The 144,179-nt window shown below is 34.1% G+C and overlaps 3 protein-coding genes and 2 long non-coding RNA genes across 12 annotated transcripts in view; 3 read left to right on the forward strand and 2 right to left on the reverse strand.

Annotated features, from left to right (window-relative positions):
- The first annotated feature begins 3,205 nt into the window (after positions 1–3,205).
- Positions 3,206–26,915, forward strand: LOC149792897 (uncharacterized). Its single transcript, XR_016422664.1, has 3 exons — positions 3,206–3,525; positions 23,435–23,482; positions 26,779–26,915. It is a non-coding gene; the product is annotated as an uncharacterized LOC149792897 (long non-coding RNA).
- Positions 26,916–30,930: 4,015 nt separating this feature from the next.
- LOC149792898 (cysteine dioxygenase type 1-like) lies at positions 30,931–43,787 on the forward strand. The gene is made up of 4 exons (XM_089966723.1): positions 30,931–31,275; positions 34,405–34,661; positions 36,578–36,747; positions 41,176–43,787. The coding sequence occupies exons 1-3, from the start codon at positions 31,130–31,132 to the stop codon at positions 36,742–36,744; spliced, it is 570 nt and encodes a 189-aa protein (XP_089822849.1). The 5' UTR covers positions 30,931–31,129; the 3' UTR covers positions 36,745–36,747; positions 41,176–43,787.
- Positions 43,788–45,956: 2,169 nt separating this feature from the next.
- On the forward strand, positions 45,957–89,759 carry LOC149792899 (uncharacterized). The gene is made up of 6 exons (XR_016422663.1): positions 45,957–51,386; positions 52,137–52,203; positions 53,347–53,455; positions 54,060–54,144; positions 87,905–87,962; positions 88,619–89,759. It is a non-coding gene; the product is annotated as an uncharacterized LOC149792899 (long non-coding RNA).
- Positions 65,694–104,628, reverse strand: LOC149792900 (uncharacterized). Of its 7 annotated transcripts, none has more exons than XM_089966718.1 (11): positions 104,589–104,628; positions 98,344–98,422; positions 91,399–91,716; positions 90,929–91,050; positions 88,519–88,702; positions 86,964–87,083; positions 82,965–83,027; positions 77,795–77,833; positions 76,553–76,615; positions 73,765–73,827; positions 65,694–67,699 (listed from the first exon to the last, which is right to left on the reverse strand). In XM_089966718.1, the coding sequence occupies exons 2-11, from the start codon at positions 98,402–98,404 to the stop codon at positions 67,461–67,463; spliced, it is 1,272 nt and encodes a 423-aa protein (XP_089822844.1). In that variant the 5' UTR covers positions 98,405–98,422; positions 104,589–104,628; the 3' UTR covers positions 65,694–67,460. The 7 variants fall into 7 exon arrangements, with proteins under 7 accessions (XP_089822844.1, XP_089822848.1, XP_089822841.1 ...); XM_089966722.1 differs by lacking the exon at positions 104,589–104,628 and adding an exon at positions 104,174–104,581 and having other exon boundaries at positions 88,519–88,699; XM_089966715.1 differs by lacking the exon at positions 104,589–104,628 and adding an exon at positions 104,174–104,580.
- A 27,261-nt stretch (positions 104,629–131,889) lies between these two features.
- The window catches only part of LOC149792901 (uncharacterized), a 25,464-nt gene continuing 13,174 nt past the window's right edge, over positions 131,890–144,179 (reverse strand). For both annotated transcript variants that reach the window (XM_089966724.1, XM_089966725.1), the window contains 4 exons: positions 140,834–140,872; positions 140,074–140,187; positions 138,199–138,479; positions 131,890–134,664 (listed from right to left, as the gene is read on the reverse strand). In XM_089966724.1, coding sequence (XP_089822850.1) covers positions 134,437–134,664; positions 138,199–138,479; positions 140,074–140,187; positions 140,834–140,872 — 662 coding nt within the window. In that variant the 3' untranslated portion in view covers positions 131,890–134,436. The remainder of the gene's footprint in view (positions 134,665–138,198; positions 138,480–140,073; positions 140,188–140,833; positions 140,873–144,179) is intronic.

The following is a 144,179-nucleotide window of genomic DNA, read 5'->3' on the forward strand; positions in this document are numbered from 1 at the left end:
CCCAATATTAATCTAACATTCAAAAATATCATAAGTTTTATACACGAATCCAATCTAATCAAAAAATCTAAGAAAATAAATCAAAGACCAGTCAAAAATATTACAAATCACTGTTTGGGAATTATGACGGCCGGCTCGGTCTCGTGGATTCACAGACTGACACAGCCGTTCATAGCCCGAATAATAAAAACCAGTTAAGGACGAATATTACAAAATCACTATTTGGGAATTATGACGGCATGCTAGGTCTCGTAGGTTCACAAACTGACACAGCCGTTCATAGCCCGAAAAATAAAAACCAATTAAGGCCACAAAAAAATAAAATAGGAAAATAGGAATTAATTAAAACAGGACTCCATAATAACATACAAACAACCATAAAACAAGTTTTCATTCCAAACCAATAAGATAAGGAATCAAAATAAATAAGGAATTCAAGAGAAAAAAAAGAAAAAGAAAAAAAAATACTCCTAACCGTCTTCTTGTCTCTTAAACAACATCTGGCTGAACTTTTAAATCAAGCTTCCTCAGCTATTTCCAACTAAGAAACACGAGTGTGTGGTGTGACTATTCCCACTCATGTTTATTAGCCTTTCAGTCAGGTTGTTAAGGACTAGTTAGTCCTACACCTGAGTGGCTAAATTAAAAAGTACTCTTTGAGTACATAAAAGCCTGGGGGATGAGGCTCCTTTTCCTTACCCCAGGAGTAATTAAAAATCACGCAATGCGTGAATAAAAAAGTGGTACATGTTCAAAAGAACGAAAACCACTATAATCCAACTAAGTTTTGGATCTTAGGGGGATGTTTTCCTTCACGTCCGCAAGACAATGAACACGACGCTAGCAAAACTTCTTGAACACCATATGCACCTGGAATACGCCAGGCGCTTATTGAATGAACTTGCAGCTGAGGCCATCGTCGAAGAAGGCAGAATAAAGAGTAGGAGGAAGAGAGAAGAAGTGGCTAACACGTTATTGGTATGTTTTGTCCATTAGTAAAACTGGACATGATTTGGAATAAGTACGGGCTGGCGTTTTGGGGAGTACATGACATCCATGGCTGGCTTTCCGAGTACCTTTCCTCCTTTACCACGCTCGGACAACATACACGTGGCAGTATGTGGAACGATTTCCACCTGCCACAAGACCAGGTGTCCTAATGTGACGTCATCGCTGCCGACCAATCGTAGCGGGCGTCACATACTGCTTGGGTTGACACCTGGGGCATTTCAATCCAACTAAGAAACATGAGTGTGTGGTGTGACAATTCCCACTCATGTTTATTAGCCTTTCAGTCAGGTTGTTAAGGACTAGTTAGTCCTACACCTGAGTGGCTAAATTAAAAAGTACTCTGTGAGTACATAAAAGCCTGGGGGATGAGGCTCCTTTTCCTTCCCCCAGGAGTAATTAAAAATCACGCAATGCGTGAATAAACAAGTGGTACATGTTCAAAAGAACGAAAACCACTATAATCCAAATAACCAACCAATCATCATTCGCACTATTCTAAGGAATAACCGATACAAAATGAATCAAGTGTCTGTTTTATTTAATCTATTGAGAAACATCTATTTCTGGATAATGGATGTAGAATATGTTGTAGAAAGAATAGAAAAGGAATGGAGGCATGGATATACGAAAGACTTGGTAACCAGTAAAGTTCAAGGTCTAAAGGCAGCCAGAGATCTCATAGCAGGGATGATAGAAAAAGAAGTCAATAAGTCGAGAGGATTCATTAACCCACCTTATGTCAGAATGGGAAATTTGAAGGAAGCACTAGATCATGTCATCCAAGTCCGGTGCTTCCTAGAAAACATATTGTACTGGACGGAGTGGAAGAACGTAAAATGGGGGTTGGACAAGATGAAGAAAGGGGACGATCTTATGAGAAAAGTGATGGATGAAGTAGTCAAGAAGATTAAAGAGACATGGAGTAAAGAAAGAAAAGGTAAGGAAAATAACAAGAAACAGGCAGAGTTTGAGAGGCTCAATCAGAATTGGATAAAGATACAGACCAAGTTCAGAGCGTTGGGTAATCCTGACTGGTTACCAGAGTCAGAAATAAAGAAGAAAGGATTATTAGGAAAGATGAGGGGTGGATGAAGAACTGGAGAAAATAGAAGAAGAAGAAGAAGAGAAGAAGAAACCCAAATGTCCTTTTCAGGGCCACTCCAATCCCTCGAAAAGAAATTCACTTTCATGCCTACCTTTTTTCTTTTTTTTTTTCAATTCCCCTTGTCCCTCAATAGGTCCATTTCCCATGTAAAATTTCCCTTGTCCCTAAATCGCCCCAGAAAATTGTCCATGTTAAATTTACATAGTCGCTATATCCCATATCCACTTTTTAACATAACAGTCCCCTTGTCCCCCTATCGCCCCTATTTACTACTGACCTATTTATAATGTTGATATACTAGATCTTGAAAATGGTAAACTCATCAAACAAAGCTATCGGGAAATCAAAACAAGGTGTCAGTCGTCAATAAGTAAACTGTCTAATACATCAAAGTCTCTGACATATACTCTTCAACCGGTCTATATCTTTCTCTCCAATCTCCCTTCCGTTGGTATTAACCGCTCCAGTGGCCTAGTGGTTAGAGAGTACGCCTCGTATGCGGTAGGTCACGTGTTCCAACTCCGACCGAGTCATACCAAAGACTTACAGAAATGATACTAGCAGCTGCCACGCTTGGCGCTCAGTATTAAGAGGATAGTGATTGGACTGTTCGTCCTGGTGTCAGGATAAGGTGACTGGGTGGGACATCATGCTACGTGTCTGTGGCATGATGCGCCAGTGCTAGACATCACTATAAACTGCCACACTGCAGACGTCGTAGCGATATGACTGAAAAATTGTTAAAGGTACGTTAAAATCCAAGTCACACATGCCGATCGCATTTTAACAGCAATTTATACTCACTAATGGCTATAGCTTGCCTTGGAAATATGAACTAAGTAATTTTTAAATGGCTTCATCATTACACTTGACCCGGGCCGTGGTCAAACGACACTTTTATGACAATGCTTCAACCACTCCGTACTTTTACTTCCTTACTTCTTTCTGTCTCTCTCTCTCTCTCTCTCTCTCTCTCTCTCTCTCTCTCTTCTGTTGGCTTTCTAACGGCACTTTAAACACACTATTGGTGTATCATAGTCAAAAAATGCCTTTTGAATGTCCACACCCTTGTAGTTGACCAGAACTGAAGTCAAAGCTCTCCCTCTAATGAGCCACTACGACTCTTATATATATATATATAGATATCCGTACAAAGACAGACAGACAGACACAAATATGCACAGTGTTGCTGGCAAGACATAATGGTAAGCAGATGACTGGTTGCGAATTTTTTTATTAACAAACGCATTCTAGGAATTGTGATCCAAAAATAGCGATTTTATCACTTTCAAACTTATCGAACGAAGTCATTAGACGTATTGCGAGTGCTAAATGGATTTGTGTGGGCCGTATATACGTTGGGGCAGGTGAACTCGAGGGAAAGATTGACAGAACTATTGTCTCGGAAGGTAAAGCTGAAAATTAACCTCACTTTCTTAGTTGAAATGTATGCATTAGTGTTCCGCCTTAAATAATCAAGATTTTTTCAGATTTTCTGGATTCGCATATTTCTCTACTGTCTATTCAATACACATCCATTTCTTCCTTAATATTTTCTGTTTTAAATTAAACCAATTGATAGCGTGTCTGTGTGAGCTATGTACGGTTATGCATCACTGAATCGTACTTTCCTCTGCAACCCAAATCTTGACGATGTAGATAGACTATTAACTGTTCACGGCAACCTCCTATGCAACATAAAAAACATATCAGCGAATGTGTAGTTCCAGCATGTCATTGAACCTTTTTTACCCGAGTAGTATCTGTGTATGTTTTCGGGCTGATTAGTGTGAGTGATTATACATTATTACATGAAAATATCCATTTGTGGGACCCAGTGAACTAAAATATAGACAATGAAAAGTAACGTTGATGTTCAGTAATTCAAACTGTACTGACTTGATTTAGCTCGAACTATGAGTAAGATGACTTGTATTTAGAACAGTAATTCAAACTGTACTGACTAGATTTAGCTCAAACTATGAGTAAAATGACTAGATTTACCTCAAACCATGAGTAAACTGACATGTATTTAGAACAGTAATTCAAACTGTACTGACTAGATTTAACTCAAACTATAAGTACGATGACATGTATTTAGAACAGGAATTCAAACTGTACTGACTAGATTTAGCTCAATCTATGAGTAAGATGCCTTGTATTTAGAACAGGAATTCAAGCTGTACTGACTAGATTTAGCTCAAACTATGAGTAAGATGACTAGACTTAGCTCAAACTATGAGTAAGTTGACTAGATTTACCTCAAACTATGAGTAAGCTGACATGTACTTAGAACAGGAATTCAAACTGTACTGACTAGATTTAGCTCAAACTATGAGTACGATGACATGTATTTAGAACAGGAATTCAAACTGTACTGACTAGATTTAGCTCAATCTATGAGTAAGATGACTAGAATTAGCTCAAACTATGAGTAAGTTGACTAGATTTACCTCAAACTATGAGTAAGCTGACATGTACTTAGAACAGGAATTCAAACTGTACTGACTAGATTTAGCTCAAACTATGAGTACGATGACATGTATTTAGAACAGGAATTCAAACTGTACTGACTAGATTTAGCTCAATCTATGAGTAAGATGACTAGAATTAGCTCAAACTATGAGTAAGTTGACTAGATTTACCTCAAACTATGAGTAAGCTGACATGAACTTAGAACAGAAATTCAAACTGTACTGACTAGATTTAGCTCAAACTATGAGTAAGATGACTAGATTTAGCTCAAACTATGAGTAAGATGACATGCATTTAGATCAGTAATTCAAACTGTACTGACTAGATTTAGCTCAATCTATGAGTAAGATGACTAGATGTAGCTCAAACTATGAGCAAGATGACATATATTTAGAACAATTACTGTGCAAAGCTTTATAATATTTGGGTAATTATTTAATATATTTGGTAACTGTAACAAAGTTAGTGCAAGTGGTGCAGGTGTCTTGTCTAGTCATCTCATCATTGTATAATAATTCGCAGGGAAACTGCGATTGCCAGGATCCAACAATTTTCACTAATATCTTGCATGAAAATACGGCATCAACTCAAATTTTTGGAACATCAGGTTTTAAGGAACATCCATTTGAAATTACGTATCATCTCACTCCCATCAGTAAAAAGGTTCCGTTCCTAATATATCTTGTCACAATTCTTAGCATTTGTACATTATTGCAATTCGTTGTATAAATTGCATACATTTATAATATAACCATATTTTGCGTTGTTATTCTGAACTGAGCAAGAAATGCTCATGTAAAATGGTGTTATATTAGTGAATAAAATCCTGCCGATAATATACATTCTAGGTATTGTTTTTTTACTGGTATAAAAGAAAATGAATTATATATATATATATATATATATATATATATATATATATATATATATATATATATATATATATATATATATAGTGTGTGTGTGTGTGTGTGTGTGTGTTCTCTCTTTAACGTACGTTTGTTAAATAGTGAATACCTACAAGTTGTAGGAATGATGTTTATATTATGCATACAGTAAGACACAGAAAAATAATAGAATACGCGTAACGACGATTTCCAAGTTTGTCATATATTGTGAAAATGCTAAGAGTTTAAGAAAGAAATTAGAAATATTATGAAAGTGCGCAAGGTAAGTGTAGGTGCATCCTGTAACATTCACCTTGCTTGACTTCACCCGAAAATATAAACGAACTTTACACTAATATTGAATTTGCTGCACGCTATCAGTATTTCCAGGAAATATTGATCGACGCCAAACTAGATCAAATGAATGCGCGTTTTCTACCTATGCAATCAAATTAGAAAGTGATCGTCTGCAATCATCGTTCAAGTTTTTGTAAATGTGTCATACGTTGCTGTTTTGAAAATATGTGTCCTAGATATAAAACATATCCTGGCATCACACTTTATTGATTGATATTTTAGTAAGATACAAACTCACTGTTAACTCATTAGATATTAAATTGAGTGCTGCTTCAATCACTGTCAGAGCCATTGCTATTAGTATGCCTGAATTTTTTTTCTCTCTCTCTCTCTCTCTCTCTCTCTCTCTCTCTCTCTCTCTATATATATATATATATATATATATATATATATATATATATATATATCTGTCTCCCTCCGTGTTTGCTTTTTGACTGCACTCTATGCACACTATTCAAATTCTATTATATTTTCTTGCAAAATGAAATCTTTTGCAAGTGGAATTTTAATTCAGGAATTTTATTTGAATTTATCGGTGCAGTTATCCAGATATAGCGCCTTTCACACGTTTCTAATTATTTAATGATGTTGTTAGGTATTGTGAATAATATACCAGAATTTATGTGGCGAAATTTTAGGTGAAGCAAACTGAACTCTTTGAAAGCAATTCGAAAACTATGGGTCTGTTTATAAACAGCGCTACCTCCCTTCCGTCATGCGTAGTTGCTTCTCTCTCTTTCATGATGAATTTATTTTCTATGATGTAATCAATCTATTAAGGGATTGCATTGGGTTTTGTTGTCGGTATTGTGATTGATACTTTTCACTGTATTGTCTGATATAGACTCATTTGCACTGGTAAAATCTAACAAGAAATGTTGTTGGATCCGTTGTCTTAAAGGGTGAATAAAAGAATAAAGAAACCACTTGAAATTGTTGAATCTTATATTCATGTCTGAATCTTCTGCCTTAGCGCCCACCGGAGTAAGGGGCCGTCCATTTAGTACGTACTCATGGAGGGGGAAGGGGTAACCCAAATACATACGCTTGCGCATGGGGGTGGGTGTCTATTGATAATGTACGTACGCATAGGAAACGGGAGGGGGTGATATCTTGAAGATAATTTGTCTAATACGTAACATGTTCGACTGGGTTCAGTCGGCGTTTTAATTTAGTGGACACTAGACAAACTGTTTAAAATAACGCAGCTTATTTCTTTGATACAGCCAGACGTTCAACATTAAACATGTTAATATTATGGTTTCTTTATGGTTCCTGCGTGGATTAAATATAGGCAGTTCTATAGAATTGGGGGGGGGGGTAAAAAAAAGTACGCATGTGTACAGGGAGGAGGGAGGGGTCAAGCTTTGCCGGATTTTTGCGTACGCACTAAATTATTCGCATTTTTCCTATTCCGTGCAGTCGGATATTGTACTATTATTTACCCAATATGCATAGAAGATAGGTGCCACTAGAATTGTCTTCATATTGTCTATTTCTTTGAAATCAAGAAGTTGATGATGCAGTTCACTATACCAGAAATAGTGGAGTGTCACCCTGTATGCGATTTAGAATATTTCAGTAACTAGCACTTCCAGCCTTGTCATTCATCCTTACTTACGAACTCTTTATCTCTGTACATTTATAAGTTGCCAGGCCACCATTTACTGTCCATTGAGAGTGGTTGCACATTATTACATAACGAAAACTAGAGGACATACAAGTAGCGTCGAAATAATAAACTAAAATACGGACAATGAAAGTAACATTGACATTCATTAATTCAAAAGGTGATGATTAGAGTTAACTCTAAATATGAGTAAGTATTTGAAGGAATTATTTGGTAAATGTATAAAATAACTGAGTCTTTATTGCATGTGTTTTAAACTGTAGCAAATTTGTGCCGATGTTCTGCTACCACTATTATCTTGAGGTCACTGCATTTTCTAATATTTCTCAGACACGTATGATTACTGAGTTGCAACAATAACACTAGTATAGTACATGTAAATATGGCATCAGTCCAAATTTGTAGAACATCAAATATTTTAAGAAAAACACCCATCTTTAATTCCTTCCGCCTCACTCTCATCAGTATAAAATGTCTCATCTTAATATAAAGTGTCAAATTGTGTAACAGGAGAATTTATGTTCCATAGATTGCACATTTTTAAGATATTTCCATATTTAAATAGTTAATTAAGTAGAATTGAGCAGGAAATTCTGATATACAACTGTTATATTGGTGCATGAAAGTCATGATCCGAGTTTTATTTTTGGAGTGCAATAAAAGAGAATGAATGATGGAACAGTATAGTGTAAAAAAAAGATATTGTTATCTGTATTGTGTTCTTTCTTTAACGTATTTTTGCACAATATTATATACCTACATAAATAAGAATGATATTTCATTATGTATAATGTAAATCCCACAATAATAATGTAATGCACCATGACAATTTCCAATATTGTCACATAATTTGAAAATGTAAAGTGTGTACGAGAGAAACATTATGGAAGTGATCAATGTAAGTCCAGGTGTATACTGGAACATTTCCCTTGTTTGACCTCATCCAAAATTAATCACATACATGACATTAATATTGGTTTTACTCTACACAGTTCCCGGTTCTAGGTAATAGTGCCCGACAACAAACAAAATAAACTGATTATTATTTGTCTTCCTAGGATATCAATTTACAAAGTGATTATGTACAATCGCCTTGCGTGGTTTTGTAACTGGATACAACGGTGATATTTTTAAAATGTCTTAGATATAGAATATATATCAGCATCATAGTATTTAGGTTGATATGTACACATGAACATGTTAAGATACAAACTTTCCCACTCATCATACAGAAATTAAAATGAGATGTCATTCATCAGTAACTACATCGATTGCTCCTTAAATTACTGTCCAAACAAATACCAGCATCATAGTATTCTGGTTGACATATACGTACGAACAGGTTAAGATGCAAACTATCCCACTCAATCATGCAGAAATTGAAACGAAAAGTCATTCATCAGTAAATAAATTGATTGCTCCTTCGATCACTGTCAAAATCTATTTTATTATCTCTTCATATTTCTTTTTTCCTTGAAGCAAATATTTTAAGACATTTGTTCTCATTTGCATATGGTATGCACATCCATGAACCATGCTACACTGCCCAAACATAAACTTGATGACGCACTTCACGTGGTCAGAAATAGCGGAATGCCACCTTGCATGCAATTTACAATATTTCAGTAATTCAATCTCCCACCTTGGCATTCAATCGTACTTACCAATTATTTAACTCTGTATCTTTATAAGTACAAAAATCATCTGATTACACGCGTACTATCATTACATTACATAATTGCACTTGTTAGAGGATACACATGTAGTTTCCCATACAATAATTTAAAAAACAGAAAACAAAATGTAGCATTGAGCATCGGCAATTCAAGATGTGTTGATTGGATTTAGCCCAGAATACGGGTAGGTTTACTTTCATTTGCAGCAATAGTTGTATAAAGCGTACAATATTTGTACAATTATTTCAAGCATCGCTGTCAATCATTGCTATCTATAACACACGAGTATGTTGGATATGAGCCGCATTGTGTCGGATTTTCCATCTTCATTCATATAATGTATATTATAATTATGAGCTAGGTTGATTTAATTTCCGAAATAAGTTTAGTGTTAACGTGCTGCTTTTCACGAATCCATATTTTAAGAATATTTTAAATAAGATTCTCGGATCTTTAGCTTCTCGACCTAGTTTTTACTGATTGTGTCTCTCCATGACTTATTCAATAAATTTCAATGGCATGCATGTTTATTCTTTGTATGGTATAAAGATACATAATGTAGGGTTTTAATTGGTGACTAAATGACCTATGACAAATGAATCTGTCTTACACGTGTGAAAATGTTTCAGCACCTTTGGAAAGAAAAGACACTCACCAAGATAATCAGGAGTCGTGTGAGTTTGAAATAGTGTTTAATATTATAAAAGAGTATGTGGCCCTTTTAGAGGCTTTTAGATCTATTTTTCTCCAAAACTATCTGGGTTTGTCCTCTTCCTCCTGGAAATAAAGCTATTCTTATTAGAAAATAGTTCATTAACTGTGTCGACTACAATCGCGAAAGGACATGCGCACTCGGCGTTAAACAGAGGAACTGATCCTTTAAAGGACGTTGGTTGAGACATGTGGATATACTCGATCCTTATCTAAGATATTGAAATACCAGGTTGATTGGAAAGCGGTTATCATGATTATACCTGTCTTTACAAGTATCTAGTTTACTAGGTAATGTCATCTCGTCCTAGATATATATATATCTATGCACCGTAATTCATTTCTCGTCTTATCAAGGTATTCCTAGTAAAAGGAATGAACACAATGAAAAAATAGCTTTACCTGAATCAGCCTTTGAATATGTAATTCTGAACTCATAGGGTCACAATAAGGTATCATACTATACATTGCATTTCAAGAAACATTTTATATTTGGAGCAGTCGAACACGTTCCAAATTATTAATTTATCTAAACAGAAGCGAAAATAGAACATTCTGCATTCTTCCGTGATTTGTTTATTCCTTTCATGTATGGCGTTGAAATAATTTTGTTTGTTGGACTTTTACTCAAAACTTTAATAATAAAAAAATTGATTGGAGGAATATACCAAAAGTCTTGAACCGTGCACGAAGATTTAACAATTCTCCTGTAGACATCATAGTCTTCCTGTTTTGACAGCATGTCTACACCTTTAAACACAACAAGCTGGAAAGACACGTGATAAATAACACTGAGCAAATTTGTTTTATTCCTACAGAGGAGACTTTATGGTCCTAAACTAAATAATGGAATTTTTACCCAGATGTTTTCGTACCAAACGGCATCAATGTATATTGATAAAGTCAATGTGGCATTGCAGATCCCGAAAATAATACTTCTGCGGTTTGCTCGAATCCGTTTGAAAGTTCAGACTTGGTGAAAATGTTTGCTTTTCCAATTTTGTCAACGTTGGCATAGATTCTTGTCACTGGATGCATTCATTTTGGTGACACTGTTGACTTTTCTATACTCAGTATACATACGAATAGCATTATCTGGTTTAGGCACAATAATGCACAATAAATATCAGTTATGTTTACTTGGTTATATGAAATTATTCTCCAGTAAATATCGAAATTAACTTTGCAAACTATCATGTTTGAGAGGATTCATCCTGTACGGATGCAGTCTCAGCAGCATATGAACGTCATAATCCCAATACCTTCTGTAAAGAGCAATATGAAATTATCTTTCGCTGCCTCTCTGCATTTGCATTTTTCTTTCTTTTTATATTTTGAATTTGTATTTCACTTTTTCTATTTTCATCTGTCTTTCTTCGTCTGTATTGGTATTTCTCTTCTTACTCTCTCTCTCTCTCTCTCTCTCTCTCTCTCTCTCTCTCTCTCTCTGCATTCGCATTTGCCTCTCCATTTCCTCTTTCTGAATTGGCATATCATAATTTCTTTCAGCTGATGTTCTGTTAATTTTGATTCCACATTTTATTGAAAATATAATTCCTGTGATTCCCTATCAAACCAGACACAAAACTACAAATAATATTATAAACGTTTTCATTCAAAATGACTTTTCCACCAAATTGAGCCGATTGTTTTTGCTTGCTTTGATAAACAGGCTTTATTTCCGAAAAGCATTAAAGCCTGGCAAGCTCAACCAAATAGTTCTTTTTCCTGTACTCTAACCCCTTCTGGTTTCTATGACAAGTCTAAAAGTATAGAATGTTCCGAATGCATGCCAATCATCTTGTATGTCTTGATGCATCACAATGATATAATCCAGAAAGTCTATAATTGAGTCCTCGATGATACCACAGTACTGGTATAAACCAATAGGACAATGAGCACTTTGTTATTCAAGTGGATAATTTAAGTGAACGATTCGCCTCAGTATTGTATCTGAAAATAACTAAAAATGATTCCAAAGGCTGAACGTGAGATGCGAATGAATAGTTTGTTTACAACCTATATGTATATACAAACTGTTCGCTGACGTGCGACGCAAAAGTGCCGCCTAAATGTGGGTCATTTCTAATGGATAAAGTCAAATAACTCGTAAGAAAGGTCAGGTCTTATATTCAAATAACCTTAAATTCATGTAAACAACATGTGGTAGGCACAAACCTCAGCCATGACGATAGTCAGGTAGGGGAAACTCTACCCTCAGTGACGGCGAAAGATCAAGCACACAAAATAAATTAAAGAGAGAGAGAGAGTCAATGAGGAGCATAAATTCACTTATGAATATATCCTGTAATAATTAGGTAATGTGTCAACAAATGTCATTGTCATCCAGGATATTTTCGCATTTGGAAAATTGCACAGTTTTAAAATATCTACTCTTCATATTTAATTTATTTGTACACTTTGAGCCGGAACACATAACGTAAAACTGTAAAACATTGATGAATAAATGCATAACCCTAATACACGGGGTAAGTAATATTGTTTGATTGGTATAAGACACAGGCGTGGTATAGAGAATATTTACACAGACAATAGGTTCTTGCCTCCATATGCTATTTCCTCTTTGCCATATATGATGAAAATGAACAACACAATGTAATTAAATTTTCTAACGCTTTGAACTTTAAATGTTAGAGATTACACTAGCATACTACCATGCTATAATATGATTGCAGATATTGCATATTTAAATTTCTGGCCTTGCATTAGTGAAACGTTTTAAGCGAAATGTATCCTCAAGTTCAAAATCAGAACATTGAGTTGTATTTATGTTTGATTAAAATGAAGTTGGACGCGTGAAGATTTCAGGGATTACTAAACATTGTTACCTCTCTTAGCCTGGGAAATTTCGATTACATAGATCACCGCCACATATAAATTTTGCGTTTGGAGCTTGTTCATGGGTTTCTCTTGCTTAACAAATCTCTAAAATACAAAATCTGGCCAACTTTGCTACTTTATAGTCTTTATCTGATACGCAACACAAGCAATTCTGACCTCGGTTTAATGTTGCGCGCTACAAGGACTCTACGTTCAAGCAACAACAAAAAAATGAAACAAGCAGAAGTATTCAAAATTTTGTATTTTGTGTGAACTGTACTTCAACATACTTGCCATTTGACAAAATAATGAGATATCACAACACTTATATATTAATGACTTGGAAAAACGAAACCATTATTCATATCGCTTAACATATAAATAAATCACATTTGAAGATCCCCATTTCCTATTATTGGTGTCCAACAAGAAGTTCCTCTTAAGGTTTCGAGACAGTTCAACAGGAATATATCGTTTTCTAGCAATATCCAATCCAACACACAAATATTAGTGTCGACGCTACTAAATAAATAAATGTGTGTACGTATCTTTAGAACTTGTCAAGTAAGAACTCTTAGACTTCAGTTTTAATAGCATGACACCTAGAAACGTCAATATCAAAGAAGATCTTTGTTTTATTTCTACTGGAAGAGAGAATGAGTTAGTGAATGACATCACAATTATTTATGAATATATGCTGTATCAAATAACATATCCGTTTTCTGGACTGACGCAACTTTTAATACTAATAGCTGGTACTGTGAGTTTGTATGTTTATGCTAACGTTGACTACAGATCAATATCGACTTACAATGCCTAACACTGAATTTCACTGGTTCACTTGTTCAATAATCGCTTTTTGGAAGTGGCCATTGTTTACTCTATATTTGTTTCGTGATAGTTGTAGAGCAAATGAAGCAAGGTATACATAGTTGCTATGGACGCAGTAATATCTTAGAGTACATTTCAATGCGATCCGTTTCTTGCAATCCACGGAAGTATGATACATTTCAAAGCAGTTCATTTCGTGCAATCCACGGAAGTATGATACATTTCAAGCCAGTTTTGTTTACATTTAATACTATTAGATCGACTAAATTAAATACTATTAAATATGGTTCAGCTTTGTCTTAGCTGTATCTTAGGATGCACGTGCGATTGCGTGTGACGCAATGCACTACAGTAGAGTCAAGCATCTGTTATTAAATTTCCCCACATGATGGGATGTCTCATAGAATAACTAAATCTACAAAATTACATCATTGTGTTATACTTCCTTTGTAAGCAGCTTTAATCTCATTATGACCCTGTTAATGTTATCATATATTATTTGACAAAATAACAATCTTCAGGTCCACGAGACGATAGCATTATATGGGATACAACCGTTGCAATGTTTATGTTTATTTGTATGTTAGCGGCTTAACCCACCAATTGAAGTATGAGAGCGAGGCAAGCTATGATGTTTAAAAAGATAAAGAATGTAGGAATGAAATTAATCAGACTGACTAACATCTCCCTTCTTTATTTTTTCTAACCTTTCTGGTACATTACTGTTAGGTATTGAATAAAATGCTGTAGAAGCTGACAGTTTATTTATATATCCGTAGTGCGGACGGAGAAACCAACGCCGCGAATTCTGGAAGATGATAATGCTACGTAAAATATAAATGTTATTTTGAAGATTTGTTTTGCTCAACATAAATACACAGTCTGGTTGAATTGTATTCGTGGATAAAACCCGTGACCATATGTACTTTGGATTATAATCTTCTAAATGCAGTATTTATGTTGCAATTTCCAATCTCAGTCATTGTTTTTCAACTATCGTTAATTGGCACGATAGAGCTATCTATAAACACAATGACTATGGAAGAGATTCATTTTTGTATTAAAGAAAGAATCACATAGTTTAAAAATATGCACTGCTTCGTGAGGACGGGAGCAGAAAATAGCCTTTACCCAGTAAAGTCTGTTCATTCAAGTGATCCCTGTTTAACTCTGCTACTATCATCGTGCCATCGCAGCAATTTATAATATTTCGCGTGGTAACTGTGATGCAACACAAATATCGTTTACGTATATGTTTACACCAACATCATCTTCTGGAATATTAAATATATATATGACATTCAGCTGTTATTTTCTCTGCAAAATATTTTTATATTATCTTGTATACATACATGTGCATTAATTAGTTTTGTTACATATAATAAAAGTCCCATGACGATAATATATTTCCTCATGTTGATTTCAGTATTATATTATATTGTTCAAATGCTAAGAATATAAGACAAACAGTGTCATAAGCTTAGGTGCTCTTTAAACTTTGATGGGTTTTATTTTGTTTTCGTTTTGTTTTTCTGCCAGTAAATGGTATGGCAACACACGCATGGTGTAGGTATCGATATCTTGAAGGACCTGAAAAATCATTCACTCAGATCTATACTTGAGCATGTCTTTTGCTTGACCTCATCCATATATATATATATATATATATATATATATATATATATATATATATATATATATATATATATATAAGTACATTAATATTGAATTTGCTGTATTCATTTCTTGGCAGGCTTATTTGATAACCTTCCAAGTAATATTCTTTGACCAGGAAGAAAGAATCTGAAAAATGTTAAGTGAATGGTACGTTAAATGTGATTGTCAAAACTTGCACCCATTGCTGATATAAGAGGTACCCAAATGACCTGATATGTATTTAGAATAGATCATTTATATGTACACCAAATCCACATGACGTATATTCTTGGAATTCACAGGTTTAGTTCTTCCAGAAAACTCAGTGTATACAAGCCCTTTATGAAGTTTCTAAAAAATATTTTCTCCTTGGCTATAAATAATGATGTGTGCTTATGTAATCGTCATGTGAGCTTTCATTAATATTTCCAAATGTGAAGAAGTGACAATGATTGATTACACCATTGATTACTGTCCCTGAAATAGTTTTTCAAAAACATAATAGCCTCATAATTCATATGTGCGCATTAACATTTTAAGAAATCTCATTTATCAATAATTAAATTGACTGCTGCTTCAAATACTCTGTCATTTTCTATTATATCTGTCTCCATACTAGTTTCTCTCCCCCTCTGTCCTTCTCTTTTTCTCTCTCCTAACTTGTAACTGCACTTCTAATATAATAATTGATACATCAAGAAGACGAAATGGGACCTTAGTGCCTTTCGCATGGCTCCAACAAGGCCGTCCAAACAGGATCTGGTCCAGCTCACTCTATCACCTAACTTACTGCAGCGCCTTAAATATGTCTCTGTTTGTCTGACTCTCTGTCTGTCATTCTTTCTCTCTCTCTCAGAAAAGGAAAGCCAAATCTTCCAATTTTGTGACAAACACTAAACATTTAAAGATCGTGTTCTATTGCGAGGACATTCCAGTAGAATAACCAATGTTTAGAGGCTAGTCAGAGACTTCAGGAAAAGTAAAGCAATGTCAGTTACATCAAGGGATTCAAGCTGACAAAACATTTGTGTTATTTAATTTCTTGCATGAGTTTAGAAAATGTTGGTTATCTGAAAGATAATTTGGTGACTAGGTATATGAAAATACTGTGCAAATGTATGATAAACTTTTGTCCTAGGTTATACATGCATCGAAAGTTTTCGCGACATATATGGCTTCAGCTTAAACAGTGCACGTCGGGACATAATTCAGTTCACTCAGCAACCGATAAACCTCCTGACCCAGTGTTCGATACCACTATGATGAACATCACCTTGGATTTCAAGGAGTGAATATTTAACGTGATCACATTAATTTGAACAAAAGTATACATATCACATTCGCTAATAAATGCCAACTCAAATGTGAAACCTGGAACGTTTTTTGCTCAAAGCAGAGACCTACCTATCAAGAAATTATTAACGTTATTAAAGCCTTTGTGGTGAAGTTAAACTGGATGAATGTGATACTAATCGACCTGAACATGACTTTTTCTCAGTCCAAAATGTTACAGTATATCCGCAGGAATGGTGGTGCAGATGGGTTTGTAAGGATAACACCTTTCTTCTATTACATAAATCTATATCGAGTTAGACTACATTTTCTGGTGTCAAATTAAAAATTACATTTCCAATCTGATGACGAACAGATCGTAGGCGCAGTATATGTCTCAAGAACATAATCACGACTTAAAACTGCCCACGATTTATATATATTCTTATCAGAAATGACAAACATGTTCTATTGACAAAGAAACGTGTTTGTGATGTGAGATTGCAATGTAATAACACACAAAGGAGGACTACGTAGAAATAGATCAATTAGACGCCTGTCATTTTTATTATGACGAGTCATTCAATGACTTCGGTAACATCCCATCTGCGTTTATAAAAGAAAAATGTTGCTAAACACAGATACGTTTCCGTGGCACATTTTTATAATAATGACGTTTGTACAAATGATGATTTTCCTACATGGAACGCTAGATGCATGCATGAAAAAGGTTTAAGAAAAATAGATCTCTTTCTCATATATCCAAATCTTAATCTCGTCCAACTTTTAGTAATCCATCTTCTCATAAGAAATCATTATCTCGTCTTACGGGCACTTATTGTAAGAAGAATGGGCAAGTTATTTATGTTTGCAAAATGTTGACAGCAAAAGAGCGAAGACAGAGTTATTCCAAATGCTGATATTTCAAAGAGGTGAAGCTCACGTTTTTCTACTGAAAGCAACATATTGATTGGGTCAAACAAACCCCAGTGGGAATTTCTTATGGGGAAGTATAAACCATTCATGTCGAAAAGTCCTATATCACTTATTCTTGTTTCCGCCATTACCTATCCCTATTGAAATATTTGATGACATAGGAACTTCTCAGATTCTTTTGTTATCAGGTCAATATGGCATCATACTTATTTTAATGATACGTGATCGTCGGAACGGTGACTTCTTTACCTTTTGAGGGTATTTATTTATTATTAGGCAGTGATTTAGCTAGATATATGGTCAAGGTTAATCATTTTGTTCATTTTGCTTGGATCAAAAGGATGATCCTGTTGAAATTGAAATCAACGATTTATAGGATGCTTGTAAGTTATAGGAGCACTGCCAAGATATCTCTAGAAACTTATGTTGATTGGAACGTATTCCTTTAGCTAGTACATTCATTGGTCAGTCTGTTGACGAGGTCACTAGTGTTCCTAGTCAATCGATAAGTGTTGGTCACAGTCATACTCTTGTGACTACTCTTTATTATAATTAAAATAACAAGCAGAAACAAAATCTACTGTTTGTTTCAGATTGCCAATAGCAGGATTACAGCCACACAAATACTAGCATATTTTTATGTGAGCAATGGCGTACTTATGAGAAAATGAAGACCACAGAAAGGTACCAACTGGTGAAGAGTTGTCAGTGAACTATCAAATTGTTTTTCTAAAATCATACTGAAAAGACATTCTTCGTCAAGCCTATGAAATTCCACTGGCGAGTCAGTAAGACTTATCACGAAATCTTGAATATTTTTGTCAGTAAAAAAGTAAGAGTGAAGGTTCTAAATCTTTTAGATCTTGACTAACTTGCCAAATAGTAAGAAAACCCAATCAGAAGATATTTAAAACAGATATGCAACCTATTTCTTCATTTGACGAATATTTATGTCAGTAAAAAAGTAAGAGTGAAGGTTCTAAATCTTTTAGATCTTGACTAACTTGCCAAATAGAAAGAAAACCCAATCAGAAGATATTTAAAACAGATATGCAACCTATTCCTTCATTTGACGAATCAGTACCTAAGACAAGTCAAGCAGCTTATACTTGTTGACCAAAATAAGTGCGTCCACAATATTTCCAAAAATAATACATTTGAGGAATGTTAGAAAGAAAAGCATGGTAAAGCTTTAATAAAATGTACTTTTTGACCTTCCAAACCTTTCCAATCTGATGTAGGGTCAAAGTCTGTGTTAGTTTCCAACAAGGTATGCATGAATTATACAGCCAACAGTTTAACTCTTTCGAAAGTCATTGAGCAATGGAATGATATCATCAAACCTTAACGAATATAATTTGGTCATATTGATTTGATACAGGAAAAGATTGGGACCAAAATCTTTATTTATTAATGTTTGCTGTTTGGGAATCGGTTCAAGAATTTTGGGTTTGAATCCTTTTGAACTGGAGCTTGGAAAGACTGTCCGTGGAGTATTGAAGTTTTTAAAAGAAATGCTTCTTTCAAATGAATATTCAAAGATTAATATATTAATCGTCTCGGCGATGGTTCCGATTTCAAATATATGTTGTCAAAAGCTTTTGAAGTAGCAGAAACTAATCTTCACTCTAGTCAGTCAAAATTTAAGAGTTTCATGAATATGATAGACTTTGGTCTAAACTATTGTCATACTTACATCAATGAAGTGATCATCAAAAACTACACCTGGAAAGACCGCTTGGAAAACTTTTGGAAATTCTTAGTTTGGCTCATTGATGCAAATGTGACAGTTAATTAGGCAAACGTGAGTTTGTTCTCTTTCTGATAGAAATTTTGGACATATTATGGGACACTGTCAAGTTATACCCGTACAAAATTAAGATCAAATCGATCTCTGAATTCCCAGTGCATGTTAGTAGAATGCAACTCATGCGATTTTTATACATGGTTGGATGTTCCGGAAATTTTGCTCAAATATTTATATAAATGCTAAACCCTGACAGATTTGTTGAGTATTTAAAACAAGTTTCAAATGATTGACAAATGTAAGGAGTGGTTTGATAAATTCAAGCTATACTTAAGCGTGTCTAAGTCGTCTACATATTTCCGTTAATTATTAAACGTTTATGTTGATACAAGTGATGTAGGGGTTGGTGAAGTGTTGATTCAGAAGACAAAATGACATGGATGATCTAGTGTGTTTGTCTCTGAAAGAAATAAACAAGGGCAAGATAAATTATTCACAATCGAGAGGGAACGATTGGTTTTGATACTGCCTTTTCAATACCTAGAAGTGTGTATTAATTAAGCTCCTTCTCCGACTATTGTATTCAGTGATAACAGCCTCCTTAGTTTCGTGAACAAAATCAAAACAAAATTCATCGATTGTTGAGATGCATTTTGAAAATTCAGAAATACAATACTGTTATTGGCACATCAAGGGAAAAGATAATATGTTTGCATATGTTCTTTCAAGCGCACTTCACAATATTGGAGAGAAGAAAACATAGCATGGGAATTAATACAAGAATCAGAAACCACATTGATGACAAGTAGAGATTGATTCATAGGACAAGGTTTTGAATTTTATAAGCATTGCAAGAAAAAATTGGAATCCATACCAAATTCAGTATACTACGTTGTTACATGTGTTCGTGTACGTTGTTTTGCTTCATAAAGTCTGAAGTTGTGGACTAAAGTCATTTCGACAAGGACTATGTTATTATTTTTGCTTTTTGTTTTACTTATGTAACCCAGAGCAAACATGAAACTTATTTTTCAGCGATAAACTGCTAGATTTATCAACGACATTGGTAACAGGTCGAAACATAATAAAGAATTATCTACGCTAGGACAGGAGACAGGAGACCATAACAAAACAACCGATATGTTTGAACAACCTTCTTTATCAATTAGGATCTTTTGGACTACACGTTTTCATGTTATATCTCTTCATTTGTCTTCCTGAAAGATTTAAAAATGCATTATATTAAAGGAACAGTAATAAGGACAGTTTTGTAGTGTAAGGAAACTTGTACCGATTGTGAAGCATACACTATACAGTCTGTCTATATTTGCTATGATTTTCTTGTCCAGTGTAGGCTTCCGAAATTTCTTTCTCGCACTCAGCGGAATTCTCAGCATAGTTCATATAAATCCAGTAAGCTCTCTAATGCCATTTTATATCATGTTATATTCAACACTGTTTGTTGTTCATTCTAATCACCAATGCGTTGTTTTTTCTTGTCCATTCTTAGCACCATTGCTTATACATTTACCCCTCAAGCATGTAACACTAGGATGGTGACATACGACAACGACTTGTGTATTTAGCAATACAAAGATCTCATAACCTTTCTTGAATAAATTTCAAATATGTTGTTGAAAAACAATGAAAGTTAACAGTTTATTAATTACATCTTTTCACTCTTGTTTACATTTTTCAAATTAAAAGGGAAATACTACTGCTGGTTTTATTCTCTTTAACGTTAACCCCATATATATATATGTGTGTGTGTGTGTGTGTGTGTGTGTGTGTGTGTGTGTGTAGGTATGTGTGTGTGTGAGATCTATATATATATATATATAGAGAGAGAGAGAGAGAGAGATTAATATTTCACAGGTTGATTTCAAATATAATTCGTCTTTACAGTTCCATCAAACTGCTTAGATTTTCCTGTTAGTTTTATGAGCTGAGACATGTATGCGAGGATTTCTTGGATACCATGTAGGACGATGTATCCACAAGCTTTGTCTGTACATTGCTACCACTGTGAGAAGAAGAAAAAAATCACAAAAGCAAAAAACATGCGATCTGTCACTTTATATCAGTATCGATTTATTTTAAACAATCTGAACTATTGCTGCAAGTAAGACGACACCATAACATTATGGGCAGATCCATAGGTTATTAAAAATCCACATGTGCTACAATTGCTAAGTAAAAACTAGGGAAAAAAGTGATTCATGCCGAATCATTTTGATGTGAAGAAACCTATGCAGGAAACTCGAAATTATATATACATAAAATAAACTTGGGTTAAGCTCTCCATTCTCTCGACGCATCCAGGTAAAACTTATGATTGACATCGTAACCGTTTACTTTGGAGAAATGCCCGACAGTTGCGAGGATTGCGTCAATAAATCAAACGATGTTTGATGCCAAGTCTGTTGTTACTTGTATGGAATTCGACGAAACAGATTATGTGTATAGGTTATGACGTCAACATGTCGTTTGAAGAGTGTATAAGACAAGCGGTTTATATATGGGCCATCATATATAATCTAAATATCCGCTGTCAGAGAATTGTTTTCAAGTTACACGTGACATGCAACATGTACAACACCAACGAGTTTTGCTGTTTTAAAGATGTGTCAGTAGATCTGTTCTTTGTTCAACAAATTAAAAGAGTCTACTGTAGCTGTTAATATAAATATGCTTCATGTTAAGTTCAAGTTCTTGAACATGTGTTACACGTAATATATATTTGCGGAAATCTTATTTCAAAGGTCACAATAGTAATAAATCGTTCTCTTCCTCTTTTTTTCCTTCTTGTTCTTCGTCTTTTTCTTCTTATTATTATTAGTGTTCTTGTTTTTGCTGCTGTTGTTGTTTGTATTATTATTATTATTATTATTATCATTGGCTGCAGTAGAGTAAGTAGAATTGTGCTTAAAAGTATCTTTCCTTGAAAGACAGATATTTTAAAAATTAATAAAATGTCAACAAAACGTTACAATTTATGCACCACGCAGAGAAACTCAGTGATACAATTAACTTATTCAAAGAATGAATGAGAAAAAATCTTTAAACGTGAAACGTGTTCATATGATTAAGGTTTTCAAGAAGAAATGACCTAATATATCGATTTATTATTGTTGCGGCTGCTGTTCCTGTTGTTGCTTCTGCCGCTTCATAGAGTGATCACTATAAATAGGTCACACTGGTGGTAGTGATTGTGGTTACAGTAGATTCTCTTTCTCTCTTCTATTTCTTCAATTGCATTCTGTCTTGTACCATCAACGGTGTTTCAATGGAACACTCTCGCGTCTCTCTCTAACTCCTCTCTCTCTCTCTCTCTCTCTCTCCTATCCTTGGCCCATGCTCCCTTGATCTTTTCTGTCTCCACCTCTAGATCGTCTTCAATTAATTTAATTCCTGTTCTGAAGGAAACGAATTACCCGTCAGGTGAGCTTTTTTTCGCATAGTACTCTATTTCCCTCTCCGCTACTGCTCCACTTTAGTACTAAACGAATCGATTCAATGAGTCTGACAGTCTGTCAGTGCTTCCTAGTCATTATAGGTTATTGACAAGTCAACGATGAATGTCATAACTAGCGAACTCACTAATATATATATATATATATATATATATATATATATATATATATATATATATATATATATATATATATATATATATATATATATATATCTGTCTCTGTGTGTGTGTGTGTGTTACAGTCACGGATGTGAATGAAAACTACTAAGATCAGGTACACGACGAGTTAAAGAAAACATCCCTCTTTGAAAAAAAACGAGTGACAGAATCTGAAAGATATTTTGAAATAATTTGTTTCCATCAAGAAACAAGCCAACCCTTTTTTTTTTAAATCAACATTTGTTTGGATAACTCCTGTTAACACATAATAATGATTAGGGAGGTTTAGTTCATGTACAAATACCAAACAATAAAACTAAACGTATTTACAAGCGTGAAAATCTAGGACAGTACAATTTTGCCATCGACGAAAACGTTTTTGTGCTAACACATACAGATAGCCATGATATTCAGAAACCACAAATCTATTTTGTCATTTTTTCTAGAGAAATGTTTTTTTTTTTATAAGTACGTATGTGAAAACAGCATATTCAATTGAATCTGATCCTTATAATCTCATTTCAATGACTTAATCTGATGCATTATTTCATCTCGTAATGCTGATGGTATCGATTTCTAGAGACGGTAATCAATAAAAATGAAATATCGCAAGCTGCCATAGTTGGTGATATAAACTTACAAATCATTTGTGTTTTTATCTTCAGCACACACCCTTAAATTTCCAGGAAGTTACGGAATATCTGATTCAGAAGGTAACGATATCTCCATGTATTCATTGTTCACAATTACTGATAAATAACGAGTTCACACTTGATGTTTCCCTTGGAAAGATCTATGAAGCAAGTCAATGAACAGGACGTCTTAGTACTATTTTGCAAGAGAACAGGATCGTCACTTACCTCTTTATACCACTCTTTAATAATCATTTCTTCTGAAATAAATGTCCATGATTCTTCCAAAGATTTTCTAAGCTCTCGTTTTGACTTATCAACACAGATGTGTCGTGTTGCAAAAAAGGGTGATGGATTTTACAACCACAGCAGTGCTTTTGAAAGAAGTGTGATTATTTGAACCCACAAACGAGTAAAACAGGAAAATAAGTGTTTTTGTCTCTCTAGGCACTGTGACATAATGACTGTATCTTTCTTTATTTCACTTCTACTATGTGACTGAATACCTATATAGAAAACAAAATCATCATAATCTACTCCTTAGCTTCATTTTAATGGTGTATGAATAATTATCTGAAAATGTTTATTGAATAGCATTTTCGAATTCCAGAATTACGACAGTGTTTGAGGTGTTCACTCGAGCTAACAAAACATAACATTCTACATGGAGTTGGCACCCTTTTATAAGGTGAAAATATATATCACTGTTCATGTGATCTGGTCTGAAATCACATCCCCACAGTCACACCTTCCCACATAATTGTGGTCAAGATTGACAGATGGTTATTAATTATCCCTTACCTTTTAAATAGATTAATCTATAATTCCAGGTATTTTTTCTTAGCAAAGTTTGGTTCAATAGGTATGAACCGCATCTTGGACACGTTAAAGCGTTGTAACTCTAAATGTGTTTTGCTGGATAGAGCAACAGTTTTGATGATACCAATTAATAAACGATGAGGCAGTTGACCTTGGAAGACATGACCTCCGATCTGGTATTGGCGTCCAGAGACAATAGGAAGAAAGTTGCCTTTTGCTCGTCCTTAGAGGATACTTAGATGTTGTTCTGGTTAGAGTTGACTGGTAACGTTTCAAACTTTAGGTAAGACTCCCACGTTTAATGTAGAATCGGGCTTCATGGATGCTAGGAGTGTACTAGTGGGTATTTGTGATCAAATATAAAACGGTATAACTTCTAATCAGTCTTTCGCGGTCATTCATTCCATTCAACAAATACTTGTCTTACAGCAATTTGTTCAACGATCCTACATTTATAAAGTTGTCTTTGTTTGATTTTCTCTTGTTGGTCATTAAATTGAATCTATGCAAACGAATTCATTCAAAGTGTCCCGTTTCCATACCACTGAAACATCCAGATGTGTGTTGTGTTCCTGATTTAATTTCCGTACCTCAAGATAATTTCCAAGCAGGCTTAACAATGGCAGGTGTCCGTGCTACTGCTAACCGGTTCGCTATTCAAGTAGAATCCACTTCCTTGAGTATCAAACGCATGCGACTCTTTTAAGGAACAACGCTGGCATCATCCCTTTCTATTATTTTGTGGCAATCGAAAACGTCAAAATATCTCCTGCTGACCATCTGTTATAATTTCTTTTCTGATCGTGTCTATGCGAGTTTAAAGGACGTTTGGGCATATATTTCTGCCTCGCTCCTGTGCTTGCGTAGAGGAAGAATAAATGCATTGGGAAGGTGTGTGAAATGAAGTTACAGGTGCCTTTCAGAGTCACAAAACTTCTTTTAATCTTAGAACCAATAAATTTTCCTGCATTCGTCAAGGTTATTTAAGACTGTCACTGATTACATTTCGGAGAATTTCTTCCTTTTGAGTCAAAGCTGGATCTTTTGAAGCTTGAAATCTTGGAGGGACTATAGGTTTCAAAATGGTTGCAACCTTATGAAAAGCTGAATATAACGTATTTGCTAAACCATAGCATTGATGTTAGGCTACTATTCGATATAAAAGATGCATATGTTGCAATTCACCGGAGAAGTTTTCTTTAACAGGTAGTCTCACAGTGACGTTCCCTTCTGAGAATTTACTGTTTCGCAGCATCTCTTTTGATATTAATATTGGTAGTCACACTATAATTTCCTAACAGGAAAATAATGAGGATGCATAAATTGTATATGAACGTTCTTCTTGTTTCCCTCTAATTATACGCAGCTTTGACGCATTCCACTTTAAAAGAAGCGTCTCTTAAACGAAGATGTGTTTCTTTCGATGTTGTATTCTACGACATAACAATACAGAAACAACTAATTCAATCCTGTGTTCGTAACTATTAAATATGCTTGAATAATTGGTCGGTGTTGCTGATGTATTTGGTATGACCAATATGTGTCCACCCAGAATAGCAAACATACGTAAAAAAAAAACCTCACTTACTAAAGATCCGTCAGTTGTGCTTAAAGCCGTTATTGTATATCTGGCAGACGTGAACTGTGAAGCTTTGAGTTTGGTTGCACAATACAATTTTAAAATTATTATGTAACGATCAACACGAAAAGATGTTAGTGAAAGCTGGTTAAAAATATATCCATCTTGTATTCACTGCTAAAAAAATCAACCAACTATCAAGGGTTTTGGCATATGGCATATTTTTGGACCTCAATGATTTACGTGTTCGACGAGCAGCATGAGTAAAGTATGTCTCAGTAGATTATTTCTTGCTTTAAGCATTCTTTTTCTACTTCTTTCGTTTTCTTTTCCGCTTGGAAGGGTGTGCGTATCACATTTTCGATTTATCCCGGTCTTGATGTAAGAGTCTATTTGGGTATTCTAGTAAGTCGAGTTTGGATCGTTACTGCTTTTTCTTTTCTTTATTCTGTCATCCACGAAGCTGTATCGTTTGTCATCTCCTAAGCTGCTAAATTTTGTTTTTCTCTTAGAGTCTTCTCGTCTAAATCCCTTTGATGAAATAGTTGAAGACGCCGCAATAATTGTACGTACCGTTGCAATTTTGCTCTTTCAGATCGAACTCTTCAATCGTTTAAGCTGGGTCCTATCAGCCTGATTAAACATCCTCCTCTATGAATGGTAGTTTTTATCTTTTGACTGTTTGGCATTTTAGTTTTCAACTTTTGGCAAAGAACGTGGCAATGTCGTCATAATCATTGTTTTTGTCTCTGGGAAATAAGAAAAGGCCCTCTTTCAAAAAGATCAAGCTACATTCACAGACTGTGTGGCTTAATTCTTTAGGTGTTTTTGAATAAGTTCGTACAGTAGTGTTGACTTATTAAACATTAACAAAAAATCAAAATGATTAGTTAGGAAATTAGTTAAAAAAGATCTTTTTCTCCCTCTTTTGAAAGATCACTTTGGACCTTGCCGACTACGTTGTAATCTTTGTTCGTAGGAAACCTGAAGTGAAAGTTATCCAGCACGTTCTCTTTAGTACTGAAATTTGCCTCCACAGATTGTCGGAACGTCTAACCAACTTTACATTTAGCAGCAATGCTCATCCCAACAGATTGACTCTGCCAGATCTTGTTTAGACAGGTACAGTCAACATTTTACCATTCTTGATATATTTTGTACCTTGCTTCTAAAGAGCAGCCACATGTTGTAAAAACATACGTCAATGGACGGGTGGAAATTTCGTTAGAGATCGGTTTCCATTTTCCGTGAAATTGCGAATTTTCAATTTGTTTTGATTTGAGTATCGATTCTTCGATCAGCAAGTTCTGACCAAAAAAAAACATATAAAAAGGTTTTCTATGATGTTTAATGTGGATGATATTATCGTAAAACTTTGAGAGTAGTTTCTAATCGATTTGAACATATATGTACATATTATTCGCAAATGATGGCATACAGTGTACAAACGGATTTAACGGAATAAAGATATTCAAAGTCATGTTCAATACTGAACGAAAGACTGAAATGTGCATGGGAGGACTATGTATTGATGTCATAAGCATAATTCAACCAATGACTTTCTAAGTATCTTGTGTAACTCCTGATACATGATTTTATTTAATTTTTGTAATTTTTATTCATGGTTGTAAACTGTAAAGAATATCTTTTGTTATAAATTTGTGTACGTGACCTGGTTCTGTTAAGAACGCGAATTACATAGGATTTATTAATAGATGTTTACTCTAGCAAGAAGTATTGCTTTCCAGGAAAAATGAGAACTTAAGGTCTGCACATTATAACATAAATTCTAATGTGCAAAACACAAACGACATCCAAACCCATATATCTTTCATGGCGTTTATGATGCAAAATCAAGTTGAATTATGTCGATAAACATTTCGAATTTCTCTTTTAACAGTTAATCTTCATTTTTGGCAGTTTAATTAAAACATTAAAGCTTAACACATTTGCTAACTGAGGTGATAGAAAGCACATATCGCATTTATTTTACTTATACTGAGAGAAGGATAAGGTCAATCACTTGACTTAATTTATTATGCTTCACTGAGTACAGGTAATGAAATTCACCTCTCTGTAACTACTGTAACAAATATGGTAGCTTTACTTTAGCACTGGTTAAAACTGTATTTATTAAATACACACATTTTATACCAACAGAGGTACATACTTTATATTCATGAGCCTATGCATAAATATTATGGTCGATACTGCGATATGAATTTAGCACTTGTGGATGATATATAAAACGTTTTAGGCATACAAACGTCATGCCAAAAGGAGTAGTGTAACAATGTTGTACTAAGCAATTTTTTCTGGTCCTTTAAAAGTATTGGTCATATTTATGCGATGTAAATGTGAGCTGAATGCTTCGCACAAGAACAAACTAAAGCGGCTGACGTGCTGTCCTGGACTTGTACGGCGGGTACTGTAAAGCCAATATTATAATACATAATGATGTAAATGCTGTTAAAAAATACATCATAAGAAAGCAAAACTCACATTGAAAAAACCTTGGTAATATTATCTAGTCTTTGTCGCATTCAAAGGGTTAGTAAAATAATCAAGAAAGATAGACCCGACCGAAAATAGATCTTGAATCTATCGTTAGGCTGTTGGACGCTTTACGACAATTTAAGTTCAAAAGATATGTCAAACTAGATGTTAACGAGTATTTCTGTTCAACAAGTTATAGACTGAAAATCATACTATTTTTAAACTGACCTTTATAGTAACTTATCCTTATATTTTCCATTTTGTTTTCTTTGTAGAATTTTAGGTAATAAAATAATTTATCTTCGTTTTCTATCCTTCAGAAACGCTGTATATTTTATAGTTCATTTGCAAACAATCCTTTTATTGTCTACTCCCCCGAAGTGGTGTACATTACAGTCCCATCTTTATTAATGAAGCTGATACTTATAAAACTGGAAGAAAGACCAACTAAATTAAATGTTTTAAATGAGATTTGACTCTGACTTTGGGGGCTAATTCTGGATGTATATGTGTATACATCCGAAAATGAACTGCCGCAGATTCAACCATATGTTACGTAAAGTTCCACATAATGAATCGTCTGAAACGAATATAAACCAGTACATTCTTTATATGTACTTCATTTGTAATCAACATTAGTCTAAGTTTGTTCTCATCAGTTATCATATATATTATGTAAGACACTGGCAATGCTGAGTTACGTTAAACAATTAAATGTTACTTATTATTGACGCCTCCTAGTTTCTTTATCTTTATTTCTGAAATCCAGCTGACATGTGGCAGAAACTGCAGTTTTATTTATACACGGGTAGGGGAGACTGAGGAAACAACAGTGCGACAGTAAACAAAACTACTCATGCTATAGAGACCGTAAAACGCGATTTTAGCTCTTAGGTATTAGCGCAATGTTTCCAATCCACTATCGGATTTTGAAGACATTTGAAGACAAGCTGGCTCATATCAAATGCACAGTGTTCTAAAATCTTTTTGTACAGCAATAATGTGCTTTTTTAAGTGATGTATACTGTATTTCTCAGATGTCTCACCAATAAAAATAGTCACGTGAAATTTAATTGGAATACAAACGTTCTTTAGAAAGAAAGGAGATCATACTACATGTGAATTTAGTTGTTTAAAATTGGAAATTAAACTTGTTTTGGACCTCATCCAAATATACCAACACGTTTAATTTAGTTGAAATCCTGCAATTCTTGGGAAAAATGGCCCTGTATAATGAACTCGAGCTAGTTTGTTGAAGTAAGAAAAATACATCAAATGCGGTTAAAGACCACATAATCCCGGTACGTTGTGTTGCAGAACCCTCATTTTTATGAACAGATCGACTGGGGATCATGGATCGGAATTCGTGTAGCGGTCAAATAAGGAATTCAACCAAAAACGGGAGTACAAAGGAAATTCTATGAGATGGTTTTCAGGAATGGCCATTAATAGATAAATCGGTACAAAGAAGGGGAAAGCAACTATTGCAGAGACGAATGGTATTATGAAATAATTAACAGACTAAGGTATTTTAAAAATGACAAATGAATTGATGATTAATGGGAAAAAATAAGAAAGCCACAGAAAACCCTTTTGCATTTTCTGACATATCAGCCAGCCCTGCTCACAAGCGAACCCGTATGATAGCTCTAATTAATACATAGATTATACAAGGTGTTTAAATTAGTTTACTTTTGTCAGGTATCTAAACATATATTTTTCGTCATTAAAACTATGTTCATCAATGAGTTCCTTACTCCAAATGGATCATTTTCAACAACAGCAATATATATGTCAGGTATTTTCGTTACCCCATCGAAACGATTGAAACATTTTTTAAAAATATTTATGTACTTCGATGCTTTTGAGTTCACGTTAGTTGAGAAACATATTTGCTCCGTTGCTGGCAGTTAATCCTTTTATGTCATTTTCAACCACATGACAAAGTGAAGACTAAAAATGAGAAAACACATTTCACCTTAACGGATAATTTGTTCATTCCCAATATCTTCCGATCAAGAACTCGTATTTGGGCAGTGTGAACATCGATATAAAAGAACTTTTCTCCATTTATCTGGACGAAGACAGATTCAATGACACGTTATTGAACATTTCAAATATTGTATATCGTTAGAAAATATGTTAGAGCATCCACTTTACTAAATTTTTCATGTTATCAGGTTATTTTGGACCTATTGAACACCTTTTCATTTATTTGATATGGACTTCCGCTGACACCGCTGTTTAAGATAAAGTTATCCATTACTTTAAAATATAATATAATCAAACTACATGGAGAAGCCACCTGCTCGAATTATGAAATTTTTATAATCCATCTCTCCTGGATTTACTTTTAATTTTCTCTCATTTGGGGTGTACCCTTTGAGCCATAGAGTCATAATATATAAATGTTGTTCCGATTATTTTTTGCATTACCACAAGTGACAGTAACTTTGTATTATTAGCTTCAAATCATTCCATTGAAATGAACATATTGATTGGCTCTGAACTATTTCGAAGAAAAGGTGCGGTTTTCTTATCAGGGAATCAATTTAAATATAGGTCTGTATAACTTTCCCGAAATGGGGTAGGTACACATATAAGGAAGTAGAAACATCATATAATATATGGGCGGAGATTTTGTGACTTCAAGGGCCACTGTTTGATGTATCTTAAAAGAACACTGAATGTGACGAATAGGCTCATGTTTAACAAAACTGCCTGTTAATCCGTATATATAAGGGTACTGTCAAAAAGATAGACATGCATTAATAAATACCTAATAAGTACACTGAACACCAAACATATAATCAAATTGGATTGAAACAGAAAGAATGACTACTTTATCTGATCTGGCTTTGGAACTGGACAAAGTCTTCGACAAAGAGGCTCCGAATGTCGAGGTTGTAAAATCCCTGATGGCCAACTACAATAGTAATCGGAAAGAATGGGAGCAATATGCGATGTTTAGTTCAGAGAGGTAAGTACAATAGGACTCGTACATTGAACCAAGAGTGAGAGAGAGTGGTACAACTATTTTAATAGATCGAACTATTTCTGCTTTCTTAAGTTTTCTATTTACTTTCAGTTGGGAGTTTACTGGGTTATATGGGTGAGGTATGATATTTTTATGAAGTAAATTGCAAAATAGTTCTACCAAACATTGTAAAACCACTTACATACACTGTAAAAGCAGCCTCAACTAATGAAATCACTCTTTATTGTTGGATACAGGTATTTGTTTCTAAAGAGAATGAAGATAAGCAGGTATGGTTCATTTTGCATCAAATGGCCAATTTATCAGCTTGTAAGAACGATCACTTCACTTGTGATATCTCAGAGTATTTTGCGAATTAATACAAGTAGTGCAGCAGTTGTTAAAAAAGTAACATTTAAACACTTTTTCCAAAATTTGGTGAACAGACCTTAACGAAATTTAGAAGAAATCACACTGATATAACCATTTGAATATTTATACATATTATGCTGTTCTAGAATTTACTGTTGATAATTTTACTAAATATACGGATCTTTTTGACGATTTCTTACTCCAGAGGATTTCGGTTTCAATTCTATTTTTGTAAAACAACGTAGTCCAAATTACTTTGCCCTATTAATACTTTTTGAACATCTCTATACCTCCACCAACCATATCACAAGGATTGTCGTCTCTATGGCAGCGATGTATGGAGATTAGCGTTACATAACTCACACACAAACGAATGGACAAACAGAATAAATATCCTCCTTTTATTCGAAAATAATTCCAATTTTTATAAATTGACTGCGTTTTCTACGTTTTGATTGGATGTAAACGGTCACATGATACTGATCTGGAATATTTTACACATCGATAAATTCTGCGGACTACTTTTGTTCCCTGTAACCAGATCATTTGATGTGAAGTTTTATCTATATCAACGCATTACACCCTAATAATAACAACAAGCTCCTACCCACCCACTCCTATGATTTCCGATCCAAAATGACAAGCCACAGCTTAAAATCGACCAGTAAAAGTTTTAAAAAATGTAATTTCACGGACCTTCCTGCACTCCAACATTCACCCCTTTTGCCTAAGAAGGCATATGGCAGGCTTTAAAAGCCAATCTTCGGAAATTTCAGCTCGACAACATGTTACAGCAGCGGTTATTAAAGGTCAAGGTCATATGTCAACCAAGGGATGTCACTAAAAATGGGCATGATTTTGCTTTTGAAATATGGAAATGTGTAGAAAGTAACAACTACGTTGCTGTAACAACACGCGCCATACGCAAGCACAATTTTCAAAGAAAGAAAAAATGGAAAATTCATATTTTAACCGCAACAACCATTTTTTATACATTAAAATGATGATCATAACAATATATCACTGGCATGACCTGCTATGACATTCTACCACGTATCACTGTATAAAGAATTGATGAATCTTGGCTAGCGAAGATAAGGATATGTGTTCTATCGCAGTTAAGAAGCTAATGAAAGAAAATTTTCATCTACATAAAAGTGAATGTTTTTGTTGATTAAATCTGTTGATCTGATTTTAGAAAGGACGTAAATTGGATTTATAAGGATTAAATGATCATGGACTTTATTTACTTTGTGAGTGATTAGGTAAAATTTGCACATCGATAAATACCCAACCATGATCATTTAATCCTATAATAAATCTTGCAATATAAAAAAATTTCAAATCGTTAAACAGAGCATTATCAACATGACGTTATTTTAAATTTCCACTCATCATCCCATTCCTTATTCAAATGTAATTGTCATGAGAACATCCTTTGAGATAATTTTACTAAACTTTGTTGAAAACATTCGAGGCGGAAAGATATTTAATGTTTTAACAAGAAACGGATCCCTCCTCAGATATGGACACTACAATCAGCAAGAGAAAAAGGTAAATACATGTATATTTAAAAATCCAGTGAACAACTTTTAACCTATTTGTGCAAAAAGCATCGTATCGAAAAGACCTGTTAATGTTCGACAAATGTTTCTGATTTGCCGAAATATGGGTGAAAATACAAGAATAGAGAAAGCACAAAATCTTTGTTTTCACAATATATGCATTCAGTAGCACTGGAATAAGATTGTACAGCAAATATCGTAATTAGTTGATCTGGTTGCTCTTCAAACTTTGGTTTCTTGAAAATAATTCAACCAACAACTGTTGAATTAGAAGACAAAATATTTTGCATGCATGTATTGGAACTTTACATTCATTTATATTTCAGTACTTCACATCGGTTATGAGACGTGGATGCCCGTCCACTAAAGTTGGTGTTTGAGCTGTCGATGCCTTTCTTAGTTGTATTTTTTGTCAAAAACTATGAACATAAACGGAAAATACCACTTCGTAATGCGCATAATCAGTATAGCTACTGCGTGCAAATAATCATAATATGAAATTACAGTGGAGATATGCCAGTGTACTTGATGATAATGTAATAGAGATCGTCATTTTCGAAGCAAAATATTACAAAATATAACTGGATGTCAATCAGAATATGATCCTTTGTATAGACAAGATCTTGCAGCAATTCCATGTATGATTATCAGGCGTGTTTGGCACTAATTAGCACGTTCTATTCAAGTACTGATAATATATTGAGGGAAGGGGATAGTTCCTCCCCATATCATAGGCAGAGATATTAATAATTACATGAGTTTTAACGAACCAAAACAGGGTAGAGAGTACAAATAAAAATGACAGAGAATACTCGTAATTGCGAGTTCTGGAGCAGATCCAAATGGTACAATCTCTTAAACTCTAATGTATATATTGATAATTTACCAAATAATTTCGTCATTAACACCCTGATAATTGAACAATTGAACTTTAGGATAATAGTAGATGCAATTGTATTGAACTCTTGTAAAATGTTAAAAGTCAGAATTGTGCGCCGTTATTGTGTTTAGCGATGGCTCATTAAAATTTGAAAACACCGCAGTTTTTGACGAATAAATCTCATTTGTTTAAGACGATTCTTTGAAAATAGTTCCATCACCAGTAGCTTTGGTTCTCGTGTTTTTCTCAATGCATGTCTGAATACATATACGAGATAGACACTTTATGTCGAATGATTGATGAATATTCTTTCAGTTACACAAGAAATTTGGTCCATGAAGGAAACGGCAAATTCAATATGTTGGTGTTGTGCTGGAACGTAAATCAAGGAAGTCGCATACATTCCCATGCAAACTCGAACTGCTTCATGAAGGTATTGGAAGGCAAGATACGTGAGGAACGGTATGACTGGCCCACAAAAGAACAGGACTCGCCATCGGAAAGTGGACAGAACGGCTGGGTTTGCAAAGAGTCATCCATTTACAACATGAATGATATCATTTATATTTGTGGTAAACAAGTTCTAGAGTCTCGGATATTTGATCCGTGGTTAACATAATTACGTGGGTATTTTTTGGCGTGGAGAGAAATCTAGTTTTCCAATATAAACCTCATCCGTTTTACTCTCTTTCGCTACACGTTCACAATCCACAGGTTTACGTGATGAAAACAAAGTACCCCCAGCACAAGTTTACCCGCTGACCTGGGATCCTTTTGCTTCGTTATGATTATCTCAAGAGATATTAAGTACAGTCGCCTATTACTGCACTGCGTTCAGGTCTGACGTATTCGACATCTGTCAAGTAGCAAATTTGCTAGAGAATTCAACTTCATAATATATTTATCCAAGTATTTATACACCTTCTGACAGTTGATTAAGAAACTAAAACATATTCACTTTGATACGTATTCCAGACTTGAATAGAAATCCAAGTTATTGTATTTTCAGTTGATCTTATCAGCAATTCTCTTTTTCTTAGAGTGTACATTTCGTTGATTTCGTTGTCACTAAATACCATGAATGCCAAACTTCAGCGAACAACGGTCCTTCTGTGGAACACTATGACTCATTCTTCAATCCATGAAATTCAGTTCAAAAGTAAATGGTATTTTTACTAAGCTAGAAACCTCGATACAACCAACAAATAATGGACACTTAACTCAAGTTCTATAGTGATTAAGTGCTACTTTCAGTTCATGAGTTACCATTTGTTTAATTGTGGTTGAAAACAGGTATGTACATTCAAACCATTTATTGATGCAAGGGTTTATATATATATATATATATATATATATATATATATATATATATATATATATATATATATATATATGATACAATGGAGACGATGGTGAATTAAGACCTTTGATTGATGCAATGGTCTATGTATATAGGAATTAGTGTCGACTATAATGTCAAGTAACAATAAGTAGTAATGATCTGGGATTTATTCAGTTATATGTATTGACCCATACCAGTTCATCAGACGGGCAATAATCACCCTCCTTCAATCTCAAAAATGAAAACAGCATACTATCATTTTTAGTTGAAATCTGTTTCAGTTAGAATACTTCTATTATGGGATATCATACTTGTATTATGGTATATCATGCCATATATACAGCATACTAAGTCATATCATTTGCTATGTAGTTAACAGCATCAACACTACAGCGTCTTGGATAGATTAACCTTCATCAAATGATTATAGAATGTTTTCGGTTCTTGAAGAATTCATTGTTACAAATTAATTGATTACTGAGTTACCAAAAGAGTTTTAACTTAAGCCAATAATCGAGAATTGAATGTCACCTATTTCCAAGTTAAGTTCCACCTTATTTATCATAGTGTACATTGAATTTTTCAAAGAATGATTTAATACGGCCTAATTTATTTAATTTTGTATGTCCATCGATATGCCACCTTTATGATATGTGTGTAGAATGAACCTTAAATATTTCTTACTTAAACTGTCATGTTCTGTATTAAACTGACTGGACATGTTCCACTCTAAACCGTAGACCTCAAAACTAGTCTGTTGAAAACGTTATTACTACCGCCATTGTAATGAATGTTGCGGAAGCAATACAAACGTATTGACATTGAGAACATGTTATGTCCAACTAGAAATGCGATAAGAGTACCAACATTTATCTTTGTCCAACTGTCGTTCCATCCCCCATTTAAGGTTTTGCATTGGGCAACTTTATTTACACTGAGGCAGCTTTATTTACACTGAGGCCAGCTTATCAGCTACTGAGTTGAAGTAGCTGCCTTTTGCACTGAGGCACGGTATCAGCTAAAGTATTGAGGCAACTGTGTCTACATTTTAGGTCTTTTCCTGTCTTAACATTCAAGGTAAGTGAACATTATTTAGCATAAAACTATGCATATTACAGACTGAGCATTTTACTTGTTGCATTTCAGATGAGATTGGGTTGCACAAAGTTGAGAATCCCAGCGATACAGACAAGACCGTGACCCTGCATCTGTACTACCCACCTTTACAAGAGTGTTATTGCTTTGACCAAACGACTGGTCAGAAAACTACAGCCAAGATGACCTACTGGAGCAAGTTTGGCCAGCGAACATGAGTCGTATGTTTAATAATTGCAGTTGCATCAGTTGATATATGTATTAAAATTTTTTTATATAAGACCGAACATAACCATGTGATCAGACAAAGTTGTTTTTATTTCTGTATAAACTGTACGGAGAACTACTTTATACTAACTTCCATAAATAAAGGCACCTGCAAAGTAGCTCGAATAAATACTAAATCGGATGGCATATATAATTCATGCCTTTAAAACGAAATAAAAACTTTGGGTTTATATTTTATTTAAAAATTTATTAAATTGATTTGACAGATTCAAAAAAACAAATCATTGTACTTTTTCGAAAGATAAATAATTCTTTCTTTGTTTAGATTTGACAAAAAGCTAGGAAACTCAAAATCTACCAAGACCCTCATCACTATGACCATTTGTTGATATTCCTAATTGCATTTGTATGAAACCTAGGTAGCCTAAACTGTTAATGAATAAATAAAATAGATTTAAGAAAACAAAATCTGGTTACTCACATGTCTGGACTATAACGAGTCTGCCTCGTAACAATGAAATCATGTAAGCATTAAATCCAAGCATCATTCATTTGTCAAACAAAACCACACATCCTGTCCTTAAATATTGAACTTCCACACAGATCACATATGCCAAGTTAGATAAAATATCAATGTCATGCTGTGGAATGCTCAACATCTTCGATCGCCTACCATTGGTAGAATGTGTTTGATGCTGACATAGTACATTACAGATATAGGATTTCCTGTACTATTTAAAGAGAAGAATTTATACGCCTAAATAAAGCTCTAACACTGATAGTAAATATATTTATAAAGAACAGAATAAACGCAAAATAAATAAAATTATAAATAAATAAAATTATGAGAGGTTTTTCTAAGTTTATCGTGGTATAAACTGTCAGTTGCCGACTCAACAGTTTCCATAGCGTCCTTCGGGGAAAAAAAAACAACATTAAACTCTTAAATAATCGAAACATTTATGATGGGTTGGTTAGATTGCTTTTGTGATGCTTTTTTTTTTTCATGGGGTGTTGATTATTGCTGGAGGAATTCAACCTGTATAAGTACGAATATTCAAAATTAATTGATCGTCATCTGTGTTAGGATGCCGGTGCAATAACTAATTTTCAAATGTTAAACGTAATATTTAAATATCTTGAAGAAAGGCTGACAGAGAGTTAAATTACAATGGCAACTGACGCAGACTTGTCTGAGCATTATCGAAAACCACATCCCTTTGTTCCCGAGTCATCAACTTTAACTGAAGAGGAACAGTGGCTCCATATTATCAGTATTGAAGAAGAAGACGTGAAATAGAAAGTAAAATTGATTGCAAATACCTTACAGAAATAGTTTTCTGCAACTGCACGTAATGTAATATGGAAGTTAGAAAATATATTTTTTTCCTTAACTTTTGTCCCAATTCAAGAAATTTTCATAATTTATGTCTTGCTAACTTTATGAAAGGTGACGCAAACATATATCACACATTCTGCTACCAGTATCAGACTTACCCTTTTATCATGCCCATCACCATGGCCTACATCAAAGACAAGACAAACAAAAACCATCACTATATACGTTAACTCTATGTTCTTAATCTAAGTAACCAAAATGAGCAAATGCCAACAAGTTTTGAAAATATAATTTATTTTCCTAAAATACAAAGCAAAAACGTTATAAAAATCAAATTTACAGTATGGCGAACGAAATACGAAATAATCCTAAATTTTATACCAGGTCCAAAACAATCGAGTGATCCAAACGAATTACAGTGGTATTCTGAATGATGTTCACTATTGTACAATTTACCAATAGTATTACGAATCACTATGATATATTCCAAAATGAAATTAAATGAATTCGCAAGTTCTTAAAAAGCTAATGTAATCGAAATATTGGAATGTCAATAAATAATTAAATTAATTAAATGAATCCTATCAATAAAACGCAATAAAATATCCATCCAATATTTATACCGGGAATTAGCGTCGCATATTGATTCTAGAATAATCTGAACTATAAACAAGGTTTGGTGATTTGCAACATCTAATCTGGAGTTAAATCAAATGGCCTTACTAGAACTCGTGTCCTGAAGTCAAATCACGTGATGTTTACCTGGATTAATTGTACAACTCAACCTTGAATTTATGAATTAATTGTACTCACTTCACACAAAAAACACTCATTTATAAACTGCTGACTTACGATCTTTGTAAGAAAAATACTATAAATAAATGAGCGTTAGAAACTATGATCATGAAAATGATGCACAAAATATATATATGCATAATAATACATAGCATGATCATTTTACCAAATCCAGCAGCCACATAGTTATTTTCCTGTACATGTAGACTGATCCAATAACTACCAGAAAACACCATTACGAACATGTCCAGTGGATGATTACCTATTGAGCTCTAATAAGTTAAATAGCTATGTTTGATATACACTTAGGTTCAGCAAAAAGACCACTGTGTACGTGACATAAATAGTGTTATATCTCAGTTTTATTCCCCACACAGCTTGATGAATGTTGTTTTCCTATCATTCCACCCATCTATCAGTGTGTCCCTTAAAAATCTACTATATCGCCATGTAGAACGTTGCATTTATGTTGTCTGCAAATAAGATTCTTTATCGGTTGTCGCGCCCAGGATTGGACATAGATCAGATGTCAAATGTGCAAATATTTAATATTTTATGATTAAAGTGTGCCATCACTGCGCTTTGACATATAATAATTTCGGCATAATACTCAGCTGTTTCCTTCTTGTTTCAATACATGAAGTGACACAGCAAAATTGATCGTTCTACATAATGATATTAGAGTAAACAGGTATGTTCATCTCCTCGTCGTAGGAGTTTCCCTCTATTGTTTCTTTACCAGGTATCTCGATTTTTCATTATGCAACCTGTTTCTCGACTTTATCCGCAAAAACACATGTTGCAAGCTCCAATCGTAATAACAAAATAAGTATATTGCTTTTATGCTGAATTTCTTCATTTGCACGCAAGTTATCAAACGGCGTTTAAATTGTTTAGATTATAAACTGGATATTTCGATGGTTTGAAATGGAGGGAAGAATGTGGATGGGGAGGTCTAAAACACGAGTATTATTAATTGTTTAAATATCTACATATATTTGAACGTTTTGGACTTTTACCTTGGGACAAAATATTGTTGCATCTCGAAGAACAAACCACAGCTTAATATTTTGGTCCAGCTCTTACTATATGTCTCTTTGTCGCTCTGTCTCCCTAATATTCTGTGACACTTTGTACCCTTGTAATTTCACCATCATCTACAAGTTGATTAACTGATTTAAATTATCAGCGTTGCTCGTAGTCAGTTGCATGATGTCTCTGAATGTTCATAATCCAACATTAACTGCTGAAGCGTCAATGTATCAGTTCTAGTTCATTCATCAAAATCTATATTAATGAGATGTTGAATGAGTTTGATATACATTCTTCCGCGTTTAAAGTTTGCAAAGGTTACCTTGATTGCTTATCTTCCTAATTTTGATATAGTCTTTGTTAGGAAACATACAAATTCATATAAAATTAGCAAGCAGCATTTTATTCACGACACTGAGTTTCCTTTACAGCAAGGAACTGCATTATTAATGACCATGATTGTATATCTTACTAAGCTTTTTTTTCGGCAACCCATCTTTACCAAGGATTCTTTAGTTTGCTCATATGTGGACCATTTCAAATTTTGTATTTGCATATTGTGAAATATTACCCATAACTTCTCCAATCTTTGAGTTATTACTGAAGCACTACTTTACTAGCTGATATGAATGAATTAGCACTATGATTTGTTGTCCCTTACATTGGTTTACGAAGCATTACTTTACCAGTCAATGTTGGATATCCGTTTAATCTGACGTACAGCTTTACACAGATAACATCAGGGATAAACTTAATTTTCAGCATCTTCTTTGCATGACTGCAGTTATGAGAATATAGCATACTTAACTGATGGAATAATGACACAATCCTCACACTTTGTTTACGCCCCCCTTTCAGTATGGGTAATCTGAGAAAATGTGGCAAATCATTCATTATGATCGACATTCACATATTGTGACTGTTATTAAAAATATAACGCAACTGCTGAATGTAACATGAGAATAGGCGTCCCACCTTGAAGTTATTTCAATTTAATACAGATAATGTTTAACAGCCGTCAGGTTATGTAATAGTTACCATATATAGGAAACAAATAATTGTATCATATTTAAACAAAAGTGACTCATTGTTCAACCCAGATATGACAGAATACTACCTGGCATCAAACCCTTTCAACACTGGTCACGAGATACGGATATGCCGTCAGGTGGAGATGATTAAGACAAACAGAGAAACCTTAAAACAGGAATTAGGACTGAAACATTCATCATGGATATCTTGTTTTATTTTACAGGGCAAGAATGAAGCGGGCTTTCTGGATCTTCCAAGTTTCTGATCTTACATGTATACGGACCAAATAAATAACGTAATGCTTGACTTAGATAATTAATCCATAGAGAGGATATCTTTGCAGTTTTATCTTTGGTTTTGTTATAGTTTGTTTTCATAATAATTACAATATTCAAATGTTCTGGAGGTGTCCTCTTATTTCATTGGTTAAGACACATTACCGTAATATTTATTCCTTTAACTTTTTAACTAGCACATGCACGTCAGGATATTAATACTATACTAACTTCGTTGCATCCAAGATAAACAAATATGGCTGCCATATATTGTCTCGCTTAGATTTTATATCATAAAATTGAAGAAAAACAACTACAAATGTTGATCATTGTTTGATGATTCGTACTGAAGTTCGCTGGATAAATATCTTCAAACAAATTTTCCTTAACGGTTGTAAGACTTCGATAAAATAAAAATTTACAAATCGTAGTTTATGCAGACAAGTTGACTGCTTCCGGGAAAAGCTTTATCTCATTTATTACATTCAAATTGAAGCCCAAATAATGTCACACAGACATGATGATGGTGACTATGGCATCTAAATCTCATGAAGAAAACAAATGTGACATTAAAATGGATCTATATGAAATGAATTGTTTCATATCTGCATTAGTGAAAGACCACGATCAGTTCGATCTAAGCTATTACCCAGAAAGATATCTCAGACTGTAATTTTCTTCGTGCAACTGTTATCCAAGCAATGATTAATGCTGGACTAGAATTCGGATACATAATGAATGCTTATGTCAGAAATGAGTGCTCTATCAGGTAATACAACAGAGATCCTAGTGCTAAACAGAAAGCAGTTATATGCTTAAACTTGATCACAACTTGCACTGGGAAAGATAATTCAAATTCATCAGTAAGTATCTAGCTGGTCCAAAGTTCTGCTCCACGGGTTATATCGATAGAATCCGTTTTGTCGACAAAACAGGAAGTGACAAACAATCAAAATAACACGCTCCATTAGTTTATTTTAGGAGAAGCAAAGGGACGCGTACATTCCACGTACGAACTTTCGATATCAACTCAAAACCATTCGTGGAAAAATTCACATAAAAATGATATTCTACTTTTCCAAATCAGATTTCAAAATAAATAACCACCAGCATTATTGCAATTGTAATTCATAGCAAGCTTCGTTAATTTATGTTGCATTTACATGACTTTGAAAACTGATATCTTCAAAGCAAAGTTCCTAAAATATTAGTCATCTGACGTTAACTGTATTCATCGAGAAATCACAACAATAAGCATGATGCTCATGTAATTATCTTAACCGACAATATAGGAGGACTCGTGCTGGATGTATGAATGCCGCACTTATTAATTTTTTATATATTATTCTGCTAAATTGTTATGCATATCATATATTCGTTAAATTGTGAATCTTTATCAAAGAGCCATTTAATTCTATTTCACATTTATTGTTCTCAGACATTGGCCCCTGTAACACTAGACATTGCATTTCTACTGCTGGACCTTCTTCTTTAATTCCAACTGAAATATTCATGCGCCCAAACAAGTTAAGAGAACACTTAATTTTCATGTTAAGTGTACTACGTAAACTATGCAGGCCAAAACTAACAATATAACACATATATTTTTTTATGGCTTTCATGTTGAATCTAAGGGCGATTTCCTAGGTAATAATTATCAACAGATTCAGACAATGCAGTACAAATTGTTATGTTCAAGTGCAATTATTCTTAAACCGTAAACACGTAAATGTATCATGCAGTTGTTTGATTATTTAAGTTACAATAAATTGTTTGTGTAGTAATTCTTGTTAGAAAATTGCTAGAAAATTACGTTTTAATCACAAAAGACATTTTGCAAGTAAACACTATAATGATGATTGCTGTTATGATATCATGTGTTAAACGCTTCACTTTAGACACCAATAGCCTTGCTATAGACAATCAGCTTCTGTTTCTATATGAGCTTCTTTGTATATATTTCCTTCACTAATATGACATATCTGGGTTGGGAGGGGATAAGAATCTAAACAGGTTTTGCACAGAGAGAAGGTCATGGAAAAATAATATGGATCAAATGACAACTAATTTATAAAAGTATATGTAAGTTTTTACATGTGTGTATATGTGTATTTGGACAATAAAACACTAATCAGATATTTTCAATAATTTGATGCATGGACAAATATGACCCGAAGTATATTAGTTGGCATAATCCATCTATAAACACGAAAAATGTTACTCAGGAGTCTGGGCGATGAAGAATATGCCAAATCAGTTTCAATCGGTCTACGAAAACATCAAAGCCTTCAGTCATTTTCATGTCGAAAATAAATTCACGTTTTTGATTTGGATATTTAATTTTCATTTTTATTACAGATGCTGATTTAGACCTTCCTACATTTACAACTATTAATTCGAGTGTTCTTTTTTATGTTGACATGCTGAAGAATCCCCTGTTATTTAAATAGCCATGTAGCAGAAACCCCACGCTAGTATTCATATACTTAAAGATAATTGGCAGAAAAATCGATAAATATTAAAATAAAAGCAAAATGAATAAAACCCAGTATAAGAAGAATTTAATGTTGTATTTTTAATTTTAACTGATTTTCATTTTCTGTCATTTCTCGCCTATCTTCTATAGCCTGTCATTTGCATTGTATATTTCTAGGCAGCAGAGTAAATATCACTGTCATTGCTAAATATGAATGATCCCTGAATTAGTTTCATTCAAAACATCCAGGTTATTTGCCTTTAGAAATCGGTCAAACAAATGCAATTCGTCGTCAGGTTTGACAGAAATTATCAGGATATTATTGTCTTTTGAATATTTGCAACTTCTACAAATTATCGTCAGAAATTGGGTCCGTCTTTACTAAGTATACGATACATAGAATAACATATGAGACGAATCATTAACATAATCGAACTGCATTTGCCAGAACATGTCTAGAATCAAGGTCTTTAAGTGGCAGCTGTCATCAAAATTAGGAAAAAACCTATAAAGTTTCTTCGCATTGGCGGCTGAACAACGTTGGGCAAAATGTTACAGGAAATATCTCGACATTCAGGCTTTCCAAATGTTTGTAAATAATATATATTATCTATGGTCAGAAAACAATTCCGGTAATTAATATGTAATTATAAGACTGAAATTTGGCTCCCTCTGAGTTATTGTAAAATCAGATTTGAAAGAAGAAAAAATATCACATTGCACACATATATATACTCTTTTTTCATAAACTTCCTTCCATTCACATTTCAGTTTTTTACAATAATGCTGTGTCAATATAACACGTATGCTGTCGGTAATAGCAAGGGAGACAAATGTGCGCAAATTATTCTGATGTCATGTACGTTCAAACCAGTAAAATAATACCTATCCTCCATCAAATATTACTAACATGAAAATACTACCCAAACTCTTCTAGTTAATTTTGACCAAATGTGGCAAACATCATCCGGCATAGAGGACTTTTAGCTCCATAATCATGATGAGCTTACATTCATACTACTATTGTTGCATTTTGTTGTTATGTACAGATTAGAACTGAGCTACCTCTGTCACGGGAAATGTGTGTAGTAAAATGTATGTGGATTGTGTTTCCGCGTAAAGCCTTTCCCGTGGGTGGTTTATTTGTAGCCGTGATTATTTCAAAATACTTTCTTCGTTGTTCCCATTGCTGCACACGCAAAGTGTCTGCAATGATAAACCCAATAACTATTACATTCGTACTATTAAGCTGAAGGGTTGTGCAGTGACTGGTCGTCGCAGACCTCTGTGAGGTATCGTGCAACTGTTATCGATGTCGATGGTAACATTGGATCTGAGGACGATAATGGTTTACTCTTAGTGAGTGAGGCTAGGACGGGATCACCATATGTGGTGTCCCCGTGAATACTGGATGAAAGCTGTAGAACCAAAAATACATTCTGGTCGTCAACTGGACGCCGCTAGATAGGGATGTTCCATTTTTTTAATCAATTATACTCAACATCACTTCATGAGTGAAATCAGTTATCCAATACAGGTGTACGAGTAAGAATTAACAATACATACATCCTAAGAGTGGATGAAACAGCCATTATTCATATATTTGTACACTTTCTATACACCGATCACCCTTTGTGAGAATAATACATACATGTGTTTTTATCATATACATTGATCATCAATAGTGATATATCTTTATATCAATCCAATTTATTCGTAAGTTCCATCCGTTAATACTTGTTTGTTGACTCGTTGAAGATACATGTTCTGTTTAGTTCTAGCTGGGAACGATATCATTTCCTCATATCAGCATCTGAACTCAGTGATCATCATTCTTTTATATTCATTGTTGGACTAGATACGGTCTAGTATGGTGTCAAATTCAATCACAAAATTGTTTTCAAAATCTTCACTAATTCTAATCCCATAATGGCTTTATCCTGCTAAATTCTAAATATCACTTGATCAACTTGTTTTGTTTCCATTTACCATTTATTGGCACCGAATATTTATTGAATATTTCTTGAAAACAAAACAGGCCATGCATATTAGTTTTCTTTATCCTGGACATAATCTTTAACTGTTGTGCTCAAGAGCATGCTGAAAAAGCACAATTGTAAAAATGTTTTAAAAAATGTACGGCTGACATTTCATCCCCAAATATTAATATCTCTTTCCTTAATGCTATTTGAAATGTCGATCAGATGAAATAGTACCGACTGTGTGGTTATGAATTTTCCTCCATGTTGATTTGGAATGTGGCATAGCAAATCAATTGTTTTAGAATGCATGGTTTAATAACAGTTTCATAAAAATGACTTCGTAAACTGTTACATTTTAAGACTATATTTAAGTCTCGTGTGCATTTATTTCCAGTCCACGAGAGGCTTCAAAGAAGTCAAACATGCTTAGAAAGTGAAATTTAAATTATCGTATACAATCCATCAGAAACTTTAATTTTTTACTGTACAGAAATCTGAACACTTACGCAGTTATTCTCTTAAATAAAATCATGAAATTAATTTAACATTATAAATTGGCTAAAGCAAAAGGCAAAGAAAAATGTTCCGGAGGCACATCAACTTGTATATTGATACGTTGTCCGTCTTGTAATGTGAAAGGTTTAAAGGAATGGTATATTTGTTCACAGCACACTCCGTATGTTTTGTTTTCCCAAGGAGTGAAAATTTTGATGGACTTTGTGGAAATCTAAAGTCAAAATGTAAAATCTCAGCAAAACATGAATCTGTAAATTAAAAGATTTTGTTCCCAAATCCAGAAATAAAAAGTTCCGACGTAGCCAAAATAATTGTCAAACATTGAAAAAATGTGATACCCAAACGATTTCATGGTATTTTCAGTGTAATATAAACTTATGATATAAAAAAGGACTTTCAATAATTTTGCAAGCCATAGTAGCGTTTATACTGTTAAAACTATTTAACCTATTCATCGCACCATAATTTATGGCTGAATTCTCATTTCGAATTATAAAAAAGAATAAGGACTTTTCAATGGATCTTCATAAAATGTAGTAATGAATAAATTTAAAAAAGATATAATGGAATATGTTTAATGTAGTTTTCTTATGGCGCGATATTTAGCATTGCTTAAGGTTTTATCTAAGGTTGTCTGTATATTCAGAGGTCTGTAGTGGTTTCATGGAATGCTTTAACTCATGGAACGTTTAGTTATTAACTGCTTTTATTCATGAACGTTATAGGCAGTATGTATTGCCTTTTGCCCTAACATTCCCATATTTCCAAAACATGGTAGTGGTCATTGAAACGTTTGGTTACGTTTCTGTTAAAGTGCATGTGAAAGATCTATGGGCATAAGTCTCAAATCCTGGGAGGGATACCTACTCACTACTTATTTCGGATTAGTACAGGAGTGAAGAGTAAAGTCATTTTGAATACCTTGGTTAAGTTTTAGTTAATGACTTTGTATATGGCTTTAGAGAATATAAATCATACTTGACTGTGGAATTAAGTAGCTCTGCCCTTGCACATTCTTGTAACACTGAAATATTTATGACCCTCAGATAAAGCCAATATATTATTAACTGTAAAACATTTATATCCAGCGAGTGAGGTGTCGAAATTCCTTGGATAACTTTGTTAGTTCAATATGACTCGGAACATACTATTTCACTTTTTGCAGGGAGAGTCTTTTTGTGTACTACGAGACAATAAATCAAATTTTGCATTTCATATTTTTCTGTGGCAAGATATAATAGCTTTGCAGCGCACCTGATATTTGCATTTTTGTACTGACAATTATGCGAAAATACTGCCACTATAAATATCTTTTTTTGCATAAAAATGAAACCGTTTTGAACAGTTGCTCAACATTTGTTACTCGTGTTAAAATGTTTTTGATATATACTTTCGTACAAAGGTCCATAGCTGAGATATAATGGTATTTCATACATGTTTCATACAGCTTGCTGATCGATGCGGTGATTACAATAACATCTATAATAATAAGACTAATCAATTTCCTACCATTTAAAAAACAAACATTATTATTAAATTAATATATACAAAATAATTTTTTAGGCATTTATTAAATGCCATTTTGTCTCATTCAAAATTATAGGAAAACTACCATATAATATGATTATTTAAGATTTATAATCGTCACATGAAAAACATATTTCATGTTGTCTAAACTAGAGATTGTTTAGGGGTTTATTAAGGATGGAGTAATTTTTACTCATAAATTGGAAAAATATTTGAACAAATGGAGACTGGTATGTTAAAGAATTCAGTGATTATATTTTTACAAATGCTAATTCTTGCTTGAGTTCGTATTCAGATATTGTAGTATATATCGTCCTTACTGATCACTTACACATTGCAGTCTTGACATAGTTTAAGATGTATTCCTCCTGATGTGAGAGATAGCAGGATGCGGTGTGAAAGTCGCAGAAGAATGAACTGAATTAGCCCTAAGTAAGAACAATCAGGTTTGAACAACGCATGGGAACGTATATTTCCTAAATGGTAACAGAATTTACTGTGGCGGTATTAATTGTATACCAGTGATGCATTTCAGTACACTATCTTGCAATAAAGTTTCATTTCATCATAACGCTATAGGAAACTATTTAGATCAAACGCGGAGGCATTTACGCCAAACAGTGATATGTGTATCATAATGAATTACATTGTGGTACATAATCTAAACACTATCTAGAAAAACTAAAAGAGATGACCAAAATAGCAATCACAAAATAAACACAAATTATGAAACATAACTACAGTGATTTACAGAGAATTCCTTAGGACAAGAGGTTTTTTCCGTTAAGCGAAGTTCGCTATGTGTTTGCTCTGGAGTATTCAACATTTCTCTTTATTTCCCAGATCATTTTCAGTTCATGTGTTTTTTCTCTTATTTTTCCAGTGTAAAATCAAACGAATTACTTTTAAAAGGTAGAGAGTGGCTTTATTACCAGACAAGTAGAAATATTTCCTAATATTCAGTACATGTGGCTAAACTGGTCATCGAGCATGAGCTAATCATCAGTTAAATGCAGAGGCTTACAAAAAATACACTATGGCATTGACGTCTGATGTTTCTATGATAATATTTAAATGTACATGGCACTTATGACTACCACATTACCCATTACAATCAAAGTTGTTGTTGATTGGACGTGATCTGTGTTGGATGACAGGTATAGCAATTTTAGCTGACCATTAGCAAATCAACTGACCTTGATCGATGTTCGTGATCGTAACCCAGTGGCCACCAAAGCACACATACATACACTGGCAATGAATACATAAATGTAATATACCTAATGACACGCGAACATGTATATGCAGTGTATGCAAAAGTGATGAGTTGACCTTTCCGTAGTTTATTGAGACCTAGAAAGGTGTGCACGATATTTGATGCTTGAAGAATTCTTTACATGTAGCTATTTAAAAAACGTTTTATACAGTTGGCCTGCGGAAGAACTATTTTGAAGCATTCAAAAATGTATACCGGTAAATTAAATTCATTGCCGACGATATGAATATCAATTTCTGGTGCCTTTCAAAGGATCACTTTTGAGAAAAATCTTTAAGACTACGATTAATTTATTCAATAATTTAAGATATAATTATACTTGATAGTCCATGTTATCAAGCAGAACTTAGCTCTGTAAACATCTCTCACTTAACTCGACTTTGAATTATTGCTATATCATATACAGATAGCAAGAAAACGTATGCTAATATCTTACTTTACTGATCATTTCTATTTTTGCACATGCGTCTTTGATTTTGTTCGTTTATCCTTTGCTACGCTAACGTCTTTTTTCAACTTTCACAGCATAATATCTCTTTTTATCTTAAAACATTTGAATACATAGATTTACACAGAACATATTCAACACTTTTAAAGTAGGATGGTTAACTTTCTTAATCATGTTTCCAATGCGATAAATTAAGAGACGTAAATCGGTCTTTTTAGAAATGTAAAAGCTTTTCGATTTCTTCCCTTGCTTTGATGATACATATTAAGGCAATAACATACCGATGTGTTTGGATTTCTCTGACTTATATTTTGTTTTTAAGTTAGGAAGGCATGCATTAGATATGACTAACCAGAGCATACATTTATTTTTGTAGTCTTTATATTGAAGATTATCCACCCACAAACCGCTCTACCATATGCGCTTAAATATCACGCTAAGCATGCGTAAAGAAAAATGTTTCGGGATATCATCGGTTGTAGCATTGAACCCGGTACGTGACAAGTTGTTCCTCTGATAATTGTATTTTACATGAGCTAAGGCAAATGAGGTTCGTTTTCTTTCATATTTAAGTTAAGTTCCACTCTGACCATAACAGTTTTAGGTTATCGATATCATTACGTAACCCTATTGACTACGCGGGGATGGATGAACAGGTCGTTATATATATAAGCTTTTAGAACCTAAAGGTGAAAATAGGTGCAGAGGTCTATAAACAAATACATTAAACAAAACGTGGGACTCTATCAAACATTATGTCTAGTTTTTATGACATCATTTTCAATTTAACTATATACATAATATTACTTTACATGTAATTTATCAAATTAAATATAATCTAGAGATTATATCCTTGATCATCTTCTTAAACATACCTGTTCTTGAGAATGAATGATATGCTTTATGTAAATCCTCAAAGTATCCAAATATCTCTTTTACAAATTACAAGACGCTTTCGAAACTTTATACTTAACAGTTATGGAAGTGCATATTGCAAACCTAGACATTTCAGATGTATAGTAACAAATGAACAACATGTACATTCATTACCTTGTGAAAAAGTCAATGGTCCCTGAATATTCGAAGAATTTAGGACTTCGAAAGGACATGAAAATTAGATATAAATATACCAAAGCTGCAGTCATTATTTATTAGCTCACTGTCAGTTATCATGTCGGTACACAATACATGATATAGGAGGGAGAATTGTTTCAGCATCTATCAGCCTGTGAAATAATCACACCTTACATGGCTTCTACAAAGCAACTATCAATAATAATCATTACAGCATACGCATGTTAACAACTACCGTCTTTTTTGACATGAGTGTTGCATTTCTTTGATTTCTAAAGTCCGTAGGTTATTTTCTAATATATATGACTTTATTGTGATTTATTTCAGATGATATAAAAGAGGATGAGCTGTAATTCATCTCAAATAGCTAATATGCTATGTCGCAACGAATCATAGTATCTCTATATAGTTTCTGATGTAACAGTGTTTCCTCTAATCTCATTGAAATCTCCCAAAAATAATGTATGCAATATGTCATCCCATTAAAATGTCCTTCCTATCTATGTTCTTTGCTCTAGTCGACGGACAGAGGAAAGCATGGGAAACTGGTCTTCATGCAGCAAGACTTGTGGAGAAGGAATCATGACGAGACTCCGTTTGTGTACTAGTACGGATCTAGACAACAGGGGCGGATACTGTGTGGGAAGTGCAGGAAGATCTACACCATGTAACGAATCTGTAAAAGTAGGCCACGTGCGATAATCCCAGTGGATCTGTCTAAACAAAAGAACGAAAGTCGACCGGGGAGTCCTGTTGGTCCATTAATGGCCGAACAAAAGGGATTGAAATTCTGAAGCTGAAATATTAGATAGAACATTAGTATGTGCATGGTTTATTAGCAACTGGATTACTTCAGAGAGGTAATGCAATAGCTTTTCTTTCTATACATTGTGAAAGAACGTCACATTACATTATTTTCTAATCTCAACCGTTTCAAAATAAGCTGATTTCGTACTTTTTTAAAACAAATTGGCTGCGTTACCACGCAAAATATATGTCAACACTCGTAAATTCATTTCCTTTACTATGTTGCTTTTAAACTCGTCCTGAGCTAACTCCCCAGACAATGGGACATTGAAGTGCTCGAAGACTTCAGGATCTATCAATTGCACCACCCACTGCAATGATGGTTTTGATTTCGACATCGCCCCCTATGACTACTATAGTTGTGGATCAGATACATTTTATGTGTGGGACGTACAGACAAATGATAATCCTCTTGGACGTCATCCTTCATGTTCTGATAAGAGTGTGTGAAATTTAATGCCTTCATAAAACCGTCGCCGTCATATTATCCTCTTTATGCTCAAATTGTTTCTTTTTACGTTTTATTTTAGCCATTAATTATGTAGATCAAACGTTTTGTATACTTTCAGGTAACTAACAGAACAGTTTTCTTGTAAATTCATTTATTATTTGTGTAAACTAAGTACCAGTCAAATGACTCATATGATGAGTAAATGCGTTATATACGAAACTGATTTTAACTGATTTGGTTAAACCAAGATCGTCCCCACTCCCATCCACCCACCTCGAATAAAGAACAAACACTGATAGCAGAGTAAATTAAAACTTCTGATCAGACACCAGAATTATTTTATTCATTTCAGGTTACCATGTACTGGTTGCTTCAGTTCTAGGACTAAGTTCTTGATGCGACTCCTATCATAAGTAACCGTACGTACGAATAGCGTAGTAGATAATATAGCCAATTCAATAATACTTACACAATCATGATGCAACGAAGTTTCAAGTCACTATTGAACAATATGAAGCAATTACGCCACTCAAAATAAGGTAGCAGTGACATCAATTAGCTCAATTTTAATTTTGTATCCGTTGTAACCTAGTTTACTAGATAATAACATTTGACCGATGTACAGAAAAATAAGTAGTTTCTGTTCATCGAAAAGACAATATGAAGAAAGAATGCATCTTTTGCTTAGATACAGAAACAGCATTATACAGTTAGCATGTTGATTAGTTTATTCTAGTACAATAGCTAGGGAATAATCGTTAGCTGATGCTAATTGCTTAGGTAAGTGTCCCTGACAGTCTTAAAATGTTAACATATGTTAGATGCTCATATTCGTATCACACTGATATAATTAATAGTTTTGAAAAATCGTTGGTAAGATGATGTCCCAGATGTTGCTTTAATCGCTATGTTTGTGTCGCTTAAATATCTCTTTTTTACCAGTAATTTGATTATGTATTTTACATTTAGTAACAAAATCATTATTACTAGTCGACATCATGAAAGAAATGGAAAGAAGAGATTTTGATAACGCATGCTTAACTAATGCTACGTTTGTGCTCTTTTATCGAGAGATGTGGTTGCTAAATCAAGAAACGATTTCTACGAATGCACAACTCTATTCAAAGGGTAGTTAGGCGTAATCTGGTAACTCAAAACACTATAGCTGCGTTCAAAGTTGTGAAGTTATAAACAAGAAAAGGAAACTTCAAAATCATTTTCTAAAAATATTTAATGATTTGAGGACGACTCTTCTTATTTCAAGTAATGGTTAATATTTTTATGGGAGACATTGAAATTTCGATTGTTTTTCAAACTATGTGTCTGTTTCTAGTCTTGATGTTATTTAAAGTTTAGAATATGTGCATACATGTTTTGATTTTGACAACAGCGCGACCGCCAAATACAGTTGATATAGAAAATAACTTTGGAGTGAGATTACATGATTTTGTATTATTTGGAACTAATCCACGCGGTGTATAGCTTATTTCCATCACAATGTACCAGAAAGACATTATTGTCTATTTTCTAAGTTTAATTTTACATAAGATTACCTTTTCCAGAAATTCATCCAGCTGGTCATATCAATTTGACGTTTTCTGCATAATCAAGGACCTAGAATGCCATGACTCAGTGCACTCAAAATGGACGGAAAAGGAAGTGATGAAAAAGGTATTCGAAAAAAGTATTCGAAATAACCATCGTACTCGATTGCCTACAGAATAAATCTTGTAAACTGAATTCAATTGAAATCACATATTGCTTATTTTCAATAGTGAGAAGATCGTTAACTCAACCACATACTGGATTTAGTATTACAATCAACCCAGCAAGATATAATGAAAACATTTAGCAATGAATGAATTGAACAGACCCTTTTTGCTGCGACTTGAATGCTGACTGCATGTGCTGACGAGAACTTGTTGGGCAAGTGCTATAATCTGCAAAACTAGAGTGCACTATACTAAACCCATGCATAAACGAGTGATTGATTTCATTGTATATTTTTTGGTACATGCAATACGTTAATATGAAGTGTTTAGAAAAGAACTACATCAGGAGCCAATTCCCCACCAAATAAGATCTCGAGTAAAGGTGGTGTTTACTTTGGACAATTGACACCTGCTGAGTATCTTTCGTTCCTTAAGCAACTTTACGTACACAGCTCCTACCTCCGAAATACTTATGATGTCACTGCTAGCCAGTCTTTATTTTAATACGTTTTGATACGTTTGAAAGTTTGGGGAGCACTAATGTAATGTCCTTCTTTTCCCAGTGCTTGCGATAGTCCTTGGTAATGGTGCCGGAGTACTGGATGAATTCATTGTAATCCTCATGACGTACATCTTTAAAGGAGCCAAGTATGTCATTTTATTTTGCGTATTTGTAGTTGTAGTTGTAGTTGAAGAAATATATTGATAAAACTATTTGCAAAAATGTCCACAGCTGAGGCAACTATAATAAATTTATATATATATATATATATATATATATATATATATATATATATATATATATATATATATATATATATATATTGTACGCTGTTTTCATTCGGCGTCTAAACAAAATTTCTTTTAAAGCGAAATGCCAAGAAAGGCGTATCAGAGTTCGTTTCAAAGACAAATTCGCATACCTTGTAGTATTCATATTTAGTAGATGAATGACATTTCTGAAACGGCAAGTGATTCAAGCCTCATCGAAGCTGCATTGTGAATCTTTGGCCATACACGATTCCGTATCGATGCATTACTTGATTTAAAGGATATTCCTTAGGTTTGATGTGAGCAATACATGTGACCAGTAAACTGCATTTGAAACTACTTAACAAATGATCAATATATTTTAGTAAGCTTGTAAGTGTCCCATTAGGACTCTTAAAACGTGTTCATGACACTGATCCCCAAAACAGCGAACGATTGTATCTGAAAAAGATTATGTGACCCCGGTTTACGATAAGTGCACCAGCATTAACTACTCTGTATGGCTTACACATTATATACGAAGAATACCTTGAGAAACTAAACTTGATCTGTCCTCCGTATTTTCTTTTTTTCTACAACGTGAAAAAGTAGTTTCAACAGGTTTTATCCTTGGGATGGGAATATAAAAACGTTGAAAATCGTAAACTTTCATCAAATTATAACATTGTGCAACTGCGATTTACAGTATAGGCTAAAGGCTCACCATTCAAGTCAAATTGGCTGCATTCATTAATTTTAAATATACATTTTCTCAATGTGTTTAATGAAAGTCCAAACTATTACCTTATTCCTAATTATGTTGTCCTTTACTTGTATATTGATATATCACCTTCATTAAACTAGATTGGGAAAAATTGGGTTTATCTAGATTCTTAATGTGATCAACTCAGTTTCAATATCTTTGCTAGAGGTGAACAATGGCTGGCAAAAATGTTTCAGTTTTAGTTATATAATAAACGAATAAGTCTGCATTTTACATTTTACTCTCGATCTTCATACCTACCTTTGGAACTGAAACAGTTATGCGACTAAGGTTTGTCTTCATTTTTTGTCCAAACGCTTTCCAGATAAACTAGGAGATTCAGACAAAAACTATTTGGCCTTTTGCGTTGCATGCTAAAGTACATCCCGAAATCTGTATAATAGTTATCATAATTACCTTGTTAACATTACCACAATAATTAAAGTATGACCAGTAGCTTTATTATATGGCAGCTGAATAATGTCTCCATTTTATTTTTGCAAGTTCTTGGAATTACATTAAACAATAAAGCTACAGGTATATCTTACATCTTTGATAGTTAGAAAGTCCTGAAACGTTCTTTGCAATATCTATCTCTCATTTTGAGGACCTATTCTTCAGAAATTCGTCAGGTATTTGGTAAGTATCACAGTTATTTCAGCTGCATCGGAAAGACAGGAGTATATTCCATTTCTCGGAGAATTGTGCGATTTTACCCATCCATTATTACGAGATTGCATTGTTATGTATATTTAATTTGTGTAGTTTGGTAGTTGTTTCTCCATGATTCTATGTTATGTTTAATTGTACTTTGGACATGACCTTTTCTCAAATCGAGTTCATGTTGTATTGATCTGTATTTTCTATTTTGGTAAACGAATAATACATAGCTGATACTAGTTTGGGTTAAATATTAGGATCATTATCAATAGAGGTAAACATGTTAGTTGAGTCATAATATTGTGCAGAACATGCCAAGTATGACCAAGGTCAGGTAGAGGGGTTTATAATATTGTTTATTTGAGGTATTACTCATTCTTGCGATAACATCTGATGCAGGAATCTTTTGTATTCTTGTGTTCATGTTGATTTGGGTGGAATTATTTCTTGAAAATATTATTAAAAATAAATATAATTCTTCGACAGAAACATTAAATTTGAATTATAGTAAATTCAGACAAGGACTTCCTAGATTATGTTACTGTGGTTAATCAAAAGACAGTTCGCACATCTCCACGTCACTGCCACTTAATGCATATCAACACATTCAGTGTTTGATCTTCTTTCGAACACCAATGAAATCTAATTAAAACTTTATTAATTAGTACTGGTGATATAACGTTTTGGTCACTTAGGGAGTTAATTCGCAATACTCTAAGTTCTTATTAAATTTTATACTTTTTATTCTTGGGAAATACTTTATTTGTTAAATTTAGAGACCATCCGTTTAACTGTTTCATTTCGTTTACTGGTCGTGACTGTGGGTTAATTGTAACAATTAACAGGCTCCTTTTGGAATGAGATCCCAGGGAATCAACTACTGGCCCATTTGAGTATGTGCATATGGTGATTTTCGTCAGTAAACTTTATCGACGTTTCTCATCACATTATCTTTATTTTGTTCGCCTCTCTGAACGGAATAATTTGGTCGCAGTGGGATACACCTAACTCAAGTCTTTAATGTTCGTTTACTAGGAACTAATCACTTAATTTATGTGTTGTTTGACATTAGAACTTGGTGTGTTATGGAATGGGTTCTTTGATCCCAATCATGTAATCTTATATCTGTCGTTTGTTTCGTCATGGTTTTGTTTCTATTTCATCCTTCATTCTGCACATTTGTATAAAACTTCGATTTGGTCGTAAGATCAGAGACAAATCGGACAGTTCTTTTGAAGACTTCTTGTTGCTTGTATGGTGGTTCCACATCTGCAAAGATGTATCCCTCCTCATGGTACGTTTCCGGATCGCACATAGTTACCGTTATTATTTCCTGTGTTCCGATGAGTGCTACGTTGCCTTTATCCTTGTAATAAATAATCCCTGAATCACATTATTCTTTTTGCTGTTAGGACCTCTATCTTATCTAATAATTGAAGATCTGCTGCATAAGTAATATATATATATATATATATATATATATATATATACACACACACACACACACACACACACATATACACACGCACACACACACACACACACACATATATATATATATATATATATATATATATATATATATATATATATATATATATATATATCATGTCAGCGGGGACAATTATACATGGAAATCTACTGAGCAAAAGTGAAAAGAGTTTATGCTAGATAAAATCCTTGAACTTAAACTTATATAAGAAACCTACAGGAATCGGAACCCTTATAATGATATGTGTAAACTCTGCATGGAATAATTTGACACAGTGTTAAACATTATCAGTTATATAAAGCTGAAATAGCTGATAGGGGCAAGTAGTCCAAAATTGTAATTCCTTATCATACAAATGATGTAATCTATTTTATGCTTGACTTTGAGGTTCTAAAGCAGATCATTTTTAGATACTGAAATATATGCACGTTTGTCTTCCGCTCTACGTATTTCTCTCTCTTCGGATCTATGATGATACAACTGCCAGGCTAATCGAGAGCCGTGCAACGTATGCTGTGCTTGCATAGTTTTATAGCATGGCATTTACCCCATCTTTTCATTCAATGCAAGACCAATGATTATGTTTTTCCTTCATTGTAACTGAGTGGGTTATCACTTAGATATGTTTGATTATTTTAGCATCTATTATGTTTAGAAATCTTGAAATCCAAATGCACTCGGCAGGTTTGTTGTTTAACACATAAGGTATCACGGTACTAATTGTATTTCCATAGACATCAATGCCAATGTTTTGTGAAATAAATATACTTTCTATCCTGCCTCAGCATGCATGTCACATTCTGTCATAAAGAACACTGTTAGACTGTCAATTTGACAAGGACAAAACCAGGTACCCCATTGCATTTAAGAGAGATAACTCAACTGGAACTAGACAGGGGTAAGTGTTATCTAGTCACAACAGACACATTGTCTGCCATGTGTACCACGTTTTAAAAAAATCATAAAAAATACAAAATATGATCTAGATATGAGTTAATATAATCTCACATGTTGCCAAGAGGTTCAACTTTTTTAAGCCTAACAGAAAGTATAACTCTACATAATGCACCAATCACAGGTAGTTTTGTTGTTTACTTCTGAATACAATGTTTCCTACACCTTTAGCTCCGCCCACCTGGGGTTGTTCAATTGGTACCGTTATACCATGTTATCGGCATCAAACCATAAATATAAAGATCCTAAATTTGCCAGTTGCTATGCCATTCCCATATCGTGAGAAGTAAGTTAATATTCCAAAGTCCCTTACCGTACATTTTCAATAATGGCTTCTTAAATAAGGGGGGTAAACCGGAGAAATGTTATGGTTACACTAAAGTTCATATTTCTTCCCTTTATGTGTGGACAATAAATTTGCACACAAACAATCTGCAATTACTTACATATCTGATTGAGAGACCAGATTATGTCTTCTTTTAGAATGATATAAAAAGCAATGATATCAGAAGTATTTCTTCCTCAAAGTACGTGCAATCTTTGTGTTTCTTTTTCTCTGTATGTCGACTTGACTGCTCTCTTGTATTTCCCAAATTATATTGTTATTCCTAGTTACCTGACAATATCACTTTTTTTTTACATATGAATTTATTAGTTCATTTACTATCAAATGAAGTTATTCTTGCCGAGGTATCATGGCTCCGATTCGATAACATTTATATACTTGTTTTTATGACCGCTTCCATTGCATACAACCAATTTTCACTGCCAAATGTAAAACAATTTACACTAAAGACCACCTGTATTTTTGCTAGGTCTTACAAATCAGGCTTCTGATGGAATTGATCTTTCCTCTCTTCGTTCTCTCTGGCTAAAGATTGTCCACTCCCACAATATTACACAGCACTCCCCATGTGTATGAGAACTCAAAATATACACTTAGAAAAGGTGTTATAATTTCTGACAAGTGTCCCTTAGTTACCAAACAAACACAGTTCCACCTGAACCACATTATAATATTTACATGGACACGTGATACCATTGTTCAGGATGTTATATTCGATATATATACAAGGTCTAGTTTAAGACACACTCAAGCTGAATTTTGGAACCATTTAATAATTTTTAGCCATTCTTAATCAAATATCTCACAATCCTATTTGAAAAGATTTGATGACAAAATAATAGCAAAAATACTTACCTGATGATATGCACTATATCATGTCTTGCATTCAACAGTAAGAACTTATTCTACTCTTAAAACAAGTGGGCCTTTGATCGCTCAAATGGCTGATTAGCCAGATGTAAAGACTGTTGGCCAAGAAAACCTTATCAGCAGAATGCATTCTATTTATTTTGTTACTTTCAATACTTGTGTGTTATGGGAACAACTGCATCAAGGTTCTCATGCTACATGTCCGTGGCATGATACCCAAGTGCTAGACATCACTATAAACTGTCACACTGCAGACATCGTAGCGATATGACTGAAAAATTGTTAAAGCTACGTTAAAAATCTAAATCACACACACACATCAAGGTTCATAAAGCTTTTCTGCCTTAATAATGACTTGATGGCACATCACTTGCCCAATATTTATAGGTCCCTATGCCAACATGATTTGTTTCAAAATTTGACATATTCTATTCAGAAGATATTTTGTCTTCAAAAAAGTTGTGTGAATGTTTACTGCTTTAGTGGCAGACTGGAATCATTTGTACAGATATGTAAGTCCTTTATGTGAAAATGCTTTCTGTAAAATATGGCTGTTCTGCAGTGTTTCAGAGTTGCATTTATATTTTAATTAATAGCAACCATATTTAAAGTCATACAAGCATCATTGGTATGTCGAGACTCTGTCAAATATAGAAGAAAATTTTTTTAAATATTGTTTAAAGAAGTCACTTAAAGAATTTTATTTTTGTGCAGGAGAAGTCAATCCAAAATGTGAATTACCTTCAGAATATATATGGTCTTTCCACGCGCAGTTGTCTCAAGTGCCATTGCATTAAAACCACTTTGCTGAATATTAATGTACATGTATGTTTCATTTATATTGTGCACCTGATATTTTTCATTTTGAGGGTTGCAACTATCTGATTTTTGTCTTGTTTTCTAAGATATTTAATACTAAATACCTAACCCGGTTTATGAGTTTAGAATCATTTATTTACATTATTCACTGGAGTTACAAAGTGCTCACTGTTTTATTTAATGCAACTTTAAATGACCTCTAAAACACTACTTTGTGATCACTAAGGACTCATTCAAAAACATACTGTATTGTATCATTGTGGTGCATCAATACATTCAAGACTAATGGTACATCAACACACAAAAGACTATCAGTACATCAGCACATTCAAGATGGTTGGTACATCATCACATTCAAGATCATTGGAAATCATTCAGAACATTATATACTTTCGGATTTGCTATGGGACATTTAGGATTATTTTAGAATTAATTCACAATACAGTAAGTGTTTTTAAGGAAATAAATACTTTGTTGAATTTTACTCAGATTGTTGGTTTCACTTGCTTTCTGTTACATATTTTAAGAGCATAAGAGTCATAGAAACTCTGGTTAATGGTTAGAGAGTGGGTGGCTAAAAGGGAGTGGATTGTCCTTCAATAAGTAGCTCACCGCCGCTACTTTTACTTGTCTCCATTAACCATTGTAAGTATTATCATGCTGAATATAAATTCAGGCTAAACTGATTTTGGTACCTTTTTAAGTAACAATTTTTGTGTAATCTTTCATCTTTACAATATAACTTTTAACTATTTTCAAATTTAAAATTTGAAACTGTAATTGGGACTACATAGCCAGTATTGCGCTGACATATTATGAAACCATCTACCTCCCTGTCTACTGTGACACGGCACAAAAGACAAAGCCAACAAATTATTTTCTCTATGATATTAAAGCAGAGGTACTGTAATGCATTGATATAAACCAGAAATTAAATTTGCTTCTGTACTTTTTTTCTTAAATCAAAGTTCCTAAAGTCTGCTTGACAAGCTATTACCACTACCTGCCCAATGAAGCCTGATTTTACCAGGTGAAAGTCATTAGCTTTGAGTAGTCTTGGAGTGACCGGCAGTAGTACAAGCATAGTTTATGATCAATAATATCTTGATTAACCACTACAAGTGAAGCATGCACTATGGAGTCACTTATTTTACTCCTATACTCATTCACATGTACAATGCACAATTAACTGGATGAGTGTAAAAAAATCACAATGCACAATTTGCTTAATGAATGACAAAGAAAGTTTACCACTGAATAAACATTTTATTCCTACTTACTAATGGCACTGGTCAGGATGGGTCTCCAGGATAAGATGTACATAAATCTAACATAGAAAAATTGGTCCATAAATGAACACAAATATTTTAACACATGTGAATAAAGCAGATAATGTAGGTCACAATGACCTTTGTTTTTAAGGGTGTAATTGTAAAGAGATGCATTAAATTATAAAGTTTCATGACCAGAACAAAAACAACAGCCAACAGAGTAATGTTTCACACACATTTCATAAAAATCAATGCAGTATGAAAGACAAGTCACAGAGACCACTCTTAGCAAAAATGATTCAGAAGGTATAATGAAGCAGCCAAGCACCAGATTTTATCATTCTAAGCAGGATAGTAGACATATACAGTAATACCTCGAACACTCGCAAGGTTAGGTTCCAGAACTAGTCGCAGATCAGGAGGAATCGCGAATGTTTGGTACGAGTCACTAAAACTGCTAATAAATACTTATTTCTAGGGTTTAAACCCTAAATATGACCCAAATCATGCTCCCAAAGCACTTTAATTTCATTTAAAAGTTAGCTTAATACATTACCATTAGAAAGAGAAATAAATGGTTGACGTAAAAATAAAGTACTGTACAGTATCGCCTAATGGGTATTTGCCACACTAGCCCATTTACAGTAAGGTACATGTATACTAATATTACCCCTATACTAATTCATTGGCTGCCGTTTTCTTTTGCACTCAAAGTAAGATAAAACCAAGTAACAAATGGGACTGTAAACTTAATGACTGACGTTTTCTTTGTCATTGTCAGGAAGGTAAACTAGGTAAACTTCATATGTCACAGAAGTCATATAACGAAGGTACAATTCAATAAAATAAAGAAAACATGTACGTAGAGGACACCAATGAATCCATGAATTCGTGAATCCAGAAACGTGAATGCACGAGGTATTACTGTATTGCCAAAATAAACTCACGTTGTTATGAGCCAAATGCTCATAATTAACCAAAGCCAATAAAAGATGAAATACAGCCCATGAGGACCCTTCAGGTTTTTTTGTTGTAAGGGTATGGAAGTGTCAAAGTTCCATATCATCATGAACTTCACGATTCCAGCATGACAAAGTGCCTGAGAATAAACATCAAACATAAAAATTTAACCCAAGTCAGTGAAGCTTAAAATATGGCCACAATGACCTGCTATTGAAAAAAGGGGCCCATCACTTTAGTATGTACGCATGGAGGGCAGAGAGGTGGTTAACCCAAATGCATGCGATTGGGTATGGGGGGGGGTCTACTGATAATGCACATATGCATAGGAAATGGGGTGGGTGGGTGAAACCTCAAAAATAATTTGTATACATAACCTGTTCAACTGGAGCATTTGAATTTAGCAGAAACGAGACAAACTTTTAAAGGTTACAAAACTTATTTCTTTGATGCAACTAGACATTCAACGTCTGTGGACTATCTGTTTTATTAAACATGTTTATATTTTTAATACTTGATCATTTCTGTGTGGATTAAAGATAGGCCATTCTATATAATCGGGGGGGGGGGCATTAAGCATACATACACAGATGGGGGGGTTGTAAAAAAGTGTGTATATGTACAGGGGGGAGGGGTCAATCTTTGCCAGATTTTGTTGTACGTACTAAATGGAGATTACCCTAAGATAATACTGCTGATTAAGATGCATCCCCATGTTTAAAGATTCTTGATAGGATAATATGTACACAGATTGTCAAAAATGTACGCAGCCATGAGTTAAATGCCAGTAAAATGTGAAATATAGTTTACAGTCATCTTTTTTTATACAGGTGTGTTACTAAGAGAGAGATGTACAATCATAAAGAGCAAAACAATTTAAAGTAAATGTAAAACATGGGTCACAATAAATGTATATTTAAATGAGGGGGCAGTTCACATAAAGATGCATTGCTTACCAAGTTTCATGATTCCAGGTATTAAAAACATGCAAAAATTCAGCATCAGTCAGTAACAAGTGAAATATAAGCCACCCTGGCCTTTTTTGGAAAGGTGTGATACTAACAAATGATGCATAAAATAATCTAGACTTATGATTCTGGCATGAGCAGTATTTGAGATTGAGCTCTAGTGAAGTGCACAATATGGGTCACAGTAACCGATTTTTGTAATAAAGGTGAATTTCACCCAACTGCATCATTTTATTTTACTCTGACTCCAGGTTTTAAAATAAGTTATTAATTGACAACAGGATGACATTCATCTTCAAAAAATAGGTACTATCTAATTTACAGTTATTTCTGATTAAGCCATACAGAAGTTTTATTGATAAGGTCCCCCAAAAAAGTGTTGGAGAAGGATAATTCTAGTCATATTTCCTACTATATTCTAATATCTATAGAACAATCCAAGGAGTAGTCTGGCAGTTCGAGTCTAAGATTCAGCCAATGTGGGCATGTGAGAAAGCTTGCCAGTAGCTTCTCGTGGGTCGGTGGTTCTTTCCGGGGTTTTCCGGGTTCTTCCTCCACCATTAATACTGGCCGCCATGTATAGCCTATCGTGCTGAAAAATGGCGTTAAACCCAACAACAACAACAACAACAAGGAGTAGTCATTCAATTATTACAAGTTCAAACTGAGCTACCACAGCTACCATTTCTTATATAAGCTCAAGCACATACACCAACTTAGGGTATCTTCAGGATTTTAAAAATTATAAAAATATTTATTAATATACAAGGATTATCATAAAAACAATAGGCTCGTATTAATCTTCTTTGCTGGGAAAATACAAACTTATTCCCTGATGGGTTTACAGAAAGATATTTAGATAAATACTGTTTACGAATCAGTTCAAACGCTTTACACACACTTAGAAAATGGTATTTTGTTTCAATAATGCTTTTACAAAAAAACATATTCTATTGTGGTATGGAGTGTGTGGAGTGTGTACCCATATTGACCCTAACATGCATATTACTGTCTATAAGCTTGCAAAATAAGCTATGATAGCATGAGTTTCCTATAATATCTAGACATGGTTCATGGCTAAAGTCTAACTTAATTAATTTGTAGACTGTGAATCTATCTAATTAATTCATTTTGGCATTCCAGGTATGAATGACAATATTAATATATCTTTGCTTAATCAAATTCATAAATATTAGTTCATCTCCTACACCCTGGTTGTACCAAGCCTCTCCAAAACCATATCTGATTTCATGTGCTTTTACTTTACAATCTGATGATATCCCCCCCTTCTTTTAGAACATTTTGAAGAAGAAAAAAATAAAAAATCTCGAAATAAAAAAAAACAATCTCGAAAAAAAAAAAGGCAAATGCAACAATAAACCAGCGATGTAAAGCAAGCAGGACCGTTCCCGAGCTCTCCTTCCCACTAATGACAGCCAACCATTCAACTGTAGGGACCTTTATGGACCCACAGATTGAGGCCAAACTATCAGGGTTCCTTGAATCCATAAAAGCCTGGGGGAGGTGGCACCATCCCCTTCCCCAGGAACAACTAGCAGGCTGCGGTGCAGTCAGAAAAAAGTGGCACATGCACAATTGTGCGAACGCTACTATAATTAAACTCAACAACAACATCTGATGATTGTGACCATTTTAGTTGCACATAAAAACTGATTTTGGGATGCCAACTGTTGGACATTTGAAGTATTTTCAACCAGTTTTATATTGGCTGCATAATGCTGGTTGATTTAAAATGTTTCTCCTTCTTTTATCCATATCGAAACTGTTTGCAGAATATTTAGTAATGTTTCAATACATGCATTAGAACAGGCAGTATCTCAGTATAAATTTTTTTAAATATTAGGTCTACAGATAATTTTCCAAACCAAAGCAACTTGCCTTTGATTGGGAATAGTATCTTTGAAGCTTGTTCATAAAAGACTGTTTGGCATCTGTATCAAATACCACATGAAGAGAATACTAGCACTGGATACTGAAAATATGAAGCATCTTTAAATTTGTGATTCCACATAGGTAGCCTCCTTTTTGGAAAACAACATTTGTTTTGTCCAAATTAACTTTTAATCCCCATTCATCACAATAAGACCCAAGTGACTAAGCAAGCACTGCATCGCAATTAATGTCACAGAGAATATAAGTACATGATTGGCATGCAGTGAAACAAACAGGTTTAACACAGCATTAATGTCTGCATCAGATTATTCACTTTGAGGGTCATATAAAAATAAGTCAGTAACCAATGGTGACAGCATGAATACAGATGCACACTAAAAGGACAACTGATTATTAATAATAATAATAATAATAATAACAACAATAACAATTTAATTGTTCATTATAAATGTATTTATAAAAACTGAAATTGAGATATCACGATTCTCCTATAAATATATGATTCTTCAACATTATTTGCACAGAATCAAAATCACAGTTATAAGTAAGTTACAAAAGTATTGGGTCATACCTAGGTTATTATACAGAATGAAAAATAGCAATTATTATAGTGTTGTACACTAGAAATCTAAATAGAATATCAGTCACTGATTCTTTTGTATAAAGGAAAACAGTGTAAGTTTCAAATGTTTCATCATTCACTGATGCAAAACATACAATGTATTGAAAGCACAAAATGTCACCCCCCAATACTTGCCTACTTAAAGAAAAAAGAAATTAAACATTTTTATCTACACAATAAACTTTCTAAATTGAAAGGAAAATTTTCAATCTGGCGTGTTTTCAAGCAAAAATAACAAACAATAGACTTACTGAGAAAAACATACCTGTATTACCAAGATTAAACTGAAAATGTACACTTATATGACCGATACAATCACATGGGTTTAGTTAGTCTAAACATACCTGATAAGCATTAGCTGTACTGATTTGAAGAAATATTCTGAGTACAAAGCTTATTTTAACAAGAAGCCCAAGTGGGTCTGATATCACTCACCTGGATAGTTGACAAATGTTTGTGAATGCAAATTCATATTTGTATTGAAACTACAGACGGAAAAGGAAATCTTGGAGTATATAGCTGATGCACTGCATATTAATGGTGGCTGGGTGTTTAATCACATGCTCCAGCAATCAGATGCAAGATCAGATCGTTAATACATATGTTGCTCATAATCTCAGCCAATCAAATGCAACATTGCCCAATTATAATGCATAGATGTCACATTTACCTAATCTGATTAGATATACGGCCTCTGGAGTGTTTAATCACACGATCCAGCAATCAGATCATTAATGTTGTTGTTGTTATAGGGTTTAACACCATTTTTCAGCACAAGATAGGCTGTACATGGCGGCCAGTATTAATGGTGGAGGAAGAACCCGGGAAAACCCCGGAAAGAACCACCGACCCACCAAAAGCTACCGGCAAGCTTTCTCACATATCCACATTGGCCGAGCCCTAGACTCGAACACACGCAGACAGGTGAGATGGCAGTGATCCGTGACGGAGAGCGCTTTAGACCACTTGGCCACTCGGGGCCCCCACGTCATTAATACATATGTCGATCAAATTCAGACTCTTTGATGATATTAAAGTTAAATTTCAAGACTGATTCAAATCTGATCCAAAATGAAGCCTCTAAAGTGTACACAAACAAGAACTGATGGACAGGCAGACAACCGATGATGCACATCAGATGCTGACATAGTGCCTAACAATAAAACTACTTGGCATTTGGACAGGTGAGCTAAAACTCAAATGCCTCATTTTTTCTTTTAAAATTCTACTCTAAATGTTAACAATTATCTTGCCCTTTGCATGAATACATTATCAATATTCATGTATACATTTATTTTACATTTAAATACCATGTGTCTACAAATATAATGTACAGCAAATTCATTTACTTTTCGTGTATAAATTTTGTTTTGCTTTTGCAAAAAGTAACATTCTAACTATTAATTTAATACATCAGATAAACGTGGTGTCATATTCTCTTTATGGAAAAAACACAAGTACGTGTTAAATTTTTTAATTTTTTGATTATTTTGTGTCTCATTAAAAATGGAGATTTAGTGTAGGAATATATTTAGTCTTTTGCATAATCTATATATTTCTGAAAATATATCATATTCAGCCAAAATGGATATCCATCTTTGTCTTAATTGATGCTCTACAAACGGGACAAAGTTGTAAAGAAATACTGCAGGTGTCACATGTTGCTATATGGTTACAGGGCATAAAAACCACACCAATTTTCTTGGCAAAGCAGATCTTACAACGGGCAGCACGACGTAATTCCTGGAGCTCTTTCATAGTTTCTGAATTGGTACCAGGATCAAGCTCAGTAGAAGCCTGTTCATCTTCTTTGTCTACAAAGAAAGCAAAGTGCACTGCAAGATTATAAAGGTGCAACAAACTACACTTAAACATAATTTTCTAAGCCACTGTAAACACAGTTTAAGAAACAACTGAGCAACAAATTTTTCATTCAAGTATGAATGTAACTTGCTAGCTCATCAAATACATTTAGAAAAATACAAAAATATCAATGAATTAGTAAGCAAGTGAACTGTTGACATTTAACCCATTTAGTACAATGAAGTCCTTACGAGCTTACCATTCTGATGTGAACCAGTTGTATCTCCCACTACAATGCACAGTGAAATAGACATATCATGGATTCTAGATTGCCCATTCTTACATTCATGCACACAGGGGACAAGAGAGCAAACAGAAGTGGGTGTTGACCACATCTAATCGGCAGCCACTCTATATCACAAGACTCCATCATGGATTTTAATGAGGTTTTGGTGGCTTTTCTCATAACAGTTGCTGACTTTATTTATCCTGCTGTGTGAGTTGAAAACATTAAGCAAACAGATGTCAGGCATCCCAACTGCATGAAAACTACTATGGCCATCATGCCCAAAAATTTCATGTCTGTACAAAACTACATTAGCCCTGCTTGTGGTACTTATCAGTAGCCTAGCAAGGCATATGAACAGATGCATGTCCTTACGGGAAACAAGGTAGAACATCTTAAATTTCTATGATATCCTCCTGCCCCTGCCCAATGACTGCATATACAACAAAAAACTGCACAGCAATGTGACTTATTGATTACATATACTAGCAAACATAAACACATGTTAATATGTTGTGTTTGTTTTAAGTGATATTTACTATGCTTATCTTGCCCTTAAATTATATTTCATACCAATGCTCTACTTATCCTTAATTTTTCAGTTGTACTTTAAAGTTCATACTATTTCCATGACTAACTTTTGCCAAATGTTACACAGCAGCAAAAAATATGAACAGAAACCCTCATCTTATCACAAATGCATAAAGGATCAATCATTTACAAGAGTTAACATTTATTGTATTCTTCATTTAGGAAAGATCGACAATTTGACACAAGTGGCAATAATATTTTTAGATTCCCTTCTTAAAGACAAAAGTGGCAATAATATTTTTGGATTATTTTGGATTCCCTTCTTAAAGACAAAAGTGGCAATAATATTTTTGGATTAATATTTTTGGATTGTTTTGGATTCCCTTCTTAAAGACAGAAGTGGTAATAATATTTTTGGACTGTTTTGGATTCCCTTCTTCAAGACCCAAGTGGCAATAAAATTTTTGGATTGTTTTGGATTCCCTACTTAAAGACCCAAGTGGCAATAATATTTTTGGAGAATGAAGATAAAGATCAAGATTGATAATTAAAACTAATAAAGATTATGGATGTATCATGTGATATTTATAGTATAAATAAACAATCCATGGGACATGAAGTTCTTTCTAAAACTTAAAGAATGACAATAGCATGGCATAGTAGATAAATTAATTAAAAAAATGTATACTAGAGCTGTGCTAGAAAATGATCTTCTGTAGACTTGTGTCTAAAGTTTTCACAACATACTTTAAAGCAAGAGTTAAAAAGAGTTTAATGAACTATTCAACATGTATTACACAGGATTCATTTCAGGCCGTGAGCCTTATTTTTTATGTCCGACACAAAAAAAGAAGTTGAATCTATCGCACCTATATTATGCACAAAAAGAACAAAGAAGATAAAAGGCGACAATCATCATGATTAGTCTTAGATGGACTGGATCAAACACATCCCAGGCTTACTGAATAGAATGTACTCATTGCCACAGAAGCAGAAGATCAATTTCATTGGGAGATGGGGTCATCTCAAGACTCTCAGGGACCTTTAAATGACATTTTCTACATCCTCAAAAGGGGCTGGTCTCTAACGTTTAGGAGTTTATAATGTTGATTTTTGTACCAGTATCCTTCCAGCACTCCCAGGCAAACTGGGTATTTATCAAGGATAATGAGAGTTGAAGAAGACAAATTCAAAACTATTATACAAGGATTTGGTACATGTGCCACTTGAATATAACATACAATGTAAACATTTCCTTTCAAACTTTAAAAAATATAAACAAATGCAAAGTATCATAATCTTATCACAGAGAAAAATGTTTTAAAACTGGAAATAATCTGTACTAATAAAACCAACAACTACATTTTTCAAACCACCTAAGCTCTTTAAGACAATTTGGTTAACAAATCCTTCACTGTTTAACACTGAATTGCAAAATATTTGATTTAAATTTTGACGAAATAATCATCAAAATTACATACCAGTATATTACTGCATAAAAATAGATTAAATTTTCTTAACAAAATCCACTTATATTAGTTTGTAATCAATAAATCAAATCTCTACTAATACTAATGGGGACTCTAATCATTTCTTTAAATGTACCTAATACAGTGTGAACCCAATATAAAATGATGGTTCGGGTTTACAAAACATAACTGTTTAGGTACTGAACTCTGCTCTAACCAACAAAATTAGCAGAAGAAAATGATGACGAAAATATTAAGTGGGATAATAAAATGTGGCAGACCTGCCAACCCTAACAAGACTGTCTCAGTAAGGCAGCTGATTTTCTTGTGTAAGTCTGACCAGTTTTCAGTAAGGTGCAAAATATTATGTAATGCTATTATAGTCAATTTGGCAAACGTGTATTTCAACAGGTCTTTATTTCAAACTGATGCATCGACTAAACATTATGTACACATTATTAACCTCTAGCACAGTTGCACAGTCCCAAACTCTATCTGGCTCAATGGCCTATTGCTATCTCTCAACGCAACATAATTCTTGGAATTTGTTTCTTCATTGCACATGATGGCAATTTTATCTCCCACCATGTGACATATCCAATCAACACCTGTTGTCCAAGAACTGTAATTGTGTCCCTTCCTGCTTTTATTCAAAACAACCTGAATATTGCTTTTTATTCTTATGTACTGATTATTAAAACTTTTTAAGAGGTTTTTTCTTTATCTTGATACATACATATAATCTGCTTGAATTCCAATTGGGGAGTAAACCATTCAATTGTGTTGGTTCATAACTATTCCCACCCAGATATATTTGACTATAACATACTTGAAAATTCACTGTCCAAAAATTAGACCTCCTGAGCACGAATAAATATGGTCTGAAACCTGATGGTTATCCACAAAACAGATTGATTACACAGATTTTATTTGTTTTTAGAATTGACAATACAAGTTAATTTTTGGTGGTTTGTTAGTCAAGACAGCTTTTGTTAAAATCAAACAGGTAAACTGTACAGAGCTGTTAGCCATGATGGTTGATGGTTAATACATTTGAAACTGGATTTTAGACATAAAATCTACTATGGGGACACCTGTCAGCTTTATTTAATCATTCTCTAATATCAAAGTTTACTGATATAGGTCTTGATTTGAAAGTGATTACATAAACACAGTTTCCATGCACTTTATCCACTTGGTGCATCCATTATGTATAAAGTTGAATTACATCCAGAATTCCTAGCACTTTGTTTCTCGCTAGGAGCTCCAATCTGGGTTTGATTTAAGTATGTCGATTCCAGTATGGATTCAATTTAAACATCGTATTCATGTGCATAGTTTGAATCCTCAGGTATTTCAAGCAAATTAAAAACTGGCAGACCATACAAAAATGAAATTAATATTCTCCAGTATATTCTAAGTGCATTAACCTGAGAAACACTGCCCTGGGAATGACAGACATAGGCAAGCAGATGTCCTTTTTGTCCCCTGTAATTTTTACCTTTTAAAAAACAAATTTTGTTGGTACTATGGTTCTTTCAAACGTGCTAAAAAACTTTCAAAACCACAAAAATAGGTCACTTTGACACTGCATTTTTTTTGCTTGCCCATTTTTAAAGACTAAGCTGTATGCTGAAGGCACATCTGAGATAGGGCTCAAGTCAAAAAGATGTCATGATCACTATGGTTCTATAATTTTTGTGGTTTCTGCCATTTCATCTGAAAAACCGCATAATTTGAAATTCCTGCAAGTTTGTTCATAATCTCCTTGCAAGCTTCAGCTTTTCCACAAGCTAATAATTCATTTTTGTCACTTCCTCAATTACAAATGATGTGTATACCTTACATGAAGCAAAGCATACTTCATGGATCATGGTCTAATATTTGTTGCCTTCATAAACAACAAGCATACATTCTTCATTGCAGATGGATTTGTCATGTAGTGCCTTATATATGTGATGTAAGATTGTTTTGACTTTTGATTCATTCAAGACTTGGACTTCATAATAATTTTGGATTCAAAGGGAAGTTGTCAGCTAAAAAAGTGTCCAGGTACAGACACCAGCCCTGCTTAAAGCCAAGATCACAAGGGCAACTGCAATGGGATCAGCAAAGATTGTTGTCAATATTTCAAATAACGGTGCCCAGAGGCAAAACTATCAGCTTATGGTCAGTGCCTAATTTTCATTCATGCTTTTGTAGAAAGCAAACTGCTGCCTCTGCGGGTAAAAAGGATTCACCTTCATGGATCATTTTTAGGTGGGTGTTCTGGGTATCAATGATCCTTGAATGTTGTGAGATTATAATCTGTTTACAAGGAGTGTGATATGAAAGTCTGATTCATCTAGAAATGTCTGTAGAGGGAAAGAGTTCCCATGTTCCCATGCAAACACTCACATGTAACCACTTGCCACATCTTGCTGGTGAGATGGAGTAGTGTTATTAGGGTGGTTTTGTATTTTGCCTACTTTTCTGGGTCACAGCCTCTATTCCCCATGACATTTGCTCATTTTCACATTAACATCTTATAGTATGTGTAACCTATGAATACATGAAATTGAAGTGGTCTAACAAGTGATTATCAAAGCCGCCAAACAGGTGACCATAATCATACAAGATAGAAGCAGTGACCTCAATAACCAGCAAAATCACCTATGACAATACAATACACTTGTTTTATGATACTGTGACATGGTATTTCATTTTTGTTTTACTGGACTTTTATTGCCAATAAATCCACTCTCCCCCCCGCCCCATTTCTCATTTGTGCTTTGAGTTTTCAGTGATTTTCTATTTCTTTTAAGAGAGTCAAACTTGGGCAAGCGAATGCAGTTTACTTTATCATGTTGATACTACTTTATGCCACTACAAGAACACAAATATTCATGAATGTCTTGAAATTAATTTGCATGGTTACGATCCATACAGCTCCAACAATAGTTCCAACTGTTGTATCTGTAACAGTTGCTGTGGTTGCGATTCATGTTACAAGACCAATAGTTGTAATAGTTATTGTCGTGGCAAGCCTACAAACAGCATCTTTGCTACAACCAATCAATGTGGTTCTCCTGGAGATTTCATCTCGCTGATGTTGCTCAGGTTTGATTGTTGTTCAAACTGGTAACATTGAGGGTCCATCAAAATTCTAACATTAATAATGTAATCACATAGTACAACTGCTCAAAAAGCAAACCTTGATCAAGTGCAACACACACAAGAAAATATCTGTTTGAAAACATTTAAATTTCTGGTGACTGTGTGTTGTGGTGGCCTAGTACCCTTTTTTGTGTAAAAACATACCAACTATAAAAGTAAATGCTGTCTGAAATTATCTTACTTAACTGTACCACCATCATTTCATGTTTTCCTGGGTAAAGCAATCAATTTAGAAAACTAGATCCAGCAGAGTTTTGCATTTATCCCAGCGTTAGCAATTAATAACCTGATCAACTTAATTAATGCATTAATGATTAGGTTGGTTTGTTCAAATGTGCATGGATGTGTCTGTCAGTGTTTTATTTTATAAAGATGTATACATACTCCCTTTTTAAATTTATTATGACAAGTCCTGAGATTGGATCTTTCAAAAAAACTACAACATTTCACAAACACAAATGCAAAGTGATTCACAGTAAATAGCAAATGTCAAACAAAATGTGAATGCATAATTTCTCTGCAGTAATGGTTATGAAGGGACAATGCCAAAATTGCACTGCGGAGAGATATAAGGCCACATATGGCTATGCTATTACCCAAGAAGCTCTTAAAATTGAAAACAATTTAAGTTTACCTGATAATTTGGTAACTGGAGAACCTGCTTCCTCTATCACATCTGATAAGGGAACATTTTCCTCTGGAAAAATATAAGATAAAATAATATTTGCCAAAAGATCTACATGATTACTGAAACACAAAATCACCAGATATTTTAAATGAGTTGTCTGCTCCTTTGTCATTCCCACAAAGAGCAGTAAAACAGAAGTATGGAAGAGGACCTTGTCGCTGGCATTTAAATAAGAGCTAACAGAAGAAAACATATCTTCCATGTACTGAAATGAAAACTGATAATGCTTTGTCAAGACAAAACTTTTCCACGTTGAAATAAATTCATAGTTTTCTACGTAAAATAAATGTAACTAATCTTTTAAAAACTGATTTTCTAATAATCATAAAATATCAACCTGCTGTCAAGATACCATGCCTTTTAGGGCATTTACTTACAGCAACATCAGCAAATATTTGACACGTTAATTGGGTAGCATAGAAAAACCACTCGCTGAATAGTGATTTCTCAAATTGCTCTCTTACCATAATGAAAAAATGGAGTATATTATTTTAATTATACATGTGTATATGGAGTGAAAAAAGTACAAAAGACTTCACTCTCAAAGAAAGAACTTGGAACATGATTTGAATGACAATGAAGTATGAAACAAACATTTAAGTGTGGACACAAACATTTAAGTGTGGAATAATGGTGTCAAACATACCATGGAGTACTGACACCAAGAAACAAGTAACCCTCCCTAAGAAACTGATTCACCTCATTTACAGTAACACGAACATAAAATCTAGGATACCTGCTTTTGATGTGATGTGACTCAACATACAGAGCTGTAGCCAATACCACACGAATTGAAAAAGTTGCACGTATTGACCATGTGGCCCTGGTACATGTTAGCCATGATGACTTTCTTTTGTTACAACTTAGTTCTCATCAAAAATGAAGGTCAGAACCATGTAATAGCACCTGAATACAACGACCAAAGTGGTGCAAAAGCTAAAGATATTTCACTGTAAACATGAATTCCCAAGACACATACATCTGGAGTAACTGATAACATACCAAGTACAGTGAATGAAGAAATACTGAGAAAATCGGGGGTTTTAAGCCCTGTAAGGTGATACACCTTAACAGCTGACACAATCTGGTTTTGACAGAATTCAAACCCATTCCCTACTAGCTGCACAATTAAGCTATTGATGAAGCCACTATTTACAGAAAGGCGGTAGTGCTACTGACGGTAAACTACATATTCATGTGGCGACATTATCATCAATGCATGACTGTAACAAAGGGTGATTAATCCAGACAATGATATGAAAATCCTCAAGCCAGGAAAATTAAGCCCCAGTTGTAAAGTTTTGGCAATGCAGATATGTCTCCATGCAGTTTCCATGAGCATAGGTAAAATAGGTCAAATGGATGAGAGAATATATGGATACCATTAATCATGAAGACTAATTGCAAGTGACCTGCTTTTGGAGTGGCTGTATTGTTGTTCCTGAGATGTATTCAGACATCGTGTTCTTGAGAACAGGTCAAATAAGGTGGAAGATATTGGGGGAGTATGCAACAGAAAGATACACATACAGAGAGCACCAAAACATCAAATTAAGTCACAATGACCTAATTTTGGCATGGCAGAGACACTATTCTTGGCACAAAAACCACAAGCCAAATTGTAAGGGCAGGTTGAATAGGATGCAGGAAATACTGAAACTCATATCATTCTTCATAAATTATTGTACACTCATGATTTGTAAAAATCATTATTATTGTTTGTATTACAGTCTTGTACATACTTGGTGAAGTTTTCATACGTATTAAGTCTAAAATAAGTAGATTCATACGTGTGAGAATTGGCCTTTTATTAATATGTGGATCATGGTTGGTTGAATAAGTGATAGACAATAAGGCTAACATTCAAACACAAGACCTTTCACTGTTAAAAACCTCATCAACATGACTAGTGGTAATATATGTACCTCATTTGCTGAATATCATCAACAGTTTTTAAGTTAGATCACTTAATCAAGAATTATTCTATTATTACATAAAATATTTGAATGCATCAAAGATACTATCCCATAAGGTCCATTAGCCATGATCATGATATGCCCTGTCGAGCTCAACCTTGAGACCAGAATGTGCTTTACTGACTCTCATTAAAACACAATTATAACCTATTGACCATGAACACGGGTCTCATTTCTACATTTCTGGATACAATAGAACCTGTCTTCAAAGACCACATCTTTTGCCAAAAAAATATGGTTTCTCAAGACAGGTGGTCTCTTATAACAGGTCACAATATTATATAATTTATAAATTTGTGCATTGAGAATGTGGTCTCTCAAGACAGGTTGTCTCACATAGCAGTGGTCTTTCAAGACAGGTTTTACTGTATCTGAATCAAACACAAAAGACATATGCAAAGGAAAATATATGGAGTAATGCTCATTTAAAAAGAAAAAGTCATAAAATGAAAGCTTTCTTTTGTTGCATTATATATACAAGTATATATAGTATTACCGACTCAAAGATTTAGAGCAGTCATTATTTTCCTTTCTTCATACAACAGCAAGTCCTGAAAATAGAAATTACTTACAAATGACTGTCCTGGAAACTCAGTGATATTCCAGGGTGTCAATGGTTTACTGATGTATAAATCAAATACTCTATACATAAAATAAGGAATTCCTTCCCTGTATCACCATCTTTTCAAGCTTTTCTGAATTAAACTATCAAAACTTATAATTCAAGAGTCTCTTAAAACAGAAAAATTATAAGTTACCAGATGGCCCAACAGGTGTAGAAACTTCATCTGTCTTCAATTCAGACAGGGGAACATTTTCCTCTGGAAAGACATAAGAGCAAATGAATATATTAATATGTAAAACATCATACACCTATGCTGAAAGAAAAAAAAAACTCCCAATGAACAAAACAATATTGTAATGCAATTTAAGCAAATTAGAAAGAAGTGAATTATGTTGTATAGACAAAGTAATCTCTGAATGATGAATAAATATAGCATGTTATTGCAAATTATAAACATGCGTATACGGAGTGCACAGTGCAGTAAACATTAATCCCAAGAAAAGAATGAAGCATAAAAAAAGAAATATAGTCCACAGGGACTTAATTGTGGAATGATGGCATCATACAAATCATAGAGTATTGACACCAAGAAGCAAGTAACTATGCCTAAGAAACTTACTTAAATTTTTATCTCATTCAGTCACTAATGCATAAAATGTATGATTCCTCCTTTTGATCTGACAATGTAGCACTCAACACAAGGAAAAGTAGACAATGCCACAGAACAGTATAGAAAACGTTGATATTTTGTCGGTCTTATTTCTATTCCACATGTAGATACATTATAACTATATAAATCGAATACTAGAATCATAATAGATGGAATACCTTCAATGTACCACCATCATTTCATGTTTTCCTGATAAAACTATCAATTTAGAAATAATTATTCATCTTACCAGCAGACATTACACGGGCCTCTAATACTGTTAATGTGATACATAGAAAAAATTCACTGTTGTGTCTGCATTACCAAACTTAAAAACAACAGTGGAATTAAGCTTGTTTGTCAGGACATATGTGGAAAAGGATATCGGGCTCCTTTCTGTTTTCTCTGTTCTGCATCCAAGTGTTACCTGACCAACCTAATTAGTGCATTATCGATAAGGTTTGTTTCCATGAAGTTTTCAATGTACACAGAAATCATTATTATAGAGATGTATAGTCTTAATCACTAACATTTTAAGTGATAATTAAAGAAATTATGATCTTTCAACAAAACCACAACGTTTCATAAACACATGTGCAATATAATTCCAGTATGTAGCAAATGTCAGACAAAATCAAAATGCATATTTTCTCCATATTAATGACCATAAAATGGTAACTGCCATAAAGGCCATAACAGGGTTATACCAAACCTGCTTTACGATAAAATGGACACAGATGACTATATAATTAAAGAATTTATTAAAATGAAAAATTATAAATTTACCAGCTTCCTTCTTCACCTCTGACAGGGGAACATTTTTCTCTGAAAAAATATAAGATAAAATGTCATTTATCAAAAAGATCTACCTGATAACTGAATTATAAAGTCACCAAATATTATGAAGGAGCTGGTTGCCTGCTCCATTATTTAATTTCATTAAAAGTCAACAGGATAGAGGTAGATAAAAGGATTTTGCTTTGCATTTTAAGAAGAGCTGAGTGAAGACAGCATGGCTTGCAAGTGCTGAGGGGATGCCAATAATATTTTACCAAGATCCAACTTTTCCATTTTCAAATACAGTTTGAAGCACACAATAAAGTTTTGAACTTTTCTTTCAAAAAGCGGATTTTAAAATAAGTGTAAAAATCATATCACTTTGCTGAATGTGAAATGTACCTTTCTAGAAACAAAACAATTTAATTTTGTTCAGCAAATAGATATACCTGAGCTGGATAGCACAGATAAGAGACTCTCACAATAAAGAATTACAAGATTAAACTCCTACAATATTGAATAAATGGAATATGTAATAGCAAATTATAACCATGAGTATATAGAATGATCAGTGCATAAGGTGTTGATCCCAAACAAAGAATTCTGAGCAAATCAAAATGAAATAGGAATTATAGACCACAGGTGTTTAACTGTGGAATACTGATGTCACACATACTATGGTGTATCGACAACAAGAAGTAATGTTGCCTAACCGACTTAAGTCTGTACCTCATTTGAACACTCATTCATAAAATATAGATACTACTTTTGATGTGATGAAGTAGTACTCAAAATAAGGAGCAGTAAACAATGCTACATGACTATAGAAATGTTGCATGACATACAGACCAAAAGATCCATGTATTAGAAGCCAAACAAGTGGGAAATGTTAGCGATGGTGACCTTCTTTTGATATGATTTAGTTTTCTTCAGTTCTGCATCTATGAGCAGAACTAAAGAATGGTCTTATTACCCTTGAATATAGTGACCTAAAGTAAAGCAATATTTTCTGGTAAACATGTATTTCTTGCTAACAAGGATGCAGCTGGAGGAATTGATACCATACAGAGTACAACAGATGAAGAAATGCTGAGGCATTGTTAGCTATGAGCCTTGTAATGTGATACATCGTGGCAGCTGATGCCATCTGGTTTGAACATAATTCAAACTCTTTATTCATTAGTTGCAAGCATAATCTATTAACCAAGCAGCTTTGTACAGAAAGGATATATTGTCATAGCAATTATCTCATTATTTTGCGTGAGGTAATAGTTTCATTAGTACAAGATTATGACAAGTGTGAGTGTGTGTGCGATTGGGATTTTTAAAATAGCTTGAGCAATTTTTCAGTCAGCCAGGGTTCAAACCCACAACCTCCTGCATGTGAAGCATATGCTATAAACACTAGGACACCAAAGCAGTCCAATTATGACAAAGTGTGATTAGTCCAAATGCAATAGAGATAATTTTACAAAATACAGGACAAACAGCTATAAATACTGATGCTTCTGATGTAATGCAGATATACTCTCCTTAACATGCATCCTCCGAGACATCAATTTCCAATTTAGGCACACTAAGTGTAACAAATGAATCAAAATAAAGAAGTCATTCAGACATGGAGAATGGTTCAATTTGACTTATTTTGGTTTGGCGAAGATGCTTTCCTTCAAACTTACTGCAACGACAATTTTTTTAGTTGATTTCCTTCAGACTTATTGCAACATCAATTATTTGAGTTGCTTTCCCTCGGACTTACTGCAACATTAATCTTTTGAGTGTGGTTAAATCAGGTGCAAGATACTGTGGGGTATAAGCAACATAAAACTACACATACTTAAAGCACTGAAGCATCAACATTAGGTCACAGTAGCCTATTCTGACCATGGAATAATTCTTCATAACTTTTCTCACCCATTTTCCATAAAAAATCATAACCATTTTTTTGTAATAACTTTCTTGTACATATGAGTTCTGAAATAAAAAGACTGACTGGTTTGAGAACTTATGTATAATCATACATAGCAGCAGGATTTAGTGCTACTTAACCTTGGACCAATATTTCCAATACAGTCATGGGTATTTTTAGGGAAGTTCTGGATTTTAAAATGCATAGCTTTTGATTTTTGATGCTCGACAATCTTTGGTTGGATAGAGATAAATGGAGACAAAAGAGCACAGATTATCAATAGCAAAAGCCTCATCAACACCACAAAATCTTAATATATGTATTAATTAATTTCCAAATTTTCTTCGACGGTTTTAAAGTTAAACCATGCACTATAATAATTTTTGCATTCATTGATAAGAGCAAACTAATTAAAACATTTTTATACCACTATTCAGTTCCCTGTCCTTGAAGCAGCTCTATGTAATTTTAGCAAAGTTAAAAGCAACAAAATACATCATTATGAACTTATTAAAGACAATATAACAAAGACCAGAAGAACATACCTTAAGTAGTTTGCAAACTTTAAGACCCAGAAATATTAATCATGCATCTATTTATTGTCCTGTATAATTACAACAAAGACACAAGCAATAAAATAATAGCCCACAGATAATACGATACATTAAAACCTTTTCTTTTACACAGATATATTATATAGGTTCACGTTTTGAAGCTAATGTACTGAATTTTGTGTCCGTAACGTCAGTTCACATGTGGACATTATATTGTGATGCTCAAATAGTTCTCTGAACATCATGACTGGAACACATGAAACTACCTTACATCATGAAAACATGTGCCGATATTGCCATTTGACTATAAGAACTTGCACACATTATTCATGTCCGCGGAGTTCCAAAGTTGTTATATGTGGAACCAATGTTACTATGATCAGAGGAGCACCAATTTTGTTCAGGTAGCAAATGTTCCATGTAAAAATCAAAGGCAACATAGTTAAACTTAACCATTGGTTGTAGTAATTTTAATATTAGAATTGGTGTTTCTGAAGAAGGCATGTTCTTTCACTGTAGATTTATGTCAGTTTGGTTGAATCTGTAACAAATGGCAGTTACATTGCCGCCGTATTTCTTGACCAACAAACCATGACTGTTTTTGCATTATAAGGGCTGCATTTAACTTAGGATTTACTTGTGGCTTTTGTACTTGTACTTAATGCAGCAAAATATGTCCATGTGCAGAAATTACTATGCTGCTTTGACTATCTCTTCTGAACTATTGTCTTGGTATTGTCAATAACTAAGACATGAAAATTCATTATCTCTACATTATCAGAATTATTTGACATAAATACATATTTTCTCTCTCTGCCCATTTAATTATTTTCCTTCTATTTACATTTTTATTTACAAAGTTATTGATTTTCAAACATCACATGTAATGTTTATTTTTATATTTATTTGAATATTTATAAATCTTTTGCCATCTAAGTTGGGATTTGGTGTCCAAGACATATGCGTAACAGTGTAATTTTTAAAACAAAATATGGTTAACTAACATACAATATTGTTTTTTCACATGTGTATACCTGACCACTGAATACCAGCAAATAGCACAAATTAGATTAAATAATAAAATGTTTTCAGAAATTTAATATATATATATATATATATATATATATATATATATATATATATATATATATATGTGTGTGTGTGTGTGTAAGTAGGAAAAAGCTAATCTTGTGTATGTTCTGAAGATAAGTGTCCAATTATATGATTGTTACGTGTCAAGTTACTCGTTTATGTCAAGTTTCACAGAAAGCTTCAGTTAAAAATGATGTAAAATAAATATTCTGTATTATTATGCTTCTTTGTGCCAATATCCACTTGAAATTTGTGCAAAAAGAGAACACTAAGTTACATGCACTTTTTCAAGGTGTTGTTTTTTTCGTCATGTTTAAGTCAAAATATGAATCTGAGGTCAGCTTTATAAATATTCAATAAATATAAGCTGAAATGTATGCAACCAGTGCATACAAAATGTTGTTTCCATATATTCCATTTTTGGCATATATGTAAGACTTTTGGAACCCATGATCTCAGCCAAGCACTACAGAAAATGAGAAAGCACTGATATACTCTCACACAAGGTCCTCTAGCCCATAGAGGTATAGTGGTTGTGAACTACCATTTTGAGGTGCCTCATGACTATGCTGTATGCTTTACAGTTTAAATTTCAGTCCAAACAATGCTATGCACACCAGTTTTAAGTTTTAAAAATCAAAGAGGAATCAAACACTAGCAAAGGAAAATGTATAGTTGTATTATTTTAAATACAATACTTAATCCATAGAATTATTGGCACAAAGATATACAATACTCATTATTTTTCTTTCATACAATAATAATTCCTAAATTTACAAATCACTTACAAACAATACTGTCATGGAATTTTGAGTTATTTCATGTGTCGGTGCTATATAACTGTATACATCTAATACTCTAGTCTTAAATATGGACTTTCTCCATGGTACTACCATCATTTCACGTTTACCTGGATAAAATTATACATTTAGAAACATGATCCACAAAAACTTCTAATACTATTAACATGATACATATCATGAATTCACTATTATATCTGCAAAGTTAGATCTCCAAACCTCTTCAGAATTAAACTTGCAAAGTTAGATCTCCAAACCTCTGCGGAATTAAACTTGCTTTACGCACATGTGCACAATAGTGTGTTAGAATCCTTCTTGGTTCAGCATTCTGAATTTATCCCAGTGATAGCAATGAATGATTAACTTAATTAGTCAACTAGTGATTAGATTTGTTTGCCAATCTGATTAAAATCAGATCTCCTCTGTCCTACATGAAGATCTGACGATGTCCGTTTAAGGGTCATGTTATGCTGACCTTTGAATTAGGCAATGGAAATGCAGTTTGAAAAAATCTGAAAGTGAATCAAATCATTTGGTACATGATCATGCTCTCCACCCACAGAGCTCTGTCACAAAATGTGAAGATATCAGACTTCATCTGATTGGTTGATAAATTTAGCAATTATGGTAATAACATAGGTTACCAGAACATGACCCCAAATTGATCGTTGTCAGATCTACATGTGTAGCAGTGGAGATCTTATTTTAATTAGATTGAATTGTTTGCTGTAATAGACACATACTCCCTTTATATCTAAAGTCTCTGGTTAGTAAGGGACTTTGCCAAGAACTTCTCAAAATGAAAAATAAAATAATAAGTTTACCAAATGTGTCCTTCAGTGGAGCTTCTGCTTCTTCCATCTCTTCTGACAAGGAGTTATTTTTTTCTGGAAAAATATAAGATAAAATGTAATTTGTTGACAGATCTACCTGAATAATAAACATAAAATCACAAGACAGGTAAAACAGGTTGGTTGTTTGCTCCAACAAAGTTCAGCAGGGCAAAAGTAATGAAGACATGTTTGTGCAACTTGACATGAGCTGACAGAAGGCAACTTCTATATACAACAATTGGTAATATTTTGCCAGGACCAAAATTGTTCCAATATCAATTAAAATCATAATTTGACACACAAAATAAATTTAATGTTTATGTTTAGGGAGATTTTGTTTCCTTTATACAGCAAATATTAGACATAGGGCAATTGGGCAGAATAGACAAAGCAATCTCTCAATAGTGATTTAAGAAATTACTCTCTTACCATAATGAATAAATGGAGTATATTATTTTAATTATAAACATGTGTATATGGAGTGAAAAAAGTGCACAAGACTTCACTCTCAAAGAAAGAACTTCGAGCATGATTTGAATGACACTGAAGTACAAAATGTGGACACAATCAATTATGTGTGGAATGATGGTGTCAAACATATCATGGAGTACTGACACCAAGAAATATGTAACCTTGCCAAAGAGACTGATTTATCTATAAATGGATAAAATGAAGTATACCTAGTTTTGATGACTCAGCATTTTGACATTATATACAAAATGAAAATAAAGATACAGCAAATGTATCATTCATCTGAATGTGGCTTTGTTGTTGTTGTTGTTGTTGTTGTTGTAGGGTTTAACGCCATTTTTCAGCACATGAAAGGCTATACATGGCAGACAGTATTAATGGTGGAGGAAGAACCCGGGAAAACTCCAGAAAGAACCACCGACCCTCGAGAAGCTACTGGCAAGCTTTCTCACATACCCACATTGGCCAAATCCGAGACTCGAACCCACGCAGACAGAGGTGAGATGGCAGTGATCCATAACGGAGAGCGCTTCAGACCATTCGGCCACTCGGGGCCACTCTGAATGTGGCAAGAGCTTCAGTGCAGAATTGTGATATGTGATTAGTCCAGATGTAATAGGGACAATGATATCAAAGATAAGACAAACTGCTGATATAGCAATGGAAATTAGGTTTCAGTGACTAAGATTTGGTAATGCAGATACAGTCTCCTTAACAAGCATCTGCACAGCAGTTTTCCATTGGTGTCGGTCATATAGGTATGCAGCAAAAGGTCAAAGGAATATAAAGGCATGTTTTCTCTGAAATAATGGAAATAAAGAGGCTATGCTAAAACTACTAATGATATGGAAGCCCATACCTGGCTATGCTATAATCCAAGGCTCTCTTAAAATGGGAAATCATAAGTTTACTGATGACTAACTGATGTATAAAATGTACACAACACAAGGAGTTGTAGACAATGCCACATGACTGTATAAAAACAGATGCACTACATAATGAACAAACATCCCAGGGACAAGTAGCCAATGAAGTGTGTCAAGTTGGCCATGATGACCTACTTGTAGAATGATGTCCCAACCAGTCACATTATCCTGACACCAGGCCGACCAGTCCTAACACAAACCTGTTAATGCTGAGTGCCTAGCAAGGCAGCTATTAGTACCATTTTTATAAGTCTTTGGCATGATTCAGCCAGGGTTCGAACCCATGACTTCCCACATCCGAAGCAGATGTTCTAACCACTAGGCAACCATAGCAATCCATGCATGCATCTGAAGTAACGGATAATTTACAGGCCACAATGCATGAAGAAATAGTTATGCAATGGAAACTATGATTCTTGTAAATGATACAGCTTGTGTATAGTTTGTCCTGCAAATTTCATTGTTTTATTTTTTCATACTAGTGTTGTCTAAAAAGAATGCATCAATCAATCTGACAACTGACTGGTAAATACATAATACATGTTGATGTCATAATTACATAATACATATTGATGTCGCAGCAAGGGCTATACTGTTGAGCACTGGTACAATAGTATCCAACATTCAGCTATATTTCTGGCATGGTCTGGGTTTTCAATCAATTGACATTTCTCATTATTATAAGATAATTACTTTTTAAAAAGCAATATATCTTTTTCAAATTTCAGTATAAACACTTGGGCTATCTTAATTTGTCCAAAAATACTACTAAATATAAATTTTTGGTTCTCTTGTCTATCCTGGGTTTATCGCAGAATTATTTTTCTACATACCATAGAAAGTAACCTGAAAAGTGTTGTTCAATCAGAAGTTGTCTCAGAAATTTAAGAGTGCTTTCATTTTAAGTTCACTTTTTTTGGGATGTTGTTGATCGCTTTGTCATTTTATTACTCTTCATCATGAGTAATAGTGTATTATCTAGTCATACAGTTATTTTTGTACCATAATCATTTACTAACCTTTTGATCATATCATCAGTCTGTTGGATTTCATTATTCATAATTATCTGGAACTGATTTAGATAGATTGCAGAGCAACACAGTCTTCCAGAGTTTGTATTATTTTCTATGTGTCTCTAACCAAGGCATTTATTTCTTTAGTTGGTTTTCTGATTGGTCAAAAATACTCTTGGATGATAGGTATTGATCCTTCATTTTCCTTTCCCTCGCTGTTTGTGGGAACTATATAGTAAATAATAACTTATAAAAAAATTACCTGTAAAATAACTTAAAATTTTCCGAGATTTCAACTCAGCTAATAAGGAAAACATCTTGCAAATTTCAATTGCTTATCATTGCGGGGATAGTTTAATTTATACAAATACATTCACATCGGCTGCGTTAACGAAAGGAAACCACATTTCACGTTTTGCACTTCTATACTTCACATGTGGGCACTGATGACATCGTCATATGATAAATATGAAAAACTACACCATAATTTTTAAGACAGGTATATCAATAAAAAATATTTAAAACAATGTTTGCAATAAATAAAATTAATTTGTGACATTTTCTGAGACCATTAGAGAGATCTAAAGTCATTAGCCCTTTCAGCTAATTCTAATATTGTAGAATCGTTCATATCATCTTATCAGAATAATCCAGATAAGTATTCATTTTCTTTTCAATCCTTGAGATTTTTGTTGTATTTTTCATTTACTTCATCAAACTGAATTTCATTTCCAGCTTTTGGTCACTGACACTGACAATAATTTAAAAGTATTGTTAATGACCAAAAGCTGGAAACATGATGTACACGATGTAAATAAAATCTGTATCATGTATATCATCCCCTCTTTTCAATTTATATATATGTAGATATCTTAAATTTGATATATTTCAGAAAGAGGAAGGCTTATACTCTTAATTAATAAAAATGAAGGGTTGTCCTGTCTTGTGTGTAGTGCTCTAACACAATTATGCAAGATCATGTCAAAACTTGCAAACTATTAGGTGTTATTCTAAGATATCTACATAGATGCTTAGTGGCTGAATCATTGAAATTCATTGCTTTTTAAAATTACTGACTCAACACATCCAGAAAATAAGGAAGGAAAATTAAAAGTAAATGGAAAAAAATCATAAGTATTTGAACTGTGATCCAGAAAGTCTTGTAGCCAATGGAAACTTTCAAATTTATGCCAATAAATCATAGAAGAGAAGATGAACCACCATCGCACTAAGCAGTTATACAGTTCAAAAGCAATTAATAAACATATTCATGCAGAGGGGTTTATATTAGTCATGTAGACAAACAGATCTTGTTAACATGCATATCAAACAAAGATAATGACTGATATAAATGAATGTTGAGAGCATTTTCACTTGATATATGTGTACTGAAAAAGTAAAATTGAAAAGAGGAGATGATATACACGATACAAATTTTAAGAATTTGAATTCTGAGAAATGTTAATGGAAGTATTGAAATTTTGTATGCAAACAGTTGAATCTCTAACAGGTATATGCAGGTCAATACAACTAATTCATAAAAGATGTAAAGAAAAATAAAAACTATAATAAGATCTTACGCTGCTTCTTCCTCTTCATCCACCAGTAACAGATGATGATGACCACGATGATAAAGATGATGATGACTGCCCCTATCATAAGATATGCCCACCAATCAAACATATTGATGCTGTTTGGAGCTGAATAAGAAAACATGTTTTCAGGAACTAGAATCAGACATATTAATTTTACAGATCATTTCAAACAAATGGAGTTAAAAATGGTATTTGTCCTCTATAGACAAGTACAGTTTTAAAGAATTACATGTAACAAGTTTATATTTCCTAAAAAGATTGTCAAAAAAGTCCAGACTGTGTATTTCATCACACACTGCTTTTGAAATATTGCACTTATGTTTATCCAATCAGACATAGCAGGGCTGCTATTGATGAGGTATAGCTAGGCTAATTCAATTTTTTTTTAAAGTATAGCTGTTTTCTGACATTTCATGAAGTTGAAGGTTCCAATGAAGTAATGTCATAAAAAGAAATTGCTATTTAAGTAAAATGTAAAACTTATTGTCACTTTAAAACAGAAATTATTCCTAAATTCATCCATCTGAAAATTCTCATTATCAAACTTACAGAGCAAGTATGTTATAATGAAGTCACAGAGGCTTTAAGTTATGTGTAATTAGATTCAAATACAACATGCCGATTCTGCATTCCAATTGAATATTTTCATTCAGTTGACTATTTCCAAAAATAATTGTCAAATCAGACTATTCAAGAATCACTCACACACATCACATTCCAGCTATTAAGGTGTCGTACTTCAAGGTGTTCAAAAAGAGAGTCAGGTCAAAATCTTGAGTTGTCTCTGCATTAATTTCAATCATAAAGATCAAAATATACATCAAAGTCAAAATTCAATAATAATATAAAATCAAATGCTAACAGCAGGAAATTTTTTGATGTCTATGGATGATTACAGAGTCCATTTAGTTTTTTTTTCATTACAGACTTCAGGTAGATATACAGCATGGAGAAAATAGCGTCGGTTTCAGCATGTCTGATGGGGTATGCAATCATTTCCCCCAAAATGCCTCTAGAAGTTTGATTTTGTTTCTAGATCTTACCTATCTAACTGTAGTCTTGTAACTAAAAGTTTATACGTTAATTGTTAACTGTTGAGTTTTAAAAAGCATCTTGCAACTTAGCGCACTTCAATGATTCAGATAACTGAAGGAGATGTTTACGGTGAAATAAATGTAATAACAACAATCATTGGATGGGCCACCATATACACTTGCACCTGTCGAACACAGCAATCTAACAGAGCCTCTGAGGTACAAAGTCTGTGTTACCTTAACACTAGCCTATTCTTGTGAGTATAGGGCATTGTCTTGATTACAGCAAGAGAAACACAGAGTTTTAATGACTTCAGATGTTTAAACAAAGTGAATAATTCAATTTTGTGACAATGTATATGCAATACGGTCTTATGAACATATATTTTATATTTGTTATTGCTGATTTACTGATCAAATCATCTAGCATACTGTTCTGTACTAAACCATTAAAACATTATAAGGTCATGTATACATCAGTTTTTATATAAATTTATGTTCAGTACCTTTAGTAGTATTTATTTTAGGGCCATTTCCAATAGGACTTTCTTCTGTACAGGAACTGATGTTTACCAATAGACACAACTCTGATTTATCCTCTTCCAGGCACTTCATGTTCTGTACTTGTAGACAGCAACTCACCGGTTCACTTTTCCAAGGGCAACTGATCCGTAAAAGGCTTCCATTCTGCTGTAAAGAAACCACAACAACTGCAATCACCATAATCTTCTACATTTTCGTCTTCATTATGATCATCATTGAATGTAATCACTGTTAATGCAAGACTGAGGGGAAATAAACTATGCTTAGGAAAATAACAAATAAATAAATAATCTTGATAAATTAAATCCATTTTATGAAACTGGCACCATGTTGTACATGCTGTCGATAGATAATAAAGACTATTAGACAGACTAAGTTGCGACATTGCCTATGATTTCTACAGAAAGAACAATAAAGTCACATTTTCAAGGATATTATATCATTATGATTATCAATTATTGGTACCTTAAGAGTGTATGGCCCTATGAAATTAAGGAAACAGGCAATGAAGATAATACTGATGCCTATTGTTTTTTTTATAATAATGTTGTTGCTGTAGGGTTTAACGCCATTTTTCAGCACAAGATAGGCTATACATGGCGGCCAGTATAAATGGTGGAGGAAAACTCCAGAAAGGACCACTGACCCACGAAAAACTAATTGAATGCTGTCTCACATTTTCCATCATTGGCCAAACCCGAGATTTTTATAATGAGATTACAAGATACCTTTTTCTTCAAAGCCTTTACCTTGCTGACTAAATCATCAAAGGGGTTAGGTGGGAAAAAAAAGGAAAAGCTGATAGTAGAGTAAACAACCCAATATCTATTGGTATTTGACTAGAAACATTAATAAAATCAAAAATGTTAATATATCTGTTTTATTTATAAAAATATTTGTATTTTAGACACATCTATAATATCAACATTGATGTAGAGATACAATATAATTGTAAATTTCTAAATATACGTGTAATTTCTAAAGAATTTATGTAGAATAGCGGCAAAAAGCCACCTACAAATTGAAGAAGAAAAAACTGGAGACATGCGTTAAGAAGGATATGAGCACTGTATTATTCATAGGGAAATGATTTTAAAACATTTTCTGTAGATTCTTTACAAAATTATGTGATGAATATAATTTCCTAAGCAAAAAAGTAAGATGTGTTTGATTAAAATCACCTTAACAACCAAGGAATGACCTCTGTCTGCGTGGGTTCGAGTCCAAGGCTCGGCTAGCGTGGGTACGTGGGAAAGCCTGCCAGTAGCTTCTCGTGGGTCGGTGGTTCTTCCCTGGGTTTTTCAGGGTTCTTCCTCCACCATTAATACTGGCCGCCATGTATAGCCTATCGTGTGCTGAAAAATGGCGTTAAACACTACAACAACAACAACAACAACCAAGGAATGAACTCAACAAAAATTCCTTGAAAATTACAGTGTTAAATACAAGTTGTCATTAAAGGATAGATGTCTCATAATGAAGCTTTGGAATGAGTGTATGTGTGTGTGTGTCTTTCAAACCCACAGCCTCCCAAATCTGAGGCAGACACTATTACCACTTAGGCCACCCGAGATGTCAGCTTTGGAATGAGGAGGTTAGGATCAATTGTATCTTTCTCTTAAAATAAACCAGTATTTCCCAAGTATCCATTCAGATATTGTACACAAGCCTGATATTTTGTGTGTACATGGAAAAAATATAAGGCAGAACAATATAATATCTATATAAAAAATCAAAGTATATATATCAAACCTAGTAAAGCCAAGGTGTATTGCTGAAATATGCTTGACTGAGAAAGTAGAGAACGGTTTACTGATGTGGCTTTTTGTAACTTTTACTACATTTGATATTATCTTCATTGATTATAATATAATAAAATGATGAATCTATGTCACAAATGTTTTGATAGTTCAGCAAGAAAACCAAAAACCGTTGATTTTAAACACACTATGTAAAGTGAATTGGACTGACAGTCAAGTTGCTGTATGGACACTAAATTACTAAACGCTTCAGATCATATAAGTATATTTTGAATCAGGCTTCAAACTAATTTTGCATTGGCAGTATCTACTATAAAATAAACATTATAGCATATATAAGAAAACAGAATCCCGCCATCTTTACAATAAAGTAATCGATGATAAAAATCCAAAGCCTGTAAAGCATTCTGATTGTCTGAAATCAGGAAATGTATTCCTTAGATTATGTTCCCAGAAAATCAGATAGATCAATGTGTATTTATGAAATGTTTATTTTATTTCAACTCACATTTGATTCTGCTAAACAAACATGGTGTTGTAAGATAAAATGCATAGTAAAAAAAAATGTCAGTGATTTCTGGAAAATATTTATACTACCTTGATGCCAACTTACCACAGATGATCCTGTTTTGCCCAGTCTCCATTCTCCGCGTATATATCCACATGAAGTTGAACAGTTTATCCAGTTATCTGAATGGTATGAAATGTGCGGTTTACACTGTTTTGTTGGAGAGACTGAAAAGTGAAAACAAAGTGTACATTAAACTACTGAATTACATAAAAAATAAAATGATCGTAACAACATTTAAATTGGTGACTGATGTAAGTGATTCTTATTTTCCATATTTAAGATTTACTTAATAATTTCCTCTGTAAAAATAAGAGAACTGTAAAATCCTCATTTATATATCAAATGTTTTCATTATGAAAATATGATGTTTAACCATAAATGCCCAATGTGTTTTTCTATAATGTAGGATTTATTAATAACAAACAATTCCTGATCCAATCTTCGGTGATTTATATATAAAATAATTAACATAACTGTGAGTCAAACAGGATGAAAAAATGTATTCTACAGACCTAAAACATTCAGAAGTATCTTTCTAACCAATTCTTCTGGCATGTTCTCTATCACGGCCTTTAATGTATATTCTCCCGAGTCATTCAATGACAAGTTTTTTAAGAGTATCCCTGCAGTGTTGCACTGTTCAACTTTGCCTTTGTAAGGACCGCTGACCTCAGATCCATTCAACTTGTTAATGCAGATTGTATTGACAATGTTGTAGTACCACTCATAATACAATATTCCTCCAAGTCGTTCATAATCATCTATCAACATTAGCTTGTCTTGACCTTCACACCCTTCAAAAGGCACCACTTGTAGGCCAAGAGGCAGTGCTGTATTTTGGAAGAAGACTAATTAATTCAATCAATGAAGAAATAAAAATAACTTCGTTATAAAGTATGCTTAAAACTAATGTGATTAACGAACATGATATAAACATAAATTTGTTTTTGCTATAAAAAGATATTCATCTGAAGTCCAAACATCTTTGCCTTCCCAATAGTGCATTTATATACAGTAGCAAAACAGGGCAGTAGATCAGTAGTAATAGTTGCTTACTGCCATCATAGAAATCCAATGTTATAAAGATTGTCAAATTCTGAAGGGCAAAAGTCAACCTATTGGAAGGCTAATTACTTCATTTTTTAAAACCAAACAAGCGTCTAATACATTTATTTTGGACTGTAGGCTGCTTTTCTGTAGCATATTTTATTTTGGACTATATACTACATATGGTAACTCTACTCTTTGTTTTTAAAAATGTTTACAAATCTTTATTGGGTTGGTTGGATGTTTCAAATATATGCATAATTGTGGATATGCATAGCACAGCCTCCGCATAGTACATCATATGCAAGTTTTGTGTCAAAGTAAGAAATGTACCAAAGGCTGCATTCTTTTTCATGAAAGTATGACTTGTTCAGTTCCTAAGGGGGGCCCTGAGTGGCCGAGTGGTCCAAAGTGCTCTCCGTTACGGATCACTGCCAACTCACCTCTGTCTGCATGGGTTCGATACTCAGATTTGGCTAATGTGGGTATGTGAGAAAGCTTGCCAGTAGCTTCTCGTGGGTCGGTGGTTCTTTCCGGGGTTTTCCCAGGTTGTTTCTCCACCATTAATACTGGCCGCCATGTATAGCCTATCATGTGCTGAAAAATGGCGTTAAACCCTACGACAACAACATCAGTTCCTAAGGTAAATTGTTCATCTATTCACATTTTAGAGAATGTAAGATTGTGGATCAAATAAAAAGCATTAATAATAAGAACTCACAATTGGGGTGAAAAATGATTGCACACTTTGTAGAATAAAATATGATGATCAAAGTATTTCATTGTTTTAATGATTGCAAATCTTGAGAAAATGATTTCATGGGAATATGTATAAAATGTACTTTAACATAAAAAGCTCATTACCGATCATAATAATGATATGATGCTATTATAAATTGTCAATTATTAGGCTACCCACTATAAAGTTTGTTTTGCCTTTTGTACAGAAGAATGACAAAAACATCAAAAAGAATAAATGTACTTGAAAGAATACATCCCATAACTTTAGGAGTCACAAGTTGCATTAATAACATTTGGGATTATGTCGAAAAATCAAATTCATAGTTTCGGATTTTGGCAAATGATGTCATTCTATATACAGTGCATTATACATCTGTATACAAACTATGGTAATCTCATTCAACCAATTTAAACCTCTTTTTGTTTTTGGCAGAGAAGTTTGCTATATAAAGATTTGGTAATTTAAAAAGTCTTTACAAACGACTATAATATTCATGAAGAGGCTTGCCAAAAATAAGGTAATGTTGCTGACTGGTTGTCAGGTTAGTCACTGTTCATAATTAAAACACAGATCACATAAATGCATAATTGTCATTATATTTTTTCCTTTAAATTAGCAACAATAAGAATAGGTGATATGGGTTTTTCCCTTCGAACAAAAATCTTGACAGTTGTCAAGCTGCAACACTTACTGAGTATATCAAGGGGCCTGCCTTTGCACCATAACATTCCACCATTCTAAAGTACATTATAAATATCATAACCTCACTACCAAATGAATCAAACAAAAGCTGCATAAGGCTGGCTTGATCACAATGTCTTCCCTTTTTCCTCAAGACAAACAGTCATTGAAAACTGGAGATGGGTCTTACTGTACATGAGTGAATACCCCAAATAATTTTCATCTACTTAAACACACCTTCACCAGAATCAATAATTCATGCAATGCATCACAAAACATGACCCAAGAACATAATGCAAAGAATTATTCCTATCTCAAATTAGTAAGCATTTATATTTTAGAATATCCTGAGAATATCTTATGTTAAAAAAAATTGGGAGGATCCATTATCAAACTAATCCATGCTACCATAAAGTCTTATGAACGCTGTACTTTGTGACATCTGTTCTTAGAAACTGGCTATTTATTCAGCTTGAGAAATATCTTCCCAATACCAACTCCTCAAAATCAACTTATAACCACTGAAATGTAGCTACTGAATACCATAAACAAAGACATAAATATAAAAGGAACATACCCTAGATTTATTACAATATTTTTAGATTGTTTTTTTTTTATGCAAACAATACTGATGGACTTTACAGAATAGATGGAGTATTATCAAACAGAAAATGAATATATCATAAACAAAAAGAAATTACTGACATATATTGGTAACAATTATGCAAAACCTTTGACCAGACTCCTGGTCTGTGTAGATCTCTCAGATCTGGCAGAATGAGGCCATAGAAGAACATGACAAATGCCATCATCATAGAAAAAGAAATCCACCATGATAACATTAAATCAACTGTTCGGAGGGAAAAAGTATCAATTAGACAATGAAAAATGAAACAACCAGACTCTCCAACTCATGGAATAATAACTAACATTAAGTATGTTGACATCAGAGATGGGAGAGACTCTCCAACTCATGGAATAATAACTAACATTAAGTATGTTGACATCAGAGATAGGAGACTCTCCAACTCATGGAATAATAACTAACATTAAGTATGTTGACATCAGAGATAGGAGACTCTCCAACTCATGGAATAATAACTAACATTAAGTATGTTGACATCAGAGATGGGAGAGACTCTCCAACTCATGGAATAATAACTAACATTAAGTATGTTGACATCAGAGATAGGAGACTCTCCAACTCATGGAATAATAACTAACATTAAGTATGTTGACATCAGAGATAGGAGACTCTCCAACTCATGGAATAATAACTAACATTAAGTATGTTGACATCAGAGATAGGAGAGACTCTCCAACTCATGGAATAATAACTAACATTAAGTATGTTGACATCAGAGATAGGAGACTCTCCAACTCATGGAATAATAACTAACATTAAGTATGTTGACATCAGAGATAGGAGACTCTCCAACTCATGGAATAATAACTAACATTAAGTATGTTGACATCAGAGATAGGAGAGACTCTCCAACTCATGGAATAATAACTAACATTAAGTATGTTGACATCAGAGATAGGAGACTCTCCAACTCATGGAATAATAACTAACATTAAGTATGTTGACACCAGAGATAGGAGGAATCATAAAACTATGAATTGCCAAAGCTTTATCATTAATGATCAACATGATGTCTACCTACCATGATAACCCATTGATGTTTACAGGAACTTAATTGTAATGGCATCTTATTGCTGTTGTTGTTGTTGTTCTTATGTGCTTAATGACAGTTTTCAGCACATGATAGGCTATATAATGGGCCAGTATAACTGGTGGAGGAAGAACCAAGGAGACATATGGTAAGAACCACCAACCCCCACTGGCCAAGTCCAATACTTGAACCCATGCTGACAGAGATGAGATGGCAGTGATATGTAAAAAGGCAAACTATTAAGACCAGTCAGCCACCCTAATGATATTTAACAAACAAGTATGGAAAAAATGGATATTTATTCAAAATATATGCATGTATATATATATATATATATATATATATATATATATATATATATATATATATATATATATATATATATGGGACATTATAACAAGCAAAGTGGACAAATAAGGTCACCTAAGAAATTTAAACTATGCCTTCCTTTGTGTGAAAGTACAAGCAACTTTGCCCTGTGATTTTTGTTTTTGCTGTTACAGTAGTTTATGACTTCTGAGATGATCCTTGACCTAGTCTGGCAGTTCCAATATTAATTTATAGCCCAAGACAAAATTTATTCCATGGATCAAATAGCTAGTGTCGATATCAACTGAAGTGACAAACTCTTGCACATTCAGTCATGTGTTTTAATAGCTGATAGACCATTAGCCCTCTCCTAAGCAAGTTATCACTTCCCCATTTCTGCAAGTTATCATTTGATGATGAAAGCATTCCAACATGTGTTCTAAAACTTAAAACATCAATATGTTTATCAGTTTGCATTTTAATAATATAAAGATGATTTAACTGTTGTATCTGTGTTGATTTTTTTAAACATAGAATCAGTCTGAAAGCATATGTGAACATGTCATGGTGTAATAATGGCCTTCGCAAATCATTGAGCAAATAAATTAATGAAAATATACAATTCAACAAAGAGAAGTATAAATATTATTTGACAGAAGATTTAGCCAAAAAACATAATTATGCAGGTCAGAAATATAAACCACAATGCTATATTGCTGAATTCAAAAAGTGCTGTAAATTCGAAGCAGTTTTCTGACATAACTGCATTTATGTGAAAATGCAAATGAAGCATTCGACCATCTAATATACTATGTTACTGCAAGTTCATAATCAAGTAAAACAATATATTTCCAATCCTATCAATGGATTCTTGTTAACAAGCTAGAAAGCGAGTGGTTATATACAGAAAATCCCTTTTCCTAAATACATGTACCAACATTATCCATGTCATATGTGGAACCATATTTATTCTTTGCTGTGTCGATGCACTTGTAAAGATCTAGTTAATTCACATTTCAACTTTAATGCTTCACTTTGTCATCTATAAGAAGTCATGGTAATGTTTTATAGGCAAAACTAAAATTACAATGAAGACATTTGTGCCTGTACTCTCATAGTAAATGCAAAAGAATAATGAAATGGGACATACTACAACTCTTCTCCATTCTCAATAATTGTCATTATTACAATCAATAATTTGTGCCTGTTACTTAAACAGCCAGAAACTTCTTTCCACTGACATTCATATTCACAAGAGACAATAAAAGTTAATACACAATATCACCACCACCTCGCTCGCTCTCTCTCTCTCTATAAACTCACAAACGTCATGTAAGTCATTGTCAATTCAGCTTCACTAGACATTCTTTCATGGTGAGAGAAAGATGTACTGTTATCAGTGCTGGACTGTATTGTACTGTTCTTAGGCAGTATGTATATAACACTTTAGAATGCCAATAATTTAGACGCGAAAGAAAAGATAGATCTCTCCAACATTTTCAATAGCTAATTTTAGAGAAAAAAAGATTAACCTGAAAGTTTAAGACATGTATTGCACCACCATTTATATTTCTCATATGTACCTAATTAAGTGGAAAGAAATATAAGGATTGTATACAATTTGATTACTTCTAATTAACATATGTGCATCTCATGTAACATTTATGCAGCAGGACTGGCAGTCATAGAAATATGACTGAATTTTTGTCTAGGAAAATTACACAATATAACATTGTTTTGCTTAAAATCAGATAAAGATAGAATTTATATTGATTGGGTACTGTCTAGAGACTTAGAACTTAGAATTTATATTGATTGAGTACTGCCTAGAGACTTAGAATTTAGAATTTATATTGATCTAGAGACTTAGCATCGGGTCAACGATAAGGACCTCTGACATCAAGTCCTTAGTTCAGAGGTCACCCTAAACATGTTGGAATGCCACAGAACAAACAGAAAGCCAAGAGGTGCATAATCAAATAATTATATACTGTTAATGAAAATAAAAAACAAAATACAAATCTAGGACTATATCAATATTTTAAAGTACATATATGTACTAATACATTACAGACCCAACATATAAAATAATTAATACATTGTACAAAAATATTTCTTTTTACTGATCAATTCACAATTATCTATAGTGGACAAATTTTTCAAGAAAGTTGGCAAATCAAGGGGCAATAAAGAAGCTGAATTCAAAATATTATCAACACATGTGGTTAAGCTACTTCAAGCACCCAACCTGTCAACTGATGGGTCCCAAATATTTTATGAATTTTAATTAGAGAAATAAAATTTTGTTTCTCCATCGTTGTTACCTGAGCTACATTTTCTACCCTAATAAAGTTTTAATACCAATTTAATGAAACATGAAACAATGATATATCTTTTGTTGTTTTGTGCTAATAGTCACTAACATCTTAAAAACATTAGGAAAATGTTCCACATGAGAATATTGGTAAATTCCTAATGTAATGACAATGGTTATTATTTGGTGGATGACGATTACATGATAAATGGCCAAATTTTATATACATCTTACCCATACAGATGCTGCTGCCGATGCTGCATTTATTCATTATGTAGTTGTAATAGATTTACGTTAATTATTATCCAGACAATTAAAAAAATCATCATTTAGATATCTAATTTGTCTGTCCTGCTATGTGAGTTACAAGTTAATGGCAGCAAAGCTCTGACAAGCAATATTTATTTGGAAATGGAAAAACTGAGTTATCTTCCAACTGTTATTTTAAAGAAGATGGGATACGAGACTATCAATCCATAACTAATCTGATGTGAAATGGAAGCATTTAAAATCTGGCGCATTTGTCCCACAAGACTGGCTAAAGAACATATTGTTAGCGATATATATTCTTCATTGTATAATTTAGTACTTGTGCCAATGGCTTTATATGAAAAAAAAAATACATTCTTTTTCTAAAGATAATACATGACACTTGAGGTAAACAAATGAAATTATATGTTCTACTTACCATCTGTTCCTTTCAATAGATAGATGATGGTAAACATTTGCAGACTGCCTCTGAGACACATTGCATCCAATATTTAATTCTGAAAGCATAAAATTGAGAAATAAGTCAAAATATTGCATGAGCCACTGTATTTATATGTAATACTTAAATTTAAAAATCTAACTTGATACGACATGAAGTTGTGCAATCAAATGATACAGAACAAACATGGTGTAATAGTAACATTAGAAATGATCACTTATAGACTGCATAAGCATCAATAAAAGAAACAATTATCTTTGATTTCTGTTCACCATTTTCAATATTTAGTCATCACAGCTGATTCACAATCTTACTTCATAATCAGGTGTTTATTCCTATTATCTCAGTCAGTGTCACTCAAATAATCCATTTACCTTCTCAAAACATAAGAGCAAAGTTGACATCTACATCAATAACCATTCCGAACCACACATACAACTGAAAATGCATGTGACAGTTCCAGGTAAAATATGAAATCTATATATTTAAGTCCAGTACTATGGTTCAAAGGGAAACCTAAAGCTCCTCTTCCACATTTACATAAAACATATACTCAACTGTACTAAAACAGACAATTCACTATACATCTTCAATAAATATTTTGGTATATTTTCACTCCAATGATGGATGCCTTTGATGTATGAACATGAAATTAAATGCTGCCTATGTTTTCCTCATAAGATTCAAATCGCAAGTTACTCATGATAGACAATGTGCAAATATTCATTTAATAAACTTCCATGTGCCTATTCTCTCCATGAAAGAAAACTGTGTGAACTAAGTATAGAAAAATCTATATACTATTCACTTTCTTTCAATATAGACTGTTTCACTATAATTTCATTTATATACCAAGTTTCAGTTTCATGAACAATTCCTAAAATATTTCATCAGCCTGATCTCAATAATTGCATCCAACAGGTCAAAACTATCTTGGGAATATATTGGCAAGGATCTTTCTTATAAAATACTTTACAACAAATCAAACTGATTTAATAATTAACTGGTACTGTACAATTGGTGGGTTATAGACGTATTATGCACTCGAAAGATATAGAAAAAAGCTCTAACCAAGCTGGTTTAAACATCTTAATACCCTACTATGAGGTTATTCCAGACGAACAGCTCTCTTTTCAAAGAACAATACATAAAACAATGACACATTTTTCTAACAGCAAACTGGTTCAATTCAATTTAAGCATCCTCAAAGACCTTCCTAGAACACATGATACATTTTTCTAAGAGCAAACTGGTTCAAACCAATTTAAGCATCCTCAAAGACCTTCCTAGAACACTTCTAAAATTCTAAACTTGAAGGAACACACTTTAGCTCCAAGTCTGGATTCTAATCATATAATTGAACTTTTAGTGGAGTGCAAATTAAATTGAAATTTTGGTTAAGCACCAACCTATATTGTGATAGAATTAACAGTTTAAGGAGAGGAGATCTAAATATTTTATGAGTTTAATATAAAAGTAACAATGGATAATGTATATTTGTTTACAACTGTGGATGGTATAAAAGTACGGTCAAATTCTAGTTGTGCTACAAAAGAATATGCAGGAGAATAAAAATGCTGATTTTGTTGATTTCAAACAAAAATAGGTTTAAAAAGATGAGGATTTAGATTTAAAGGTTCGAACACTGACTTAAGTATCATCAATCCTGATAGCAAGATTGTTAGCAAGATTGTTAAATCAATTTGGTATGAAGGAATAAGTAACATTCCTCAGTTAAGTAAGGACACAAACTTGCAATTAGCTCAGCCTACAGCACAAGTAGCTTTATAAATACAGAAAAACAAATAATATGGATCAGATACATCTAAATACTGGATATCATCTTCAGCTGATGGAATGAATTATATGACAGATATCGAAGAGCCAGTAGGTTGGACATACATTTTTCTTCAAAATAATAAAGGCTTTTTTAAAGTTAAATCAAAGTCTTAAGTGCTAATGGTAATATGAATGGACTTAACAGAGTGGGTGGGTGTATATAGCCAAGTATTATGTACAGTACACACAAAATGAAAAGTTATAAATTATTAACTCACAAAACTGTAATTTAAATGTTCAGGGACAATCTATTTTTTCAGACAAAGTATTTATACGAGCTAAAATAGGTAATATGATATTGTATTTTATGCACAATTGAGATAGTATTGAGCTATTGCACAGCAATTACCATGTTGCATGAACACTATGCACAATGCAATATTTCATATTCATTGATAATTGCATACAACGTACATGTGTATGTGGCAAAAACTTATGATGCAATAGGGGCTGTTATACTGATCATCAACTGAGTCCCTTGACAGACAGTCATATTATATGCATACCTGTAACCAATGGCTTTCAAATATTCCAAATTAAAAGCAGTTTTGGTCAGTTTTCATAATAATGAAGAGAATTCAGAAACATTCCAAGAAAACATACAATAAAATGACATATTTGTTTGTTTACATTTTACTTCTTTTTTTCTCTTCTTTCCTGTATTATAGTTCTCTAAATATTATTCTGCCAAAGTTTTTATCTTCAGGTATCATCAGTCCTTGATTCTTAAAGATAATGAAAAGGACTTGCCATTAGTTAATTATCCTATATATACCTGATATGCATTACATAAATCAGATATATATTGTATCTGCTTGTAAGTATGATAACTATAATTATGATGTTGGTATAGTTTAAGTATGTTTTTCCAACAGTGTGTGAGAAGACACATCCCACAAAACTAGAGTCAGTGTGAATCAAATTAAGACAAATTTTAAGAAGCAGGTAAGATATACATGTATAAACAGTTGCATACTTCAGAAAATGGTACTTCGTTCAGTTTTGTTAAATGTTATGATTGTCATATATCTGCCGATTGACGTGATTCTGACTTGTGCAAATTCTGTATTTATGTGAATCCATATGAATTTTGTTATATTTAATTTTTGTAGTGAAGACTTAATATAATGAAATTATTTGTATAAAACCCTTAAAATAGGATTCGTAAAATATGGAAATAATGGTGTTAAAGTTAAATGAATTAGGCATATTTCACAGACAAATGAAGACAACGAAACTCAAAATTTTGTTTTATGTTATTTCAAGTTATGCAACCAATCATGGGAAAGCAACTATTGCATACGTTAGTGGTATAGCACAACAGGTTTGGTGATGTTGAATATGACAGGTTCCTTTCTCCTAATGTGTCAAATAGGCCATGTATATGAAAAGAGCTGATACTAATTAGTACGATTAGTCATATGCATATGAGTGGTGATTTAGTGACATTTTTCTGCATTGGTGATACTTAGATATTTATGTTGTATTGTGTATGACATTTGAGAAAAGGGTAAATTAGTTTCTATTTTTGTACAATGCAGTCGTCTGCAATGACATCGGATGATTGAGAAAGCAGATTAATGTGGCTAATATGATGGGAAAATATTAGTTCAAAGTTACACATTTCACAGATTTTGCATTGGACCAATTACTGTGATACCAAGAAAGTGGTCAGGGATTTAAACAGATATCCAGCATGTACAGAAAGACATGTGATCAGAGAATATGAAAATATTCCAGATTTTCACGGTGGGGGGGGGATCATCATAATGTTTGGGACTAAAAAAATATTCAAAATGCATGAAGAATTGTGTTATTGTCTTCATCATAAAATGCTGCTAATGGCAAATACATGCCTTTGTACATTTTTTTAGAACTGCTGTCAATGTTGATCAGGACTGATTAGAATACATTTTACTTGTAAGCAATGTGTGTAGAAAAACAGCTTATGTTTAGTTTCTCCAAGTTTTATACAAAATCCACCTTTCCTTGCCAATGAATGGATTATTCAAACGCATCATTGTCTTTTCAATTGCACTACATACAGAATCCATACTGCTAATGTATAAAAGTCTGTGGGCAAAAAGATATGAAATTTGTTTTATACAAGTTATTCTTTCAAAATGTTGCAGGACACTTAACTGAAAGATATAGGACATACAATTTGCACTACATACGTGTATTACCATAACTTTTAGCCTTTCCTTTACAATCAGATTACCATCCCCCATTCACTTGTACAGAATTGTGCATTACCAATAACCCTTAAATGCACAGGTACAAAAGAGAACATCCAGTCTGCAGCAAATAGAGCAAAATGTACCACATCATCAACAATGGAGCTAGTGACAGAAATGATCCCAGATCTTGCCCTTAGCAAACTGAAAGGCCACAGTCTTTCAGCTGCTTCAGGATGGAGAAAGACAGCCCAAGCTTATACTGATCTGGGATAAAAAATATAAATAACAAAACAAAGAAGCCCAGGATATAGAAATGGCCAACAAGTGGCAAATGGGGACCAACAAACACAAACTAAACAGCCAAGGACCCAAGCAAAAGGGACCAAAAAATCAAGTTGAAGAAATTGCCTGTTCTCCAAAGACACCAACACAACATGTGGAAAAATGGAGGCAGCTTACACAGAAACAACAGACGAGGGTCAAACAGGAGGGACCCAAATCCAAGTACAACGACAAGAAAAAGCCTGTTCCCCATTAAAGCCTACGTCAGCAATGGGAATTTGACCTGACCAGCCTGCAAGACCTTCAGCACTAAAACAGCAAGCATCATTAATTTCACCTATCACAAATTCAGGGACCAAAGTGAGGCTGAGAAAGTGCCTTGAGAAGAAATGGAACGTCAATCAGACAGGGACCAGGGGATGGAAGTAAGAAAGGTGCACACACGCACACCTATTCCTCCTGGCAATCAAAATCAAATTGACAGGATGTGCACAAAGCAGCGAATATGTAATTGACCTGTGGAAAGAGCCAATCTCAGTTAGAAACATTCAGAGGATACAGAGATGCTCATCAATAATAAAAAACATTTCTACCAGCAGGACAACCCAGGCCATCTAAACAGAGGATCAGAAAAGATATGTCCAGCATTAAGAAAAAGAGGCAGAAATTCTTGGAATGTCCTATCCCCCTTAATCAAACAACATTGTCGCCAGAAGCCAGTCACTGGTTACCAAACATCCCGAACCAACTGAGTCATGGTCGACCTTATAGACCCAGGTTCTCCTAAATATCAAGAGAGGAAAAACTACCATCCTCTGGCACACCTACTTCAGTACTGAACCAAAACAACGCCCGTTTAAGGGCGAACTTCTAATCCAAATCGCCAGAAGGGATTTTCATTTTGGCTTGAAAACTCTTTTTGATAATACTACACAGGAAACTAATCTGATCCATTTGACCACCAGACTAAAATTAAACCAAATAGTTATCTACTAGTACTAAGACTGAATGAATTCAATTGGTCACTCCGACTTAGGCTCTTTTAAAACATGGTACCGGTGTGTCCTTATGTGCATAACTCCTTTCCCACCTGACGATTAATTAAATTGTATGCATTGTGTACAGTAATGTATTAGGCGACAGCACTTGCTTTCTTACCATACGATGAGAAATTAAGTGGCTGACTTTGCCATCAATGAACTATTGTACATGTCAGAATGACCAACACGACTTTAATCCCAACAACAGACAAAGAGAAAATTAACTACATCCTATTTTCATACTATCAAACATTGGGCATAAAAACTGTTGGATCTATTGTTATTAGGACATCAATGTTACGACACTGATGAAAACATTATGATAGCATACACATCTGAATAGGAAGCGTAAGTTGACTATGCTGTTGGTATCGGTTCTCGATCATCACACGATGAGTCCGTGCTAATTTTCTTACATCTACTGTGCATTTAGTCACATATAAGTTACGCTACCGTAAAGGTCCATACCTTTACACTGTGTACGTTTTAAGTTCCATACTGATTATAAAAATAGCCACTTGACGTTCTTGAAGTTTCTTCGTTGTCTTGTCTACCTGGAGCAGTTGGGATCCAACTTCAAATAACGCAATAATTCTTAATCCCGGGTGGTTGCGCTCTTTCTCAAGAAACTGCGTGACCTTGCAAAGCGATATAAATCAGTTCCTACTATGTTAATTAAATGTTAGAACATTTTCAATTATCACTAGGCCTACTCTTTTAATTGGCAATGTGCTTTACGCTGTAAACTTCCGGTATAAATTGGAATCAATGTGACTACTGATGCATTACGAATAAAATTTTTAAAAAATAAATAAACTATCAAATTAATCTTAAATTCAGGTTAATTATCATTTCGAAGCATTTGTGAAACAAAATATCATACTTGATTCCAATTAATATGTTCAGTGAGCCTACTATATCTTTTTTATCAGTGGCCCTCATGTGACGTCACGAATCAATATATCATCTCTAAAAATGGAAGTTAGCCCCGGCTTCGGACAAATGCATAATAATATGGCGGGCTTGTACCATTATTTAAATAATAAAATACCGTACTTCAAGAAAATTAATAAAGCAAATTAACTGTTAATCAATATAACAAAGCAGTCATGAATTATATTGATCGCTAATAATAAATAATTTTCTTACTACATAACAATCTATTCCGTAACTTTTTTCAATTCGTATATTACGCACGATTTATGAACTTATTGTGATTTAATGTACTGTATGCAGGGGCGTATTAACCATTAAGCAGACTAAGCACGTGCTTAGGGCACCAGGGCCAAAGGGGGCACCACAAAGTTGAGAAAAGGGTGAAAAGAAAAAAAAACGAATGAAGATTTGTAATAAAAAGAATTGATAAAACTAGTGCAAATTGATCATAATGTTCTGTTTCTTGATAGCGCGTGCTAAATTACATTTAGAGAGTCACCTCCTGTTTCAAGACTCAGCAATCCTTGAGTTGAATCCCTTAACTGGTTGCAATATTATAATGTACCGTTAAAAGGTCGTTTGATAACAGACGAAATCCCTGTTGAAAGTATGGCTTGTTGCATTAGCTACTTATACGTGAAGAAACTATGTATATACCCAAGTATATAGACAACATAAACTCTGAGAAAAACAGGATTTATACAAATCTTCAAACGTCAATAAATAAACATAACAAAATTTACATATTCTCGTAGTAAGTTCAATCTATTTCATTACATGTCGTTATAACAAACAGCCTCAACAATTTGTATTAAATAATAATATTGATCACATAGAATTTGCTATTAAGATTTAAGACTATTCATAGGAGTAAATGAAAATCCCAATAACAAACGAATTCAAACAAATAAAATTATCATGTAAAATGTATGGCCGGAATCTTGTTTGGATCAATCACATTAGGGACATTTCCGCCTAATTTTGAAGGAGAAAGTTTACGTTTGACCCCACACATATTTTTGATTGTGTGTGCTATTTTTCGCAAGTTGATTTACTGTAAGGTCGACCCTAACCTCATGATAGGACAATATTAATAAAATGACGTCACACGTTCAATTATGAATATTTGACAGGTGTGTCGACCACTCTCATTCAACCAACAGTACCCTCCAGCAACAGCGTCTTGTCAAAACGTATCGCAGAATATCATCGATAGCCTCCACCAGCGTCTCCTGCACGTGCATGTAAATACATGTAGATAACGAATTGTCTGAACAACTTCAGATAGTCCAGTGAAAAGCAATAAATTGGGTACAGTGTCATGAATTATGCTGGGAAATCTGCAAATCAGTGTAAATGTTTTAAAGTCGGTCCATATACGACTACAAATTGCGATAAGTACACACAGTATGATTGGTTGTAAAGTTAAGCCGAATTTCTTCGGATGGTTCTTGATGACCATTTAACTCCAAAGAAACCTCGATCACTTCTAAGTCATCAAATATCGTTTTGCTATGAGTCTGGCCATTTTCTCGATTTGCAAGCTGAAGCACCACAAACATATGCTTTGGTGCGGTAAGACCATGTTGGGCATATACCTGCCAAGTAAACTGTTCCACAATAGCAGTTAGGAGTTTTACGCCCATAGTGTGGGCCAGAAATGACAACGTTGAAGAGGTTCTCGACAGTAGAAATGGCAACAAACATGATACTGTAGTCAGTGAAGGGGATAACACAGGCATTCACAATGTTAAAGTTTCTATTACAACTCTACCATCAGCAGCAGTTATTTTTGCGGGTTAGTATGACTGTGTGTTTAGCTCAAAATATAATCTTGCGAACATCTCTAGAAAAAACAAATATGTGACTAAGTGGCATTGCATACAAAAATCATTATAAGGTTCCACCAAGTTGTCTTTGGCGCTGAGCAATTGCGCCATTAAAAGTGCCTTTAACGCTCACAACTACAGCTTGTACATCATCATTGGCAGAGTTTGTGTATAATTTAGGTCGCATGATTGAGCAGAAGTTGTAAATACTCTTTATCAGATGTGTCCTTGATATACATTCTTGCTGGACCAGCTGTTCTCATGTAATAATCCTTGTATCTTGCAAGTCCAATAATCGTCGTGGCCTCGTCCATGTTGTCCTAAATGGATTCGATTTCTTTTCCATCGGTGGAGTAACTTGCAATGCTTTCGTAACCATCACTGATGTAATTTCAGGCTCTATAAGATATTTTACAGGCAATAATTGTTTATCATCTGATATGTGGTGAGGCCAACCTAACATTGATCTTATCAACAACCTTGCAATATCAATCGCATTCGCGTGAGTTTCAATGGCAAGGACAGAATTGAGTGTGGGCACGTATGGAAAGTTAAAAATCTTTGCCAGTCAACGCTAAATTCTTCGTCGAATTTCTTCATAAATCGATTCTATGTCGTACGCGCCAGAGGAAGTTCAATTATATGCCAGTTCGTGCCAGTGTCAGCTGTAAACGCAAATGAGTTATTTACGGGCAGACAACTAAACGGTTAGGCCAAATATTAGGCCAACTATACTCAATTTGCAAAGATGATAGTATCCTCGCAAGTGTGTTTGAATGATCCGGAGTGACCTGTGGAGAACACGTTACACTGAATTCTGATGCTGAGATAATAATCATCGAGGTAACACTATTTACAACCTGTTGCATCACTGCATAGATTGACAGCATCACTGACAGACGTCTATGCTCTCTGTACCCCTGCCATGACTGGATCACTCACAGGCGCGGACAAAATAAATTAGCAACGGTCACATAAGGGTTAAATATGTGATGAGGGTATATTCGAGGTCGGGTGAAATTGCCACGAATCGATAACAAGGCAAAAACATAGTACATAAACTCCTAATCTATCTTTTCTAATATGATTACCTTAAATTAATTTATGTCTATAGAGTGATAAAATTCCCTATCATTTTTAGAAGCGTATTTGCAAAATAGGAATACAGCATATATTGTATATGCATTTGAACCCAATGCAGGTTGAAGTCAAACTGACTAGTGTGCACCACACCCGTATTAATAACTTTCGTTTACACTACACAATGTAACACTCCACCGAAAAAGTGCATATTGCAAACAGGTATTTAAGACACAATAAACATAAGTTAGAATATAGTGATTCAAATAAATAACATATGATTAATATACTATTACACTTTTAATTACAAATATATGAACAAAAACTAAACTCATTGAGTCAGACGTATACCATTAAACATTGGCCTCCAAATGAGGTGGTGATGCGAGAAAATTAGAGCATGCATTACGGATATGTTATCTTTGCAGGAGATGGTAGGTGCATTATTTTATTGTTAAGTATAACTTATTCTACGTTAAAAAGACCTTATATAACTGTTTATTAATGTTCAATTATGCTTGTACACACCGCATAGTGAAAACTTGAATTGCCTCCAGTACATAAATTGCATCCAATACAAAGATGGCAGACATCCTAAAAATACATCAAACGTAGCACATGGTATCATTCATACACAACATTTTTCGGTAAAACATCGTATTTAACTTAGTCTGAGAATACCCCTTTGAAGCTATCATATGTTTAATTTACAGCATTCAAACAATATGAACAAACAATAAATCACAATCAATTTCTCCCAAAAACTAAATAGGTTGTATTCATGTTTAATTGTTAATAATACACATTTATTTTAAGATCCATTTAGACTCGTTATATACTTTTTTATAACATTTTATTGTACTTTCACGAATTTTAAAATTTGACTTCTTTTTCATTTATAATAATCCAAATATATAAACATAAACTTTAGTAATTCTTTTCTACTATAATTTTCGCACTCCCTACCTTTTGTTTTTACACACGTACCGATATTAAAAACAAAAATTATCAACAATATAACAATTGCACAAAATTTAGTCTTCTCACTCATTCGCTAATGGATCGCTAATACTGTCCACTTATTGACGTTCCAAAGTAAATGGCAAAGCTCTCAATGTAAACAAGCAGACACAATGCTCGCTGTCCATTCTGCTTTTTAGAATTGTTCATTTCAGAAAACCTGTCGTCTGAGTCCAGTATTTGTAAGTCTGTTTATAATAATTCTAAAACAAACTGAACAAATAAACCAGAGAAACTGTTGTATACATATGTTCAAAGAGATATAACTCCAAAATTTAGTAAATTATTGAGATTATCAAAGACAGTGGACTATATCACATACATCGACTGAAAACAGATTGGCCCATTCGAATTTGGCGACAGTTTTGTTAAAGAATCACTTGTTCGATTAGAAACGCCAAGTTAAATGTTTGGCACCCCTGGCACAATGAGGTTAAAACGTATCAATCAATGAATCAAATGACCATCTTTTGTGCATTTTTATACCCTTGATGCCTTTTGTTTTTAAAATCGGCGGAGGTGTATGAGGGTACAAGCAAACTGGATATTGTGAGAACAGAGCAAATTGAACTAATGTTAACGGAACATGGTAGAAATAATAGGTACGAATCATCCTGGTTACGAAATGACATTAGACACACACACACACACACACACACACACACACACACCTCCGCATTTCAGTCAACATATTAACGTGTATTAGTTTTGGCGTGGTAAATATGGATATGTAAACTTACAGTCCTTTTAAGAGTTCAGGCCCTTGAGTCTTTGTATAAATTCTGTAACATAATGAGCAGCAGGGAGGGTTAACAGACCATTTTATGAGTGTCTATTTTTGAAAATAAAACTTCGTACGAAAAATAAAAAGTACAAGGTCAATAACGCCAAAGCCTCTAACCAACCGAGATTTTCTCTAATTAGGTTACCTCATTTTGTTACTTTATCTTTGTCGCTTGTGTTTTCAAATTTGTATGTGTTCGTTTACCCAACCGGACACTCATTTTTGGTCGTCACCCTCCTTGCTGCTGTCTCTCAACCAAAAGTTTTATCAAGACCTACACGATATCGCGACCGAGGATCACGTAAATGTTTCATAATAAATCCGTGTGGGGTAGCTTGCGCAAGTGAAAAGAAGTTTTTGAACTTAATCATATATATATACCCTGAACACCAAGTCTGATGAATATTTCGCAGAGTATGTTTATCAACTCCATTAAACACAACTAAAATATTGCAGTTATCTCTTATCACTTTAGTATTTGTGTATATCGCTGAGTAACATAAATCTCATCCGTGTTTTTGTCTCTTACTCGAGAACATATCCGAGCTGGATTTCATCACATCATCGTATACAACTAAATTATTAATAAGTCCATTGAGGTCATCTACAGGTGTGGCTTCATCAATTTCGGTGATAAAATCAATAATATCATTACCATCCACGTCCAACAATGTTGCATTTACATTACAATCTTTAAGCACATCGTAGGATCTCTGATCATCTACGGATGGTGCCACTAAATATAACTTATCCCACTTAAGCCATCTCATTTTTAGATTAAGCAGCACTTGCGTCTTACCAGACTCAGATGGACCTATGATAATTGCTCTGATGGAATTTGGTAACACTGGATGATGCTTGACTGGCTCTTGCTTTTGTGTAGCTGAGAAATCAATGATACGTTGTACAAATATAATAAATAATACCGATTGATGTTGTGTTCGATGCAACAATAATTTTAAAAATAAAAACCGCGCACTTACAAGCAAGTGGGTGAAATGTGGGACAAAAATACAAATTTATCTCCCTTGACAAGTCAAGGAAAACAGGTGGTGATATCGCTGCTTCACTTGGAAAATTACCAGAAGCTCCATGGGCTAAAATACCCAGGAGAAAAAAAATCTTCCTGGGAATGAGTATTGTGGTCCTGGAACACGACTTGATATCCGACTAGACGTGAAAGATCAACCAAGACCCGGAGAGCATCTAATAAATGTGATTGATCAAGCGTGCTACGTTCATGATGTGGCGTATAAAAAGAAGGATTTATAACAACGAGATATTGCAGCTGTCAAGTTGATTAACTCGTTAAATTCCATTTTTTAAAAATAAATCTCTCAAAGGAAATGTAAACTAGTATTAATTAACCAGTTATTATTATAATAATGGAGTCGATTTATTATAGTCCAAGGGGATATTGGAGGGGTAGAGCAGCGATTGGTAAACTCGCTGATGCAGCAAATGTCACACGTTCTGTTGCTGAAAATTGGTTAGCACGACAGGCAATATGGCAAAAATAAGCTACCGCCATCTAAACAAATTAAGTACGCTCATTTTGATGTCAGCTATCCCAATGAGGTTCATCAAAAAGATATTTTGTTTTTACCCCATGACACTATTAAAACGCGTAGACGTCAATCACGCACATACAAATACGCGTTTACTATCGTTGATGTTGCAAGCAGGTATACAGAAGCAGAACCACTATTAACTGACACAGCAACTGAAGTTACGTCTGCGTTTGAAAGAATGTATCAACGATTACCCTTGCGATGGCCACAGTTGCTACAGGTTGACCCTGGCAAGGAAATTCTTGGTGCAGTATAATCTCTGATGAAAACACGTATCAAAATTAGACGAGGACATACTGCAATTCATCGGGATAAGGCAATGTTGAAAGATTTAATTGAACACTTGCTGAACGGTTATTTGGATATCAGTATGCGCAGGAAATATATCTGAACAAAGTTCAAAAAAACATGAGATCTAGTGAATGGGTTGCAAGACTACCAAGTGTGATAGCTGCGTTAAATAATGGAAATACTTGTGCAATTTCTGTGAAACCTACAAATGCAATCACAAAAAACATATACCAATACAACGACATGACTCCTTGTCAATACAACTATTACTAGGTAATGTGATTGTAATATAGTTATATGAACCTATTGAATATGAAGGGGGTAAAAAAGAGCAACTGATCCTATTCGGAGTGTGACCACACATAGCATTTCAAGTGTGGTTAGATTTACAAGTACACCTGCAATCTACAGACTAGATTAAACTGCTCCTCAACGTTAATGTTGTACGTGAACAGTTACAAATAATTATGAAGACACACAATTACCACCGCGTTCACGTTTGTGAACTAGCGCCTCGATGTCAATTACACTCAAGACAGGTCAACATCACATTTTCGCGTGTATGACAAAGACTACTATTAATTCTATCTACGGTAAACTGTCTTGAATTGTTGTTTGAATATTGACACAACATTGCTATCTTCAATCTCCCACAATGGTTATTATGTCGTTGTTTCAGCGTCATGATAAATTCAGCGTCGGAATCAAAGTCCCGCTTATTTTCTTTTGTCACACTGTTTATGACTATTTTTTCGTTACTACATCATCGTTAATTTCCTTAGTTTGATTATTATTTTCTTTGAAGTCTATGTAACCCCCGCAATTGAGATATTCTCTTGACTCGAGATACTGCGAGATAAACTAAATGTGACCATTCGATACGATCATCAGCAATTCAGATATTAGAATCTGAACTATTCAATCCTTGTCACGAATGAATCGTCTAGCTTATCTTAGTGTCTATCGAGTTTTGTCCATTGTTAACGCGCTCTCAACAACACTGACAGGAACTAAAACAATGTCATTTAACACAAGATTTTGTTTACTACCGCAACCTAGAATTTTAACTTCGATATTTTGCCGTCGAGTATCTGCTAGGCATTAGCACAATGGTACGGGTAGATTTGAAGAAAAAAATTCTTTATGTAAAAGAAATAATTGTTGTTGAAGTGTATCACGAATTATCTTTCTACTTGCAACTATCAAATCATATGGTCTTCACATATTCATAAAATCATTTATAGGAGTTTCTGAACTTATCTCACGCATTATTTCACACTGAATTTTATTTGACTGTAGTCTGATTTAATTCTTAAGCTCCCTTAATTATGGATCAAGAGTTGTATGATCATCAGTTATGTCCTCATAATAATCTACGAACTTTTTCAGCCATTCATGTGGAGATGATTCAAGAAAAGGTGGCGGTTGACCATGATCGCCACACATGATAACAGCAGTATTTTTTGTAAACAACCATGCAAGAAATATTTTTAATGTCTCCAGCAACATAGTGTATAGTTCATTCCAGATATTAATATTTGGAATGTATTTCTCGCCCATTCGTTCAGGTGTCAATGTATCTCCCTTCCATCGGAAGAAGCTGTGATAAGTATGAGATTTATCTCCTCTTTTGTTCATTTGTCTGGCGCGTATATGTGTGGGTGTCAAAACAATTATATCAAGTCAACGAAATAATTCAATCACACGAGTTGTTTTACCAGAACTCCTGGTCCATTAAGATAAACAGTCTTATGTCTGGTTACAGGATCATATACCGATGGTGCAGATGACAATTCTGATATTTTGGTGATAAATATCCTTGATTTCAACGTCGGCAGATTCAGAATAACCACATGTCTTTTCTTGTTTTATTCTCCATTCGCCACATGATGTACCAACGCCGATATGTAGTTGTTTTAGCCATCCTGTATTTTTATTGATATAAAATGAATATGTGGCGACTCTAAAAACTGCATCAACAAATCTATTTATCATCGATAATCAATTTATCGAAACGTACGCGAGAATTGAAGATCTTAAATGAGTAAACTGCGGTGACTCACCATCAGTGTAATTCACAATTGTACCTAATTTAGTTCCGTCCTATAAGTTAACATTACTTCGAGTTATAAATGTGTTTCTCTCCGTTGTATCAGTAATTATTAAATAGACTTAGGCATCGTCTATAATTAATCTTGTACAATGTCGTTTGTGATCATATTATCATCCTTGCGTAAATTTACCAATTATTTTTCTGCGAAGATCTTTTGCTATTTATTCTCAAAATCAGTTATACCCAGGATTTTCATCATCAGAATATTGTAACAAGATAACCGGGTGGGATTTCCGATTTACAAGAGAACACTTTTGAATGTGATACAATTATGATGTTTAATGATGAATCACTTGAATGAGAAAGAATTATGATCAATACGTGCGTATATTATCCAAATATTGGATCAATTAACATAATCCGCACGAACTTAATAATGAAAATACAAATAAATGACCTTACACAGTACAAGGACAAGGAGCGAATGATTCAAAGTGATTTCAGAACGAATGAATGATGTGTATTACTCAAATAGTAAAACTGTGGTATTTTAGTCATATAGTAAAAATGTATTCACTCAGATAGTGAAAATGATGAAAACAAAGGGACAGATGTACAAATAATCTTTACAGTCCCCAAAACACACTGGGTATTACAAACCCGAAAGATTACATGTATGGAGTAACATACTCCGTCACCAACACACCTAGCTACCAGTCACACTGGTCAGTCAAGCAGTCAATATTCCAGGTTGGTCAATCAAGCAATCAGCGCCCACCAATCTCGGTCAGCAACGCCCAATCACCTGCTACTCGACCAGCAACACTGTTTACTCAGCTCTGCGGCTACTATGGTTCAGCTTCAACTTCTATGGTTAGCTCTGCAGCTGGTATCAGGTCGACTCCGATCACTCCGATAACTCCGATCACTCAGGTCACTCTGGTCAGCTATACACCTGCGACTCCGATCACGCTGGTCAGCTGAAAATACATCTAACACCGTGTACTATGCATGACACCGGCATATAAGATAAAAAGTAATGACGTTATGTATGGTAAGCTACACAGATTACGATTACATTATCGGCACAATAATTACAAAACAATAAAAAAGTTCAGAATTGAACCTATCCGTGCCAGACAAGAATCCTACGGTACTAAACGTTTCTTATAAATGTAACTGTATATATTGTTAATATAAATCTCTATTCTAAGTCACAAACCAGAATAGAAAATATCTGCATCATACTTTATTAGCCGAGCTGCACAGAAAATATACAAAAATAAACGTGGCAGTACAATATTTATAACTTATACACAAAGAAATTAATAACTCACAGCTCTACAGCTGAAGATGTGCAAGTCCTTTAAGTAAACCGCTCGCTGACAAGACGTTCCGTTATGTCACGATTTTGACCTACGGTGAGATATTTATACACAGACGATGCCGCAATACATAGTATGTGTGCTGGAAGTATTCGGTTCTTTTTACCATCGACAGAACTTCGCACGTGCGGCATAGGATGAAGCGAACTCACTATTTCGAAATCTTTGTGCAATATACATAAATCTCTATGGGTATCGTTGTACACACAAAACGAAACTGAGTACATGTATTTAATAAATAAAAGGATTTATACAATTTCGTCACAAATATTTATTTTGTTGTGGTAACCAAATTTGTTTCTGCGGATATATGATACAAATGCTTCACATTCACTTACAATCAATGATATGAATATTTTTCTATCAAGAAAATATCGTAACAGAACTGTTGGAACCCAACCGCGTTCGCTATAATGTTTTCCAAACCATACTGCGACAACAGGATGAAGGTTTTTCGGTGCAAACTCGAATGACTCGATATAAGCAATTCCAGTCAAATCAAAACCTGATAGAAGTCCGTTTATCGCAACTCTGGTCATCTCGTGTGTTGGATGTCCATAGCTCTTATAATATGCAGAACACTATCCCATTCCAAGAAAACTTCCAGAATAACATGCAACCATATCAACCGAAATAACATTCTTATAACCTTATTTGATATTCCACAATCCACAAAGTCCGTATTCAACACAACTACGTTGTATTTCTGTATGAAATTACATCCGTGTTGGTTTCCATAAATTTTTCTCCTCAACAAAATGATCAGCAACAGACGGAATGTTAAAGCAATACTCAGTAATGGTTCAGCATCGTCATAGGTATATTTCAACGCAAGATTTTTCATTTCTTTTTCTACAGAGATTCTGTACGACAAATAACTCCATTAGGTTGTACAAATTGATTATAGTTTCCATCATATAAACTTTGAAACAGTCACACGGATACAGAATCGTTTTAGTGATATTTCTGATAAAATCAAACATATCACAATTATGGACTTAAGAGTCAGATTTCGTGACAATATTGATATAGTCAAAGTAAACGCATGCTCATTATGATCAATAATCTCAATTGTAGCTCCTTTCGATTTATATTTCGATTCGTATAAAATCTCTCCGGTTATTGTTTTTACCATTTATGGAAATTTTAGTTTCATTCCCAGTTCAGTGATGTCTTTGATAGGCGCTCCGATGCTTTTAACTGTTTGTGTCCACTCACTTAATTTTTACGTCTTAGATTCGTTGAACCATTTCCACGTATCGCGTTTGTGAAGTGTTTTGTAACACGCTAGCCTACACAATTCAGCGCCGAAAACTACATTGGTCTGAGATCAACAACGCTAGGTTTATCATTCAGCGGATATATTGCATGAATAACTGCGGTCACAGGATACACTCGTTCATAATACGGTTAGTCAATGCCAGTCAACATTCATGGCTTGGAATTTTTATTTTTGATCATACAATATCTCCAGTGTGATGTATTTGAACAGGGCCAAGTTTGTCACGGATAATACAAGTATCGTCTAGCTCCGCAGTACATTTTACTCTAATGATTGTCGAGATAATTAATATTCGTCGCCGTTCTTAGGTCATTCATTGTAGTATCGATAATACCTACGGTGTTGTGCATGATTCTGAATGTTGACCACACATGAGATGCACCATCACCGCGAAATTCTTTCTTGTTGTCATTAATACTTTTAATCAGAGTTTTCGTCGGATCAACCAGAGCTCTCGGCTAGTCTAGGGTTCTTCTGTCAAATGAACCTAGCTTTAATTAGAAGGTTCGATTGTAGATAATCTCTTAAACTCCTCCATAGTATAATTACGGCAAATATATATATTTAAATTGAAACATATATATAATGCTTCAAGCGAAGAATAAGCGCAAATTGTTAATGATTGGTTCTTCATTTCCTTGGAACAAAGCTTACGTAAATGAATTCTGTGGATACCACCTACAATGTGTGCGTCGCTAAAGTATAGAACCGAAACCGTGTTTGAAATGTGGTGTTGGGCTTAGAGGAGAGACGCAATTGTGTGTCAAATGCGATGGTTAAAGGTACAGAGATTTGAAACGATGTTATGATTTTAGAAAACTCCGTTAAAGACAACGTCATCAGAGTAAAAAACGTTGAAGACTATCTAGCCAGATTGTTTAGACAAAAACAATTATTATATTAATGGAATAGTAAGAACTTGTGAGACATCCTATAATCAAGAATTAAGAAGCATCTCGAGATGTTTTAATCAGTAACGGACGATTAAATACGGTTCTGTCAGCAAATCCAGTTATCTCAAATTCAATACTAAGGTAAAAAACAATTATTACTCACATAAATTTGTGTACGAGTGCTTTAATGGTCTAATTGAAGATGGCTTTTTTATCATTCACATCAACGGCAGAAAACTTGAGAATTCTTTATTTAATAAACCAGCTATTACACAGTCAGAATTGCTAATTTGGCGGTACTGGTAAACAAAAAATGTTACAAAAAGAGTTGTTAAATCCGTGAACGTGGAGACTGGTGGAGATATCATATTTCAACCAATGAATGAGACTGGCTAATATTTTGATATTTGCATGCTTTCAGTTCAGCGCGTCGCGGATAAAATATACACATCAGAGTATTCAACGAAATTTTAACAAAAAAGAACATTTCAGTATTACACTGATAAAAAATTTGAAGCGGGATAACTTTGTCAAGCAATGCTCTCTCAGGTTGAGTAATTAAGTAGTTACCCCGCTTGTTACTGCGAAATATTATATGACTAACGTGATTATTACTTTTGTGTCATAACTCAGTAATTTAACTACCTATGTGGCAATTATCTATCAGTGAAGTAGCGTAATTTGTAACAGTGCAGATTCGTAGAAGGATATTTACACTTTTGACTTCATCCCTGATAAATTCAGAACAACAGTAAGTCACGCCCGCTTACGTAATATATCTAAGTTACTTTTAAATATCTAGGAAAGATAACTATATACAGACCTACATGTATCTTAACTCGGCAAAAATATATGTGTGATTATTTTATACGTTGAAATTGGAAATGGAAATAAATCCACGCTGCAGTTTACAACAATTATGGGGGCCCCGAGTGGCCGAGTGGTCTAAAGCGCCCTCCGTTACGGATCACTGCCATCTCACCTCTGTCTGCGTGCGTTAGACTCTCGGATTGAGAAAGCTTGCCAGTAGCCGAGTCGGTGGTTCTTTCCGGGGTTTTCCCTTCTTCTTCCTCCACCATTAATATTGGCCGCCATGTATAGCCTATCGTGTACTGGAAAATAGCTTTAAACCTTACATTAACGGCAACAACAACAACAATTATGATTTACTTTGTATTATGATCATTTTTAGGAATTTCTCGCAGGTAACTTCATAATAATTTCTGGAACATATGTCTGCAAGGATGGGTTTATGGATCAGTGTTAGCGTGGTGGATCTCATACTCGAGGACTGGAATTCCAATCTCGTGACTGACGTTTAAATCTCGTAAATATTTTTGACGGCATAAAAACGCACGATCAACTGATCCTCAGAAAGTTATTTGTGCTTTTGTATCATTACCACCAGGCAAATTTGAAGATATATATACATTACCAGCAGAATACAGATTCATTAAGCTGATTCAATAATCTATGTTACAATCCTTAGCGACAGTCAGATATACATAAGTTGAAAAATTCATTTCCCTCGCACGCACGATTGAAAAAAATTTGATCAGAATTATCGCACGAATACGAAACAAAGAAGATAGTGAATAGGCGTGTAAGACAGCTGAGAAAGATTATGCCATAAATGATTCATATATAGAGAGAGATAGATAGATACATAGATACTTAGATAGGTAGGTAGGTAGGTAGGACGGAAGGTAGGTAGGTAGGTAGGTAGATAGATAGATAGATAGATAGATAGATAGATAGATAGATAGATAGATAGATAGATAGATATTACCAGCAGAATACAGATTTATTAAGCTGATTCAAGAATCTTTGTTACAATCCGTGGCGACAGTCAAAGATATATAAGTTGAAAAATTCGTTTCTCTTGCGCGCACTATTGAAAAAAATTAGATCAGAATTATCTCACGAATACGAAACAAGAGACTGAGCATACTTTTAAGGCATTTGAGAAAGATTATGTCAGAAACGATTCATTGTAAAAAAATTATATCGCTTTCGTTAGTGATTGGGAAAGTAAAAGTGTTAATACCGAATAATATTTGTTCTGATTCAGATTATTTGTGTTCCTTGAGAAGGTAAAGAGTGAAATTATTATTATGTAATGTTTCCTGTTTTGAACCCTGATTTTCATTATTTTTTGTCAAATTATTATGGAAAAGTTTTCAGTGGGATTTCTATTATTTTGAGTAGCATGTACCCACCAATTATGAAATCAGTCTTATAATTATTTTGTTGAGTACAATTACCCCAACAAATTATGAAATATGATCGATGATCACAATTTTGAGCACCATTTACCCGAGCAAATGCGATAATCAGTGAAGAATTTTTATTTTTTTATTCTGATAATAATATTTATTCAGATTATAATTTTTATTCTCACAATTATATTTATTCAGATTAAAATATTTATTCTAATAATAATATTTTTCAGATTATAATTCTTATTTTTATTCTGAGAATAATATTTATATTTATTCTGATAATAATTCTTATTTAGATTATAATATTTATTATATAATGTTTTGTTTTTAGTATGATTTTTTTATAATTTGGAGTGCTATCAAATTATAAAACCTGTCAAGGATGAGTACCATATCCCTGAAACCTGGACAAGAATCAGTAAAAGAAATAAACTATGTTACAATATATTTTGTTTCGCCTGGTTAGGAATCAGGATTGAAAATTAATAAACTAATCACAAATGATCTTAGTTACAGATTTATATTCAAAACTTTATGTCGCAAATCAAGCAAGTGTCCGGTTTGGTCAGTAAGCTTGAACTGTATCCTTGATAATAGCGGATTATGACATCGCAGATAAAACGGATGATTAACGGGTTCTAATACAATAAAAAAAATCCAGGGATGCTTGAGTTGTCAATGTGTTTAAAATATATTCCTGCTGAGTCTGACTCGATTTTTCAAGATCTACTTACTAGCTGTCATCAACTGCATCACATGGAAGATTAACTGCGATGATTGATGTTATATTTCAAATTCCTGGTGAAATATGCCTGCCTCCACCGTATGGATCATTGTTATGTCTGAGAAAAGTTGCTGGTGGAGCGTTTTCTCTCCATGAGCTAATAAGTTTGGAAGATATTCATCTATACTATCATTGACTGATTTATTTAGTTCATCGGTGTTAAATTCTGGTATTGCAAAGTTTGGTAATTCTGCCTCGATTATTTTATAATGGTTAAGAAATAATTGTTTTAGTTTGTGTGTAAGGTATCCTAAAAGATAAAAAGTGATTTATTTGATTGCAACCCACCAAATGAGTTTTATCTAATAATTGGCAAACGATGAATAGTCGTAATTGTGCTAGTGCTATTTCTTTCGCTGGAATCGCAGGATTGGTTGAGCTTCCTAACATCGTGGTTTTTGACGGTGTTGTATTAGCTACGATATGTTGAAGTAATTTTTGTGATGACGACATTATTTATAACTCATGATTTTAAATCAGGATTCTAAATCCCGATTTTTTAAATAATAATTCGTAGATTCTAACACAGTCGTTTCCTCGTTGTAAATCCTAATCATTTCTGTGAACTCATTATCTGATATTATTCCATCGCTAAGACACGATGATATCAACGAAGACAGTTTGGAGTTTCCTAGCGTCGTTTGTTGTATACTCATGCACTTTTGTATTTGTAGATGTATATATTATTTTACGATGATGTTAAAAACACCAGCAAGTGCTGTTTCAGCTGAAACACAAATGCTGGTGATGTCATTGTTATTGTTGATAGCAATACGCCGGTTCCAGCGATAACAGCGGACGCCGAGTATACAATTATGTCAACGACAACTATATGTATGCGATATTATTGTTTTACTTTTACTGTATAATCGACAACGATATTTTTCAGTTTGGTTTGCCACTCACGTACTTGATTGAGTCTGTAATGTTGAACGTCGATTGGGGAGCTCGTTATATTGTAAGAAGGTGGTAGTTTAGTGATTAATTCAAGACTCCACAGGACAACAAACCTAAACAAAATCTTCGGGTTCCACAACAAATTTGTTCTTGTTGTTGTGTTCTAACATCACTAACATAGATCCAGAGAATCCAGTTAGTGGATAACGCCGTGAAATTGTGTTAGATATCGTAAATGTCGTAGTACCGAGTACTGAGAACCTGTATATACCGGTAACCTCAGCGGGAAGTTTCATGGATTTATTGAGTGGGGTCTATAACGCTGACCCAAACGCTACTGTACATACGACACTGTCGGTGATCTTTTAGATGACGGAGAGCTTAATACCGATAAATGTTGGCTTTCAAAAGATATCATCAACGATTCCATTTTTTGCGAAGATATATAAACGATTGTACATGATTAGCATATTCAGATCCAAATGTGGTCATTCCATCATTGATTGTCATTAACAAAATCATTATCGGAATGTTGGTATCATCGACGTATTTCTTCGTTGCAGCGTCATCGCTTGACTCTGGTTCTCCCAGACCAGTAATTTTATTATTAGTTATATTGAGAGAACCAGTCATTGTATCAGTTGCGGTAAGAAAACGATAATTGACCTCAGTTCTGATCGTGTTGTTGTTACTCTCTACATATCTTTTTGTTACCACATCGTCGTCTGATTCTGATCTTAGTTCTCTCACACTAATAATTGTATTTTTACTCTTATTGAGATCACCATACATAATATCTCCAATTCTTCTGATGTGTCCATTAATGTCTCCCATGAGTGTTAGGATTGATTCATCCGGGTTTTTAATTTTACCGTTTTTAGTAAATACCACTAAGTTATTTTCGGTCGCATGTGGAACCCGCAGAATAATATCTGTCAACGTGATATTGATAGTCTTTAATCGTCGTTGTTTATCCTGAAAAACAACGACCTCATTTTGGTTTACATATGCGAGACTCAAAAGATTATCGAGTTTATCCTTGACCTCGTCGAGGGTTGTATATTTAGATAAGTCGGTTTGATATTTACCCTGAGTTTTACTCAGAGTAGATCTTAAGCAAATATCTACCATTATCATTTAAGATCCGTTTAAAACAACGGTGGAAGGCTATACAGTCTACTTGTATACTCGTGCATGACATTGCAAGGTGGTTTTGTTGATTATGATACAGCGTTGAGTACAGCAATTACTTCACGGCCACATATTGGCGGATCGGTTATTGTTTGTGTTGGTAATGTTGAATACCAGATCAGCGTGTTTTGAAGTCAGCCGACATATTTTAAAAATTATTTTGGTGGTGCCAATCCATACGAATGAAAAACAAACAACTCCACGTGGATTAACCGCGTATGGAACCCAATGAGTATCTGGACGAGAACTTCCATCGAGATTAATGATACCGGTTTCAACACGGTTTGGTTGTTATGGTAATTGGTCACGCATAAAAACACCTCTGAAATTGTTTATATTTAATCGCTTCGCAGCATCAGTTAAGTCAAAATTGGACATAGGAAGGAGACGCTTTGCGTCTTACGAAGCGTTCCAGGCAGTCTTAGACCCTTTGCCATTTTTAGGAAGTCTTTATTCCGTGACCTGTTATTTTCTTTAGTGCCTTCCAAGCAGCAGTTCCAACAGCACCAAGTGCAGCTGCTTTTTCAACAGCTGGGGCTGCAGCGGCTATGAACGCTTGTAGAGCTTCAAGAAGTGGAAATATACCACCCGTCTTTACTTTGTCTTTAATGGCACCAGCAGAAAGATTAAGTTTAACATCAGTCTTTGAGTGTTTGCAGCCATTGACGTACTTGAGTTGACATTCAGTCAGTGATAGGTTATGTGGACCACCTGTGATCTGATCTTGCTTTAATAATTTTTTTGTTCCCCATTTCTCTGCTGATTTCAATTGAAGCTTTTTAATCTGACCAGGGGTCAGAGTAATACTAACATGATGATATGACATTAGAATATCATGAGTGATTTAATTACATATTTTGTACTGTGACATCAATAACTCTCATTCGTCCACCAACACCTTCAAGCAGCACTGTTTTATCTGAGAGTATAACAGCGATTGCTCTCTAACCAGGTATTCTTGGCGGTGATCGTGCTACACGAGCTCGGAAGTGTATATCAACGACAGATTGCCTAAATAAATCTACATGTTCCAACGAAAAGAAATAGATTGGGTACAGCGTAGTAAAATCAATCTGAGATAACTGAAAACCAGAATCAACATTCTGATCACGAACGTAAATATCATCAAATGATGATATGCGCGTGCTACATGCTTGCGATCAAAACCAAGCAATACTTCTTTGGATGGTTCCCGATGCCCATTTATCCTTTAAGAAACCTCAGAAACTCCAAGTGTGTCAAATGCCATTGAATTTCGTGTTTGTGTGTTTTCTCGTTCATTTTCCTGAATATATGTGGCAGTGCAGAACCTGCTGTGATGCTATATGCCCTATATATAAACTAGCAGCTTCACTTGAAATACTGTCTGTTGTCAACTTCAACCATGACAATGTTGATTTACCAACTTGACTCATGAAAGATAGTAGCGGTTGTTCATCGTCTATCGATAGAGTCATTACTGGCATCCACAACAAAAGTTTTGTTAGTCTTACTTTACATGCCCCAACTGCGTTGGGTTGCCAATTTATATCATTGTCGTTGTCTTTTCTAACAAGTACAAATGTATGCTTGGCATCGAAAATAACCTTTCTGACATGTCTGCAGAATCCAAATATATGTGATAGTGGAATCACACATGAAAATTCTTCTTCATCTGCCACAATCCTAAATTGAATTCATCGTTCATTGATAGCACTGCCTTAACAACCACAACTTGACGGACCAGCTGATGTCGAGTAATCATCGCTGTATCTTGCAAGGCCAAATATCGTCGGCAATATCGACGTCGTCCAAGCATGTTTCAATACGTCTTCCGTCAATCATGTATATGGCACTTTTAAATAACGCCACAATACCAATGTTAAGAAAACCAGGTCGATCATGCTTGTAAAAGTCTACATTATACTTCAATAAATGCCTCGGAAGGTAAGAAATATCTGCTTGTATCATGAATGTTTAATTAGTCTATGCTGATTTGGCTCCAGTGCGTCATAAGAATAATATTGATAATCACGCACCTATTGGTTCTTGAGAACCGATGCATCCATGTCAAATGCTGGATCAGATACACATTTGAACATTATATTATATTTGTTATCGTCTAACATGAAGACCACTTCCTGCCGTAAGACTAGCAGCTATATTGCTTTCTTTTTCTGACATGGGTACACCAACCTACTCTGCTAGATTTTGCAGGCATAACTTCAGTGCTGGGTAATTTTACTGATTGCGGTTGTCGTCGTATTAATTGTGCTAGTCTATTCTTGATTGCTGAGAATGTTTTACTAGCAATATTGCCAACATCACCAGGACATTTTTCACGAACAACGTCAATAGCATAAGTGTTTTATAATAGGTAATGCTTTTGGGTCTAAATAAACCCTGAACTACATCACCGAGTCCATCACCGTAGATCGCTTTATAGTTTGGTAATCGTGAATTTATCACCCTGACCATAACAGGTCTACGTTGAGCATTATGTATGATCATCTTATTTTTTTTGTCACTGATCTAATTACATACCCTCAATCACTGTGGTAATCATCAACGATATCATCGATGAGAAACTGATAAACAATAATGACCATGATACCGCCTATAAATAATTGTTGACAAATAGCAGCTGCTTCATTGGTGATTTCTGGGGAATTATTACGGGCTCGTCTTCCACCAATTTGGATTTCTAGTCGTTCAACATCGGCAAGTACGTTATTGGGGCATCGAGTGATAAGACCACTTCCCCTGGTACCTGTACCAATACCACATTCATTGTCACCGTGGTAAAGCTTGCATCTTCCTCGCTTGTTTTGGTGCTGATTGCTGTGGTTGTTGTTTTTTGTCGTTGTTTTTTCGTTATTGTGGTTGTTGTTGCAATTGCAGTTCTCATTGTTGTAACAGTGCGAAATATTTATCTATTTCAAGGATAAATGTCGTATATTTTTTATCATTATTTCGGGCCTGATCAACTCCGTAGCGTAAGCGAAATATCCATTTGTACCAGTTATCACGACTTACAGCATCATTAATGTATCGGGTTTCAAAACTCTTAATTTCTTCTCAAAACAGCGCACAGCAAACGCAGATAATTCTTCCACGCTCTCATTTTATTTTATGTTTTGGGTTTCCAATACTTTTTTCGGTAAATTTGCCCTTAATATCAATTTTGGCTCTTTTTTGTTCTGGTTCTATTTCTGGTATAAGATCCTTTATATCGGCTACTTCAGAACGAAGCTGGTTAACACCCTCAAGTAGTTCTTGTGTTTGTGGTTGATAAGTAGCAATTGCTATTTCACCTGGAAGTTATCTCTGAATCTGTTGTTAATTTATAAATAGTTATTTCTGTTATTTTTCCAGTTGCTTTAGCGTTTGCTCCAACGTGGAAGAAGACCTTCGGTATCCTTTATAACTTCTTCAGTAGCCTTTATAACCGGTTTAAATATTTGTTCTGCACCTTCTGCAAATTCCACATGAAGCTCCTTACGCACTTGTAGTTGCTGCTTGACAGAATCACGAACAGGGAGATAATTTTTAATTGACTCTAGTCGCTGTCGACCTAGTTTAGCTGAGTGAGATTCCATTACTGATATAATAATGATTTAATTACACCACACTACATCAACAGGGAGGGTGACGTCACCGTGACGACCAAAAATGAGTGTCAGCGTGGGTAAAAAACACATACAAATTTGAACACATGAGCGACAGAGATAATGTAACAAAATGAGGTAACCCAATTAGAGAAAATCTCGGTCGGATAGTGGCTTCGGTTTGGCATTATTGACCTTGTATTTTTATTTTTCGTAGGAAGTTTTATTTTCAAAAATAAATATTCACCCTCCCTGCTGCTTAATGGCAATTATATGATGAAGTAAGTTGTGCGCTAACACGGAGGAAAATGATTTTTAATGCCAGTTCGAATCACGATTTTTCTGAATGGTATGGAGTGTTTAAGATTAGATTATTTGAAAGTGTTAGTTTGTTTTATTCTATTCAAAATGGTCACCGTTAAATATTTGTGATCATTAAAATGTATTTTATTTTTGTAATTCATTTCCAGAGATTTACAACTGAATCTTACATAGATCAAATAATAATAATAATAATAATAATAATAATGATAATAATAATGATAATCTTATTACATCTTTGCAATGTAAAACAATGCATAGAGGTTGAAAAAGTCAGTCCGATTTCCATAATAACAGTGTTTCAAAACCATTTTTAGAAGTCCCTCTTGAAAAACACGCAAACACGCAAGTTATCACATAGATAAAGATGAAAACAACAATAACGTTAACTGAATGGTGTATCATGTTTGTTGGAGAACAATGCTTAGTGGGCAAATGACATAATACAATATTTAGTGTATACATACAGGTCGTGACCTTAAAGAACACTAAAATGCACGAAGAAGCACTAAGAATCACCACCTCAGCTGAAGTGCGAGCCGGGTCACAGCGCTTTGAACCATTTGTATATATTTTGGTAAATCCCCTGAATCTCACGTATATATCTCTTCGAATACGTTTGCTCTTATATTTATTTGTTGTTCTTTTGATTTTTTGTCCTTTATAATTGTACAATTAAGTTTATTTTGGGGGTCTTTCACAAGTAAATACAGCAAGAACCTGGTATTGGAAACGACATATTTTTTTTAAAAGAAAAAAGATTTGGATTTACCGTGGCTTCGACCTGACTTCTAAAATCTATTTTCGATCGAATTAAGGTTTGTTATAGGGTTAGAAGTGTATTCTGATCTACTCCACAATCGCTTGAATTAAGGCTTCTTAAATAGTTCAGATCTTTTTCCTTTATGTTCCTATTACCTATGTTATATGTTTTTTCCATGTTAGGTGCTCATCAAATATTATCCATAGCAACTGAACTACTTTCGCCAAGGCTGCTTACTTAACTTATTTGGGTTACTGCGACAAATTTAATTTAGCAAAGCTCGATTCTAAGTTTATCGCATGGGAAGAAATTAGAGCCTCTATCAGCTCACTACTAAGTTGGCTTGTCCAGCCGAAGAAGGCAGGAACAGCCTCATTCGACTAGTTTGTTTACTGAATGAGAGGGAATGGAACCAACACTAACTTGTTATGATTTTGTATCTTGTATTCCAATATATGACGTCGGGTGTGATTGGATACTACTATTATGACGTCATCGTGGTTCCATGCGTACACGCACTTCGGGACACATGTTTACTAGACGAGTGGGAATCAGCCGACACATTTTTCTTGCATGTCTGAGAGAAGAAAGGTGGTGAAGTGCTCAGCTGGAGGCACAAAACGTCGGCCGGAGGGTACCTGAAACGCCTAGGTGTACTAAAATCACATTCTGTCCAGTGTTCACATATTGGCCGTTCCCTCTTGCCAATAGCTTACTATTTACAGTAACTTATTTCAGCATTTTTTGTGATATTGAGAGGTATCAGACTTTAATATTCTTGCCCTTTTATCTGTAGTTTGATATGAGAAGCATTTCGTGAAAAACTTGACACAACATAGTACATGCATACATTGTTTAAAGATATACAACATACAATAAATACGTATGACAAGGGATCATGACAGTTCTCATCGGATACGATTAGGAAGGATCCATCAGTCATCGGGAAAAAAACCATAATCGTTTAAGAATTTTAAGAATCGCTAAATAGATCACGTTTTAGACAGCTCTGACCTGTTTCCCTCTGTTGCCGTCTAATTAAAAAACAATGCAACGTACTGTCTGGCTTAATTCGTTACAATACATGTTGACCGATATATGTTAAGGGAAAAGGATTTGTAAGTATATCCTGTAAGTTGACAAAGCTTATTGTATTTTTAACTGTATTGTCTTGTCATTTCTTCTTCCATTGTTTGAAAATATTTTCTCGGTCTTAATGTGCGTATGAGTCAACCATTTATTCATAGTATACAAGCGTGTGTTATAAATCTAAACGCCTATAGATTCGAAAGATTCTTGTTTGTGTTGCAAACTATTTTCCGATTATTTGTAAATGTTAGATGTGACCTTATATTGATGTCAAATACATCGTCCAATCCCACAAAAGACGTTTAAAGCAAAATCTAGTATTTGCATTGATATTGTAAGACATTTAGAGTATGCGCACTTGGTTATAGAGCCCCGTTTTAAGCAATTCTTAGATTTGTGTGATTACTTGTGTGATTATTGGAATTCGGCGCCATGGAAATATTCCTGGCCCGAACTAATGAGCTAATTATTAGGAGCAAGCGTCACGGAGTGAAGTGTTAGTGTGTTTCCATGATGTCCTGGTTCACTAGTAATGAATTCCGACCACAACCGAATGGATGTCCCTGGAGTAAAATAGTACATATTAAAATCTAGTGGTATACATTGGTAGTGTGACTGCAAGGACAGTACTTACGGTATTAAACCGGTAAATTACATAAGGGAATAAATATAAAGGGACTTGGCAGACGCCGTATATGTAGCCATGTGGGCGAATATGGTGCAGTTATATTGGCGAAATGTGCCTGGAAAGCATACATTGACTGGCCTAAGGTGGCGGAGTTAAAATAGTTCCCATTGTTAGGGAGTACTCATATATTTTCTAAGGCGTGAACGGTTGCTAGTACGGAAACATGATGAAAGCAAAACACGCAGAGGTGCGTTTGATAGATAGTTGGCAGTTTGGTTAATCTGTGGTCTTGCATTAATTAGAGGAAAATTTAGGTATAGAATGGACACGTCGGGCTTTCTGATTTACAACTGAGGTTGTATGGAAGTCTTTGGAAAGTCGGGGTAAACTTGTGACTTCTAGCGAGAATCGCGCCAGGGTTTGACAACCGCTAAGTCAAGTAAATACCCGTGTGCGTGTAACAATATTTTAACTTCGGGTTTATGAAATATTGCCAGCATTTGATGTGCTCCTAATTAGAATTGACTAGTGCATTCTATATAATGGCATATACAGCTGTTGCAATGAAAGGATGCAGTACTAATTCTTCAAATAACACATGTACAATTTATAGACATTCCAAAGCACGTTATTGTAAACTGTTCATGTATTGGAAAAGGCACAAAAACAAAGCTTCGTGTTTGATGAAATATTCAACAAGACCTTCTAATAGCATTTCTGATACCTCAATGCATTTAATGTTGCTGTTTCGTTTAGTAAAGATATAAAAACATTAAGACACTATCATTGTAAGGGAAATGACACATATGCTGTATATATTCAGTATAGACAGAGGTGTAATATATACATGTGTATATGCATTATGAGTTTTTAAACACAGGTTAGGGTGATGAACAGACCCTAGCGTTACTTGCAGTTCAACTTTAAAAAAAATAGTTAATATGCTCAAAATGAGAGACGTTTTCGCTTGTATTTGATGGTAATTTTTTTTTCAAAGTCCTAATAATGTATGCATGCATCAATTTTATTCAGTGTTTAAAATACCGGATAACATGCTTTTCTTTAATATCTTTTGACCAACACTTGCTCATCGAATAATAAGCTTTGTGATTTCCTCATCTATTGATTTATGTCATACAATTCAATGTATTTAGCTTATTTATAATTGTACACAGAGACGATATTATGAACGTTTGGAACGCGTAAATAGCTATATTGCAAGAGTAATGGGCATTTGGGTTGTAAATAGGAGATATAATTACCTCGACTACCGCTACCAGATTTGCTAATGTTACAACAAGTGGATTCCTATGAAGACGTATTTTAAACAGCGGAAATATGTCGATGAAATCATTATCATCATGTCTAATATTATAGATCGATAGATAGACATAAAGATGGATATATATATATATATATATATATATATATATATATATATATATATATATATATATATATAGAGAGAGAGAGAGAGAGAGAGAGAGAGAGAGAGAGAGAGAGATACCTACTATCCAATAAAAAAGGGTATTACTGTGTATACACATTATATATTAACTGCATTTACAATATCTCATACAAGTAAGAATGGGAGTGTTTATAGACACACTATACCCAAAGTTTCATACATTCATACAAGGGTAGGCAATGTTTACTGAACCACTCTAATCACAAACATAAGATATGGGTAAATCTTTTGTATTTGCTTTGTAAACATATGTATAGACATATGCAGAAATACAAATAAACACAGATTGGTTGTCATTTCTAGAGATCTAGGTGGCCCTGAATTGGGCAGTTGGGGTTGTTAATCAAATAGGAGAGTTAACACATACCGTACTTACTCGCAGTTCTTCCACGCAAATTTCTCCTCATAGTCGCTTCCTAGGCTAATGCATGCTTTAGTCACCCTTGCCTCTCCACATAAATTCGTCACTTCAATATAAAGTTGTTTATCACATAGAAGGTATCGTTTTCCTGTAGTATGTCTAGTTTCATAATTTTCATATTACCACATGTTAAAATATCACTTTATGTGATTCGGATTGGTCCAAATAAGCCCATGAAATTATTGTGCAGTATCCTCTTTACTGATTGGCTTGGATAGTGGGAAAATGTTTTTAACCCCACCTTCTTGAATGTTTGGTTTTAAATGAACATTTTTGGCGGCCATTTTTGAAATCGACTCGCGAAACGAAATTGATGAAAAATCGGCTGTCTGAATATGGATATGTTACCCCCAAAGGGGTCTGTTATGTCATGTATAACAATATCATAATGAGAAAAATGGCGTAAAACTACAAGACAAGAATAACAATAAAAAGTAAAACTAAGGGTATTGCTTATTTGATGACGGTGTGGGGTGAGGGAGCGGTATATCCGTAAGATATATAAAGAATCCATCGTATATACAATCGTGGCTTAAATGTTAACTTGCAGAAGAAAATAAACTCACCTCTGTTCACAAAAGAATTACGACATAAAAGGGCCCTAACTGACAGAACTTTATCCAACCACAGCATCTTTACGCAGTATATATGGGATGCAAATCCGACTCAAAAATAAATTTGTTTACGTCTTCTGTACAGTCTATTGTTCCAGCCAAATACTGTAAATATCCGGTCAAAAATGCATTGTTGTAAATGTGGGAATTTCATATAAAAATCGCAACAATTTAACGTTTAGTTCTGCAAGTAACATTTTAGGATAAACATGTACTCTAGGTCTACTGTTTACTGTATCAATGTGGCATCACATAGTATTAATCATTCTGTTTTGAAAAATGATTTTGTCGTAATAAAATGTCCGGTTTATTCGGATGGAAGCTTTTTGCTTTGATTTATAGTTTGTAAAAATGTGCAATCTACTTTTCAACTTTGTTTGGAACTATATTTTATGCACAACAAATGAAAGGTGCACCGTCTGTCAGAATGAACGAAATTATTCGTTCTTCTTTCTATCTAAATAATTTCAACTGAAATGAGAACTATGTGATAAAAAGAATCTCAAATGGGTAATGATTTAATATTACATTTATAAAACTCGTTGAATAATGTCCAGCTTTTCCTCGCCAAGGCTCGCAAAAGCTGGACATTATACAAATCGTTTCATAAGTTCAATATTTACCCATTTGAGATCTTCTATATCTGTGATGCTGACAATAGCCCACGATGTATCGATATATACAATAAAGTCTTGAAACGTAGCCGACAACTTCACGCTTCTCCACATCCTGCCGGGCTGTCTTAAGAATTCGTAACACAATGTTCCAATGTTTCTATGGGTATAGTTTAGAACCTAATTGGAATGGGTTTGAATGCTCGACTAATCAGGTCGACTGTAATATAATTCAGTCAGGGTGTGTTGCCTCTCTTCCGATATGACGACAGCGGACGTGTGACGTCACTTTCAATACGCACAGAAAGAAGAAAAACAAACTTTTTGTTCAACAACAAGAAGAAGGAAAAAGAAACCAGGACGATGAGAAGAAGAGAACTTTGAAAAGTAAGAAGAAGGAAGAGAATGAAATGAAGCGGGTAGTTTATGCAAGACATCACAACGCAGTTGAAACATCTGAATTATGTTTATAAAAAGTATTTACTCCAATCTAAAGGAAAGAATCATTCATGATAATAAACGCCAGTACGTTTATGACTACATCGACATTCATCCATACGACTGTGATGCCATATCAGCATCAGTTGCTATAACCACATCAAGAGCAACATTAATAGGCCTTGGCTACGGAAAAAGGTTCTCGGTCATTACAGATCATACTTATTACTTTTACACCGTTATAATTGCAATGCCAGTAGCTGGTAAAGGAAAGTAACATTTCCATTGCTCAGAATGTTGCCACGTGATCAAAATGATTGGGGTTCATATCTGTATGAACTGTAAGGAGAACTACTTTTCCAAGAATACCCACTTCTATAAATAGAGTCACGTGTGCAGCATAAGATAAACACTGCCAGTTAAGGCAGACACGAAGTAGGCATTAAAGAAAAACAACATTCTAACAAACAAACAAAAATAATTGAAAAAATTTGGTTTCCATTGGTTGAAGGACTGGTATTGTGATGACCTTATTGCGATCAAGCTGGACATCCCAAGTGCTATAAATAGCTACGTAACAGAAAATCACAAACATGTATTACTACGCTCAATTAAGATTTCTGTTTTTTAATGATGCAAACAAAATAACATAACAAATAATTAAAATTTCAATTATAAGAGTTTAAAGTTGTTTTTTCTGAGTTTATCGTGGTATAAACTGTCAGTTGCCGACTCACGCAGCTTACATAACGCCCTTGTAATTTGAATGTGGAAAAACTTAATCTTTGTGGCGGCTCTCAGGGTAATGTTAAAACCTATAAGAGTTTATATACCTTGAACTAATGGGGATATTTTTGTTATAAGAAATAAGTGGTATGTTTATCACTGTTAAGATAGCACTAAAGCTTTCTACAGTCAAGCGACATATGGATATTTTTTTGTTTTAATGCCAATAGTATTGATCTAGAATTCTTCTCATCAATGAATGCACAAATTAAATGTGTCCTTGGTTATGGCTCCTGAACTTATATACTACTTGCTAAGTTGTCTCTTTTTTCAGGCTCACAAGGAAAATTGCTTTCCGTGACCTTGTAAATCCGTAGGCCACTGCAAATTTCTTGTCAAATACTGGTACATCGTAGTTATTTTTGCAAATTTTATTGTGTTACTATTATAATTATTATTATCCTTATTATTATTATTATTATTATTATTATTGGTGCTGTTGATGGTTGCAGTGGTGGCTGTAGTATTTTCTGGAACTTTAAAAGGTGTTTATTTTTATATGCATGTTTCTATATAGATGCGGATTATACGCAAGGTAAGATAGATTAAGAGAGATCCCTTTATTTAATTTTACATTGAAAAACGGAAGGTGCGAAGCTGCCACAACCTACCGCGAGAGATGTTATTTTCCCTTAATGGTTTCCAGGTCAACTGAATTGATGTTGAAATTTAACGTATATATCGTTTTTAATAGTTCCGATGATTTGAAAGCATTATGGATACTGATACAATTAGCTTGCACGGGGAAATATTAATTTGGGATGTGTTAATGAGATATGTGAGTTTCTTATCATCGTATTAATAAATGATTAATTCCTACTATCTCTACTGCTAGTTTTGCCGTTACTAAAATAGTTTTATTTCTTTTAAAGCACTCTCACCCCCAGAAAAAAATCCACTAGGTACAACCAACAACAGTAGATACGTCATCGTTATTATCGTTGACTTTAGAATCATTAATTATCAGCAGCAGCCTCTCTTATTTAATCTTCTTCTAATCTTTAAGTTTATCACATGGCATCTTTTAATATACCACAATAACATATATGTGACTTTTGTTATAACACCTCATGACGTCATGACGTCATGCGAAAGAAAGGCAGCAGAATATGTTCTCTTCCATAGTTCTTAATTCTTAATTTACAGAACATTTCTGTATTGCAACAGCTCAGTAACAAAATACATACTAGGTTCATATGCTGAAATGTGATATGTCATTTATGACTTAATTGGATCAGGTGGTAGACTACTGCACCCGCATCCTGTGAATCCGGAGTGTGATCTTCACTGCTGGCTGTCTATTTCGAGTACTTCAGTAAGATACCTTCTATCAGCTTAGAATTCTAGTATTGTTATTTGTGGCAAAATAACTGATAATAACTCATATCACTTGTTAAGTATTGATGTGCCCCGTTATTATTATTATTATTATTATTATTATCAACAAAGTTAATGGTGGGGTAATATTAGTTATCATATGTAAAATCCTGTTGATTTTCCTCTGTTGCATCAAGCTGCTTCGCTTTTCTCGACATGACATATTTCAATAGGACGGGCAAGATCATTGATGGGAGTTATATAGTTTCGTATGTTACATGCAAGTTATTTTCCTTTGTGGCATGCACGTTGATATCCTTGACAGGACGACCTTCAAAATCAATGACCGGGCTTATATAATCTTCACGTGTTTCTTGCACGTTGTTTACCTTAACCTGGTATTATACAGTCGAATGGGCATGATTATCAGTTGGGGATTTATAGTTCTCATCTCTTACATATACATCCTATTGCACTGTAATCTGGACGTCGGATTCTCCATTCTGGCAAAGTTCAATATCGCTTACTGGAGTTATGTACGTTTGATGTGTTTCATCCCCATCGGCCTTTTCCGATTGATATAATTCAGTAGAAATGTTAAAATAGTAGTGACTGTGTTCAGCACTCCTTCCGATTTCAAGAGGATGTTCCTTGATTACGTTGTCATTTGCGTAATCATGGACAGACACTGCAGCCTGAAATGCAAAAATATATTTCAATGATTTTATTATTTTGAAACAGGCAAGTGAATAACAGTGACTAACAAGCACGTCCTTTTGTCATGGAATTGGATAAAAGTCTACAAGTGTTATAAAGAAAACACTGCCAAATAAAACAAACAATCGAGCATTTATTTTCTGCACCAACGAGTAACATAATAAAAACAAACTGCAAATTAAAGGTTAAATGTAGAGAAAAACTTAGTGAGTAACTTTGTACTGCTTTGTGAAGAAACCTAGTGTAGATTGAAAATCCGGTCCTACGATGCAACTTTATCCAGTAGAAACATAGCGTAGATTGAAAATTCGGTTCTACGATGCAGTTTTATCCTGTAGAATTCCCCAAATCAAGAGCTTAATATTAATGAAACGTTATACTGTCCAAACGTACAGACTGCAGTACAACCCTTGCATCGGTTTCGTGTCGTGCTTGACGGTCTTCGAGAACTAGGTGAAATTCGATTACCGTACAAGTGCTTCAAAGAATGGTAATTTGAATTAAAAATAACACCCTTTTTAATGTCAAACATTGCAATAAAAGCACGAAAAATAATTGTTGTTTTCCTTTCTTTTTACATCTCTTGAGCCAGTGAGGCACAGACCATATTAATCGAGCGATTTAAAAACTGTATTCCTGCCGGAAGTATCATATAAAGCATTTCAAGTATTGCCAGTTCTAAATTTCAGTTCCAACCTTACTTGGTCAAGTCATAGATTTTAAACAGGACTTGCATCTTAATTTAGGCAAGAACTATATTTTGATATGATATCATGGGAAATGGACAGATACTGTATGTGTGTGTGCGTTTGGTGTGTGTGTGTGTGTGTGTGAGAGAGAGAGAGAGAGAGAGAGAGAGAGAGAGAGAGAGAGACTGGTTAGTCTCTTTTCGCAGGGTATCTAAATTAACATTGAAACCACGTGTATTATTCTAATCTCTTTTATTATATATCGTAAAACTGCTTTTAATGGACTTTATACGGTTAGGATGGTGATTAAGTGAAGATAACCCTGTTTATACATTCATACATTACCCATTAACTAAGATGAAATAAATCAGACATAAAGCATGTAAACCTTGGTTACTGATAATACCAAAGAGATAGGGGCACAATTTTAAAGGGCAAAGACGTTATTGGCATATAGTTTAGCGAATATATATATATATATATATATATATATATATATATATATATATATATATATATATATATATATGGTAAAAACATTCTCTCTGTCAGTCTCGAATGTTATGTTGTACATTTTCCACAAGCCCTGGCTGAGTTAATGCCATGGGTTCCACTGAATGCTACTGATTTGCTTTATCAATTTGGTCATTTACATATGTTTTAACAAACGATAACTATAATGGGTGTATGTATGGAATCTATTATTTCATTTCTTAAACGTAAACAGACTTAGTTTTCATTTATTCCGTATTGTATGCCGACGACGAGCGGGTTTCTGTCGAAAGAGTTGAATTATCAAGTTCAGATAATAACATCAAACACAAACAGTTCCGATAGCAACATGTATCACTTACACCGTTATGGAGCTGAACACATTTGTTTTCGTTTTTCTATATTTGGTATCTTGAATTATCTGCTCAGCAGCTTACATCAGCAGAAAAATACAAGATTCAAGCAAAAGAAGATTTCTTATACATATTCATGAATTTAGATATAAAGTCAACTATTTCTCAACTAAATCTATTATAATTATATACCAAACAATTGAAGCTCAGTGTAACAAGATAACCGGGTGGGATATCGGATTTACAACAGAACACTTTTGATGGTGATACAAATATAATATATGATGATAAATGACTTGAATGAGCAAATAAGTATGATTAATATCCAAATATTGGATCAATTAACATAATCCGCACAAACAATATAATAAAAATACAAATAGAAGGCTTTACACAGTACAAACACAAGGGGTGGATGATTCACAGTGATTTTACAACGAAATAATGATGTGTTTTACTCGAATAGTATACACCTGTGGCATTTTACTCACATACTAAAAAGGTATGCACTCAAATAGTGAAAATGATGAAAACAAAATGAAAAGATGTACAAAATATCTTTACAGTTTCAAAAACACACTGGGTATTACAAATCCCAAAGATTACATGCATGGAGTTACACACTCCGTCACCAGCACACTTGGCTACCAGTCACACTGGTCAATCAAGCAGACAGTATTCCAGGTTGATCAATCAAGCAATCAGCGCCCATCAATCTCGGCCAGCAACACCCAATCATCTGCTACTCGTCCAGCAATACTTTACTCAGCTCTGCGGATGCTATGGTTCAGCTTCATAACTGCTACAGTCAATTCCTATGGTTTAGCTCTACAGCTTGTACCAAGACAACATCGATCACTCCGATCACCTCTGGTCAGTCCGACCACTCCGATCAGTCTGGTCAGCTCCACAGGTGAAGATGTGCAAGTCCTTAAAGTAGACCGCTCACTGACAAGACGTTCCATAATGTAAAGATTTTGTCTTACTTTAAAGCATGTATACACAGACGATGCCGCAATAAATGTCTGTGCGTTGGAAGTATTCGGTTCTTCCCATCGAAAGCACTTCGCAATTACGGTATAAGATGAACCGAACTCACTATTTCGAAATCTTCATAGAATATACATAAATCACCCTCGGGTATCGTTGTACACAAAAAACGAAACCCGAGTACATTTATTTAATAAATAAAAGGATTTATAAAATTCCGTGACACTCAGTGTCAGTTTGATTTTGTTTTCAGGAAAATCTGTGTAGACGTTACCACGTTTTAGAAGACTTTTTCCTATAATATTTACATATTTTTGAACATGTTTCATTCGCTATCTACATTAGCAAAATAAAATTATATTTTATACCTTGCAGGTAGAGGCCCACAGATGGACGAACGGATGAAAAAAATCTTAGCATACGTATTTATTCCGATTACAAAATGCATAAATATTGCTAGCATGCTTGTACAGCAAAGTGAAGATGGTTAATACGTGAAATTGCACAATATTTAAAGAAAATGCACCTAACATTCTATATAGGTCTCATTTTCCTGCTTTGTTTCGGTGACATACTTTTTAGAACATAGAAAGAGCCATTATTATTGTATTGACTTGTAGCCCCTAATTTCGCGCTTGTTATAATAGGAAACATTGTTTGTAAAAGTTTGTGGTGACCTATCTTTCTTCGACAGTTTTCCGGTCTTGTTGTTGTTTTATTATTTTTTACAACTGACAGCAGCACGAGATAAATATGAAGTATAATTTTCTAATGAAGAGTTTACGGTTTTCTAATACAACAATAACAATATAGTTACATTCTTAAAACAAGGAATCAGAATCATGTGACGATAGGGCAGAGAAGTGTAATGGTGGTGGTATTATTTATAAAATTATAAAGAGCATGCGTTAGTTCACTACTAAATGGGGAGACAGAGAGAGAGAGAGAGACAGACAGACAGACAGAGAGGACCATCGGCAGATGCTACCTCATCAATAACATTGTATGCTTCTTCATGGAGTTCCTTATTCGAATCTCTTTTGTCTTCTTTTACTCTTCCAAGAAATTGTGAAACTTTGCTACAATTAATACCAGGTCCCATCCTACGTGGCAGACTGTCGTTTTCATCTTTACGTTTGTTGATGTCTGATTTATCGCTTTTTAAACGATCACAAAGTGGTCTTTCCATGATATATGATGACGAAGCGAAAGTTTGCAAAGGCACGCTTTCTCTATCTTGGTTCTTTCTGCAACCATCTTTTGTCATTGCTGGAATAGACAGGAATCTGTTATACTTATCCTGCCTATCTGTCTTATATCACAAACCATATACTAAATAGCATTCTTTTCCAATGCACTCGAGCACAAAAGATGAAATTAAGCAGAACATCTAGTAAATATTCATGTGGCTTTTGTAACAACACAGAACAAGTTTAAGCCACGAATCTACATAGCAAATGTAAAATCATATCCGCCAAGGAAAAGGTAAACACAGATGCTACACATGTATCATTTTCATTCTTAAATATATTCACAGTGGTTAAAATATACGTACCAATTTATATACCATCGTTTTATCAAGTGGATATGTATAATTATTAATTACCGTTTTAAAGTAGTAATTGATTTAAAAACAATACATACGAGGAAACTCCATGCACGTACAACTGGAATTGTTTGAAGGTAGCCTTATCTTGTCGGAAGAATTTTAGATAGCTATATTTTAATATTCTCTATATCATTCCGACTTTATCACGAGATGATTTTTTTATGAAAGTCCTAGTGTATGCGTTTTATTTTTTCTATGCACCATAGCGTCTACACTACATAGTCGGAATATTTTCCTCCTTCCCAATATGTCTCTTAGAATATATTTTTAATTGTTTAAAATATTATTATGATTACGAATCTTTGGCCTTCAACTAAGTAACAGCAAATGGCAAATGCAAACCAGTTTAGTAACAATTCAACAAATAATTTATTTTCATACAATGCAAAATTAAATTTTAACAAAGATCTTACAATACTATGAATTGAATCCCAAATCATTTCAAAAGTTCTATGACAAGTCCATAAGTACAGAGTAGTCCTAAAGAATTCCATTGGTGCTCCGAATGAATTCCAATCATGAAGTTTTGATGTGCTGACAGCATTGGTGTATCGCAATGATATAATCCGAAATTTATAAATGAACTCACAATAATCTCTAAATAGTGATCTAGTCCTAAACTCAAAGATCACTTTGTAATTCCAATGAATAATTAAAATAAATGAATCCTCTGAAATTAAAACTGAACTAGAAACACTGATTCCTCTAGTTATTTGAATGATAATGTAGGAATGAGCAATTCTAATTGAAACAACCCTAATATAAAAGAATAAGTCGCAAAAAGTAGACACCGATGAAGGTTATCTTATATGAAGTTTTCGTGAACCTGTAAACGAAATTTGCTTCTGGAATCTTCTAGGATCTGGAGCAAGTAAACACGTTTATCCTACTTGAAATTTGTCATGTAGACCTAAACAAGTAACATGAATTTTATATAATGGTCAATCACGCAATACAATTCAAATATACATATAAATCATACATGTGCAGAACATTTTGTTTGACATACTAGGTATATCCAGTATTGTATACTTCTTTGGAGGTCCTTCCATATATAAAATGTAGCTCTAATAAGGAACCTTCAATTTCAGGCATTTGTTCAAACATTGTTATTATATTTTTTCGTTCTTGAAACTAAAGCTCTTATTATCATGTTTATAAATTACATTCCGCAACAGTACCTATGCTTGAATACTTGAAATGTGTCAAAATAACAGTAACAGGTCTGAATGAAAGGCAGTTTGAAAATCATACCGATTCCTCTGTATGCATATATACGCCAAAGGATGATTAATATACAACATGCAATGATCAAGAGCAAGACGACAGCAGTGATTAGTCCAATCCAAAATAGTCCCAGTGGCTGAACTGAAACAAGATTTATTTTGTAATTGTTCGTTTGTAATATGAAAAAGCGAAAACAATTATGCATTATGAAATATAACAATCTTCATGATATGGAGGCTTCGAAAAGTTAACAAAAAAGTAAAATACCATTACAGGGACGGTAGAATTAATGGATGTATGGTATTGTCAGTGATCTAGCAAGTTTTTAATACTGGCTAATATAGCAGCGGAACGCAGATAAGACGAGAGCTAAAACTGCATGTTATATTGCATTTATAACTGATATTACTTCTTCAAGAAGTACATAACTAGAAAATATCCACTTTCACACAGTTATATCGCAAACATTCAAAGTTTCCACTAAATAAATATTGAACATACCTCTTTCCTGTGCACACACATAAAACAAAATATTCAAATTTCCTATCTTAAATGTGCATGCTGGTATAGCACTTGAAATTCATACAATGCTGCAAAGCTTGATTTTTCCATTGTACACAGTGTTCGTTTAAAAAAAACTAAACGTAGTTCAACTTCCTTAAACTGTATCGCGACTCTTCCTAAAATCTGGTCAGATTGATTTGTCTCAGTTAGGCTACACTAGTACAAGTAAAACTTACAGATAATGGATACCCCTAGAAGCTATTGCATATCTGGATATATTTACCTTCGTTCTGTCCAGGAAGAGATGAAACCGTATAAGTAGCTGAAACAAAACAAATGAATTAATAATTCTTTAATTTAAACAATCGAAGAAAAAAATCATTTAATATAAGCAAAATTCTCAAAATCGAAGTATGCATGCATTCATGTAGGTATGTATGTATGTCCTCTACTAACAAGATTTCATTCAGGTGTTTTCATTAGTACATAAGAGTACCAGGAACATCAAAGTGATAATAATGAATACACAACATAATAAATGTGACATATTTGCGCAGTAACAATTATTGTCATTAGTCCTCCGCGTATAAATTATAATTTATGCCTCATTTCTATAATATGCATGGAAAGGAAGGAAAATACCCCAAAATAAGCCTTATTTCAAAATATTTTTATTACATAAAGTGATTTTAACACGCGTATAATGTTAACTATATGTTTAATAACTGCAGCATATTATATATTTGATTTGAAATATTATTGTTACAAAATTGTAAGGTATATTAAACATGAAGCTATTATATACATGAAATAGGTACCAACCACACAAGGACAGGAACATATCTGTAGGTATACAAGGTATGTCTGTATGTACGTACGTACGCACGCACACAGGCACGTACGTACGTACTTATGTACGTATGTATGTATGTGTAATAGTATGGAAATATATGGGTAAGGGGTACAAAATACCCTAGAAATGAAAAATTGAAGGAAAACGCACAATATAAGAACACATTAGCAAGAAAACTCACTGGAAATAAATTTATTAAAAGAACTATGAGCGAACATAGCTTGAATAGGAAATTGCAAGCGTCTTGGAAGAATTGGAATTATTTACATTTGACTGGCACGTTTTAAATTAATTTTCGCGTTGGCTGTCCCTTAGAACACCAGTAATCTAACAGTTGTGAATAATGTATATGGAAGTAAAAAATGTAATGGGTCCATTGAATTATTACAATGCACAATCGTATCGTGTTCATGTTCATTTGTTCTTCTGTACATTGATTCTAATCCTTCTGCCACCAGACACATCAATCTTTGACATGTTAGGTCATTCATAAAGTCCACAGATCTAACCAAAAGGTTGTGAAAAAGAGTGTCACTCTCCTGACATAAAAGCCGGTGTGAGTCTAATATGACTATTTTTGTTCAAACATAATAGTTCGTTCATCGTTTAGGGCTTGGCATTAAAGAAGCATATGTTTGACTGTCTCTGCCACCAATGTTTCACAAAGTTTACAATAATACTCATCCTCAGTCGAAATTGAACATTGTCTTAATAGTCTTTTATACGTTAATATTTGCAAAAGACCAAATTGTATCAACCAAACGTTTCCCGAGCTTTCATTGAGCCAATGATTCTAGATCAGTATGGACACTTGCATAATGTTAAGGTTCCGGTCTTGATTCCAGTTTAAATCTTCAGAATCTCGCTTCGAAGCTGTATAAGCGGAAATCGTCCCCATGCTGGTATTTCACAAGAACATAGTTTATATCTTTAACAACACCAATGCTCTCACATTTGTTTATCGGGATATCAAAAATTATTCTTTTGAACACAATTTTCCATGCCAATGCACCATCAGCTATGCAGATTTTATTGAAGAAACCTAATTTGATTTTATCAACATATCCCTCAACTGCCAACAATCCAAGATTGCCTATAGTTAGGTGAGTGCGGATCCAGACCTATATTTCTTCTTGCAGCTGTTCTTTGACAGACTTCTAGGTCTCTGATCGAGTCCAGCTTGACCACAATTCTCATGCATATATCGTAGCATGCAAAACATTGACCATATTTTAGCAGAATTATCTGGATTCATACCACCCTTTCCTATCCCAGTTCCAACCAAGGAATATAATACCGGTCTTCGTTTATCACTAGCACTATTCACTGTAGCGGTACTAGAAAGGTCAGAAGAGATAGTAACACCAGCATATTTTCGGGACAAAACTATAGGAATCGCCTAGCATGAACGCGTTTTCTTGCAAGATTATTTACTTTGTAAATACGGCAATATTGTTTTATACGCAGTATATTGTAGTCTCCACTTGGAAGCATAGTCGTGGGAGATGAGAAACAAACTACACATGCCATTAAACTATGAAGATAGTAGAACACATGGGATGCTTAAGGTATCAGCTTGTATTCCAAATCTTGTTAATTCTAATAATGATAATGGGTCATGTATCATGACTAAGAATAGCCACGTTGATAGCGTTTTAAAATGTCCACCACTTGGTTTACTGAGAACGGTTTCAAATTTTGGCCGTTGAAGAGAACATGTCCCTAACATCTCGAAATGAATTACGAATTTAATCTCCAATGTTTTTCATCAGTTTTAAGAGAGAATAATTTGTAGAAAATACCATCACGCCATAACGTATTGAAGGCCTTTACATTAGCCAAAAAAGCAGAATATACGCTTGAGTGACCTTCAAAATGATGGACTACTCCCTCTTTTATAATAAAGGATAAAGTAATGCTTCTGCAATAATTTCGAAATCTTTGTTGTAAGTTGTGTGGAAACTTGATCGTTTGTTTAATTTGTGTAAGTCATTTCAACAATATTTTTTTCAAATACTTTGTGAAAAACGGGAACAAATACGATGTATCTGTAGTTACCCATGTTGAACCTACCTTTCTATCCACCTTTTGAAATAGGTATACCACTTATCACTTTTAAAATGGTCGGTATACGTTCCCCCGGAGACGATTGGATTGTATAATCGATTTATAAGTAAAGATGATTTGGTCTGCATATATCGTATCATGACCGCATAATTTAATTTTCTTCAACTCTTTTACTGCCTCTTCAATGTCATTTTGCATTATGATACCACTCAATTTATTGCCTGTCCCTTCTTCAATATTTGAATCTACAATGCTCATAACGGTGTTTATAATTTTATCTTCAAAAGATTTTTTAAAATGAATACCAGATGTTTCAATGCCCAGCGGTTAAAAATGTTGACACCAGGGGTAACGAATCAACTTAGAGTCCTGAATCCTGTACCCTTCTACTTTTCGTTTATCAGTATCTGCTTCCTGATGCAGTCTTGCTATTCAATAAAACTTCCTATTTTGCAGCTTTTTCTCACTTTTCGAACTGTTCCTGTTTATGTTGTTCCTTTTACCGTGTTCAAAGTTTCTGAACTTTCTGTTTGCAATCTTGTATTCTGCAAGTCTTATATCCGAAATGCACGTTTTCGTCACATCTCTTTCTGTAGAGCAGCAACATTAAGGGATTTCCATTAGGGTTTGAGATACGACTGGAAGGATTCTTTGGTAGATTTTTATTAGCTACTGAGCGTTAAATAGTCAAAACAGAATTAATGGCGTA

The sequence above is a fragment of the Sinohyriopsis cumingii genome, chromosome 8 (genome assembly GCF_028554795.1).
Source record: "Sinohyriopsis cumingii isolate HCF-2022 chromosome 8, ASM2855479v2, whole genome shotgun sequence".
NCBI classification, from domain to species: domain Eukaryota; kingdom Metazoa; phylum Mollusca; class Bivalvia; order Unionida; family Unionidae; genus Sinohyriopsis; species Sinohyriopsis cumingii.

Excerpts from the sequence above, each read along its gene's own strand:
- LOC149792898 (XM_089966723.1), top strand. The coding sequence starts at position 31,130 with ATGACTACTTTATCTGATCTGGCTTTGGAACTGGACAAAGTCTTCGAC. Across the intron at positions 31,276-34,404 it reads GCGATGTTTAGTTCAGAGAG|TTACACAAGAAATTTGGTCC; the intron begins GTAAGTACAATA and ends ATATTCTTTCAG. Across the intron at positions 34,662-36,577 it reads TGATATCATTTATATTTGTG|ATGAGATTGGGTTGCACAAA; the intron begins GTAAACAAGTTC and ends GTTGCATTTCAG.
- LOC149792900 (XM_089966718.1), bottom strand. The coding sequence starts at position 98,404 with ATGTGTCTCAGAGGCAGTCTGCAAATGTTTACCATCATCTATCTATTG. Across the intron at positions 77,834-82,964 it reads TCCACTGAAGGACACATTTG|AGAAAAATGTTCCCCTGTCA; the intron begins GTAAACTTATTA and ends ATATTTTTTCAG. Across the intron at positions 73,828-76,552 it reads TACACCTGTTGGGCCATCTG|AGGAAAATGTTCCCTTATCA; the intron begins GTAACTTATAAT and ends ATATTTTTCCAG.